We start from the raw sequence: 144,179 nt of genomic DNA, 5'->3' as shown, positions 1-144,179 counted from the left end.
ATATTAGGAGTAACCAATCGTCCTTCATTAATGGCCGATTGAATTTGTCTACGTAATACATTGCAATCATTAGTAGCATGTGAAAAAGTATTATGCAATTTGCAATATGCTCGCCGCTTCAACTCTTCAGACGGCGGTAGAGTATGTGACATCTTGACATATCCAATCCTATATAACTCATCAAATATCCTCTCGCACTTGGATACATCAAAAGTAAATCGTTCATCTTGCCGATTTTTCTGAATCGGCTTAAGAGCAGAACAAGTAAATGGTTTAGCTTGAGATGGCCAAGCAACTCAGCAGCATACACATCATTAGACTCATCGTCCGAACAATTTGAATTGCATTCTAAAGCATGAACACTAGAATGATGATGCCTATGAGATTCTTATGACTCTTTGCTTCGGCTTTCTACAGCCAAAGCTCTTTGATGCACCAGAGTAACAGTAAAGAAATCATAGCTCTCTAATCTTTCTTTAATATGAGAGCGCAAGTCATTAAAAGCCAAATCAGCTAAATCCTTTTCTGCAATATTCACACTAAAGCATCGGTTTTTTGTATCGCGGAATCGTCTTATATAATCATTGACAGATTCATCACGCGATTGTCTAACCGATGTCAAGTGAGACAATTTAAGCTCATCATGCCCACAAAAAAAGTGCTCATGGAACTTCTGCTCTAATTGTTCCCATGAGCCAATAGAATTAGGTGCCAAAGATGAAAACCATGAGAAAGCGGTTCCAGTTAGATATAAAGAAAATAAACGCACTTTCAACTCGTTTATTGAACCAGCTTCTCCTAATTGGGCAAGACTGACTAATATGCTCAAAAGTACTCCTAGTATCTTCCCCACTAAATTTAACAAACTCAGGCAACCTAAAATCAGCAGGGTATGCAACCGAATCAAACAAAGTAGGATACGGCTTTTAGTATGTGCGCGTTTTACTTCTAACATCCACTCCAAAACTTTCTCTAAGCAGATTAGACAAATCATTCTTATAATCAATAAGCATTTTATCGAAATTACTCGAAGAATTTGGCTGTGTGGATGTAGATCCCTCATGCTGGTTTGGAACAAACTGACCGGTCGGACCGGTTGGGGGGTACCGGTCTGACCGGACTGGTATACCGGCCTGACCGGTCTCTACCGGTTTTGCCAACGCTGTACATATCGGTCGAACATCTCGTCGGAGATAAGACCGATGTGTGGCACTGAATTCCTGGACATTTCTGGTGGTGTGTACTGAACAATCTCGTTCGTTCGGCTAATGTTGGCCGAACCAGGAATACTCTTAATAGGATCAGTGTATGTGGGTGTAACAGTTTGACCACTGAAATAATTCATCGGCATCCCATATTGAGGTTGACTTGTAGGAGATGCTGCCGATGGTTGAGGAACATAAAATTCAGAAGTAGAAACAGATGGAGGTTCATCGGTTGATTCTGACTTCTTACCAGCCGATTCCCTTTCCTTAGAGCTAAGCCAATTAACCCAATAAACATCACGCTCAGCTAGTAATTTCTGAATTTGTTCCATAGTAACACTAGAAGGTGGAGAAGTTGCAGCAGGTATTACCTCAGTAGATGCATCCGAGGAGGTAGAAACAAAGTCGATCTCCTTGATCTTGGTGACTTTGCCGTGTCGATTGACCTTGATGCTCGCAAGCGCCACTTGTAGATCTTCTTCATCGCGCTTCTTCTTGCGCTCCTCCATTAGCAGACGAACGTCCTCTGGAAGATGCTCATATGTCGAAGGGATGATGTTCTCCTTATCGATTTCTGTGTTGGAGCCCATCTTCTTTGGAGTAGATTAGATCGGTTTTATTAACCAAGATCTTTCTTCCACAGCGGAGTCGCCAAAAAGTATGTTGACGCAAATCTCGGTCAACACACGAACGCACTAGATCGTGCGACGCGAGAAAGAGCTCGATGCAGCTCTTCCTGCATGGAGCGGTCAGACCGGTCTAAGGGACCGGTTAGACCGGTCGCCGGTGAGAATCGGCGACGGCCGACGAACGCGAACCCGGGAGGGACCCCGTCAGGGTAGGCACACGTAGGATTGTTCTAGGATCGGCAGGCCACCTAGAACGCCTTCAAACGTCGCGGAGACGAAGGAAGAACAATAGAGGGGGTTGGAAAAACTAGGGTTTGGAGAAGAGGATAAAAAGTAGAGTTTGTATTGATTTTTGTTCGATTGTATGTTCTAATCGACCGTGACCTTTTATATTTAAAGGGTTGGGTAGACTTATCCCGCAAGAATCCTGTCTACAGATCTAAATCTATGAAAAACTCTAGTTGTACTCGGACTCTACCTGGACCGGTTAGACCGGTCGGTCCCTACCGGACAGGCCACAGTGCCTCGACCGGTCAGACTGCTCGGTCAGACCGGTCAGACCGGTTTGTGCCAATTTTGACTGTCAACACCGTCCTCATCATTTTGCCTTTGCTTGCCCAATAATCACCGTCTTTTGAGGTCGGACCATGTCATGTGTGTGATCTCTTTCTTTTTTCCCCCTGTTTCCTCGTACTGACGGACTTGACTGGTGAAATATTTCTGCAAACGGGCTGTATTCTGCCACTGCAGATTACTACTTGTGTGGTAAAAAGAAAAGAGCAATGCATTATTTTTTCTATCCATGATGATATAAATGTTGACATTGCTCCGTTTGGGTTGTATTTGTCTTTACGATTTCTTTTCGATACAACTGTATGGTGTAGGTCAATCTAGAAGCCCATGTACAGACTACTATTATATTACCCACCCTCTAGAGTTTGGAGGAATACAAAAAAATTAATCCCAAAACATGATATCCTCTCCTCTGTCCGACTCCCACATTCCTCTGGTCCTTCTTCCATCATGGTTGGCGATAGGTCTTGTCTTCCTGTCACCGCCGTGGGTTCTGCTCTTGGTTCTTTCCGTCTTTCCAATGTTCTTATTGCTCCTCAGATGATTCATAATCTCCATTTCATTCGCCAGTTTACTACTGACAATTCGTGTTCCATTGAATTTGACTCCTCTAGTGTTACTGTGAAGGATTCGATTTCCCGACGTCCGCTCCTCCGATGTGATAGCTTGGGGTCCCTTTACACCCTTCGTCTTCCTGCTTCCGCTGCTCCGCACTCGCCTTCTTCTTTGTCTGCTGTCTTTGTCATGACACCGTCTTCCACCATCTGGCACCGCCGGCTTGGTCACCCTGGCCGCGACGTTTTAGCTTAGCTTAGCTGTAGTACCGATATTCCTTGTACTAGGGCTCCTGCTGAGCATCTCTGTCATGCGTGCCAGTTTGGTCGTCATGTTAGACTTCCTTTTTCTTCTTCTTCTTCTTCGCATGCGATGCATGCCTTTGACCTTGTTCACTGTGACCTGTGGACTTCTCCTATCCCCAGCATTTCAGGTTATAAATACTATCTGGTGGTGGTTGATGATTTTTCTCATTACTCTTGGACTTTTTCTTTGCGCGCCAAGTCTGAGATCTTTCCCACCCTCCTCCACTTCTTTGTCTGGGTGTCCACTCAATTCGGCCTCACCATTAAGGCCGTCCAGTGTGATAATGGGCGTGAGTTCGACAACTCCACCTCCCGTTCTTTCTTCCTCTCTCGGGGTGTTCAGCTGCGCATGTCTTGTTCGTATACCTCTCCTCAGAACGGCAAGGCTGAGCGGATGATTCGCACGATGAACAACGTCATGCGCACCCTTCTGATCCAGACCTCTCTGCCTCCCCGCTTCTGGGCTGAGAGTCTCCACACCGCCACCTACTTGCTCAACCGCCTTCCGTCCGCATCTTCTCCTGCTCCCACTCCTCACCACGCTCTTTTTGGTACCCCTCCCAGCTACGACCACCTTCGTGTCTTCGGGTGTGCATGTTATCCTAACATCTCCGCCCCTGCTCCTCACAAGTTGGCACCCCGCTCGACTCGTTGTGTTTTTCTTAGTTACTCCTCTGACCACAAGGGGTACCGATGCTTCGACCTCTCCTCTCGCTGGGTCTTTATCTCCCGACACGTTGTGTTTGACGAGTCGGATTTCTCCTACTCCACCTCCTCTACACCTTCACCTAACCCCGAGTTGGAGTCCCTGTTTTCGTCTGACCCGGTGGTTCAGCCACCTCTATCTGTCTGTCCTTTCCCTACAGGTCTTCCTGGTACACCGGCACTGTCTTCAGTGATACCTGCTACGCCTCGCGTGGCCCCGATACCTTCTGTCGTGCCACGCGCGGCTCCAGTGCCTGCTGTCGCGCCACGCGCGGTCCCGGTGCCTCCTCCTGCGCCTGCGCGCTACGCTCAGCCGGTGCAGGTGTACCGGCGTCGTTCGGTGCCGGCACCAGCGCCGACTCCGGCTCCGGAGGCTCCAGCGTCGCCTCTACCACCTCCACCAGAGCCGTCGCCGCCGCCACCTCCACCGCCTCGCTCTCGTGATGAGCCGGTGGTGTACCACCCGCCCGTCCTCCATTGGGACCCTAGTCATATTCATCCCATGGTGACTCGGTGGATGGCTTCTCAGCCCGCGACTCTCTCCGTCACCGAGGGAGAGCCGCGGATCTCTCCGGTACCCTCCTCTGTCCGCGACACCCTGTAGGATCCGCACTGGCGTCGCGCGATGGAAGAGGAGTATGCCGCTCTTCTTGCCAACCAGACGTGGGACCTCGTGCCGCATCCGTCTGGTTGCAATGTGATCACTGGTAAGTGGATCTGGACGCATAAGCATCAGGATGATGGCACACTGGATCACTACAAGGCTCGCTGAGTTCTCCGGGGTTTCACCCAGCGGCCTGGTGTGAACTATGATGAGATCTTCAGTCCAGTGGTGAAGCCTGCTACAGTGCGCACGGTCCTCTTGCTCGCTCTCTCTTGTTCTTGACATGTGTACTAGCTGGATGTGAAAAATGCGTTTCTTCATGGCACTCTATCAGAGACAGTCTACTGTTCTCAGCCAGCGGCATTTGTGGATTCCAGTCGTCCGGACATGGTCTGCCTACTCAACAAGTCTCTCTATGGTCTGAAGCAGTCTCCTCGGGCTTGGTATTTTTGGTTCACCACGTTCTTGCTGACATTGGGGTTCACCGAGGCCAAGTCTGACACTTCTCTGTTCATCTACCACCGTGGGGATGAGACTGCCTACCTGCTGCTCTATGTCGATGATATTGTGCTCACAGTCTCCAGTCAACAGTTGCTTCAGCGCATCATCTCCTCTCTGCAGCAGGAGTTTGCTATGAAAGACCTTGGTCAGCTCCATCACTTCTTGGGTGTTACCGTTGAGTCTCGCCCGTCTGGCCTTTTTTTTCACCAACGGCAGTATGCACTTGATATTCTGGAGCGGGCTGGGATGACTGATTGCAAGCCATGCTCCACTCCGGTCGACACTCAGGCGAAGCTGTCTGCTGCTCTGGGTGATCCCGTGGCTGATCCTACTGGCTACCGGAGTCTTACTGGGGCCTTGCAGTACCTCACTTTTATCAGATCGGATCTCACATATGCTGTTCAACAGATCTGTCTTCATATGTATGATCCCCAGGAGTCACATCTTGCTGCGTTGAAGCGTCTCCTCCGCTATGTCCATGGCACTGTTGACCTCGGCCTGGTTCTTCACCGCTCCTCCTCTGCTTAGCTGGTTGTCTATACCGACGCTGACTGGGCTGGCTGTCCGGACACTCGCCGCTCCACTTCCGGCTATGCCGTCTTCCTGGACGACATTCTTGTCTCCTGGTCGTCCAAACGGTAGCCGGTTGTCTCCCGCTCTAGTGCCGATGCGGAGTACCGTGCTGTCGCTAACGGCGTGGCGGAGGCGTCCGGCTTCGACAGCTCTTGGCGGAGCTCCACAGCCCGCTCGCCAAAAGCACGCTCGTCTACTGCAACAACATCAGCCCCGTGTACCTCTCCACCAACCCCGTTCAGCATCAGCAGACGAAGCATGTGGAGATCGACTTGCACTTCATTCGCGACCGGGTCGCTATCGGCGATGTTCGGGTCCTCCATGTCCCGACCACCTCCCAGTTTGCCGACATCTTCACCAAGGGTCTCCCCTCCTCGGCTTTCTTGGAGTTTCGCTCCAGCCTCAACGTAGCGGGTGGCTAGTTGTGGTTGCGGGGGGTGTTGTCCCTGTGTGTGCTTTCTTTGTTCTCCAGTCTTGAACTCCGCTGTGCCTAGGGGTGGTAATGGGCCATGACTTAGTAGTCTCTTTACAGCCCAACAAGGTTCTTAAATTTTTTAGTTCCAAAATGTATAAGATTAGAGCCCAGTCCTTTTAGGGCCCGGCTCTTAGATTTTCTAGTTCAAAATGTTGGTCCCTTTACCACCCCTAGCTGTGCCGGTAGTTCAGACTGCGAGGGGTGTTGGTGTGTATGGTGTAGACCCATCTAGATGCCTATGTACATGCTACTACTATATTACCCACCCTCTAGGGTTTGGAGGAATACAAAGAAATTGATCCCCAAAACAACTTACTCCCAAACTATTATTCATTTTGTTTTTTTAGATACATAGATTTTATTTTACACCTACACATGATATATACCTAGATGCATAATACATTGATTTTGTTTTGCACTTAGACATGATATATATCTAGATGCATAAAAAAATTATACATTTTAAATATAAAACAATTACTAATTTGAGACGGATAATAATGCTATGATTAATTTCATTGTTTTCACGTTAATTCACTGGTACATTGTTCCTAAATATACGGTACATTTGTCTTTGTTCCTGCCTAAAAGCACCAGCGATATATTTTTTAAATGTCCGCGTCTGTCGTCTACTCAGTCAGCCCCAATGACCCTTGAGTTGAGAGGAGATCCCGATCTCGTCACTGCTTCCACACTGCAAGAGTCATTATTCTATACCACAATATTTGACTCAGCAAACACCTAGCCACCATGATACATTTATTTCTATTCATGAGAAATCTCCTGCTAATCAAAGTCACGCGTGGACATGTCCCAATCAGCTACACTCGGGCTGCGCGCGCGGCGTTGGGCTGTGACGGGCCGCTCGCTGGGAAGAGCGTGTTGGCAGGCCGGATGGCCGGTGCGGGCTGGGCTGCGGGGTGGTGTGGGTTTAGCAGGCTGCGAGTTGGGCTGCCACGCTGGGTATGTTTCAGATTTGGGTTAGGTTAGGGCTAGGGCTGCGCTGGGTTAGGACTTGGATTCCGATGGGATCTGCATGAGTAGTTAGTATTTGAAATTAAATTTGAAGGAAATACTTCAAATTTAATTTCTGCATAGTTTCAAGAAAATAAATAAATCTAAATAAAATTAAATAAACAAGGTGATTCAATAAAATCCATGCAACGCCGAATATTCCACACTAGCAATTTAATATACTTAATTCAATTTATAATTTTAATTACTAAGAATTTAGAATGGTAGAATTCATACTTAAATAGATCTAACTACTCCCTCCGTCCCACAATATAGGCATCTGGAGCATTCAAAATTTTTGTCAAAATGTAAGCATTTGTTCAGTTTTGTGGGCCCCACGTATTAGATTTCCCTCCCCCATCATCATGCGCTGTGGGAAAAATATCCCCAATCTCTCGGGACCGTCTGGCCTCTCCTTCCCGAGCCGCACGCCACACGCCACCGCCCGCAACTGCTCCTCCTCCACGCCCGACGTCGCCGCTGCCGGGAAGCAGAGGAATACGAGGAGGCGGGCTCGACCCGGGCCGCGCGCGAGGTCGATCCGGGCCGCGCGAGCTCCTCCCGCCGTTCGCCGCTCCATCTCCGCCGCGGCCGGCGCGCGCGAGGTCGATCTCCATTGTCGCCGGATCCATCTTGAGGCCGCCGCACGCTGCCGCTGCACCTGCTCGAGACAAGCCGCCCTGGTTTCTTTGCCCCGCACGCAAGATCGAGGCCATGCCGGCGCCAAAGGTGGAGAGGGAGCGCTTGCCTACCACTGGATCTCCTCCGCGAGCTCGAGCTCGGGCCCGGCTCGAGCGGTGGGGAGGAGCATGCCTGGCGCCGGGAGGCGGAGTAGGAGCTGTCGGCCGGTTGGATTGGGGAGATGGAGGGGAGAGAGGAGACAAGTGCCGGCCGGGAGAGAGGCGCAGAGAGAGGGGCAGGTGTAGGGAGCGAGGAATGTTTATTGGGTTTGAATGCTAGGAATGCTTATATAATGGGACGGAGGGAGTACAACATTACCATAAAAATTTTGAAATCTACTTTTTTTCGACTTGTAATCCTTCTAGAAAAATCCAGGATATTACAAAAAGGTACTATGCTAAATTTTGAACTTGTCCATAGATTTTAAAATCCAGGTTATATTGTAGGCTTTGGGTTGGAATATCGAATCACCGTGATGTTCCGTTTACTACTTCTACAGATATCGTTGGGATGCGAAAGAGTGTGTAGCCTAGAAGGAAGTTACAAGAGTCTCGGTAGCATGTGAGAATCTTGGTTCGTCTCTCCATAGTAGCGAACATTTCAGGATTTAAAGGTGTTGTGCTCTCGTAGGGGTAATATTTATGTATGCGTGCTTATAGAGGGTGAGTGTGGATGTTTTGAATGTCTGAGTTGTACTGTGTAATTGTAAAAAAAAATCATCCAAATATAAGCTGACATGGCAAGTTTGCAACTCAGATTTCCTAAAAAAACCGAAGATCGCGACTCAAACTCGGGTTTGCAACTCCAGTAAATACTGGAGATAAATAAAAGAAACGAAAAACAACACAAGATCGCGACCATCCGTGGGGAGAAGATAAAAATAAAAACCGAAGCAATCAAGATGAATTTGTTCGTATCAGGAAGGAAGCCGGGCCAATCGGCCAGGAGCTGGACGCGGAAGTCGGAACCGACTCGGGCTGCGGGCTCTCTATAAGGACAGCCGCACGCGCCCCGTTCCGTGGTCGCTACTCCTCCGACCCGCCGCGGCCTCGCCGCCGTCCGATCCCCAGGCAATGGCGGACGAAACCCTCGCGGCCTTCATGCACGCCACCCGCTGCGGCTACGACGAAGCCTTCCGGCGCCTCGCCAGCTCCGGCGGCCACCTCGGCCGGGCCGTCAGCCGCTTCTTCAACGTCGACGCGGGGCCGTCGCGGAGCCGCCGCTCCCCGCCGCCGCCGCGGGTGGTGGAGGTCTCCGAGACGGACGACGACAACGACGACGCGCCAGCTCCGGTCCCGGTGGCCCGCACCGAGCGCCGCGCGCGCGGGAGGTCGCCGTCCGGTTCCTCTCGGACGGCGGCGGTGTCGTCTAAGTCTAAGAGGCGGGACGGCGAGGCGAGAGGTGGCGGCGGCAGCAAGAGCAGCCGCCGGCCCCGGCGCCGTCGAGACAGGGAGGCTGGCGGCGGGGAAAACAGCCGCCGCGAGAAGAAACGCCGCCGCGTCCGTGAGGACGATGACTCCTCTCGTGGCGGCGGCCGCAAAAGCAGCCGCCGCCGCCGGCGCTCCCGTGCAGATAGGTTCGCTGATAGCTCTGATAGCGAGGCGGCGGCTCCTGTCACTATCAGAAGTGGGATCTTTGGGATTGAGGCGGCGGCGGCGGCTCCTGTTGTTAGCTTCCACCTTCTCCTCGCTATCAATTCCTTATCTGAATTCCAATTCGAATTATAAGTACTCTCTGACAACCGAGATCTGCTTATACGCTCCTCGGGTTTGCTTCCTCAAATTTGAAAATTAGATGAGGGAAAAGGGAAGGAGAATTCATCATCTTCTTCTGAAAGGACTCCCACTACAACCTACAGCCAATGTTTAAAAGAAAACCAAATCCGCGGGGCTTCCTACATGACCCGGACTCCTGGAATTTTTTTTTAAAAAAACGTAAGATTTCAACAGCAATTGGAATTAAGCAAACCACTTTGACTAACACTAACGCCTGTGGAAACCTTGTAATCCATGATATATAGTAAAAACTTACCGTGCCATATTCAGTGGGGACAATCTTTATTAGTAAAATAGGAAAAGTCCGGTCACAAAAAGTCCAATTTTCAATCTTCAATCACGAAAATGAGTAACATAAACCATCAAACTGTAAAAATCAGGCAAATTTTGAACCGTTCTTGAAAAAAATGAATGGATTGAACTGTTTATGAGACTTCGGCGACGAAATTGCTGTATTATATTTGCTTTAAGCATCCTAAAAGCATCGAGGATTAGCCAAGCTCAACACAGACAGTTGACATGTGGAGCCTCAAACTCTCAAACGAGGCCTTCTCGTCACCAATTTCCTGCCTCGCGGCGCCGACGAAGCGCAGCAGCCGGAACGGCTTCCCCGCGGCTTCTCCCAGCTCCGACCGGCAATGTGCGAAGAGCTCCGCCACCGCGCATTGGCTCCCAAACTCCTTGGCGACGACCCGGCCGTCGGGCAGCCGGACCCTCAGCTTGCAGACTTTGGCTAATCCTCGATGCTTTTAGGATGCTTAAAGCAAATATAATACAGCAATTTCGTCGCCGAAGTCTCATAAACAGTTCAATCCATTCTTTTTTTTCAAGAACGGTTCAAAATTTGCCTGATTTTTACAGTTTGATGGTTTATGTTACTCATTTTCGTGATTGAAGATTGAAAATTGGACTTTTTGTGACCGGACTTTTCCTATTTTACTAATAAAGATTGTCCCCACTGAATATGGCACGGTAAGTTTTTACTATATATCATGGATTACAAGGTTTCCACAAGCGTTAGTGTTAGTCAAAGTGGTTTGCTTAATTCCAATTGCTGTTGAAATCTTACGTTTTTTTTTAAATTTCCAGGAGTCCGGGTCATGTAGGAAGCCCCGCGGATTTGGTTTTCTTTTAAACATTGGCTGTAGGTTGTAGAGGGAGTCCTTTCAGAAGAAGATGATGAATTCTCCTTCCCTTTTCCCTCATCTAATTTTCAAATTTGAGGAAGCAAACCCGAGGAGCGTATAAGCAGATCTCGCTTATAATTCGAATTGGAATTCAGATAAGGAATTGATTGATGACTGTCTACTTAATTACTGCCGTGGAATTAAAGAGAGAAGCAATTTAACTAAGGAAGTCCGATATTTTCTTCTACCGCCACAACCTAAGATTATTATAGAGAGGAATTCCCATATTTATGATCGGACATCACATAAACAGCATATTTGGCACAACTTCCGGAACAAAGTGAAGCCCTGGAGACCTCATGAAAGTTTGAATAACCATATATTTACTCGTTCTGCAACTTTTTGAATTCTAAAACAAAAAATTCCAAACAATTGTCCCCTGAACTATTATAAATAACTGAAATAGCAATGTTATTCTACGCTTTAGGGGGTGCAGCGGTTATTCTACACATAACAAATAATTTATCTATTAAAGTGAGATTATTATTGAAAATTTGTTCAGTAATTAGTTAGGTGTAACTACATCTTGAGTGTACACCTAGAACGCAGAATAGCACATAAGATAATTAAAACTATTCTTAAAATTTAACCAACTACATTCGTGTCATGTGTGTTGTTTTTGTGGGCTCCAAATTCTAAACCTTCTAAACTCTCCTAATGTGCTATTTCCGGTCAAAACTCTTTTAAACCTAGCCCACAGCCATTTTCCTCATTTTCCATAATTACCACTTAATGGGCCAAGCCCATTTAACCTCAGCTGGCCCAGTATTTCTTTTGCCCTTTTCTCCTTTTTCCCTAGCCTGGTCCAGTTCGTACTGATCCAAATGCGACCCATTTTTTGGTTGGTGAGCTTACATGTCCCTTAGTGTTGATCTAGGTTCCACCAAAAAATGTTGATCTAGGTGTTTTGTTTGTGTCTGGAAAATAATTTGAGCACTTGAAAAATAGTCATATCGAGTCAATGGGTCACCGGGGCCATTACCATGATTGATATCATATACTCCCACCGTTTTAAATTATAACTTTTCCTATGCATCTTGATAAATGTTATATCTAGATACATAGAAAAATTATGCATCTAGATTTGTTAAAACAATCTATATTTCAGAATGGAGAGAGTACTAATTTGCTGATTCTATCATCTCATTGCCACCTTGTATATCTAAACAGTCAATGGATTGGAATCGGTTTCAGGCCCGGTCCTATTCGACTGCAGCAAGAATCGTAAAACTTGATTCCAACGCTTTCCACTCGTAGACAACTTGGGCTGCACCAAATTCATGGGAAAAAAAACTTGATTCCAGCGCTTTCCACTAGTAGACAACTTGGGCTTTCCACCGCTGCATCCCCGAAGGCGCATAGCGATGGTGGCTAGGGTTTCCTAGAATGCCTGGCCCCTTCGTCGCCTAATTTTGCTTCCGCTCAGCCCTTCGTTGTCATGACCCAAATTTCATAAACATATTTAACACCTAAACAAAATCATCAAGAACATCACAAAAACTTGTTTGCATAAGTTTGTTTATTAATTATGCCTTGTTTGAATGTATGTTTGTGAAGGAAGTTCAACTTTTGTTAAAAAATGTGTAACAAAAAAATTTATACAAATACTAGACTTAAAATGAAGATTTTCAATATTTTTGCATAATTCTGTGATAGCTAACCCGAAGCATAAAATTTTTGGAATGTTTGAAAACTGTAGAATTTTTATTTTCTGGGATCAATATAGAAAAGATTTTTGAGTGATTGTTATTGCCTTGAGTTTGGTGATCAATATAGAAAGCCTCACCTCTTTGAGCCGTATAATCCTTATCTATATTTAATCATGTAAATCTTGCGAGTACCTTTTGTACTCATGTTGTTTTTTAAACTAAGTTGTAGATGAGTTGGAAATTGTTTTCGATCACTTCTACCCCGCCGATCCCAGTGTGGGGGAGGAGTAGGTCGCTGTGGCGCCCTTGAGCTAGATACCATTGCTTCATCGCACTTTTATCGATTTATCTGCTGCGTGGATCATCTTTTGTAAGAGCATGATGAAAATAGTGAACTAAATTTCATATCTCATTTAATGTTATTGGTGAGCCTAAGGCTTGAACCCAATAAATTTCAGAATTGGACCTCCCATACTATGAACATGTAATTTTAATGTTGAACTCTTGTAATGACTAAAATTGGTCTTTATGGTTCATTGGTGATGTGTCTATTTGTAAACAGTATGCGTGCTTGATCTTGGGTATGTTGTGTTGCACATACCGAGACTACCAGATTCAATATATTATTAAGTGAATGACGTGTCAGTTGTCGGATTTTTTAGATGTGGGTTAGCACGTAGTATGTTCTTAAGCAAACACGTGCTAGCTCTTATTTTAAAAATGATAACAAGCTGATTGCTTAAAATGGTGTCAAATTAGGCGGTTCTTACATTCGCTACATTTGGATATTAGATCAAGTCTTCTCCAAGTCAGAGCGCATCTGGATCTCTAGGCGTGTGCAAGGAGACAAAGGGGCGAGCAGATCAGCACCATGCCTGCTCATGCGCGAGCGGATCAACCCTCCTCGCATCGGCGACCTCCCTCTCCGTCAGGCATTAGCAAGTAGGGCTGTGAGCGTCTCTACAACAGCAACATCGGTTCCCCGATGTTCCCATCGATGACCTCCTCAGCCATCAGGTCAGGAAACACTGCTGCAGTGCTGCTTGAATCTTTTTTCTGCGTTAAAAGTTCTTCACTATCCATATCCACACCACAACAAAATAGCCATGTAGATACGCTTGCCTTGTAGCGCTTTAAATATCATGTCTAATTTTGCTCCGTGCCAATGGTAATGACGATTTTTAACACGGTTTTAAAACCGTATTAAACTAACCACGTTGGTACTGGCTTCGATTCCTTCTCCTCCAGATATGTGGGCCTGCCGATGCTTTGGGTCCACCACTCTTTCCGCTTAGACCTGAGAGTCAGTTAGGGTTCTATCTGTCTCCTCTATGCAGTAGATCGGCATCTAGAGAAGTTCGCCACACTCTTCCTCGAGCGCCGGCGACCTATGATCTCCACCCACAGTTCCGCCATCACAGGCTCCCCCTATGGTTTCTGCGCATGCAGTTCCAATTCCATGTGCGCCGCCCGCATCAACCCCTCAAGGCCACCAGGACGGACCACATACAGATCCGGCTCCGCAGCCTCGAATCCTCGATAGCCTAGCTGCGTGCGTGACTGCGTATGGTCTCGAAGCCCGGCACGGCAGCTTCCTCCGAGGTGCGCGAATAATGGCCCATGGTGCATCCGTTTTACTCCAGGTGTTTGCTTCTACTCTACACGTTCACTGTAAGTTTGTGATTTGATTTGACAGACCCCACACTCGAGTCCTCCTTTTATGTTCACAGTTATCTGTTATAAATAGGGATGCATGCGACAATACAGATGTCGATTGGTTTCTAATTTGTTAGATTATACTAGTGGGATATTACAGTAATCTAGCTAAGATTTGTGTGACGCCATACTTTTCTATCTGTTCTTCTGAAGCAGCGGAGATTTTTTCATGAGGAAATTAAAATGTGTTTATCAATCACGGAATACGAGATGAATGATTGATTGATGGCTGCTGCATTTTTTCTCTAAGGAGGCAGGCACACTTCAGTTTAATGTATGTCGTCTGTAACTCTATATTGCATAATGGACTCAAGGTTTATACATATGAACAAAATTACTTTAATTGTACTTTGTGTGTACTTTTCCAGCTGATTGTCCATAATAAATTAATATTGCTTTATTAATTGCCTGTTTTGTAGCCTGTTTATTAGATCCTTTACTGAAGATTTGTGTGTTCAGAGAAATTCCCCAGAGGCTTGTTTATTTCTTCCATTTAATTAATGCATGGTGAACGTATTGTTTGTTTTACATTTAGAAGCAATGCAAGACTAATTTGGTCTAGTTTATTCAAGAATCTTCTCTCTCCAGGTGATCTTAACTAATATTTTTCCTGAATCATGGAAATCTGAATAACTTGACCTGAATGCCACGGCTGTGCATGGCTGCAAGACAAACTGAAGTGTATTATTCACAGCAGCTTGGTATGCATCTTTGTTTTCTGCTATAGTACAAACACTGATCAGGCAAGTGCTCATTTAATCTAGTCTCTGAATTAGTTAGCTAGTTTTTGTAAACCATACTAAACTTGTCAATGAACGATAGATATATAGTTAGAAATGGTTTTGACAAGCTATATACATGGACGCGTGTATTGACTATAATATAGTTTCTTTTTCATGCAGGATAGATATCTGCAGGTTCATAGAACAAAAGATTCTGGTTATTGGTTGACGGCGGTTTCATTTGAAGATGTCAGGCTAATGGAACTTGTTATCCGCTAAGATTCTAAAATGTGAGGAGAAAAGAGAATCTGACATATTAATGTATAAGATTCAATGTACTATAGGAAAATTTTGATCATCCATTATATTTCCATTTTATTTGTAGAGAGATGTTGTCATCAACGTGATCATGTGTACCAGAATATGTCTGACCATACATGCAATGCAATTTGATTGGGATTTTCACTTTTGACGGTTGTTTCAGTGGAATTTAAATTGGATGCCACTTCTGTGCTAATACATTTGTTACAATGTTAGTGATAAAAAACTAATAGCTGCTTATATTTTTAAATATGCAATAAAGGGACGCAATACAAAATACCGATACTAGTACACACGAATGCAAATGTGCCTATGAAAGCGTGTATACAAGCTTAGGTATGAATTCTAGCGTGGCTATAAAGCGTCTTCTGTCTTCTAGACATGCTTCACAATTCGTATCTACATATCATGACACGGTCCATGCGGAAACGCTCCAGACGCGCTATATGAAAGCGTATCTATATTTGTATAGTGATGAAATGAAGCGTGCCTAGCCTGTAAATAAAGCGTACCTTGAGGGGGTTTTTCTTGTAGTGCCAATAATGTTCGAGAGATAGTAATAGAGGTGTAGTGGCAGTAGCAGCAATAGCACTAGCATGTACTTGCTCTCCGATATATGGTAACATAGCAGTTGACTAGTGCATGACGCGCGCTTGCGCGCGCGGACCTGCAGAACGGCCATCTGTTTTGTGGAACAAAGTAGGCATCAATCCGAGCATCACAAGCTTGGTTAATAATTGTATCAGCGCGCGTCCTTGCAGAAGGTGTATCAGCTTTTGTATGATACAATTCGAGAGTTGCTTGTTCTGCATATCGATGTTGCCACAGAGATGCCCCTTTTCGTCCCAAGAGACCCCGTGCAAAGAAATCATAGGTAAAATGAATGGCCCAAAAAAAATATGTCTGCAAGTGGCTCAACAACATTTGTGCGCATACCAATGATGATTGCAATAATATAATGTAAGTTGTCTTGGAAGTTCTGTAATTGCTTCTTATCCTCTGTTCATGCATTGCCTTCCTTAGTACACCTTACCTTAGAACCTGAATTATATGCAGAGAAGCAGGCCTTGAGTAGCAAATTCTAACGAAAAGGGACAACCAAATATAGTACAACAGTATAGGTTGGCATGGTGAAAGGAGAAGTTTCTGACACAACTTTGGATACAAAATGGTCAACACTATCTGCAAAGACTAATAGGAAACCATATATACTGCAGAAGTTCATAAGAAATATTTAAACTTGTGTGAGTGTATAATTGTAGATAAAACATGAATAAATCATTTGTAGATGCCAAACTGATGATATTATGTACCGTGTGGCGTTCCGACGCTGATAAATTTCGGCATTGTACTTCTCTAAACAAAACAATCGATATTACAGTTCAGACAAACTGAATGGGTTATCAGAATCAAACATGGTCCACAAAGATGTGACAATAACGTCACTTGACTGGAGGAAGAGCAGGAAATGGTGCTGATAATATATTTTTCAATGCTTGTACGTACAGCATTTGTTAACTGACATGGGAACAGATGATTAAAAACCTAAGGTACATACTTATTCAGAGTACATAGAGATGAAATGTTGGAGCTTCAATTTTTGCAAAACTCAAATGTGGCAACGTCGTTCTTCATCTAAAAAGGTGAAGCAAGGACATCTGCATAAATCTTTAAAATTTGAACGGCTATCCTTCCGATATATGGTAGATCAAGATTGTTTGTATTTATGAGCCGCAATTACCTATAGGCATATAGGTCTAATATTATCTGGGACAGACCATATCGTTCTTATTTGAGAGATTATTTATGGTCAAATTTTGTTTTAGTTTACCAAAGCCAGACCTTTATCGTGGAACATTGTTCAGATTCAGCCACTCTATTTTTTGTTTGTATTCCCTCATAGTTTGATGAAACCAATGTTTGATAACTTGAATGTTGCAGCTAGCATTGTCATGTTAGACTTCTTTCGATTGAGCTATCATGTATCCATGAAACATATAATGACAGTTAACAATGATGGGCAATGGAAATATGGTAAAGGTAAAACAATAATTACGTGGAAAGGAAATGATGCTGGTGTCCTTTATTGCTTTCACATCTAGGAGAAAGTCCTCTATGGCAGGCCACATTTGTGATTGACAAAACAAGAGAAAGCATAAGTTTTCATTGCTTTCACACCTAGGAGACAAACAGCTGCAAGGAAACACTTTAGTCAGTTGGCAGTGTGGGCACACGAGGGATAATTTTTTCCCCCACAGTTTCACACTCTTTCATAGTAAACATGAACATATGGAATTAAGCAGTGAAGTACGGTTCCAGTGGGTAGACGAAGGACATTTTTTTGGTACGGTTTCAGGCTGGAACAGACAGGGTTCATTGCAAGCTATCGGTTTTGAGTTTTGACTGCATTTGGAATTATTTTGTGGGTGGTCAAGGTGTGCATAGGAAAGGAAGTAAGTTCAAAGAATGAGTATGATGTGGTCTGCTCTATTGATCAACCGAATGTAAATAGAATGTTCAACAGATCGGATATCTCCTTGGCTCGCCCTCACGCAGGAGGCTCTGAGCACCACAAGGCTATCCTTCTACTTGCCCACACACACGCCAACAACCAGGCTAAATAGCCTGTATCCTAACAAACTGAAACAAGAAGATAACTATGCCTAAGTTGTTGTGGACGCCAGCTGCTTGACCCTGCACTGGTATTTCTTGCCAAAGATTGTGTCCACAACACTTCCCCCTCCCCCCGACCAAAAAGCTCGTCCTCGAGCTTGAAATCAGGGTGACGATCCTTGAACTCCTAGAGAGGCTCCCAAGTAGCATCCGCTGAACTGCGACCCTCCCACTGGACCAGGAGATCCCACGAGTTCCTGCTCGGCATGGCACGCAGGACCTTAGCTGGAACAGGCACCGCGCGCCCATTGGCAATAGGAGGCAGGGAACCCATGGCCGTCGGAGGCTCGCCGTGATGCTTCTTGAGGTAGACAACATGGAAGACATCGTGAATGCGAGCCTTGGCCGGCAGCCTCAACCGATAAGCAACCGAGCCGATCTTCTCAACCACCTGAAATGGCCCGTAGAAGCGAGGAGAGAGCTTCGATTTGGCACCGTCAGTGATGCCCAATGCGGCGCGCTGATGGAGACGGAGCCAAACCCAGTCGTTCACTTGGAACGCTAGGTCCCTATGGAGCTTGTCGTGGGACGTCTTCATGTAATCCCGGGCCTGAAGAAGACGCTCCTTGATGTCTGCCAGGAACACGTCGCGGTGCTGAAGCTACTTGTCCACCGCGACGACGCGCGCCAGCCCAGGTTCATACTACACCAAGGATGGCGGAGGCCGTCCATAGACGACCTCGAACGACGTCGCTCTGAGCGCCGTCTGGTATGATGTATTGAAGCAATACTCCGCCCAAGGCAACCAGCGGAGCCAGCTGCACGGACGGTCACCAGCCAGGCACCGCAGGTACATGCCAAGCACCCGGTTGGCCACCTCCGACTGGCCATCGGTCTGCGGCCGAAACGCTGAGCTGAGACAGAGCTTCACGCCGGCGAGGGAGAAGAGCTCTGTCCACAGAGTGCTGGTGAAGACCGGATCCCTGTCATTCACAATGGAATAAGGGAAACCGTGGAGTCGCACAATATTGTCGAAGAAGGCTTGAGCGACCGACAGAGCCGTGTACGGATGACCCAATGGCACGATGTGAGCCATCTTGGAGAAGCAGTCCACCACCGTGAGCACGACCGACTTGCCACCGATCTTGGGGAAGCCCTCGATAAAGTCCATGGCGATGTCACTCCACACGGATGACGGTACGTCGAGGGGCTGGAGAAGACCGGCCGGGTGGAGGTGCTCCGTCTTGTTCCGCTGGCACACGAAACAGCCGCGAATGTAGTCACAGATCAGCTTGGCCGCCTGTGGACAGTGGAACGAAGATCGCAGCCGGGCGAGCGTCTTCTGGATGCCCTCGTGGCCGGTTCCGTGGGCGTGGTCGAGCAGCTGGGGCCAGAGCGATGACGACGCTAAAATGTAGATGCGCCCTTGGTGCAGCACAAACCTGTCGGCCTCGGCCCATCCTGCATCAGCGGTGCCGTCACGGATCTCCTGGCGCTTCGCGACGAGCTCGGGGAGCGATGCCGCCTCCCGCCGGAACGCATCGAACAGGGGAAATTCTGGCCGGGAGAGTGACTGAGCAAGGACCCGCGCGCCCGGTTCATGTTCGTCACACCGCGAGAGGGCATCGGCGGCCGCGTTCTGCTTCCCAGGCTTGTACTCCACCTAAAAGCTATATCCAAATAGTTTGCTTACCCAGGTGTGTTGGGGAATGGTGGAGAGCCGCTGGTCCAGGAGATGTTTGAGGCTGCAGTGATCCATGCAGACAAGGAACTCCATCGTCCACAGATATGGCCGCCAGTGTCGCACGGCTTGCACGAGACCAATAAGCTCGCGTTCGTAGGCTGCGAGCTTGGCATGCTGTGGAGCGACTGTCCGACTGGCCCTGACCCTGGTGCAGCACTGCGCCAAAGCCTGATCCGGACGCGTCGCAGTCGACGATGAACATTTCGGCGAAGTCGGGCAGTTGAAGCACTGGGGCCGAAGTCAGTGCATGCTTGAGGTCGTGGAAAGCCGCCGTGGCCACGTCGCCCCACCGGAACGCGTCCCACTCGAGGAGGGCCGTGAGTGGAGCGGCGATGACGCCGTAGTTGTGGATGAAGCGCCGATAGTACCCCGTAAGGCCCAAGAAGCCACGGAGTGCCTTGAGGGAGCGCGGCAGGGGCCAGTCCTTCACCGCCTTGATCTTGTCGACGTCCATGGACACGACGCCACTCTCGATGACGTGGCAGAAGGTAGTGAATCCGGCGTTCCCCAAAGGAACACTTGGAGCGCTTCAGCACCAGCCCATGGTGGCGCAGAGTGCTGAGTACCGCGCGCACGTGCTGCAGATGTTCTGTCTCGGTGCGGCTGAAAATAAGAATGTCATCGAAAAAGACCAGTACGCACCGACGCAGGAACGGCCGAAGGACCTCGTTCATGAGAGCTTGGAACGTGGAAGGAGCGTTTGTGAGGCCTAACGGCATCACCTAAAACTCGTAATGGCCGTGGTGTGTGCGGAACGCCGTCTTGGCCACATCGTCCGGATGCATACGGACTTGATGATATCCGCTGCGGAGGTCGAGCTTGGTGAAGAAGACAGCATCCTTCAGTTTGTCCAGGAGCTCTTCCACAATCGGGATGGGAAACTTGTCCCTGGCGGTGTTGCTATTGAGAGCCCTGTAGTCGACATAGAAGCACCAAGAGCCGTCGCGCTTGCGGACCAGCAAGACCGGCGACGAGAACGCCGATGTGCTTGCTCTTATGATGCCTTGTTCCAACATCGCCTGGCACTGGGCCTCAATTTCGTCCTTCAAGAGTTGGGCGTACCGGTATGGACGCACTGCGACCGGCGGTGCGTTTGGCAGTAGATGAATCCGATGGTTCAGGGACCTTGGCAGTGGCAGTCCCACCGGAATCGTGAAAAGATCATCGAACTCGGCGAGCAGGGCCTGTAGAGGGTTGATGCCCTGAATCGCCGTCAGCCGCGGTGATGGTACGGTGGTGATCCCGGTCCACTGCACCTTGTGATCGTGGTGCCAGAAGATCATGGACAGCTTGTCGAGGTCCCAGACCACCGGTCCCAGGGTGCGCAGCCATTCGCACCCAAGGATCAGATCATAGCCCACCAATGGGATGGTGTAGAGGTCGACGGAGAAGGGCTCGCCAGCGATGCCCATGTGCGCCGCTTGATAGCGCCGCTTGACAGACCTCGGATGTGGGAACTCTGTCGCCGTTGGCGACCGCCACCGAGAGACCCGACCGTGGGACCGGTTTGAGGCCGATGCGGTGCGCCGACGCGTCGGAGATGAAGGAGTGGGTAGAGCCGGAGTCGATCAGCGCGATCATGAAGGCACCACCGATCGTCACATGGAACTGGAGTGTGGAGGACGTGTGGATGCCGGTGACCGCATTCACCGAGATGGTGATGTCGTCCTCTGCCGTGCCGTCGTCAGATGCATCGTCGTCACCGAGTTCCAGGTAGTAGATGCCTTTGCCGGAGCAAACTTTGGCATGTTCCTTGGAAAATTTCTCTGGGCAGTTGAAGCACAGCCCCTCGAGACGTCTCTGGGTCATCTCTTCTAGTGACAGGCACTTGAAGCGGCCATCTGTCGGTGTTGGCGCCTTGGGTGTTGCAGCCGCCGAGCTGGGCGCTGTGGCGCTTGGGGCTGACGTTGACCGAGACGAAGAGGCCATGGAACGCTGAGACGCACGAGACGGTGCGCGCACTCCCGTGGCGGGCAGCTCCATGGTCACGTGTTGGTGACGTTCGAATGCGCGGGCGAGCGCCATGGCGTCCTCCAACGTTGCCGGCTTCTGTAGTTCGACGTCAGTGCTGAGGGGCTGTTGCAGACCCACCGTAAAGATGGCGATCTGCTGCGACTCCATGACGTCCTCACACTGCGCCAGGAGTACGAGGAACTGCTCCTGATAGTCGTCGACGGTGGACGTGCGGCGGAGTTGGGTGAGTTCACCCAGGGGGTTGCTGCGGAGCGGCGGCCCGAAACGCCGGTTGATGCCATCTACGAATTGCGTCCAAGATGGAACACCCTGATTCTTCTCCAAGCGGTAGTACCACTGGCCGGCGGCGCCGTCGAGATAGAAGGACGCCGTCGGAACCTTGAGATGTTCCGGTGTACCGTAGGCGCGGAAGAACTGCTCTCCCTTGTGCAGCCAAGTGATGGGATCGTCGCTGCCGTCATACTTGGGGAATCGCAGCTTGTGGCCGGACACCGGCGGTGGGCCAGACGATGAGGCATCGTGGGTGTCGAAACGGACTTGCTTGTCCAGGAGCTGGGTCTGGACGTTCTTCATGGAGGCGGAGATGAGGCTAGCTTCTTGGCGAACGGAAGAGATTTCACCGTCCATGCGCTTGCCAAGGCCGCCGACCATCTTCACAAGCTTGTCGAACATAGCTTCCATGGAGGCTTGGGTGGCTGGCGTGTTGTCGCCGTCCTCGGACATTGCGGTGGAGTGGTGGGGTTAGCGGCGTGCCGGGGAAGGGGGACGTGCGATAGCGGATTGGATTAGGATAAGGAAAGACCTGGACTGATACCAAATGATGTGGTCTGCTCTATTGATCAACCGAATGTAAATAGAATGTTCAGCAGATCGGATATCTCCTTGGCTCGCCCTCACGTAGGAGGCTCTGAGCACCACAAGGCTATCCTTCTATTTGCCCACACACACGCCAACAACCAGGCTAAATAGCCTGTATCCTAACAAACCACTCCTATCTTTAAGCCTAACAAACTGAAACAAGAAGATAACTATGCTTAAGTTGTTGTGGACGCCGGCTGCTTGACCCTGCGCTGGTATTTCTTGCCGAAGATTATGTTCGTATGAGTACATGAATATTGTTTTCCATCAATCTCTTTCAGTTCGGAATAACACTGTTCAATTAAGGTCACAATATTATTTATAGAAGTTATCAAATCCAAACGACGAAAGAAGCTATAAATTGCAATATATAATTCCTGATCGTACCATGGCTTATCGGCTACTGATCTAGAACAAATTACATTGCCTACGAATTGCAAATTTGTAGTGATGCTATTATCATGTAATAATGCAAGTGCAAGCGACAAGCTAATTACCTTACCTGTGTGGAATGTGGATTCTGGATCCATCAATTTGTCGAAGCCTGCAAATTTTCAAATTGCAATGGGCAATCGCAGGCTAGCTGTAAGCAAGCACGACGCACGTCATGCTCTCATCCCTGCCTAGCTGCTCGACGGACATGAACAGAAGGAGAATTTTTCAGACCAGAAGTCCACACCGACGGTTAATGATGATTGTGAAGTGCCATGTGGCCACATATCAGAAGCTCCAATGGTTCTTAATCTTAAAAAAAGAAGAAGAAGCAGCTCCAATGGAGGTGGATGCATCGTCCTCTTCTCGTTGGCACTTTTGCTTGCAGCTGTGGAATTCAGGGACTCTTGCATCGAACCCTGCATAAGAATCAACATGCCATTCAGCAAGCGATTCATTGGCAATTCAGCTTCCGAAATGCTGGCCTTAACTTTTGCAGTCAGATCAAAAAGTACAGCATCCATGCCTAACTATTATCACCAAACTCTTGCCACATGACGACAGTATAATCAGCAAATAACACTGTCTGCAGACAACTTTCTGCAGACAGTCTTTCACTAAAGGCATACTAATCAGCAAGACCCAAATGGTGAATCCAAATCACAATCATGTACAGCTCTTGCAGACAAGATGCCCTTCCTGAAATACTGTATCATCTTGCCATCACACTGTCAAATCTTGGCAGTTTCTCCAGTCAGTTCTTCCATGTATTGTACTTCTGCCAAACCCATAGAAATTCTTCTTTTTCTTCTTGTTTTGGCGCAAGAAATTTCCATATATCAACGCCACCACACCACGGGAGTTGCGTTTGACATATTCATGCTGCAGTACGCACCTGCACAAGCAATATAAACAGTTTAATAGGAATCGAGGGTAGAGGAGATCGGTATTGGTGGCAGATCCCAAATTTTCAAGCGTGGACGAATCAGTAGTGGCTGCGGCCGCCGCTCGCCGCCGCCGCAACGTACTGACCGAGGGAGCAGAGAGGCAGAGCGATTGGGATTCGGGGAGATGCCGAGAGACAGTCCGAGACGGAGAGACGTCGAGACTCGCGGCGGACGACGAAACGCCGAGAACCGGTCCACCCTTTGGAGAAAATTGTAAAAATGGGACTCGAAACAATGCGCTTCACAAATTTACCATTCCAAACATCGTCATCATAAAAATGGGACTCCAAACGTTAACCACTTGATTATACTGCCATTTAGGATATTTTTTCTCTTTTCTTTTTTTTCTTTTCAGGTATTTGGTAGGGTGCAATGACCTTCTTGCCCTCTATATTTGCATGGGATCGGCGGCGGCAGACACGGAGGGCGGCGGCAAACACCGAGCGGCGGTGGCCGCCAGGCCTGCCTACACTCCTGCGGCAGCTGCAGCAGCCTGTCGGGCCGCCTCTGCGACCTGGCGTGGCGCGTGGGCAGCGGCTTGCCTGTCTGCCAGGGGCGGCCGCGGCCAGCTTGGTAGCCTGCCAAGGGCGGCGGCGGGCAGCCAGCCAGCCAGCACCCACGACACCACGCACGTACTGATGCATCGATCTACGAGATCGCTAGCAAAACCCAAAACGGAGTGTAGATGATTGATTGGTTGATTAGGTAGCCGTCGCCATGGAATCAAGCAAACAATCGTCCCCAAAAGCACCGAACCCTCCATTTCATTTCCCATACTAGGCCACAGCCCACAGCCAAGGGATCCCTGTACCCACGGCATGGATGCATCGCGCTGGCGTGCCAGAGCCATTAGCACCTTGAGGCCGCGGCGCGTCGGGGCGGACGGCGCCGCCACAACCTCCACGAACGTCGGGTACCGGATCACATCCCCGAGCAGGCCCTGCGGCATCATTGGGTACTTGTCCTTAAGGATGGATTCGGATGTCTGGAAATTCGAATTATCCGTATTCGTATCCGCTAAAAACGCAAATATGGATATCTGAATTCGTATTCGAATTGAATGTGGATGGCAAATGGAAAGCATCCGAATTCGATTACTAAATCCGGATCCGGATCCGGATATCCGAATTTCTGTCGGATCCGGATCTGAAACCGGATGTATCCGCTATCCGCGAACAATTTCAGCCGCGCGCTCGCGCACCCGCCGCTCGCGGACTTCGCGCCTTTTCCTCCCGCTCACACCATCGCTTCGCGCCATGATTCCTCTGCCTGCGCGCGCAAAAATCCTTTACCCGCGAACCTTATAACCTTATCCATCCATGTACAGCTCCCATTTTCTCCTCATCCAAAGGCAAAAATTCCCACCGTGCACCCTAACCCTACCTGCTCGGGCCCGGCGGCGGCGGCGCGACGGCCCGGCGGCGGCGGCGCGACGGCCCGGCGGCAGCGCCCCCGACGGCTGCTCGTCCTCTGGTCCTCCCACGGCTCCTGCTCCTCCTCCTCATCCTCCCACGGCAGCTGTTCATCTCCCACGGTGGTCTAGTCTGCTACTCCATTGCCTCGCCAGTGAAGGTCTGCGCTCTTACTTCCCCTCCAAATTTGTGCACCTACGACAGCCCCTCCTCTGATTTCAAGGTGACATTTTTTTTTATGTTTCTATGTTTGGATCATGAACTTGGTGCCCTGTATGATGAACGACAGAGCATATATGGCCATTCATGTGAAAATGTGGGATGTAAAATTATTTTTCTATATTTTTACCTCTCCTGATATGATGCTTGTTATGCTTCTGTGTTCTTGAGCAGCTGTGTCATGCTTCATGCTTTTATGTTGTTGAACTGCTGTTTGCCTAGTTGATCTTTGTGGTTTGCCAAAATATAGATAGAGTAGCTTGTTAAACTGTTGCAAAATTAACTAATGTATGCTTTAAATTTGAAAAAAAAAGATAGATATAATATCAGATCCAATCTAACAAGCCTCTCTAATACTTAACCTCGTGTTTTAGAGAATTGGAATCAAAGGGACAGGTGAAGCATATCAGTAACCATGGTTTCAAGAAACACAAGGTCGTCAAGAAATAACCAGGTATTTCATTTTTAGGCAACCTTTCCCAAAAAAATTAATCTATCAACTGAAATATGTAAATGGATTGAATCTATCAACTTTTACAAGAATTTCTTCGTTGCAGAGGTCAGCGACATCTGTAAATGGAGGAGAACTAAATGGCATTGCTAATGCGAATGCAAGTGAGAGGGACACAGAGGTTAATATAGAAGCAAGTGGTGCAGCTAATGTTGTGACTGAATCTGAGGCTGCAGCAGGAGGAACTCCACCCACCAGAGTCAAGCGTGCAAAGAAGAAAACTTCACCTATTTGGAAGCATATCACTGAAGTTTTTGTTGAAGAAAAGGTGGATGACATGGTTATCAAGAAGCCGAGGGCAGTATGCAAGTATTGTGATGATGTTCTTAGTTCCCAAAGCAATCAAGGTACCACACGCCTATGGAATCACTATCATTCATTTCATGATGAAAAAAATGAGAAACCTAGCATAAAGAAACTAAGTTCAGATTCTTTGAAGTATGACGAGGAGACTAGTGTTAGAAAATACTATCTTGCAATTATCATGCATGAATATCCAATCAACTTTTGTGAGCATGAGTATACAAATGATTTTATTAGATCTTTGCGCCCAAATTTCCCAATAATGGGCCGCAAGGGCAGTAGGACCAATAACATGGATATCTTTCACAGTGAGAAGAAGAGTTTATTTGACTTTTTCTCCACTCTTGACTGCCGCTTTAGCTGCACCATGGATTTGTGGACATCCAATCAGAATAAGGGGTACCTATGTGTGACTTGTCATTTCATTGATGATGAATGGAGGATACATAAAAGGATTATAAACTTCATGCATCTTAAAGGAAGGCATACAGGAGCTAATTTGAGTGCTGCATTTATGCAAAACATGGCCTCTTGGAACCTTGATCATAAATTATTTGCATTGACCTTGGATAATGCATCTTCAAATGATGTTTGTGTGGACACGATCGTTTCTATCCTTAAGAATCAAGGTTCTATACATTGTGGTGGCAAGTTCTTTCATGTGCGTTGCGCTGCCCATATTATTAACCTCATTGCTAGGGATGGTGTGAACACAATTTCAGCTGTTATTGCACACATTCGTGCATTAGTAGTTGCTATTAAGAGCTCACCTTTGCAAGAGGAGTTGTTTTTTAAGCAAGCTGCTGATTTGGGAATATTAGAAAGAGGTCTTTCTTTAGATGTGTCCACTAGATGGAATTCAACCTACCTAATGCTAGCCGATGCTCTTCACTTTAAAAGAGTTTTCCAAAGGCTTATTCTACTCCATCCTGAGAAATATGGTCAGCATGCTCCTACAAGAGAAGAATGGGACAATGCTGCTTCCTTATGCAACTGTTTGGAAATCTTTTATGAGGCCACTAAACTTTTGTCAGGATCTTATTATCCAACAGCAAACTTGTTCTTTTCTGAATTTTGTGAGATTAACCTCAAGATCACTGAGTGGCTCAAAAGCAGCAACAATTTCATTGTTTCCATGGCAAAGTCCATGAAGGAGAAATTTGACAAGTATTGGGAGATGAGCAATACTGCTCTAGCTGTTGCATGCTTCTTAGATCCAAGGTACAAGATGAAGGTGGTTGAATTTTATTATACTGAGATGTCAGATGAATATGGATATGATGATATGTATGAATTCAAAAGAATTTTGAAAAATCTTTATGAATCTTATGCCTCTATGTCCAGTTCTTCTACAACTAGCAATGTGCAACAAACTCAAGTTAGAACTGCTAGAAATGCTAGAACATCTCAGTGCTATGCAGACTTGAATGAGGAGCCAAAGAGAAAAAGATTAAGTTCATTTCTAAGGGAAAACACTGAAGTTGGCCAAGAACAATCTGAGTTGGATCAATATAGCAATGAACCATTGCTGAACTGGAAAGAAGATAACCACTTTGACATTCTGAGCTGGTGGAAAGCCCATGGTGCAAACTGTCCTATCCTTGCTCAAATTGCAAGGGATGTTTTGGCTGTTCCCGCATCAACAGTGGCATCTGAATCTGCATTTAGTGCTGGAGGAAGAGTTGTTCACAAATATCGTAGTCGTTTGGACCCTCATGTTGTCGAGGCACTTATTTGCACAAAGGATTGGATAAGGGCTACAAGGAAAGGTATTTTTCACCTCTATACTTCTCAGTACTGTTTGCTTGTATGTCCAGTTGGTAGATTAGTTGTTGTTGATTTTTCCCATGTAATTGTTGTCTATTCTTTCAGATCCAAGTGATGTATCTTCAATCATTGATGATTTATCTGGTTTTAGTATTCATGATGATGTCGACCAAGATGGAGGTACATAAACTATTTAACTTGACTACATGATGTTAGTTTCAGATGCTCAGATTTATTTGTTTATACATATCATCATTCATGATGTAGATACTTCTAATGCTGCTGACCAAAATGTCGACGGTGACAACATTGTGGAACTAGAAGATGTTTAGGATTGCTCTCTCTTTAGGTATTCACTATTCCCTTTGGATTTTTTATTAGATAATTGTGTCAAATCTGTACATGTGTTATTAACAAATTAACAATTTTTTTAGGCGATCAGAGGTGCTTGACCTTTTTGTGCTAGTTGTGCTACTGAGCACTACTACTGTTGTCTGCTGCCAGCTCCTACTGATGACTGCTACCAGAAAACACTTTAGTTTTAGTTCACTTGAGTTGAATGTCATGTACTTTGTTATCTAATTTAACATTAATGGTCGTACCATTGTTATTGAGGATGGATTTCACTTTGATTTGGTATGGTACTGTATGAAGAACCCATATTTTAGTTTACTTTGATCTATGTAGTACTTTGATTTTAATTCGAGTTGGCTATCTATGAAGTTGACACTAATATCTTATTCGTCTAGATTAAATTTTAGGAAAATAATTTCGAGTTGATTCTGAGTAAACATCCGAATGCGAATTCGAATTCGAACCATCCGTTTTGTATTCGTATTCGAGAAGATTCGGATTCGTATTCGTATTCGAATTAAAATGTGGTAAAAGGTGATATCCGAATTCGAATTCATCCGTATCCGATCCGAATCCATCCATACTTGTCCTATGACTCATCGATGTCCTGCCTCTCCTGCTTTATCGGCACGGCCGCTTTGCAGCTGGCGCCAGCGGCCAGCAGGTTGCCCGCTGGCGACAGCGCGTGGTCACGTGAGCCGTGCAGCGCGTCCTGCAGCAGTCCCGCGTCCGCGGGCTTGCCCGCATGAGGTCGCCCCAGTCGTCCGCGTCCTCGTCGTCCAGTGCTGCGGGAGGCGGGGCGACAGGGGACGGCGTCGGCGGCAGGCCTGCCTCGGCGATGGCGGCGGCGACCCTGGCTGCCCTATAAATGCTCTGGCTGATTGTAATCCATGCACAAGGGCAAAAGGGATATATCACTCTCTAAATACATGAAAAAAGAAAGACAAATGATGAAAAATACCTCAAATGGCAGTATAATCAAGTGGTTAATGTTTGGAGTCCCATTTTTACGATGGCGATTTTTAAAATGGCAAATTTGCGAAAGGCATTATTTCGAGTCCTATTTTTGAAATTTTCTCACCCTTTGGATCCGCCCCTGCCCTAAATAGGAGAGCTCGAAGCGCTCCTGGCCATGGATGCCGGCGGCGCTGGCCGCCCGGCTGACCGGGGTTCTAGGGTGTGGGGGACCGTAGGTAGGGGGGAAAAGAGAGAAGGAGAGAAGGGGAACTTACCTGATGGATCCCCGGCGGCGGAGGACTACGGGGTCGGGCCGAATCAGAGTCGGCAGCAGCGGTGGTGGTCTGTTCCGTGGTTAGGTCACCGGATCCGGAGGGAAGGAGCCGCCGCTCCACAACGCATCGCATCCCGGACGGCGCCGCCGGTGCTGAGAGCCACACCCTTGCCTGATTCGGAGTTGCCGCATGCGCCGGATCCAGAGTGGAGGAGCTCCTGCTTTACGAGGCAGCCCGACTAGCGCTTCCAGTGCTGCGAGGCACGCCCTCGCCGGATCTGGAGGGGCCGCGTGCGTGCACCTTGCTGGACCGGCCACGGGTAGGGGAGCTGCAAAGCCACGAGAGAGAGGAGGAGGAGAAGAGTGGGTTGCCGTCGCCCCCGGGTCCTCCGCCCACAGTGCTGCTGGAGGTGCGGCAGAGGCCCGCCTGGCGCGGCGTCGAGAGATCTCATAAGCCGGGAATGGCATCTCGGTGGAGCTCTCGGGTGTCGCGGCAGCGTGCACGCGCGGGGAGGTCTACCTCTCGGGGAACGCACTCGTGGGGCGCCTCCCCGCTGCCGAATGCAGGTTGCCGAGCCTCGCCATGCTGGGATTCGCCGGCAACCGCCTTGCCGGGGAGCTCCCCATTGGCGGGCTCGGCGTGCTGTAGCTCGTTGACCTGAACGGCAATGACCTCAACTGCTTGCTCCCGTCGGACTTTGGGGGGAGCCGGCTCCGGCTGGTGAACGTGTTGTCGAACAAGCTCGTCGAAGCGGTGCCGACCGAGCTGGCCGCCGGCGTAGACCAACGAGATGCCGAGCACAACCCAGGAAAGCCGAGAAGAATGGGATGCCGGCGACCAAGCTTTGAGCCCTAAAGAGGCAGAGAACACTGGCTCGCAGCAATAATGGCATCACCCAGACCAGTAGTTCACGGGAGGCATAGCAGTTGGAAAGGAAAGACCGAGAGACCGGTGTGAACAAAAGGCAGCAATAGAGAATAGACGGCGACTGCGCTGAAAAGCAGTATGGACAAGACGAGCTGTGCTGGCGCCAATGAGGACAGTGAAAAGCAGTATGAACTGCGGGTCGGACGCGGCGGAATTGGGGACGCACGTGCCGCCACACACAGAAATGCGGTACGCGTTCAGCTCCGTCCGATGGTGGATCGGATGGCCACCAGAAATTGAGACGACGTGGACCACCTGGCCGCGCGGCTAGCTCAGGCGCTTTCATATAGAGAAATGTGCAAATTGTTTAGATGTGCTAGTTGGGCTTTTTTATCTCGTTCAGCTTGTTTGGCTAGCTGGTCGGTCAACCAGTCAGTGGTGCTTTTCTTTCGTATCAAATCAGCACTAACCACTATCCAGCCAGCAATATTTTTCTTTTACAACAAATCAGTACCAGCTACAGTACTAACCACCAGTGTTAGCAAATGCCCTTATTCTATCACTCATGTTTAGCACTGAAACTAGAAAAATAGTGATTTTTTAGTCTGAAAGAATAATGACACATGTTAGACAGAAAAAAGCATCCCCCTTGGGGTTTCAGGAAACCGTCCATCACAAGATCAACGGTTAGGTCTGGATGGACAGTACATGTGCTACAGTATCAAATAGTGCCCATGAAATAGTGCTTTCGCTATAGTAACTGCTACCGTGTTTTTGTTTTTGTCTTTTAGCGCAAATTACATTGTGATTTGCCAGAATCCGGCTCCCCGACTTGGATGAGTTAGAGATAGGGAGTTAAGATCAGTAAATATTCTTTGCATTTTTTTTGCCTTTTATGGACTAATGCATAAATAGCTGCAATGACTAGTGGTGAATTCTAAACTTACTCAAGTTACATTTGTCTGAAAATCGACCTTGCCGCGCTTGTAATTTAGCTAGCACTGGTTGTCCTGTGCTTTGACGATGAGTAATATGATTTGCTCATTCTGTTTTGATTGTCTCAGGTCGTTGGTGACTTTTGACTAATAATTGTAATGGTTTATATTATTTTTCAGAGATGATCAAATTGGTTACTGGCTAATGCCGCCAAATGTATGATGTTTTCTTGTGTGCGGATTTTGTGTATTTGCATATCTATGCAAGTCTGAAATGTATGGTAAAAACTCCTTTTTTTGCATATATGTGTTGTTCCCAATACTAGTATCCTTGTAAACTTTTCTTTTCCGTAGGACATGGATATTGGTAAGAAGTGGGAGAGAGGTTGCTTCGAATAGTGAAATAGACATGCATTGCTTGACACCTTTGTGGATGTCACGACCCCTGCCCGACAGTTCGGATGAAGGCCCGGACGGTCCGCCGCTCCTCTGCTTCGGCGGGCGATGCACGCGTCGCGTGAGTCCACGCATCGGCCATCCTCGTTCCCCGTGCTGCGTGTCGGGCGTCGCCGCCGGCGAACCTCGTTCCACGCATCCTTATCCGCGCCGAGTCCGCTCGCTCACCCTCTCCGTCTCCACTTCGACCGGCCCCAAACCCTAGCTCCCGTCCCCCTCCACCATTAACGCCGGCCCGACCTCCTTGCCGCCGCCGATTCGCCGCCCTTGGTGGGCCTCCCTCCTATTCCTCGCGCAGGGAGCATCTCCTCCCTCTCCTCGACCCGTTCCCCTCCTCATCCAGCCCTCTCTCTCGTCGTGCAGGGCCCTCGCCGAGCGTCACCGCCTGCCGCCGCCTTCCTCCGCCGGGACGCCACCTCGTCGCCGTTCATCGCCGTCTGCCGCCGGGGTGAGCTTCGCCTTGCCGTGGAACACCCCGTGCGCGCCTCCTCCGGCCCGCTCCGGCCCAGCTCTGACGCCGGAACATGGCCGTGCCGCCGCTGCGCCATGGTCGCCGCGTTGAAGTCGAGTCGCGGACGGTCCGGCTCTTTGGAGCGGACAGTCCGCCAGTGACTGGCTGAAACCGGAATAGCTGGTTTTAGAAAGCGGAACTTCCGGTTTTGGCCTGACGAGTGCCTAAAACCGGAATCTCCGGTTTGAAATTCCGGAACCTCCAGTTTTATCAGGGTTGCATATCCAAAATGTAATTTCATGTATATCTTTTCGCACATATCAATTTATGCATTTTATTTAATGAACAATCTTGGCATCGAGCTAATCCTTGCATTGCATTCGTGCATCATAGTAACTGAATCGTCGGAGAACGAACCCGTGGAGCCCGTTGAGTCCGTTGAGCCTGAACCAGGAGTCCAGTTCGTGGTCGAGTCCGAAGCTATCCAAGGCAAGCAGCTAAGCATATGTCCTTGCACCTATTTAATCTGATTTAGTTTAGTTATCTCACTCAGGTATTACTGGGTTATATAGTATGTATGTATTGCATTTTGGTACCTACTCTCTTGCATTGCCCTTCCTTGAATTGTTATCCATGTCCTTGTCACTTGTTAGTCAATGAACTACTTAATTTGACTAGATGCTTAGTCCTGCTTAGAGTACTTATATTATTGCCAGAAAGGAATGGTTTGGAGTATCACACTTGCCTGATTATCCTTGATTGCACTTGAACAACTGGGACAAGTGGAGTGTAGTATCGAGATTTGAGCGAAATGGTAGGGCCTAGAGAATGAAGTCACATGGGCATAGTCCGCTTGGATTGATTAAGTACCGAGTGGATGACGTCGGTTTTGAGCACCTTTTCATGCTACCACATATCCAATATAATGATACGGATGAGCCAATTACCTTCTTTGACTTGATCATTGATGTGCAGTCCTAGATACATGGCTAAGGGCTATGCAGAGATGCTTAGTGTGTCCCCGGGTGGAACTATGTGTAGGAAAGTTTAGAAATGTCCCCGATGGAACTAAGTCTCTACGCGTAAGCTAGGTGTGAAGTTCAATGATCGAGCCTTGTTGGGAACGGTCGACGCGAGTACCCCCTTATCCAACCTAGCTAGTTGGGTGAGCCGTATGGTCCTTGCGTCGTGTGGGTAAAGTAGTACACCCTTGTAAGGTTATAATCAATTCGAATTGCCGCGCTCTCGGTTATGAGCACGCTCTTTATCCCATGAACTCCTCGTAGAAGTGCGGACATGTTGGAATGGATTTTAGTATCTTGGGAAGAACTATGTTATTCTTAGTATGTTCCACTAAAATTTAATGGGGGTTCGGTCAACATTAATTAACTTTGCTAAGTGTTAGTCTAGGGAGCTTATGCTTATGCAATAATTACTTAACCTTAAAGCTATTACTTGAGCCTTTGCATGATCCTTGCTTATTTAATCCCATAAGTCTTGCGAGTACCTTTGTACTCAGGGTGCTTCTAACCCTAGTTGCAGGTGAACCGGAAGTGGTGTTCGGCCACTTCTACCCTGCCGATCCAGGTACGGGGGTGGAGTAGGTCGTTGAGGCTGAGATGATGTCATTGAGCAAGACACCATCATCAAAAGTACGTTTTTATCGTAATCGGACTCCTTGAGAGCATGTAAATATAATATTCTTTAAGTTTCTGTGTAATATGGCTTTCGTGAGCCCAAGGCTTGTTTTGGAAGTTAGTTGAACCCTCCCATATCGAATTTGTAATTTTAAGTTTCAAACTCTGGTAATATAAAACTTCTCTTTGTGGTTCTTTGGTGATGTATTCGATTGTAAACGGTATGTGCATATGCTGAATCCTGGGCATATATTGGAGCACATACCGGGACTACCTGATTTGATATTATTTTGAATGAATGACGTGTCGGTTATTCGTGTCTCTAGATGTGGGATAATATGTGGCACCCTCTCTGGCAATCACGTGTTAACTCTCATCTGGATGAGAATGACCGGCGGTTCGTTTAAAATAGTATCAAATTGGGCGGTTCTCACAGTGGAGTACGAGTATTATAACAAGGGTGATAAATCTTTAAATGAGTTTAAGTCTAATCCTAGAGAAGTGTGATATGGATAACAGATTAACAGTAGATAACATCTATGTGTGTTGTATCTGCAAGGAAGCAACAAGTGTTCTGTTATTTTGCTATGTGTATCTTCCGAAAAGCAGTTAGAGGTCTAGACTCGGTCATTTTTGCTGTCTATTCAGAAGATGGACTTGGTGCTGTAATTTGTTTAGAAAGATGTGCGTGGGCGTGCGCGAGAGAGGGAGGGGGGACGGGGGGTGGGGGGGGGGGGGGGGGAGCAGTGTTCAGTGTTAGACAGAGGAAGAGGGAGAGAGCACATCGTTGAGCTGGACCATAGGCGGAAACTCCATATTAATAATTATCCAAACAACATTTGGAATTCAATTCTAAGAAAAACTTTCTACGTACATTCACAATTGAATCAAATTCTAGGGAATTTATTTCCTAGAGAATCTAATTGATGAAATATACGGTTCGTGGAATGAGCTTCAGTTCCAAGGATCCAAACATGCCGTAAGAGTATTTTAGATAGAAAGAAGTATAGGGTGGTTAGCATGCATGATGAATGTATTGGCAGTTGGCACCAACTTTTTATTGAAAAAGCTATTTTAGATATTGTTATTACAGCTATTTCCAGTGGAAGCTAAAATTAATAGTTTGACTTAGGACTATTTTAAACACCTGATATTATTTTTTATTCTTAGTCAATTCGACGCGCTACTTATTAACAAGAATTAGCATGATCCACGCGGGCAGTGACATATCATTTGACAGCATTTCGAGGTTAAAAATAAGCTTCTTCTCAAAGAGAAGCAATGTGCATCCAACCTCTCAATTTTCTAATACGTACTCCGTATTATTGTTCTATACAAGCAAGCCAATGGCGTCATATTTGTACTCAAAAGCTATAAAGCTCCGGCTTCTCCAAGTCCAAGACTCGATCGCTTCATCCAGATCCTCGAAGGAGCACCATCCATGGCCGAAACCAAGCAAGGACCACCTCTTCACGTCGTGGTGTTCCCATGGCTCGCCTTCGGCCACATCGTGCCGTTCCTCGAGCTCGCCGAGCAGCTGGCGAGGCGCGGCCACTTTGTAACCTTCGTCTCCACCCCGAGGAACATCGCCAGGCTCCGGCCGGTTCCCGGCCGGGAGCTCTCCCCGCGCATCCGCCTCGTCGGCCTGCCCCTTCCGGCCGTGGACGGGCTCCCGGACGGCGCCGAGTCCACGAACGACGTCCCGCCGGAGAAGGTGGAGCTCCTCAAGGTGGCCTTCGACGGCCTCGCCGGCCCCGTCGCGTCCTTCCTCGCGGAGGCCTGCGCCGGCAGCGCCGGCGGGGAGGGCCACGGCAGGAGGCCTGATTGGATCATCCTCGACTTCGCTCACAGCTGGCTCCCGCCCGTCGCCGAGCAGCACGACGTGCCGTGCGCGCTGTTCCTCATCTTCCCGGCGCCGTTCGTCGCGTTCCTGGGCCCCAAGGCGGCGAACGACGCGCACCCGAGGACGGCGGCGGAGGATTTCACCGTCCCGCCGCCGTGGATCCCGTCCGCGTCTCCCTCCCTCGCCTTCCACCTCCACGAGGCCAGACCGATCGCCGGCCGGTTCCGGCAGCCCAACGCTTCCGGCACCTCCGACATGGACCGCTTCTGGGAGACCGAGCGGCGCTGCCGGCTGGTCGTCTGCCGCAGCAGCCGCGAGGTCGACGGCCCGGCCATCTGCGACCTCCTCCCCGACCTCTACGGCAAGCCCGTCCTGCCCTTGGGCCTCCTCGCGCCGTACGACGCCGCCGCGGTCGCCGCCCACCATGGCGCCGGCGCCGGCGACGATGACGACGGGGTCGTCATGCGCTGGCTCGACGCCCAGCCCGCGAGGTCCGTGCTCTACGTCGCGTTCGGGAGCGAGGCGCCGCTGACCCCTGAGCTCGTCCGCGAGGTCGCGCTCGGGCTGGAGCTCGCGGGCGTGCGGTTCCTCTGGGCGTTCCGGGGAGCTGCCGGCGGCGGCGGCGCCGGGCTGCTCCCGGCCGGGTTCGAGCGCCGCGTCGCCGGGCGCGGGGTGGTGCGCGTCGGGTGGGTGCCGCAGGTGCGGGTGCTGGCGCACGCCGCGGCGGGCGCGTTCTTGACGCACGCCGGGTGGAGCTCACTCGTGGAAGGCCTCCTCCTGGGCCACCCTTTCGTGATGCTGCCGCTGTTCGGCGACCAGGGCCTCACGGCGCGGCTGATGGCGGAGAGAGGGGTCGGCCTGGAGGTGCCGAGGCGCGACGACGGCGACGGCGACGGGTCGGTCGTCGCCAGGGAGGACGTCGCGGCGGCGGTGCGGCGGGTGCTAGTTGAGAAGGAAGGGGAGGCGTTCGCGCGCGTTGCCAAGGAGCTCCAGCGGCTTCTCTTGGACAGGGAGAGGCAAGAGGGGTACGTTGATGAGCTCGCCGGCAAGTTGCTCCAGTGGCGCCACAGAGAAAAGGCTTTCCAAGAATCCAAGTTACTGTAGACGCTATTATATATCAAAATAAAAAGATTAGTGAATATGACAAGGAGCTTCACTCGTGTATATGGCCGTTCTCGTTTATTTGGGTCTCGTTGATGACCCAATTTTTTTTTTCTGTTCGTGAACTGTAAACAATTTCATTCTTTATAAGCCATATTGCCCAGTACAAAGATTAAATTATGATTATGGTTTTCGAGTTTAGACCAACCACTAAACAAATCAATGATACTTCGCAGTGGCAAAATCCTAAATAGAATAATAAAGAGAGTATTATTAGGGTCATAGCCCATTACGCCCATTACCACCTCTAGCGATATGTGAAGCGAAGATGGATGAGAAGACCCTCGAGCTGAGCCTGAGCAAGGGCTTGACAATGAAGCATATTGTGTTTAGGATTTCTCCACTGCGGTGAGTGCCGACCTTCACAAGCTCTGGTAATCTGTTTGAAATTGGGAATCACCGAAATAGAAGGAAATGAGAGAAAATATAAAAGTTGGGCTCTCATCAGCGAAAAAAGGATTGGTTTAGAGTGTTTCCAAGAGCTCTTGTATACTTGATGAGTTAGCTAAAAGAACAGAAGTTTTATTAAAACTCAGATTCAAAAAACTATGTATTTTGCTCGGTTAGCTATCTTGCTTTCTATTTCCTCCCTCTCGCTGGGCAAAAAAAGACCACATGTCCCGCTCGCCATCTTCTGTGGCCCGCCCCTGCGCACCTCGTGGTCCGCTCCCCGTGCATGTCCCGTGTCGCCCCATCGTTGAGCGCGGCCCCACCGCCCCGAGCCGCCGTTAAGCGCCGCCCCCATTGTCCCGGGCCGCCGCAGAACGCCGCCCCACCGTTCTGGCCCCTGCCAAGTGCTCGGGTGTCGACCAGGCCACGCGGATGCGGGAGGCTTGGAGCAGGCGATGATGAGGTGAGGGATAGTATGAGGTGGCGCACAACCTGGGCGTCCTAACCGCGCCGGCTCGCCCATTAGGAGCGAGAGGAGAGGAGGTAGAAAAGAGTAGATAAGAAAATGAGTATGACATATGAGGTTCACTGGCACAATACATATGGAGAGTGCAGTTTTAAAAAGTCGGTTGATTTACCCACGCTATAGAAAATCTACTATTTTTTTTACAAACCTTATTAAATTTTAAATTTAGCTAAGATTATATAAAAGCTCTTAGAGATGTCCTCAACAGACTGTCCAAACTACAGATAGCTATAGCTAGGCGTTCAAACGGGCCGAAATAGAGAAAATTACCATAAAACAATTGAACAGGCAGGTGGGCTATAATCCAATACCGTACCTGGGCTGCAAACGTGTGGACCACACTGTTGACGCGAAACGATCACACACCAAGTCCAGGAGTCTCGTACGCCAAGCCCAGACTGCACTTGATTCAAACCAAGGCGTGCCAGTCAATTTGACCTGTAAATTGACAAGGAAACAATAAACTGTCAAATTCAAGAGTGTATCGGCTGGATTTCCGAATCACTCTTATGCGGTGTATCGGCAAGGCTATGCCGATACAGAAAACGATAATAGATCGGGTATGAGAAGCGTGTAATAAAAGCGGTCTACAAGGAATCAGCAATGAGCTGCCGATACCGATATGCAGCTAGACGGCTGGATCTAAAGCCGACACGTGCCAGGTAACAGTATACAAACCCACGAATGTATGGATCTGGACAAAGCTAAGCTTACAACTGATCTAATCAGCTTTACAAGATTTATCATGAGAAATAAAGAGGTTACAGCCAATTAAACAGATCGCTAAGCCGGATAGATTGTGAATAGATCTAAACGAGAAAACAGCTATATGCCCGAGATCAAAACTTAGATAAATTCGGTAAATTTTGAATAGATCTGAACGAAGCCACAATGATGCGCCCGAAAGGTAAAGCTCAGATTTACTCGGTAAAACGAACACTTACCAACAAACCAAGTCGCTCGAATGTGAGTCGTTCTTGATCAGTTTGAAAGAACTCGTGGAAAAGAAAAAAGGGTGGCGAAGTCGCTGACAAGAAATTAAATTGCAAGTAGTAAAGTTGTGTTTGTTGGATGTGTATCAATCTTTATAATAGCCGGGGGGCTTATATTTATACCCCACGCTAACACAATTCTAGCCGATTACGGCAAAGCATAATTCTATCTTAAGAAACCTATTTTAATAAACAAAAATATCACCTTTCAAATCGAGACCGTCTGGTATCAAAGCTTGCCCATAAACGCCGAGATGCTTGATCGGTACCACACCGTGACCGATCCCTTTCTCCGTGCACCATCACCGTTTTTAACCTGGTACTCCTTCCCTTCATCATCCTTTTGACGCGTAAAAAAAAAACGGCGTCAACTGATGCCCCCAATTTCGGAGTGAAATATCCTTTTGCTCCGAAATTGTTTCTCAGCCATAATTATTTCCTTCAAACGGTTGCCTCAAAAGCGCTCCATGCCGTTCCGCTGCAAAACGGCTTCATCAATCCAAAATTCCTATTCCTGTGGTGGGGTCACCTTATAAATACATCAGCGTACTCTTCCCCTTTCTCCTCTACACTTCCTACACCCAGGCCATCCTTTCCTCTGCTCAAGAACTCATCTGCTCCGCCGCCTCCGGATTTCAACGCACCCTCTTCGATTACCAGAGGCTTCTCCCAGGTTCTGCAAATGGCTTCCATCTCCGAGATTTCTAAGGTACAATAACTTCCATCCTCTTTTGCGCCGCCATTTCAATCTATGATTTGCGACTGTTCTTGATTTCCTCCTTTCCGCCATTATTTCTAGGCTTTTAGGAACTCAATCCTCATCCCTCTGTCCGATCAACCCAGTATGATCTGTCTAGGCTCCATGAGTAACCCAGATCCGACTAGCATAATCAACCTAGAAACTGGCAGAATTCCCCTCAAGGCTTCAAATATGACTTCAGACTGGTCCCTCGCATTCAGATCTTGGCCAAGCATCACTCCAGGGTGGAGAAACTGGTTCCGCAAAGTAGCAGGCAGTCACCGAGCCACTTGGGAGCAATACGATATTAGCCAATGTCTCAATCTGTCCTTGTCTGAAATGGTCAGGAATGAGCCGATGCTCATATCGGCTTCCTTCTTCTAGTCTGATGCCATCAACGCCTTTTTGTTCGGCCATGGCCCAATGACCCCAACCTTACTAGATGTTATGATGCTGACCGGTCTAAATATCACTGCTTCTGACCGGTCTTTTAATTTCCTGGACAATGCCTCTTTCAAAATAGAGACCAGGACCATCGGTGGTTGGAAAGGGTATATCGCCAAGAACATGAAAGCTGGTTCTGTATCGCTCAAGGAACATACTGCTTTCCTCAATATGTGGCTAGAGAAATTCATCTTTTGTGGCAAAACAGTAGGTCCAACAAACAACACCCTGAAGATGGCTGAAACTTTGGCTAGTGGAAATCCAGAACCACTCGGCAAGCATCTCCTAGGATCAGTTTACCATTTGCTTCATCAAGTATCGGCCAAACTTAGGGCCGACCAACCAATTTCTAATCTGGGGGGCCCTTGGTGGTTCATTCAGTTATGGCTGAATATGTATATGCATAAGACCATGGGCATCAGACTGTCAGAAATGTCTTTTCCATCAGAAGACTTTGGCGAAGAAGAAAATCCAATCACTCGCCGTTGCACTTCCATTGGCGAAGCTGCTATCATGATTGCCAATGACCCCAATGTCTTTCGCAAAACTGATTTCTTTAAATGTTTCTACAATGGCTTCACCGAGAACTCCACCATCTGGTTTGCATATCATGATGACAACAAGGAATACGAGAACCCCTTCAAGTTCAATCTCAATTCCTGGAGAGATGATGAAGGAGCCACAGACATCATGAGAGAAGCCATATCTCAAAGAATCCTGCCTGCCAATTTTACCTCCGAGAAGAGTACGATTGGCTATGAATTCTGCTACCCATCAGTAGTAGCCAGGCGATTGGGATTTGTCCAAGTGCCACCTCTCCCTTATTTTGCCGATAAAGTACAGGCAAGAAACCCAATTGGCAACGCTCTTGCATATAATCGGCTAAAAAGTTTAGAACCTGTCATCGACATGACACAGCTAGCCGATTGGCAAGTAGCACCACTTACCACCATACCTTTCGCACAGTGGTGGTCAGAATGGCAAGAACACCTCTTCTGCGGGTCACTGAAGATTTACTGCATTGCCTTGGATGAAGACTATCAAGGTGCTGATGATGAGGTACATACAAAAACCTCTTTGGTTGCATTTTTCATCTCATATTGCTTCTCTGTATTCTAACAAACACCTTTAACATGCTGATGGTACTTCACCACCAACAATTAGCAGAAGTGGGCAGCCAATCAAATATTCTCCACCAACAAATTATCCTCTTATCGGCTATGACACACCAATCCTTGCTGATGTCGCTGCTGGCAGAAAATGCAAAATAACCAGCACTAAGAGGACAGCCCAGAAGACTCAAAGCTCTTCTGGCTATGCTTTGACCATTGTATCGGCAACAAATACCGATACCCCAACAGACGTCGCTTCTCCTCCATCGGAAGGTAATATACTTCTTTTATCATCTTTTCTGAAAACAATGCACAATTTAATGATCATATCATTCGGCATTCTAAAACACAGCTTCCGAAGACACAGATGAAGAGGATATCCAAGAGCTTGCTTCCCAAACATCTCCAATGGTTCAGGTATTTCACTTGTCTATTTTACTTCCTCCTAGTATTTATCTGATACTTGTATTTTCAAACCAGATCCAATGCCTGCCTTCCAAAAGAGCTAGAACAGCCGCTTCGCCAGTTCAGGTATCATAATTACTTCCCCTCTTTGACCCAATCTTGCATCTAACATCAATTTTATTATTTAGCAAACACCAATCATCATGCAAGAACCACAAGATGCTATCCCTGATTCTGGCATCCCAGCATTGTTACTCGCATCCTCTTCTGCACTAGTTACCAATGAAGTCCCTCCGATACAAGTAAGACACCCCTTCATCTTTTCAGAAATCCAGAAGAGCAACATTCAATCAATATTTTCTTCTTCTTTACTAGGCACAGAACACTCCAGACAATAGTCTGTTCTCCTTTCAACTTGGGACAATCAGTGCAGAAGATGAGGCCACATCATCAGCAGAATCGGCTCTACTATCAGAAGAAACCAAGGCCAAACTCCAGGAAATTCTGCAGTTGTTGAACCAAGATATTGGTCAACAAGTTCGAGATGCTGAGCCGATTCGCATTATCTTGAAGTCTCTGAAGGGTATTCTTCCTGAACCTCTCAAAGAAGCGTTGCATCCTACTGCTTACATTGAGAGCCACTAGATTTCAGTCCTCAAAGCCCAGAAACATCTTTCTGATCGGCTTCACCAAGAGCAAACGATCAAACAGAGAGATGATCTGAAGAATCTTGTGGAAACAACTCGCGGGAAGATTGTTTCCTTAACTCAGTCTAAGGCAGATATGGAACAATCCAAAAGAGACTTAGAAATCAAGCGAGAGCATCTCATCAAAGAACTGGAGCAAATAAACCAAGAAATTGCCGATGTAGACAACATACTATCCCAGCTTCCATCGGCTCTTCAGCAACTTGAAGCGGAGAAACAGGAACAGGCTTGTCAGACCTATCAACTTCACAAAAGCATCAGGATAATACCAGGTTCTGCCGAAGCTGATAGCAAGGAGATTCAGGATGCTGATGATATTCGCTTGCGTGCGATCTCTGTGATCTAGAATGCTCTTGGATCTTTGTAAACAGCTACTTATCTTCGTCGTGATAGAAAACATGATATGTTGCGAACAATGTTTAATTCATAACTTCTACCTTTAACCAATACATCCTTTTCCTTTTGGATTTTAATGCCCTAAGGTCGATACAAAATTATATCGGCCATCAGTAGCCAATGTCATCAAAACACTATTGGCTTTCTCTTACATTTTTTGCTCTAGAGGCGATATCTATTATATCAGCTATATCAAGCGTAGCCGATGTTTGAAACATTAGCTTTTACAACACAACTCAAAACTCATCTGCAGATCCAACTATTCGATCTGATGACATCTCGTAATCGGTAACCTTCAAAAAATCTGTCTCCCATGCTTGACCAGAGAAACACTTTACCCTTTCATAGCTTTCTTCACAGGCCTCCGCCGATGCAATACTGAATGATGAATCGACAACAACGACTTCAACATCTCCGATCTATTGTATAAGGCATTGATGCATAGTAGATGATATGCAACAATTGGCATGAATCCAATCTCTTCCCAACAGCAAACTGTATGACCTCTTCCCATTTATAATAAAGAACATAGTATGAAGAGTCTTACTGCCGATGGTCAAATCAACACACAATACTCCAACTGGCGGAGATACGACTCCCTCAAAATCTTTGAGCATCATATCTGTCTTGGTTAGATCTTCACTACTCTTCCCAAGCTTGCGTAGCATGGCATACGACATTATATTCATTGCTGCTCCCCCATCTATGTCACTCCCGGTTTTAAGGACAAAACTGAATGCATAACTATATGTATGCCAGGATCATGTTTCATACATATAGAGACATTATAAGTGAATAATCAGTACAGTATCACGAAAAAGAGAACTAAAACAAATAAAAGACTATCAGAGTTATACAGCTTATTCTGGAAACGAAGGCTCCAAACTTCACAGGCAATCGACTGGGGGTTGCGTACGCCTAGAACTCAGCAACATCTTCAAAAGACTTCACCACAACTTTCTCCTTCTGAACAGCAGTAAGCAAGGGTGAGTACACTTATGGTTGGTACTCAGCAAGGCCACAAGAAATAACAAGAATGTAATTTATATCCATATTTAAGTTTATTAATCATGTGAGGGTCCAAACCGCTCTTGACCGTGAGCACTGCTAACCGGTTAGTTTTAACTCTGCAGAGGTTGTACACTTTCACCACAATTCGCGTAAAAGTTCCGAAGAACTTTGAACCCAACCACGCAAAGTGCTAGCTAGGCATAGTATCACACTTCTGAGGTGTGATTGCATAGGGACGCTACGAGGCCTTTACAAAGATTCTCTAACCCATGACAATCCGCTAAGGTTTCAAGCCAAAGCGGTCATAACACTGTCCTAATGAGGTGATACCTTGCCAAAGGACCATTAAACAATACCAATTGCCCCAAGAGGACCGAGCTATACCCCGTCGATGCATCCCCTCTTGCCCTTTCGGTAAGATTGTCACAAGCTAGAGTCTCTAATTAATTAGCCAAGACCAGAGCCATATAGTATTGTGGTTGTACGATTTTCTTGGGTGGTTCTCCATGTTCCAATTAAATCAAGTACTCTTGTATATAAGCATAGATAGAAAGATGGTTAGGGTCACTTGCCTTTCTCCAACGAAAAGCTACTCTTACTGCTCTTCAGCTCTTGCTCGCATGGAAAACTTGACCTTCAAACTTCGAACATCGATACTTCTACTCGGAGCAATCAACGAGCAACCATACAAAGCAAACAACAAGTACAACTAAGAACAATACACCAATACAAAGAAAAAGCTCAAAAAGAACATACTAAAAGACAAGGCTCGCTGTTACAGTTACGAAAGCGCAAGAAACGCTAAAAACGGAACTAGGGTTGAAAAGATACAACAACCGAAAGATTTATATTATAACAGAAAAAAAACTATAAGTTGGATTTATTTTAATTAAGAAAAACACATGTAAAGGATATTTGAAAGAAATATCCAAATTATAAATAATTCATGTGAATTTATATCAGAAAGATGAAGTTGCACTTAATCAAATTTTATTTATAAAGTTTATGTATAACTTATACCAATTAATTATTTAACTAGCAAATAAAAGATAAGTGAGAGCATCTAAGTGTAAAATTTTATGATACATGGTCTTGAACTAAACAAGTTATATAAAAGATGCATTTAAGTTGATATTTAATCGAATTAACATTAATTAGTGAAAACCAGTATAGAGCTCTAATTTACTTTTAATTAGAAAGGCTAGTTTCAAATAGTTATTAATCAAATTAATTCTATATTTACTTTAAAACAAGATCTACGATATAAAAGCACTACTAAACGATAGCTTACATTAAAACAAAACTAACGTAACAAGAATGAACGAAAACGGATCTAAAACGGTGAGATCGAGGGGAAACCGTTTTACCGCTTACCCAAGGTAGAGATGAATCGTGGCGGTGGGAAATGAAGCCGGAATTGAAATAAAAAAATGCGGCAGGTGCAGAGCACGACAGGAGCAGCAACAGGGGCGGCAGGCAGCATGCAGCACAGGGGCGCGCACGCAGGGAAGGGCTGCACAGGGGACGTGCATGCAGGAGGAGCAGAGCAGGCATGCACGGCAGGCAACAGCGGCAGGGAGCAGATTGGCAGGGCGGCACAGGGCGCAGGGCGCGATGGGCAGCGGCGGCCTGGGAGGACGCACATGCAGGAGGGAAAAGAGAGAGGGCTAGGGCCGGCGGCAGCCTGCAGGTGCTTAGCGCAAGGAATTAGGGGGGGGGCTCGGGTGTTAATATAGGGGTGGAGAGGGGATTCTTGGCTTGCGTGCCAAGAGAAGAGTCCGGGCCGGACTGCTGGTTTGGGCTGAAAAGATTTTTCCTATTTTTCTTTTTGCAAAAAGATTTCAACAAATTCGATTTGAATTTAAACTCCACGAATTCAAATTCAAATCAAACCACAAGCAATAAAACATTGCAAAGCGGCATAAGTGCAAACAAACAACCTCATTTAGACTTAGAAAAACAACTAATTTTTATTCTTACTAAATTCTCTGTGAAGAAAATTAAATATTGCAAAAATTTTAAAATTATGAGAAAATTATTGTTTTATTTTTAATTTTAATCACATCCTGAAATCCAAAAATTTCAGGGTGTGACAGAACTACCCCCCTTAAAAGGAATCTCATCCCGAGATTCACAAGGTTAGCAAGAGACAAAGGTTTAGGTGGGTACCATCCGACACACATTAACTTTCTTCTCAGTCATTCCTTCTTACAATGTACACTTCTTAATTCCTAGTAACTCACACATAACACTTCTTGGATACTCAGTCTAATTCCTCCTTTAATTTCCATTCTTTCCACAGCTTCGTTAGCACATCTTTCGAAGAACATCCTTCGTACCTTGATAAAGTGATTTGAATAGAGCTTGGTTGTTTCTTTCTGGCTTGGAGTCTTGTATCACCTCTCAAGTCTTCATGTACTTCTGTCATTAATTATCATTTTTTTTCACACCAACTGGCAAGGTGTCCATCTTCTCCACACTTGAGGCAATACAACCCAAGATCATGGGACCTGGTCTTCTTATGCTTTGTTGGACAACTATGGGCATAGTGCCCTTCTTTACTACATACAGAACACATTCTCTTAGCATACCCATCCTGGTTTCATCGCTTTGTGGAACATCTGTTGGCATAGTGGCCCTTTTCACCACATTTAAAGCACATTATTCTTTTAACACGTCCATCCCGACTTTTTTTTTCTGCTCTACCTCCACCCTTGGTAGAATGGCTTGTGCGACAGGATTCTTCTTGATAGACTTGTCATATGAAGGTTGAACCACTTCAGGCTGTAGTTGGTTGGAATTGGGCTGAACACTTCCATCTGCCAATGGTTGTGGTAACTCTACCTTCTCTTGGCTTGCTTTACTAATTTGTTCCTTGGACTGCTTGCATCTTTTTGGCTGAAATTCTTTGAAAGAGATACTCCAATCCTCGAGGTTTATAGTCTGAGTATAGTCTTCATCTTGGACAACTCTTTCTAGAACTGAATCTTGGGTAGATAGCTTCCTATTGATATCTGAATGGTAACGTTGTCTTGCTTTTGCTATCATTAAGCTATCTTCTTGGAGACACAGACGACCATAATGCTCGCAGCACTGACATGTTTCTGGGCTCTTACTATCTTTATATTGTCTCTCCATCTCTAGCTCTGGTGTTTCATGACTTCTCTTATTGCTTTGGCGGTTCCATACTTCGGCGACTTGCCTCTTCATTGGTCCGGTAGGGATCTCTGCTTTGGTTAACACCATGCGATGAGGTGATACCGTATTGGACTGCATCCTTCTTTGTAAGACTTGAGCTTGCATAGTTATTAACTTCTCTTCATCCATCGGTGGCAGAGTTGTTGAGATCTGATGGTTGTCACTAGTGATATGGTTGTGGTTCTCCGGGAATAAGGCTTGCTCTGTAACATGTTCTTGGGTATCGACCATAGTTGGAACCATTCCTTGCAGGCCTTGAGTTTGTGCTAGGATGTTGAGGTCTCCTTGTATTGGTCCTATCTTCTCGATTTTTGTTGGGACTCACCATCTTCAGCTTCTTGCATTTGTTGATCATTGTAGATGCTTGGAGGTTTCTACTATTGCTGTCAGCGTTGCCATAAACTTCCTTCTTGACATCCAGGGGATTAGGTAGAAAGGCAGAGGATAACAAGGAGGAAGAGGTATAAAAGAAGAACCCATCTAGGCAACTGATGTCATTGTAGGTAGAAGACCCACAATACACCAACAATCATTACAAAGAAGCGAAACAGACAAGATCATAAAGACAAGCATCATCATGCAAACACCGAATTCCACCAGTCAACACGGTCAAAGAACGATGCTAAACGTTGTTAATAGGGTTAGAAAAGGTACTCCTAGGCATGGTTATATCTTCCAGCTTCATCATTGATGACACGTGTCTCCTTCCACTTATCCAGTGTTGAATTCACCTTTGGGATTGCAGTGATAGTGAGAGTGTCATAAACTTGCTTCGGTTTGATTCTCTGGTGGTGCTCTGAATCCTTCATCCAACTTGAGCAAGAATGTGAGCAGGTGGTATTATTTCCAATTCAACTCGACTCCTCATGATGAACTAGCAGCTCCATTCTTCAGATGACTTGGATCTCAGATGACTTGGATCTCAGATGACTTGGACATGCATTAGGATACGTGGCACGGTTCATCTAAGTATTTTTGAATCAGAAGAGGTACTTTGGAATCAGAAATTAAGGGATTAATACAGAGTGGTATTTATTTGGAAAGAAAGGAGAGGCACTAAGCACATTGTGAATAAAGTAAGGGAAAGATAAATCCAAAAAGGTAAGTTAAAAAGAATTTCAAGGAGCCCCTTTCACCAGCATATCAAAAATAGGTGAGCTGGATGAAATTGGAAAATCATACATCAAGAGGGAGGTATGATCAAAATCAAGAAGTGATACAGGAAAATAAATAGACAAGGATTGAAGATCTAACATTTGCAAAATAATGAAGTGCAAATGAGAAGAGAGTCAGGTGAGGAAGGTGAGTTATCAATGTTGACTAAGGGAAGATAATAGTTAAGGAGAGAGAATATTCAATGGAGGGGGTCAAAAAATAAGCAGGAATAGCTTTTATATCAAAAGAAACCTTAGGAAACGACCATTGCTAACTAGGCTTACGTCCTACAGCCTATACAGCTCTGATACCACTTCTGTCACACCCGGTTTTAAGGACAAAACCGAATGCATAACTATATGTATGCCAGGATCATGTTTCATACATATAGAGACATTATAAGTGAATAATCAGTACAGTATCACAAAAAAGAGAACTAAAACAAATAAAAGACTATCAGAGTTATACAGCTTATTCTGGAAACGAAGGCTCCAAACTTCACAGGCAATCGGCTGGGGGTTGCGTACGCCTAGAACTCAGCAACATCTTCAAAAGACTTCACCACAACTTTCTCCTTCTGAACAGCAGTAAGCAAGGGTGAGTACACTTATGGTTGGTACTCAGCAAGGCCACAAGAAATAACCAGAATGTAATTTATATCCATCTTTAAGTTTATTAATCATGTGAGGGTCCAAGCCGCTCTTGACCGTGAGCACGGCTAACCGGTTGGTTTTAACTCTGCAGAGGTTGTACACTTTCACTACAATTCGCGTAAAAGTTCCGAAGAACTTTGAACCCAACCACGCAAAGTGCTAGCTAGGCACAGTATCACACTTCCGAGGTGTGATTGCATAGGGACACTACGAGGCCTTTACAAAGATTCCCTAACCCATGACAATCCGCTAAGGTTTCAAGCCAAAGCGGTCATAACACTGTCCTAATGAGGTGGTACCTTGCCAAAGGACCATTAAACAATACCAATTGCCCCAAGAGGACCGAGCTATACCCCGTCGATGCATCCCCTCTTGCCCTTTCGGTAAGATTGTCACAAGCTAGAGTCTCTAATTAATTAGCCAAGACCAGAGCCATATAGTATTGTGATTGTACGGTTTTCTTGGGTGATTCTCCATATTCCAATTAAATTAAGTACTCTTGTATATAAGCATAGATAGAAAGATGGTTAGGGTCACTTGCCTTTCTCCAACGAAAAGCTACTCTTACTGCTCTTCAGCTCTTGCTCGCATGGAAAACTTGACCTTCAAACTTCGAACATCGATACTTCTACTCGGAGCAATCAACGAGCAACCATACAAAACAAACAACAAGTACAACTAAGAACAATACACCAATACAAAGAAAAAGCTCAAAAAGAACATACTAAAAGACAAGGCTCGCTGTTACAGTTACGAAAGCGCAAGAAACGCTAAAAACGGAACTAGGGTTGAAAAGATACAACAACCGAAAGATTTATATTATAACAGAAAAAAAAACTATAAGTTGGATTTATTTTAATTAAGAAAAACATATGTAAAGGATATTTGAAAGAAATATCCAAATTATAAATAATTCATGTGAATTTATATCAGAAAGATGAAGTTGCAATTAATCAAATTTTATTTATAAAGTTTATGTATAACTTATACCAATTAATTATTTAACAAGCAAATAAAAGATAAGTGAGAGTATCTAAATGTAAAATTTTATGATACATGGTCTTGAACTAAACAAGTTATATAAAAGATGCATTTAAGTTGATATTTAATCGAATTAACATTAATTAGTGAAAACCGGTATAGAGCTCTAATTTACTTTTAATTAGAAAGGCTAGTTTCAAATAGTTATTAATCAAATTAATTCTATATTCACTTTAAAACAAGATCTACGATATAAAAGCACTACTAAACGATAGCTTACATTAAAACAAAACTAACGCAACAAGAATGAACGAAAATGGATCTAAAACGGTGAGATCGAGGGGAAACCGTTTTACCGCTTACCCAAGGTAGAGATGAATCGTGGCGGTGGGAAACGAAGCCGGAATTGAAATAAAAAAAATGCGGTAGGTGCAGGGCACGACAGGAGCAGCAACAGGGGCGGCAGGCAGCATGCAGCATAGGGGCGCGCATGCAGGGAAGGGCTGCACAGGGGACGCGCATGCAGGAGGAGCAGAGCAGGCATGCACGGCAGGCAACAACGGCAGGGAGCAGATTGGCAGGGCGGCACAGGGCGCAGGGCGCGATGGGCAGCGGCGGCCTGGGAGGGCGCACATGCAGGAGGGAAAAGAGAGAGGGCTAGGGCTTGCGGCAGCCTGCAGGTGCTCAGCGCAAGGAATCAGGGGGGGCTCGGGTGTTTATATAGGGGTGGAGAGGGTATTCTTGGCTTGTGTGCCAAGAGAAGAGTCCGGGCCGGACGGCTGGTTTGGGCTGAAAAGATTTTTCCTATTTTTCTTTTTGCAAAAAGATTTCAACAAATTCGATTTGAATTTAAACTCCACGAATTCAAATTCAAATCAAACCACAAGCAATAAAACAATGCAAAGCGGCATGAGTGCAAACAAACAACCTCATTTAGACTTAGAAAAACAACTAATTTTTATTCTTACTAAATTCTCTGTGAAGAAAATTAAATATTACAAAAATTTTAAAATTATGAGAAAATTATTGTTTTATTTTTAATTTTAATCACATCCTAAAATCCAAAAATTTCAGGGTGTGACAATCTACCAGCATCTTCGCAACAGACTTACCATCAACAAATCCTTTCAAGAACAAAGCTTTGAGATCCTTATGTTTTTCATCCTCTAGTTTCTCAAAGGTCGCCGGTATAGGTTCCAAATTTAGCTAAGCCATAGCTTCTTCCAAATCTTGCTTCTCATCATCATCTGGAGCCATGAACTCGCTAGGTAGCATGAAAACCATGTTAATAGGTGCAGCCGATGATCCTGATTGCTGTACATCATCGGCCTTTGGCTTGACACGCCAAATCTGTGATCTGACCCTTCTCCTAGGAGCCTCCTTTCTCTCCTCTTCCAGCGCTTCTGTCTGACGCAGCCTCTGAACTCGCCTCTTCTGCGATCTGGTCAAACCCGCTGGACGCCACCGAGGCCGATCAATGTTGTCATGAACAGGCTCTCTTTTTGGATCCCTGCGATGTGGGTACTCATCTAAAACTTGATCAATAGCAGCCCTTTCAACCCGCTCATCAGCAGAAATCCGTCCTCCTGCAGGATCACGTAGCTTGGTCCTGCCCCCCCAGCCGATCATGCACTGAAACCCTGCCCCCAGCCGATCATGTTTAGAGATGCGTCTATTATCATCTCTCTCTCTGATGATGGGCCCTCGTGGCCTTTGGTCGAAACGTGGCTTCTTGTGCGATCGGTCTTCACGGTAGAAACCGTTGCACTCTGGACAATTATCTACTGTCGGCAGAGTCAGGCCTTCCTCCCAACAGTATACAAAGAAAGGACATCTCTAGTGCCCCTCATGCCATCGTGCAGACTCCTCTCTGTACTGTCTACTCTCTTGATCATGTTGAAACTTGTTCAGTAACATCTGAGACGTGACCTTCTTCTTAGGTGCTGCTGATTCTTCTTTCTGTTGCGGCTCCTTACCCTTAGTTTCATCGGCCGTTATCTATGCTTTGGGATCAACAACCCCAGATTCTTTGGCCGATTGCGACGTGAGCATCTTCGTCTGCAGTGCGTTTTCCTTCTTTCCAACATCTACCATGTTTGCTGGAAACGGATGCCCATCAATCTTCATCGGCTTTTTGGGTGTCTCAAACTTGAGCCTACCCTGTTCTATAGCCGATTGTATCTGCTGACGAAACACTTTGCACTCATTTGTGTCTTGAGATGTTGCATTATGCCACTTGCAGTACTTGATATTCTTCAACTCTTGATCTGTCGGGATCTTATGATATGGCTTCAGCTTAATCTGCCCCTCTGACAGTAACAAGTCGAAGATCTTGTCAGTTTTGGTAATATCAAACCCATATTTTTCGAGTTCTTTGTTACCAAAAGAAAATTAGATCGGCTTTTTGTTGTTCTAAACCCATTCGGCCGATCCCACCATCTGAACATCATCTGAATTAGAACTGTCTGAGCAGTCAACAAAATTGACTTTCTTCTGGAAGTTGCTTCTCTTCTGCTCATACGGTCTGGCCTCCCCTGTCATCCTGTCAACCATCTAACTGATGCTATAGAACTCCTGGGAAGCATACTTTTTCTTGATGTGTGGCAGGAGTCCTTGGAAGGCAACCTCTGTAAGCTATTGATCAGATAGAACCAGACTAAAGCACCGGTTCTTAACATCCCTGAACATCTGAATGAAGGCAGCGACCGATTCATCATTCATTTGCCTCAAGTTGGTTAAATCGGTCAGCTTCATCTCTTCTATACCAGAGTATAAGAATTGATAGAACTGTTTCTCCAAATCGGCCCAGAATATAGGAGTTGGCTGGCAACATCGTGAACCACGTAAAGGCCGATCCAGAGAGAGACATAGAGAACAATCGCACCTTCAATGCGTCGTTCTGAGCTGCTTTTCCACACTGCATAATGAATCTGTTGATGTGCTCCACTGTGGAGACCTCCCCCTACCCAGAAAACTTGGTGAAATCTAGAAGCTTGTACTTGTGGGGCAATGACAGTTGATCATAAGCAGCTGGATATGGAGTTTTGTACATCAGATTCTGCTGTTTTGGCTTTAAACTGAACTGATCTCTCATTACCTCAGCAATCTTGGACGCCCAGTCAATCTGCTGACCGTCAGCTGATGCTGCCTGTGGCGCAGGTGGAGTTATCGGCAAGGTTACCAATGCTGGCTGGACATTTAGTGTGGACATCGGCTGAGCAGCCGATGCAGTCCGTGTAACATGCTGAGATGATTGATTAGACGGTGATTGGTAGAGAACCATCTCATTACCATGACTGCTTTGCACTGTCCTCTGACTAGGTTGTTGTGCCACAGGAGGTACGTTGGGCACGTTCATGTGACGCACAAATCCAGTCGCAAGATCATGAAAAACCCAGGTGACTCCATTGGCATGGGGAACCCTATTTGCCAGGACTTATGTGGGAGATTTGGGTTGCAGAACCATCGCTAGATTCTGTTGTTGAGGCGTCGGCCATGGGACCGACATGTTACTTGGGCTTGATGGCGAAGGAACTGACGCAGGTATAACCGACAGCTGTGAAACCAGTGCGGCATCTTGAGGCTGGGTCGGCTGAGGAGCCGACGCATTGACTTGCTGATCCATTGGCTGAGAAGCCGATGTACTTGTCTGCTCTGTTGGAGACGGAATCATCTATTTTGGAGGCATACCGAATCCGGTGGTAGGATCCCAACCAGTTGGGTATTCTGACATGAAGCTTCCCTGTGCACATGTAGCCATTGGCGTGGAACTGGTGTACACAGGAGGAAACTGAGCTGACGCTACAGTACTAATCGGCTGTGCATCTATGACATTCCCAGTAGGAGAAAAGACCATCTGACTGGCCTGTTGATAGGCCGGTCCCATGAAACCAGGTGTTCCCCTATCTTGTAGCATCTTGAGCACAGTATTGTGAACATAGTTAGCCATGACTGGAGCATGATTCACGAAAGTTTGTCCGATTGCTTGATTAATAAGATATATCATCCTGTCATCCTTTTGTGACTCATCATAGGGTGGAAGAGTAGGAAAATCATATTTTTTGATTACCTCTCCACTCCTATTGGTGCTGTAGGATAAAAGGCACCGCTGCTCGTAAGCGTCAGTGGCCGCCTTGAGTTCTGCCTTTTGCTCTTCCTTCAGCTTATCCTTGTCGACCGGGATCTGGTTTCGCGGAGAAACCTTTCCCTTCTCTTCAGCTGACATCTTGATGTTTCTTGTCCCACCAGGCGTGCCAAAAGATGTGTTGACGCGAAACGATCACACACTAAGCCCAGGAGCCCCGTACGCCAAGTTCGGACTGCACTTGATTCAAAGCAAGGCGTGCCCATCAATTTGACCTGTAAATTGATAAGGAAACAATAAATCGTCAAATTCAAGAGTGTATCGGCTGAATTTCCGAATCACTCTTATGCGGTGTATTGGCAAGGCTCTGCCGATACAGAAAACGATAATAGATCGGGTATGAGAAGCGTGTAATAAAAGCGATCTACAAGGAATCGGCAATGAGCTGCCGATACCGATATGCAGCTAGACGGCTGGATCTAAAGCCGACACGTGCCAGGTAACAGTGTACAAACCCACGAATATATGGATCTGGACAAAGCTAAGCTTACAACCAATCTAATCAGCTTTACAAGGTTTATCACGATAAACAAGGAGTTTACAGCTGATTAAACAGATCGCTAAGCCGGATAGATTGTGAATAGATCTAAACGAGAAAACAGTGATACGCCCGGGATCAAAGCTTAGATAAATTCGGTAAATTTTGAATAGATCTGAACGAAGCCACAGCGATGCGCCCGGAAGGTAAAGCTCAGATTTACTCGATAAAACAAACACTTACCAGCAAACCAAGTCGCTCGAATGTGAGGCGTCCTTGATCAGCTTGAAAGAACTCGCGGAAAAGAAAAAAGGGTGGCGAAGTCGCCGACAAGAAAGTAAATTGCAAGTAGTAAAGTTGTGTTTGTTGGATGTGTATCAATCTTTACAATAGCCGGGGGCTCATATTTATACCCCACGCTAACACAATCCTAGCCGATTACGGCAAAGCACAATTCTATCTTAAGAAACCTATTTTAATAAATAAAAATACCACCTTCCAAACCGAGACCGTCTCGTATCAAAGCTTGCCCATAAACGCCAAGACGCCTGATCGGTACCACACCGTGCACCATCACCGTTTAACCCGGTACTCCTTCCCTTCATCATCCTTTTGACGTGTACCAAAAAACGGCGTCAACACACAGCCCAAACGTGTTTAAAGTGCATCACTCAGTGAGATGAGCCCGTTACACGATGACAGTGCCTATGGCCAAAATGTTAGCTTTCAACTATTTTGGTTAAGCTTAGGTGGAATCTGTCTTTCAGAGCGAGTTCTCGATCGGCACTGGTGCTTGTATTTTTGTGGATTTGTTTCAAATTCTAATTGGCACTATTCTTTCAGCGGTAGGTGACGTGCCTGTCGATAGTGAGGCGTCGCTGGTGACTTCATCAATTTCATAGAGATAGTGTTGTGTGTGTATTTATAGAGGTGAGTGAGTATACGTTTGTAAGGGTCCGTGTTCGTATTTGTACTCTGTTTCAAGGAAAAAAACTGTTTTGGTTACTTTTTTTAAATAAACTATTTGGGTTAGCTCCATCAATGTGGAAAAAGTGTGGAGTTTGCGGTGCAAGAATCAAGATTGGACCCGGCTCCTCGCCTAGTGTGGGGTTTGCGTGCGAGTCCGGTTCCGTGCTTGTTGGCTTGTGTAGCCGCCCTCCAATCCTGGAAGGCCAAGTCGTGTCACCTGCTGATATATAAGCAGGCGGCGTAGTAGCCCAATTCGAGCCGAACACTGAAGCCAGAAGGCGCCATGGACACACAGCAGCTAGCATGGCCACTCCTCCCTCTGCTGATGGCGCCACTCCTCTTCCTGGTGCTGCTGTCCTGGAGGAGGAAGACCAAGACTGCAGCAGCGGGTGGTGGTCGACGGAGAGCTCCCCTGGGGCCCCGGAGGCAGCTGCCGGTGCTGGGCAACCTCCTCCAGATCGGCGGCCGGCCGCACCGCTACTTCCAGGCGGTCGCGCGGAGGCACGGTCCCGTGGTGGAGGTGCGGCTCGGCCGCGTGCGCGCCGTCGTCGTCTCGTCGCCGGAGGCCGCCAAGGAGGTCCTCCGGACCAACGACCTGCACTGCTGCAGCCGCCCCGACTCACCGGGCAAGTAGTTCATTCGATCCCCCCGACAACTCCTTGTGTTCTTGACTATTTAAAAGCTCACAAGATGTGACACTGACAGTGATGCTCACAAAATAGTGGGACCCACAAAATATGGTCGCACATAGGACATATAATTTGGGAGTCCTGATACTTTATGTTTTCCATAGGACAAAACTTTTCTTTCGCAGAGCATTTTTGTGTAAGGGAAGGTTTCGTCGGAGTGTGTGTTATGCCTGGCTTAGAGATAATTTTCACACTTAACACAAGAGCTATAAGATCAATAAACATATCGACAAATTTAAAATATTCTGCCTTACAATAAATTCGAGCTAATCTCCTACTGTTTCTCCAATTTTCAATCCATAAAAACTGAAACTCTCGACTTAGAGTTAGAATTCTTTATTGAGCCGTCGGTTTCAAATGTGGAAGCATAAGACATCTATAACTATTTAATTTAGTTATGACTGATAAAAATTCGAACTTAAGATACGTAGCTTTAGTATCATATATTGAGTTGCATATATATCGACTTAAACGTTTTAATAGGAAGATGCAAACAATTTACCAAGATTTTAAATAGTCTGGCTATAGCTGGTAGGAAGGATATCCGTTATAGCATTTAGTCCGCTAAAGCCGGTTATAGCCCGCTATATATAATGGCAGCTCTGCCGCTAAATGTCTTAGCCCGAAATTTAAAACCCTGCAATTTACTTGTACTGCAACACTCGACTTCTTGAATAAAATACAAACTTAATAAATAACATGTAACTATAACGATGGCAATAGGGACGGTTCAGGTCGGGTGGAGTGTCTGGGCATCCAAAACCAAAACCCGAACTTAACACCCGGACACGCCCCGAACACCGATTGGGGTGAAAATCCATCCCCAAAACCGAAACCCGTGGATACCAGAAACCTGTTTTATATGGTAACATAATTATACGAGCAATAATTATATATAAAGATATACATAATATATATATCATTCACATGTATAAACTAGAGGTAATAAATAGTAAATAATTTTCTAAATCAACTTAGAATAAATTTATAGTCTAAGTGAACAAAGTTATTATTAAATAACAGTTATCCATTGGGTATACGTAGGTGAAAAACTAAACCCGAAACCGATTTTGAATAATTTCAGGGTCCGAATCCGAAAACCATGTATAAAAAATCATCCTCAAACACAAAACCACTAAACCCGAACCCCGCGGCCGAAACCAAACCATTGCCATCCTTACATGTAAGGATGTAATATGGCTAGTTGCAAATCATATAATTAACTCGTGGATCTTCAAATAAATTACCTACTACTGCACTTATTAACATTCTATGAGCATTTATTTTGCCCATGGGGCATAAATATGAAAAGGCTAGATAAACCAAGCGTGTCAATTCATTTTCAGGCCCCCGGATGCTGAGCTACGACTTCCTGGACGTGGCCTTCAGCCCCTACGGCAACTACTGGCGGGAGATGCGGAAGCTCTTCATCCTCGAGCTGGTCAGCATGCGCCGCGTCCAGTCCTTCGCCTACGCCCGCGCCGCCGAGGTCGACCGCCTCGTCGCCTCCCTCGCCGCCGCTGCCGGCTCCCCTCCGGCGGGCGGCCCCGTCGACCTCAGCGAGAAGCTCTACGCGCTCTCCGACGGCATCGTCGGCACGGTGGCGTTCGGCAAGATGTACGGGTCGGCGCAGTTCGAGCGGAGCAGCTTCCAGCGGGTCATGGACGACACGGTGCGCGTGCTGGGGAGCTTCACGTTCGAGGACTTCTTCCCGGCGTCGCGCCTCGCGCGGTGCGCCGACGTCCTCGCCGGCGCCGCCGGGCGGAGGGGGCGTGTCTTCCGCCAGATCGACCGCTTCTTCGACTCGGTGATCGACAAGCACCTCGACCCTGAGCGGCTGCAGGCCGGGGTGCAGGAGGACATGGTGGACGCGCTGGTGAAGATGTGGAGGGAGGAGCAGGACGGCGAGGCTCCAGGTTTGACGCGTGCCCACATCAAGGGTATCCTCATGGTATCGTATGGTCGAATCGAATCAAAAATTTAAAATCCACTTTTCTTTTGCACAGTCACACACGATGGCAGCTTCGATGTTAGCTAACCATACCATATGCTACATGTGTATGCAAACCTCGAGCAGGATACATTTGCTGGGGGCATCGACACCTGCGCTGTCACGATGATCTGGGTCATGTCCGAGCTTATGAGGAACCCTAGCGTCATGCGGAAGGCGCAGGCCGAGGTCCGCGGCATGGTGGCGGGCAAACCAAGAGTGGAGGATGAAGACGTCAAAGGCCTCATGTACCTCAAGATGATGCTGAAAGAAAACTTCAGGCTGCACCCACCGGGGACGCTGCTGATCCCAAGGGAGACCATGCGGAGCTGCGTGATCGGCGGCTACGACGTGCTTCCGGGCACAAGGATTTTCGTGAATGTTTGGGCCATGGGGAGGGATCCGAGCATCTGGGATGACCCGGAGGAGTTCAGGCCGGAGCGGTTCGAGGGAAGCCGTGTCGATTTCAGAGGCTCTGATTTTGAGCTTCTCCCGTTTGGTTCGGGACGAAGGGCATGCCCTGCTGTGGCCATGGGCGTCGCCAATGTGGAGCTTGCACTGGCCAACCTATTGTACTGCTTTGATTGGGAGCTCCCTGAGGGGATGAAGGGGGAGGACATCGATATGGAAGAAACAGGGCAGCTCGCTTTTAGGAAGACGGTGCCTCTTTGTCTTGTGCCTATTAGGCGTGTATGAGTAGGTTGTAAGATTGGATGATGAAAGACTAAGTTCTCTTAATACTTTGTTCTACTAAACTATATATTAGCCTTCATGGTTTACGCTTTTGTTTATCATAAACTCATAATATACATGTGAACAATAAATGCATATTCACTATGAGAATTAATAAAGAATTTGATATTGTTAAAGCAATCCTTGTCATAGCTGGTAATGCCACCACCACACTGTGCTGCCATGATGATGATCCATAAAATGATTTATTTTTCTTATGATAAATTTTCAGATGAACAAATAACAACCAAGTGAGAAGTGAAGGCTCCGATCCGATCCCTGTACTATTAGTGTGTGTCAGTGTAGGAGCTCTCAGGAGAGCTGTATGTAGGTGGGGCTGAATTAATATCTTCATAATCTTATTTCTGACACCAAAATTTGGCAGCTGATGTTTTTTTACCACGGTTGAACGGTTAAGAGAACTTTTGAAACCGTGCCTTTTGACATTCAGTGGATTATATTCTGCATAGCATAACTGATCGATACGCTACGGCAACGAGATGGGTCAAGTATAGGGTCACAGAGAGTATCATTTTGGAGATCCTGAGCATCGAAGGGGTAGTATTTGGAAATAAAAGACATGTCATGAATATATACATCTACCAGCTAGGTAAATATTAAGTGTTTTTATTTCCCATTCTCATCTATATCATTTCTTTATTCATTACATAGATGATAGGTCTCCAATCTTTCGACCCATTTTAGCTTGCACCTAGCACGGGCGGCTGACAGGCGGGGGCTTTGTGGCAGCGACGGCTCCACGACTCAACACCAGGGTGGCAGGGCAGGGGTTAAATTTAGAGGGACTTGCTTCTTCTTTCTCCTCCATCTTCACCTCTTCTTCCTCCTTTTCTTCTTTTTCCTCCCTTCTTCCTCAATGGAGATTTTGGGCAGTAGGGGAGCTCTAGACCCCTGCAACCCCCCCCCCCCCCCCCCCCCCCGAAAATGTGCCCCCGAGTGTGATATCACCACACCGAACCACAGGTGGAGGATGTTAACTGACCACGATGCACTGACCTGGCAAGTCACATGCTGATGAGTGTTTATGCACTAGTTAGCTGGAACCCTAAATATTATCATTATCTTCAGTAGATTATTGTTTGGGAGGTAGGATCGAAATAATAAAATTTTCTTACTAGACTATATAGATTTAATTATCAAACCGAGAATCAGGATAGATATATACTCATATGTATCAAATGATAAGAGAGGGTGACTAAGCCTACTCGTTATCTGTTAAATGATATTAATCTTTGTTCAGCTATGATTTTCCCTAAACCATTTTGACTCTCACTTTAATTCATAACGTTGTCACCATTTCTTAAAATAAATAAATAGACATGTTACCACATTATACTATCTCGGTCTCCTAATTAGTGTGAAAGAAGTTCTCTTATCCAACCAACCAACTTGTATAGTGTTTCCACTCCAACCAACTGTGTGACTTTATTTAATTTTCCTAAACTAGCCACAAGGACCAAAACATCACATGACTCCATCTCTCTTGGGGGATACAAAGGTATATTCGAGGAAATTACAAGAGAGGACACACATACGGCACTAAACTTGCATCCATGATCTCTCAACCACCTGCCAAGCTAGTGAGGTAGGGAATAGGAGCACTAGCAGAAACTAAAGTACTAGGATCTGAATTTGTTGTAACAACTGCGGATTGATTTGATGTGGCTGACGACACATCAGCAGACGATATATTATTGCCGAACCATTTTGAAGTGCTACCCCTGAAATATCCTATCAGCATGCACCGCCACATTTCCCAAGGCCTCATATTCCTGCCATGCCAATTCGATCTGGTGGGCACACACAACAGAACGATGCAACCCTAGTGTTTGGAATCGTACTGATGATACATGGCCCTTGCCCCGGCCGTCTAGCTCCTTGATCCCCTCGGTTGCTGGGTTCTTTGAGTTTGAGAACCATTTCCATCTCACCTCTATGCTTAAATAGAAAGATCATCGTGTGTTCCCAGGTCCTATATATGCAAGTGTTGCAAGTGAAATGGCAGCCAAGCAGGACGAAGAGCGTGCAGTTATTTAGTGCAATGCTGTCTGGAGTATCACATGGGCCTTACTGTACTGAAGAGGGAACTCACTGAAGTATCTCCCGGAAAGAGAAAGAGAATGATGAGGATGTCAGAACCACAGTAGAACATAGCACTGAGGTCATTTGCATTCAGAACCATGACTTGCCTGGCTGCCTGTGTCTATTGAGTTCAGAACATTTCCATTAGCTGTGTTGCAAAACCTGAAAATACAGAGGTCAGAGATCCAAAATTCCACGCAACATGCTTACCAGAAATTAAATCTCACCTCTGATCTATGACCACAGAACATGCTGACATAGTCACTGGGAACAAGGATGTCATGCTGCAATATGTTTTCTTGTCCCTACTACCGGAGGACAATATGCAGGAGCTCCATGCTAATACCCCAGTCCGTGCTTGCTGACCGCCCATGATCCTAATCCTTTTGCAGCGTGAGCTGTACCAGATCTGGTGAGAGAGTAGAGTTACTACTTGTATGTGAATAAGCCTGACATATGACGGAAGAAGCGATTCTGCTGAGATGTCTGCATTGAGTAGCATGATAATCGAGAAAGGAAAGCAATGCAAACCTGGACAGGGGTCACGGCAGTGGAGGGGCAGGGGGCACGGCAGTGGAGACGCACGGCGGTGGAGATGGGAGCCGCCGAGCCCCGAGAGCCTGGCACCCTGCGCGGTCGCCGCAGCCAACACGGCGGGGAGGAGACCAGGGCCGGCTCGGACGCCAGCGTGGGGGCGCCTTGCTCCTGCAACAGCTGCCGCGGAGCCGCCGACGTCGAGGGAGGAGGCGCTTGGACGGTGACCGGAGGCGCCCAGTCTGCTCCTTGCTGCGAGCGACCGTCGGGTATAGATCCGGGGGGGGGGGGGGGGGGGGGGGGTGGGATGGCGTGCGACGGTGGCGGCGGGCGGGGCTGCAGGGAGGCTGGGGGAGGCAGAGCGGTGGATGGTGTTAGGGTTTCTGAGTGCTTTTATATCATGGGAATACGATGAGATCCGTCCGATCGGCGATAGACGGTCAAAAACAGTTCGGCCATTTGGGCCGAAAAAGATATGGTTTCATTTTTTCCCTACTTAATGTTTTCTTTTTTCTTTTCATTTTATTGTATGATTTCGAAGTAACACATAAAAATAATTATTTTATATGCACCAATATATGTTTTATATGTAAAACTATATATACGTGTGTCTGGTACAAGTTTCAAAATTTTTGATACTTATTTACTATTTTTTATATGCTAAATCAATTTCTACATTGTTATGAAATTAATTCCAAATTGAATAACGTGTGCATCTACCAAGATATAAAAAATTGAATAAAAATGATATTTAGGCTCACGCGGTCCATTCTATTCCATTTCCTAGAAATAGATGAAAAATTCAACTATTTTCTAAGAACAATTCAAACTTTTTTCTCCAAATTACCGCATGATAATTATAATAATATCTAAATTTGATCAAAACATTGTATAAATTGACATGAAAACATATTTTTGGTACATAGGCTTTGCATAAAAAACTTAAGCGGTTTTAACGATGCGAGATCATACAGTGTTCACAAAAAGATACATCTCTCACATAGTTTCATATAACTCAAGTCAAACATTGAGATTTGAATACCTCATAATATTTTTTGAACTCTTATGATCCTCAAATTTGGACACAATCTTACATTTACGATTATATTAGAAAAAATGAAGTTACATTACTAATTATTATAAAAAACATATTTATCTATTCTCTACTTAGGTGGAAGAAAATAAGCCATATGTAAAAATCTAAAATAACAGCAATAAATATATAAATAAATAACATTAAATGAAATGACATGATTTTAGAAAAAATAGAAAAAAGAATCGTCGAATTTGGAGTTCATATGAGGGAGAAATACCACAGACAAGTTTTAATCAAGGATTAAAAGAGGAAAGACAAACTATACATGTTACTTTCCCCGTGAGTTTTTCTGTTGCCGACAAAGAAAAGGTGAATTTCCCTGTGTGTACATTAATTTCCCCGTGAGTTTTTTCCTCAACCGACAAAAAATATGTATTTCCTTGTGTGTTCGGTTATTTCCCTGTGAGTTTATTCACAACCGACAAGAAAAGTTGAATTTCCCTGTGGGTTGCTCGAAAAACACTCAGGGAAATTGGAAACACACAGGGAAAAGACAGTTTCCAATAGTGTTTGGTGAAAATTGGCGTGAAACAGATTTGAAAATTTGAAAGGTTTAGTAGAGCGGGAACAGATTTGAAAATTTGAATGTTGGGATGCGGGAAACGTATTTTCAGAGGCAGGTGATACCACAAACCGCCCCTGAAAATATATTTTCAGGGACGGGTCAAGGCATCAACCGCCCCTGGAAACATATTTTCCAGGGCGGGTCATGCCACTACTCGCCCCTGAAAATATGTTTCTAGGGGCAGTTGATGTCTTACCCGCCCCTGGAAAAGACATTTTTAGCTACGAGAGACAGGGGCTGGTATCGTGTCCGCCCCTACAAATGTTATTTTACCCGCCCCTAAAAATGATATATGCAGTAGTGACTTCTTCTTCCTCCTTTTCTTCTTTTTCCTCCCTTCTTCCTCATCTTCCTCAATGGACATTTTGGGCTGTAGGGGGGCTCCAGACCCCTGCCCCACCTCCCCTTAAAATGTGCCCCCGAGGGTGATGTCACCACACCGAACCATAGGCGGAGGATGTTAAATGACCACGATGCGCTGGCAAGTCACATGCTGATGAGTGTTTATGCACTAGTTAGCTGGAACCTTAAATATGTTCATTATCTTCAATAGATTATTGTTTGGGAGGCAAGATCGAAATAATAAAATCTTCTTACTGGACTATCTAGATATAATTATCAAACCGAGAATCAAGATAGATATATACCCATATGTATCAAACGATAAGAGAGAGGGTGACTAAGCCTACTCGTTATCTGTTAAGTGATATTAATTGTTGTTCAGCTATGATTTTCCCTAAACCTTTTTAACTCACTTTAATTCATAACATTGCCACCATTTCTTAAAAACAAATAAATCGACATGTTACCACATCATACTAACTCTATCCTAATTAGTGTGAAAGAAGTTCTCTTATCCAACCAACCAACTTGTATAGTGTTTCCACTCCAACCAACTGTGACTTTATTTAATTTTCCTAAACTAGCCACAAGGACCAAAACATCACATGACTCCATCTCTCTTGGGGGATACAAAGGTATATTCGAGGAAATTACAAGAGAGGACACACATACGGCACTAAACTTGCATCCATGATCTCTCAACCACCTGCCAAGCTAGTGAGGTAGGGAATAGGAGCACTAGCAGAAACTAAAGTACTAGGATCTGAATTTGTTGTAACAACTGCGGATTGATTTGATGTGGCTGACGACACATCAGCAGACGATATATTATTGCCGAACCATTTTGAAGTGCTACCCCTGAAATATCCTATCAGCATGCACCGCCACATTTCCCAAGGCCTCATATTCCTGCCATGCCAATTCGATCTGGTGGGCACACACAACAGAACGATGCAACCCTAGTGTTTGGAATCGTACTGATGATACATGGCCCTTGCCCCGGCCGTCTAGCTCCTTGATCCCCTCGGTTGTTGGGTTCTTTGAGTTTGAGAACCATTTCCATCTCACCTCTATGCTTAAATAGGAAGATCATCGTGTGTTCCCAGGTCCTATATATGCAAGTGTTACAAGTGAAATGGCAGCCAAGCAGGACGAAGAGCGTGCAGTTATTTAGTGCAATGCTGTCTGGAGTATCACATGGGCCTTGCTGTACTGAAGAGGGAACTCACTGAAGTAACTCCCGGAAAGAGTATTTTTTTCTCCTTTAGTCAAGAGAGCAATTGCAAAAGTTATTCGGCTGCTGAAGTTAGTGGTTTCTCTTCTATTGCAAAAGTTTAGTCAAGAGGGAACTCACTGAAGTATCTCCCGGAAAGAGTATTTTTTTATCTAACTCGATCTGAAAAAGACATGTGTAACACTTAAATACTTGCTCTTTCAAAATATCTTCAGCATCTCATTAAGTACAAGGAGACGATGAAAACGTTATATGACACATTGATTAAGAGCATTATGTCACTTTATTTTCTGTTTCTTAAATGGAGAAATGGAGACATCACATGTGCGCTAGTCAAAATTGAAATATGAACTATAGTTACTGCTTTATTAAATAAATACATCCCTGAAGATATACTAGAATAGGCAATGAGAGAATGCAGGAATCCATCAAGAAGTTCTTACAAATTGTGTCACTCTCATTTCAACCCTATGAACCATGTATAATTCTTGGAGAAAAACACCTTCAGGATGGTTAACTTATTTTGCAAAATGACACAATTATCTCTACAGTCTATTTAAAGAAATGGTAAGCAAATCGACACTGCCGTTAATGCATGAACAAAACCGCCAGTGGTAATGCAAGTCTTCGATGACTGTGCCCCTGGGCCATAAGTTAGTTAGCTGAGAACCAGGAGCAGAGCTAGAGACAAACAGAGGGGTGTGCGGTACTTTATAGCAAACGAACGATATTCAAACAAACATGATGAAAATTGATATGGAATGAGTGATTTTGAATATTCTTTGGTTTTGTGTCTTTAATCCAACAATGTTATCGACCCAATGGCTAACTGGTGATGCTGGAAGAAGTCCTAAGAAGAGAATGAAGAGAGGATTACCATGGCCTCACATAATACCCCTGCTGAAACTTTTTGTACTTGAGGCGCTGAAGAATGCCCTCCTCACCTCAGGGGGCCAAGCACTTGATTAACGAGAAACGTTCTTGAATTCAATTGTTTCTTTTTTATTTTTTCAATAAAAGAATCGTAATTTGAACTAAATCTGTGTGGCCAACTGAGTTGGGTTCCTCTCGCTATTCGTTTCCCTCTTTGTAAATTTTTTATGAATAAGAAATGAAAAAATAAGAAGTAAAGGCTCTGTACAATCAGATTTGACTGAAAACAGAACTTTTGAAATCTTGCATTTTGACATTCAGCGGAGTACTCATACACAGCTCAGCTGGTGAACAACTGAACTCAGAGGACGGCAATGAGATGGAATTTACAGGAAAATTTGACTTTATATGGTGTAGACACACTTATATTGGTGAAGTTACTAAATGGCCAAGCTAAAAATTCTTTAGTTTGATGCTATAGCTTTGTTCATTATATTGCTTGATTATAAGATCGACAGTTATAGTTAAAAGTAACTGCTTAAGCTTGGTTAGAATTTTTGCGCGTTTGCAAAAAGCTTGGGAAAGTCTGCATGTAATATTTCTTGTTTAACGAGGAACGTATTAAGTTACTTAAATTTCTGATCAACCACAAGGTCCAATGTTCCAACATGCATTTCATTTTTTCTCGAATACGCAGGAGAACTGCGCATCATTGTATTAAAAGGAGAAGAAGAGTCTTACATAGACTCACACACAGACACACTCAAAACGCACACAGAAACACACACATCCACACATGCACAAGGAAAACAAAAGAACACAGGACCACCTCCTGTTCAGAGCACCAGAGACACACCAACATGCATTTCACATATCTCATATGACAATGAGATTGGAGAATTGTTGTAGTTTGAGCAGGATTGCAAGAGAAGACTCACGAATGATGTCACTCTACATACGTCGACCAATGTCTGTGAGCTCTCAGATGAACAGATGGCCTTTGCGCTCTCAGGTGTCTTGTAGCAATATAATTGCGTGGTCACCGGTCGGATATATCTATATGCCTAAGGAAATATATTCATCTCTCACCAATCATCTGGCTATCGTGCTACTGCAATTTCCTAAGCTTCCTATTCCCATGTATCAATCCTAGTGCACAAGTAGCATGCTGCACGGCATGATTGAAGCATCTTACACATGCATGGACGCCCGTCTAGGTTAAGTTGGGTTCATTGTGAATTTTATTTAATCCGTCTCTCCTCTATACTTAAATAGGAAGAACTGCACGTGTGGTCTGCATTGTTAATTACTCGGGGTACTGAGGTAATAAAGTTATAGAGGTTTCCCTTCTACTGGTAAAGTGCCATCTTTAACATAAGTTGGCATTAAGTTGTATGTGTTTCATCAATAAAAAAACTAAGGGTGTGTTTAGTTCCACCCCGTAAACGCAAAAAAGCCGTAAACGCATTAAAGTGAAAAGGAATCTTGCTAATTTGAAGTACTAAATGAAGTCTATTTATAAAATTTTTTGCATGGATGGGCTGTAAATCGCGAGACGAATCTAATGAGCCTACTTAATACATAATTTGCAACAGTGATGCTACAGTAACCATCCGCTAATTATGGATTAATTAGCATCATTAGATTCGTCTCGCGATTTACAACCCATCTATGCAAAAAGTTTTGTAAATAGACTTAATTTAGTGCTTCAAATTGGGAAGATTCGAAACGCAAAATTTTTTTGCGTTTACACCCTACCGAACTAAACACGGCCTAAGTTGCATGATGTGATTATGAGGAAGACACGTTCAATGCTCAAAACTCATTTTTTTTTAAAAAAAAAGAAATTTAGTATCTCTTGTTTACATTCTTGGAAGGTTAACTTAGAGCACATGCATGCCTCTTGTTGGCAAAGAAGTTACAAACCATGACATAAGCATGTACTTTACTTTCCCAAGCGGATGGAGAAGAAATAATTGACTTTGCTTTTGATTGTTTATTTGCTTTGGTTTGTGTGCTCTCTCCCTTATTTTTTTTGAACATGCATGATGGCAGGAGCTCTGCCTTTCAATTAAGAGAGAAAGAAAAGAGTTTAAGGTACAATGCGCGGTAACCCGGCCCTACCGCGAATAGAAATTAAAAGAGGATCAACCCTGAAAAAACACGTGAAACAGCCCCTGTGCCCCTTCCCAAGAAATTAACACTAAAGAGGCCTGTGTTACTAAACAGTCTGTTGTATTGCAGAAGATCCCCTTTCATCCTTTCCACCACTTGTTGCACTGATTGGAGTTTATTTTCAAAAATATGCCAATTCCACTCTTTCCACAAATTCCACATAATCTATATCACCAGACTGTTGAAATTGCGACGCTGGTTCTTGTGCAAAGTCTTTGCCGTTGCCTCCCACCAATCGCTGATGCAATCGAAATGCTCTCTCCCTTATTGAACATGATCAGCAATTGTGCTGAAAATTATTCAATGTTTAGCTATGAGTTTTCCTAAAACATTTTAACTACTCGCACTTGAATTGGTAATGCTACCATCTTTTCCTAATTAATTATGAATCAGTAGCCATAAAACTGCATTATATAGTCGCTTTCCTGGTTCATTCCCAACCGTGTGATTTTTTTGTTCAAGAAATCATGAGTTTTGCTCACAAATTTGTCTTTAGGCACAAGAAGACAAGGGACAAAGGTTTATACACTCACACATCTCACAAGAGAGGAGGCACAATCTGGGAGCACCTGCAATCAAGCCAAGCTGTCATATGAGAGCCTGGAGGCCCTGCAGAACTTGTTGTTGGAATGTCATGCTATACCCCGCAACAGAGGACGATAGTCATGTACTGCCCACATTTCCCGACGCCTCGTATTCCTGCCATAGCAATCCGAGCTGAGTGGACGCGTCTGAAAAAATGATCCTAGAATGCGAGCACGGCATGGAAGCATATATATTCATATATGATTGCCCTTGCCTATATAGTGCTCTGTAGTACAACCACCTACCTATTTGTAATTTTTCAGATAAATAAACAATCAACAGTTACCAAATGAGAAGTGGCATCTCTGCAATCTGTGTCAGTGTTACCATCATGTGGTGCTGAATTTATATCACCATAAACTGTTTGTGTCAAATTTGGCAGCTATTTCTTTTAGCACGATTCTGCTGTCAATAGAACTTTTGAAGTGTGCATTCAACATTAATTATTAATTCAGCGGAGTCTGCACACCTAATTAAACTGATGGCTTACTGAAACTCGGAGGACGGCAATGAGATGGTGTTGTTAGTTTTTTTTTGAGGGAACGGGAGGGGGAGATCCCCTACTGAATATTAAAATTTTAAAATGTTATAAATATTACATAGGATTAACTATACTACTAGAAACTGGAATTACCTTGGCGGCCAAAAACCGCCAAGGAAAATACCAAAACCACTAAGAATAGCCCTTGGCGGCTGGCCCTCAAGCAAAATCCTTCAAGAATAGAGCGCCAAGGAAACTAAATTACCTTGGCAGCTGGCCGCCAAGAATCATTTCCTTGGCGGTATAGCCGCCAAGCAAATTAGAACATCGGCAAAATCTCCACAACGCCAAGAAAATGTAGCTACCGCCAAGGAAATGGTCAGTCTTCTTTGTGGTCCAGCAAAATCATTAAGGAAATCGTTAGTTTTCTTGGCAGTTCAGCAAAATCACCAAGGAATTGCACAATTTTCTTGGCGGATATCCTTCCCCGCCAAGGATTATACATTTCCTTGGCTGTTAACTGGAGTAACCAAAGAAACTATATTTTTCTTGGCAGTTCAATTTTAGCCGCAAAGGAAATTTCTAGCCGCCAAGATAATTCCAATTTGGGGTAGTTATATTGCTAAAGTTTTAGTGCCATATTGACATGAGAGGAGCATTTCTTAACTTTGCTTGATGGATAACCATTGCAAAGTTATGAAAACTCTACAGAACTCTGAATTGAAGGTGCTCTTAAATAAAAAATGAGAGCATTCCTTGAAACCCAAATACTCCATCACATCAAGATGACTATCGCCATGAAGAATGGTACTTGTAGATTTGCTATGAAGCTTTCCAAAATTTGCATTGGGCTCAAGTTCAGATCACTTCCTAAGTTCAGCGAAGACAAGCATTGGGAGGTGTAAGGAACATGGCCCTATTAGGCCATTCTTTATGATTTTGGTGATTGTGTGACAACATAATCAATGTGACTAACAAGTTTGTGAGATCATATTTATAGGATTTTTAGGTTCCATGGATGATGTCCAAACCATCTCCAAGATGTCCAATTCACCGTTGAGATGTGTCCAATCCACCGCTGAGACGCCAAACCATAGTGAAAAAGCAGAGATAGAATATTTATGAGGTGTCCAAATGACCGTCACGACGAGTTGGACAAAAGGATGCAGAAAATAGTAGCACCGGTTGAACCGGTGACTAAGCACCGGTCTAACTGGTAGGCTTTGGATACACCAGTGCAATGGGCCATGCAATGCCCAGCCAAGTGAAGAAATCTATGCAGCACCGGTTGAACTGACGGTGTGCAAAAGTGGCATCGGTGCAAGCACCATACTATCCTTCAGAGACGATGTCAAACGGCCGAGAAGCAGGTATTCAGCACCGGTTGAACCGATGGGACATCGGAGCAAGACACCGGTGCAATACCATGTCAGCTGAGAATAAAAAGTTCAAGACCGGTTGAACCGGTGCACCACTGGTGCAAAGCACCGGTCTAACCGGTGGCAGTGTCAGAAGGCCAACGGCTAGTTCAGAGTCGTGAGTGACCGGTTACACCGGTGCTCTATCACCGGTCTAACTGATGCCCTGCGCAGGAAAGGCCCAACGGCTACAAACGGCTCTATGGACTTGGTGGGCTAAATATATGGGTTCCCCCGGGCATTTCAAGGTTGCTGGAGTTTAGAGACATCATACCCACATTCAAGAACATCTCCAAGCCATCCAAGAACTTAGTGATCATATCTTTAGTCCTTAGCACATCTTTGAGAGTGTTAGTGCTAAGTTAGCTCTTTAGAGAGTGAGAGAGCAAGGCTCTGTGCCCTTGTGCTGTGGTTCTTTAGTGAACCAACAAGATATCTTGGTGCGCCGGCACCTTGGAGCTTTGAGGCTCGCCGGCAACGTCAACGACCCTCCGACTTGGTGTGGAGCGGCGTGGACGACCTTGTGCGGGGGACATAGAGACCCCCATCCTTTGTGGAGAAGCTCCTTAGTGGAAATCGGGATCAAGGTGACCGTGGTTTTATCCACGGAAGAGACTTGATTGTCAGGAAGCGATACTCTTAGTGAGTGCTTCAACAACATGAATGTAGGTGTGCCTTTGTGGCTAACCGAACCACGGGATAAACACACGCGTTGAGAGTTTGCTTCCTCCTATCCCGCTCTTTACGTTTCCGCACTTTATACTAGCTTCTTTGTGTGGCTTTACTTTCATAGAGTAGTTTCTTGATAGGATTGGCTATAGGTTGCTAAACTCTTTTGGGATGGGAGTTTCACACTAGAAGAACCGTAGTTGCACATTTAGATAGCACGTTTTAGTTTAAGTTTTGTGCAAACTAGTTGGAGCCATAGGTTAAGGTTTTAAGTGCCTAATTCACCCCCTCCCCCTCTTAGGCTAGAGCATCCGATCACTTTCAGGAGGCAAAGCTGCAGTGGAGGAAGAGGTCCTCCAACGTTTATTCTTCAATATCTTCACCACAAACTGCACAATTATAATCACCGAGGAACATGTTTTGTCTTCTGAGCAATCCCTTTGTGCTGAGTCTGTCCTTTAGTAAAAGCTAGAAAAGGGTTTTATGTTTTAATTGAAAGCACGATTTCCATAGCCATTTGTAGCTAGGATGTGTTTGGAAATGTCCTTTCAGGTTCTTGTATGGCTTCGAACATGAGTAATTTGGACCCCAAATATATGACAGAGTCATTTTCGGCAGACTTATAGGTAGGCTTAACAGCAGTTCTGGAGATCAGTATACTGAGTAAATCATGCTTCATCTAAGAGAGGAATGTGAAAGATGCTGTATAGGTGGGTTAGTGATATGGCCTTCTGAATAGAGATGCATTTATTCCATGTAAATGAATGCAGTTCAGGGTAATACAATTTTGGAAGCAATCCATTCCACATATCATCCTAGAGGTAAGTTGCTAAATGGCCGAGCTATTAGATTTTAACTAGCTTAATTTGGTAGTAATAAAAATTAACTATAGTTGTAAAAATGCATGTTGCGTCTTCAAGAATATATCTTGTTGCAAGTATTGTACCCTCCATATATACTAATATTGATGCTTCCACTATGGTAACATCGATGTTTATGTTATTTGTTTTATTGCAAACTTGCAATACGAACAAATCTAAGTTACACAGGCTTGCGACACTAACTACAAGAGCTGGCTAGTGGGGGGTGGAGAGGTTCGTAGTCTAGCCCATGGTGTCTTCCAGGTGGAGGAGAGCTATGGAACAAGCCTGCCCGAACATTGTCAGCTCGGTGAAAGTTGGCGACTAGGCCTGGGAAGTCCTGCTCTGCGATGAATAGCATGAACTCCTCCTCGTCCATGGAAATCACGTCTAGGTAAGCCCGGCCCGGATGTGTGATGGGGTACTGCCCCATGCACACCGAAGAATGCTCCATTGAGTTCATCGAAGAAATGCTCCATCGAGGTAACCCAGGTCAATAACAAGAACTCGAAAAACTATGAGACAAAAAGATCACAAAGAAGGAACAGCTGAAGTCCAGATGCCTCGCATGCTTATACCCTCCATGTCTATCTGGCCGTATAGTATTCCTATAGTTGTTTGAGAGGCTAGCATTTTCCTTCTGTTGTGAGCTAGCTAGTCATCATCGTGCGTGAGATTATATAGGCATATGAACGGTAGGTATGTATAGTAAGTACTAACCTAGAAAGTATTCTTTATTTTGAATGAGTTTCTCTAGCATGGCTACCATTGTCCACCAGGTTTGTTGTGCCGTGTTTGCATTTCCAATCAATTACACACTCTTTTTGCCATATACAATTAGTGCGTGTCAGTGTCGAAGCTGTAGGTGTGGCTGACTTAGTATCTTCATAATGTAATAATCGATGCGCTACGGAACTCAGAGGACGGCAATGAGATGGCATTGATAGCAAAATTTGACTTGATAGGTAAAGTGGTAGTGTCAGGGGTATATATCATTTTGGAGATCATGAGCATCCTAGCGGTAGTCTTGGAAATAAAAGACATGGTATAAATATATGCATCGTCTATACTAGGTCAAAATTTAAGTGACCATGATGCGGTGCCAAGTCACATGCTAATGAGTGTTTATGTAGTAGTTATCTGAAACCCTAAAAATGATCATTCTGTTTAGTAGATTATTGTTTGGGAGGCAGAATCAGAATAATAAAATCTTCTTTCGATCTGGACCATCTGGACTACATCATACTAGCTCTCCTAATTAGTGTGAGAAATTCTTATCCAACCAACCAACCTGTATAGTGTTTGTAGTGAGAAAGAATTCGTTTCCAGCCAACTGTGACTTTATCTTTTGTTTCTGAACTAGCTACAAGGGTCAAAAGTTCACATGATTCCATCTCTTGGGGGATACTAAGGTATAATCAATGAAATTACAATAGAGGACACACATACGGCACTACATTTTCATCCATGATCCCTCAACCACCTGCCAAAGTGAGTGAGGTAGGGTAGAAGCACACAAGCAGAAACTAAGTAAGCATCTATCCTTGTCTTATGGGTCAGGATAAACCTAGCTATCTCGTGTTTGGTTAAGCATAACGGATCCATCCTAATTTTTAGTTTGGTTGGAGGGATCGAGAGGGAAGGAATGGATGTCTTTCTGATAACGTTAGAAATAGCCATCAGTAGGACTCACATGTCACTCTCTTTAAGCTTTTTTTCCCCATGCCTTATCTTCTTCCTTGGCTTCTTTGCCCCGGTTACCCATCATTGCTGCTCCCCGCAAGCGGCGCGCTACCGCACTGGGCGAAGCACCATCCCCTGTGTCACATACTACTACAAAAAATATTAACAAAGACCTTTTGAAAACCCCTCTGAGACGGGCAAAGAAAATAACCGCCTCCGTTAATGCCCAGCATTAACAGAGACGGTCATTTCTTATTAACTGAGACAGTTAAACAAACTGACCTCTCAAAATCGATTAACAGAGGTGGTCGACATTAAAGTGACCGCCTCTGTTAATATGCCTATTTTCAGAGGTGGTTATTTGTAAGAGGGCCGCCTTAGTTAAAAGGCCAAGCCCATGTCAAGCCCGACTCGGCCCGATAGATGCTCCAAATATAAATACTGCAATTAGGGTTTTTCCTCACTCATCTCACTCCATGGCCTCGTTTGGTTCTCCCTCACTCCTAGTGCGCACGTTTCCCGAAAAGAGAATTTCGCATGCATGGTATACTAAACGAAGTCTATTTGCAAAACCTTTTCAGGGATGGGTGTAACTTTTCGCGACGAATCTAATAATGGTAATTATTCGATAGTTGACTACAGTGGTGCTACAGTGACCATCCTCTAATCGCGCGGTCAAAGGCCTCATTAGATTCTTCAGAGTTCCTAGCGCGAGGGTTCTAAAGTTGGTTTTGTAAACTGGCTTTGTTTGACACCGTAATTAGCGGTCAAAATACTACTATTCCATAGCATAGCACAAACCAAATAAGGCCCATCTCTCCCAACCGCGCCTCTCTCTCTCTCTCCCGACCCTACCCCTCTCCTACCCTCCCCCCTCTCTCTCTCTCTCCCATGTCCATCCCTGGCCGCTCGCGCCGCCCCTGGTGGTCGCGTGTGGGAGGAGATCCGCTCGGCGCTGCCCCTGGCCGCGCGTGGGAGGGGGATCCGCTCGGCACCGCTTGCACTGGCGCTGGGAGCCTGTATCCGGCTGGACTGGCGGGCGTGCAGCCAAGGCGGACCGCGGCCGCAGTTGGGGCGGCATCTGAGCTCCTCCACCGCCGTAGGGAGCCCGGATCCGGTGGCCCCGGTGGGTGCACAGCCAAGGCGGAGCGTGGACGCGGCTGCGGGCGAGCGGCGGCGCAGATGCGGCGGCCGAGCTCCTCCACCGCCGCAGGGAGCCCGGATCTAGTATCCCCGACGTGTGTGCGGGCAAGGTGGAGCGCGGCCGAGGCCGCGGGCGGGCGGCGACGCGGAGCACGGACGCAACGGCACAATGGGTGGCTGTGGCGCAATGGGCTCGCCGTGTTGTGATGGGCTCAGTGGACTTTTGCATTTTTTTTGTTTTTTCTAATCTATTAATAGAGGCGGGCAAGAAACCGCCTCTGTTAATGCTTTATTTACAGTGACCATATGTTAGAGACGGTTAGGTGTGCCCACCTCTATTAATCATTTTCAACCGCCTCTGAAAAGAATATTGTAATAGTGGCGTCGCACCGGCCACCATCCCACGCTGCTTCGCACTGGGATCGTCGTCATTGCCCACTCCAACCTGTATCTGTGCCGAATATTTCCTTTTGCACGATGAATCCAACCCACCTAAATTTTCATTCAAACAGAGTCACCTAAATTTTAATTCAAACACGAGCCGTCTAGATTGAACTGTCCCAACCCCTTTCAACCTTCAATCCAAATAGTAGATCCTAAAGTAGTAGTAGAATCTATTATCACAACTGTGAATTGATTCGACGCGGCAGATATATTAATTTCATAATATCCATCTCCATCATGCTAGCCCGAAAGAGCCTGCACCGCCACATTTCCCGAGGCCTCGTATTCCTGCCATGCCAATTTGATCTTGTGAGGGCACATGAAAGAACAATCCTTGCCCCTTCTAGCTCCTCGCTCCCCTCGGTGATTGGCATAAATATAGGAAGATCAGCTTGTGGTCCCATGCATGAATGCGTTACAAGTGGAACGACAGCCATATGCAGCCATGCAGGACTTCAAGGCCTTAGACGAGCCACCTGCTAACAGTTCAGTGTAGCTAGTGCGAACCATCATATGATATATATGACCAGTAAGTAAGATTGCTCAGCCGGCCGGAAGTGGACCCAGTAAACTAAAAGCTCATGGATTGGATGGATATATAGATAGTACTGCGGTCTACTATCTGCTCCTTGTTTCTTCAAATCTGATAACAATGTTTCTGACAGTCTCTATGCAAATTATTAAAGAACAGAAATCTCGATGCCATATTTCTCACCCACCACAATGTTTCCATTCTTTCCTTGTGGTTTCAACATTCTTTGTGCCTGCAAAGCACCTCCAACTAGTCATACAGGAATCATATCTTAGTTTGAACGAGCATTTCATACCAAGCAAACCAAAATAATGCCACTTCGGTCGAGGAAATATACCTAAAGCAGGATAACTTTGGATTTGCACCAATAGGTTTCAATCACAAGAATATATATTTTGGCACCACTCCATATCATCGGTGACAAACCATGCATGTTGTCCGAATATCAGTAACCAGAGTGTTGTATGGTGACTCAAATCATACTTGGATAAGTTGGATTAGCACTCAATAGGGCGTACTATTAGGATTTTTTGTTCTACTAGGACTTGAGCATTGAATGCAGGCAGGAGGGGTGGGCATCTTGGCGAGAGATTTCGATATTTGACACTCAATTCGAGTGCCTCACTGTTTTTGACATCCAAATCGATCGATTTTCAAAATTTGACACTAAACCCATGAATTTCTTCAATCCAGGGGATTCTCCCTGTTTTCCATCTTTTCATTTTCTTTTTTTATTTCTTATTGCTTATTTCACTTTTTACTGGACCCATTTGCCCCCAACCTTATCTCATCTTCCAATCGTTCGTAGCCTCTGTTCTGTAGTCTCACACCCCTCACCTTCGTCGCCCTGTTCGCCGCGCAAGAGAGCAAGCCGCCCCCCTGCTGTTCTTGGCGAGGACCAGCGAGGACCAGCGAGGACTTAGTGCTGGCAATGGCGGCTGGAACCGAGGCGCACGCGGCTGGGTTCTTGATGCCCGTTGTCCGTGTTCCACAAGCTAGCTTAGCTTGGTCCACCCTCCGCTGCCTCCATAGCTTCATGGGCTCAGCAGGGATGCAAGCCTAGGTAATTATGCATAATTAAGCATGCAGGTTTTGCTAATGGCAATCGGTCTAATCTCTGTGCGCTTTTTGGTCATCCATCCGGCTTTGTTTGTATGCGCTCGTGTCTCCTCCGCGACATTGCCGGTGCCGCATGTTGTGGGACCGAAGCCGGCGACCAGAGGGGGTGAATGGGAGCCGATTAAAATTTCTTCGAAATTCAAATCGTCGGCCTATATCCCAAAATCTCCCAAACCCTCAAGCGTTCTGACCAAGTTTTGGTATAGCTATTGAAAAGCTAAACCAACAAAAAGGCCTCGAACGAGCGAACGAACCTACGCAGCAAATCGGAAGCAAAACCGAAAAACTGCAGAACTGGTCTGCCTGGACCGGTCTGACCGGTGCGCTATACCAGTCTGACCGGTGCGCTGGACCGGTCTGACCGGTCGTGCCTACCGGTCTGACCGGTAGCACCTAGAAAACCCCCGAGAAATTGGATTCAAACGTTGAATCTCGAGCAAACGATCACGAAAATCGGTGAAACTTGGGGGATTGCTTCGCCCCTACCCCGTGAACAAATCCCCAAAAGATCTCGTCCTAAAGATCAACGATTCGTGAGAATTATGGGGGAGATCAAAAGGGATTGGGGTTTTCTCAAACACTCAAGAACTCGAATTCGAACACGCCAGTGATTCCAGAGGGTTTAGGTCAGAGTTGGGAGCACGGGAATCACATCAAAGAACTTGTAGCCTCCTCTCAATCAAGTGTGCCAAAAACGAAATCGAAAATTCATTGCACAAGGCACAAAACCAGGGGATTGAATCAAACCAAAAGCCCAGAGGGCACGAAGAGGATAGGGCCTCATTTCCCAATCAAATCCCTTACAAAGTTTCAACAATCCATGGACAAAAACAACTCAAACGAGAGGAACAGAGGGAGGGAGACGCAGGGGCGGCGGCCTGGAGAAACAGAGAGTCCACGAACAGAATACAAAAGCCGCAATTAACCTAACACAAGTGAAGGGGTATTTATACCCGCGGGACCGGTCAGACCGGTACGCTGGACCGGTCAGACCGGTTGGTTAGACCGGTCAGACCGGTGCCAGGGACCGGTCAGACCGGTTGGCCTGCAGCACCCCCTGTACAACGATCTCATCCGACGGCGGAGGTTCTTTCTTCGAAACGAAGTCTTCTCCGCGATGCCGCCGTCTTGATGAAGATCCAGTCCGCGGTTTTGGAGGGTCCGCGAAACCCGGGTAGGTGGCCGGTTTTGAGAAAACCGCCAAAACCTCACGCGCGGGAAGATTCCCGCCTCCACGCCGTGGCCCTAGACGCCGTTCCCGCCTCGGCCTTCTGACGGCCCTAGAAGCCGCCCGACGCCCGTCACCTCCTCGCCCGCAGCGAGGCCCTAGACGCCGTCGACGCCCGTCGCCTCCGTCAGTCCCGAGACCGACGCCCGTGCCTCCACGACTTGGCGTCTTCAACCGCCGTCCGCCTCCTTGGTTTTGTGGCGCAAACCAAGAAACCCGCCTTCCGTCACCGCTTGCGCCCTCGATCCAGGAGTGGACGCCACAGCTGCTGCCCGGTCCGAGCTCCGGTCCCGGCTGCCCTTCACCGCCGTCCACCGCACGGTCCATCGGCCACAGCACCTCCACGGCAGCTCCCCGTCGACACTCGACGCCCGTGTACCTGCAATCCAAAGACCAAGCGCACGATCAGACCGCACGGTTGACAATTCACTCATCACAAGCAGGATAGAGTACTCAACATTCCTCAATCTCCCCCTTGATGAGTGCATTGTCAACACACCACAAACGAACCAAGAGAAGTGAAACCAGAAAAGAACAAAGAAGCACAAGCAAGTGACAAAAAGCTCAGAAAGGCAGGAACAGTCACTCACTCAAGCAAAATCGATCCCCTGAGACAAGGGCAAAGGCTCGACGCAATCGATCAAAAGCCAAAACATGACTCCTCAAAGACAGAGGTAACGCTCGACGCAGTCATGCAAGAAGCAGAGGGAAAACGAGAAAACCAGGAGCCAAAACCAAAGCAGAAACTCCCCAAGCAAAGTTTTTCCCTCTCACAAGTGCAACTCTCCCAAAATGATGCACTCTCAAAGCCCTGTGCACAACAAGTTTTTTCAAAAATCAAACAAGTCTCCCCCTTGTTCGATCACTTCTCTCAAAATTCTCCCCCTTGTTGGCACATGCACACATCAAGCCTAAAAAGACCTAAAGCTCCCCCTGAAGCAAAAACTCCCCCTGACCCGATGCTATGCCATGAATGCAATGCAGGAGGTGTAAGTGAAAGCATTCAGGGATACAAAGATATGCGCAACATCTAGTCTCAAGCACGTGTGCATCCATAAACAGGACCTGCATCTAGCTCAAAAGGGTATATCAAATCAGTCTAGAGCTAGACAAGTTCAGTTTAGGAGAAATAAAAGCACCACCCATGATCTAGCACTAACAAGTAGGGAATGAAAAGAAGTGCTACTCATACTCATACAGGTGAGCCAAAACAGCCAAAACAAGTTGCCAACATTCCTTTTTCAATCAACTTCATCTCAATCAATTCTTAATGCCAGGGGTTGAAAGCTTGTCATGCTTCACTTAGCAACGAGGCCAAGCCTATGCCAAAAGACAATCAGAAGCTTAAAGCACTTGTTTCAGTCATGCACAGCCTTGCCCGGGTTCTCACAAGTGCAAAGTGAGCCGTCCCGAAAGCTCGATCAGTGCGACAAGCAATCCCACCTGGATCTTTTCAATCCATTTCAAGAATAGTTCAAGCAATTTTATCAGATTTAGATCATTTCAAGTATGAATTGCTGAACGAAAAGCCACACTAGCATGAATAAGATAGCAAAGCACATCAACACGCCCTAACATGCTAGTAGCCAAGACAGGGTGACCATGTTTTCAGATTTTCAAATCAAAATAGCTTAACTCAGATGATGTCATATACACAATGGAGCAAGCTATACATGATCAAGTTTATCAACTCACACTAGTAGGCACTAGAAAATCATAGCAATGTATACAAGAATGCTAGTGCAAGTGAGAAAATGCACAATGCAAACATGTACAATGCATATGCACAATGCAACTACCAAACATAGAAAACAAAAAGAAGAGCAGAACAAGACCTACAAAGCTAACCAAAGAAAAGTCAGCGATCAAAAGGGGTAACAAACCCCAAGCTCCCCTCGCAGGCGAGCAAATGTGTCCTGCTCTAGCGGTTTGGTGAGGATATCTGCAGTTTGCCTCTCAGAAGGGACGTGGATCAAGTCTATGTGTCCTCTCTCATGGTTGTCTCGCAGGAAATGGAATCGGATGTCTATGTGCTTAGTTCTGGAGTGTAGGACAGGGTTCTTTGCAATGCTAATGGCTGACATGTTGTCTACTAAGATGGGAACCCTACCGAAACTCAAGCCATAATCCTGCAAGGTTTGTTTCATCCAAAGTATCTGGGAGCAGCAGCTAGCAGCGGCAACATACTCAGCTTCTGTGGAAGAAAGCGCTACGCTAGCCTGCTTGCGAGAGGACCAAGACACCAAAGATGTACCGAGAAATTGACAAGTGCCGGATGTCGACTTGCGATCCAACCGACACCCACCGAAATCGGCATCAGAAAAGCCCACCAAAACCAGAGAAGAATCCGCAGAATACCAAAGACCAAACTCAGGGGTGAATTTCAGATACCTGAAGATGCGTTTCACCACCTGCCTGTGGGAGGTGCGCGGAGAAGCCTGGTAGTGCGCACAAAGGCAGACGCCGAACTGAATGTCCGGTCGCGTCGCCGTCAGGTACAGGAGCGAGCCGATCATGCTCCTGTACTCCTTCTGGTCCACCGCCTCGCCATCCAAGTCCTCATCAAGCGCCGTAGATGTACTGATCGGAGTCGACTGAGGAGACAAGTCGCTCATATCGAACTTCCGCAGCAAGTCTCTAGTGTACTTGGCTTGATGGACAAAAGTGCCCTGAGGAGTTTGCTTGATCTGCAGCCCGAGGAAGAACTGCAACTCACCCATCATGCTCATCTCGAACTCCCTGGACATCTGCTCAGAAAACTTGGACACAAGAGCGTGAGAAGAGCCACCAAAGATAATATCATCCACGTATATCTGAACTAAAAGAAAATCAGTGCCGGATCGCATGAGGAATATCATCCACGTATATCTGAACTAAAAGAAAATCAGTGCCGGATCGCATGAGGAACAAAGTTTTATCAACACATCCCATTTTAAAGCCCTGAGCCAGCAAAAAGGTTTTCAATCTATCATACCAAGCTCTAGGTGCCTGTTTCAAACCGTAAAGAGCTTTCTGAAGTTCATAAACACGGTTTGGAAACTTGGGATTTTCGAAACCAGGGGGTTGCTTCACATAAACCTCTTCTTCGATAAAACCATTCAAGAAGGTAGATTTAACATCCATTTGGAAAACCTTAAAACCCTTGGAAGCAGCAAATGCAAGAAAGATTCGAATAGCCTCCAAACGAGCAACAGGAGCAAAGGTTTCCTCAAAATCAATACCCTCTTTTTGGCAAAACCCCTGGGCAACAAGACGAGCCTTGTTTCGAACAACCAAACCATCCTCACCCTGCTTGTTTTTGAAAACCCACTTCGTTCCGATGGGATTACAAGCAGGTGGAGGCTCGACCAAAACCCAAACTTGGTTTCTTTCAAAATTTTCAAGTTCCTCATGCATGGCATTGACCCAATTAGAATCAGAAAGAGCGTGTCCAATATCTTTGGGCTCAAAAGAGGCAACAAATGCTGAATGAGCAAAGCCAGCGATACTCGTTTACCTTGGACCTGGTGACTCGCTCGTTGAGATCACCTAGCATCTGTTGAGGTGGATGGTGACGCTGAATGTGTCGCGGTGCTTCCCGTGTCGAAGTCGCCTCCTCCTCAACCAAAGCTGGTGTCTCCTCAGGTGCAGCTGGTGTAGCCTAAGTCACCTCCTCGAACAGCCCTCGGGAAGTAGACGTAGTCGGGTCGGGGCCGTCGTCATCATCCGAGCTCGTAGCAGAGATAACTGGGTCCACAGCACGCGTGGTAGCCTCAGCCTCGCCATCTGCAGCTTCTTCCTCCTCATCTTCAAAGATGGAGGTGCCGAACTCATCATCTCCTGCAACTTCAAAAACAGATGAATTGCACGGTGCTGTCTCGTCGAAAGTGACTTCACAAGTCTCTCTGACGATGTTAGTATCAATAATCAGCACACGGTATGCTCTAGAGTGAGAAGCATAACCGAGAAAAATACCGTCAGACGAGCGAGACTCAAACTTATCAAGATTTCCATCTTTCAGCACAAAACACCGGCAACCGAAAACTCTGAGATGGTCAACACAGGGCTGGCGTCCAAACCGCAACTCATAAGAAGTCCTGTGCATGAAAGCACGCAAGAAAATGCGGTTGGACACGTAACAAGTGGTGTTAACCGCCTCAGCCCAGTATTTGCGATGAGTCCTATGCTCATCGAGCATCGTCCTCGCCATCTCAACCAGCGTCCGATTCTTCCGCTCTACAACTCCATTCTGCTGTGGAGTGTAGGGAGAAGAATACTGGTGTTCAAGCCCTTGATCACTGCAAAAGGCATCAAAACGAGCGTTTTTGAATTCTGTGCCATTGTCACTGCGGATCGCTCGCATGGCCTGGGGTAGCTGGTTTTTCAACCTCAAGATCAAGTCTCGAACAAATTCGAAAGCCTCATCCTTGGTTCTCATGAAAAAGACCCAAGAATAGTGAGAAAAGTCGTCCACAATCACAAGCACGTACCACTTCCCACCAACAGACATCACCCTGGAAGGACCAACAGTGTCCATGTGTAGCAACTCTCCAGGGTGAGAGGTCATCACCTGATTAACAGGCGGATGTGAAGAGGCAAGCATCTTACCGTGACGACAAGGATGGCAAACAAGGTTCTTCTCATACTTCAATTTGGGCAATCCTCGGATCAGGCCAAGTGAGCTCAGTCTCGACAATAAATCGAAACTCAAATGTCCTAGTCTCCTATGCCACTTCCACAAATCAGAAGAAGGACCAGCCATCAAGCAATGAGAAGGGCCAAAAGGAGTTCCAGAGAAGTCAACCAAGAAAACTCGATCGCGAGGTGTAATCCAGCAAACCAAATCTCCCCTGGAATCCAAAACACGCGAACAGCCCTCCTTGAAGCGAACCTCAAACCCCTCATCAAGAAGTTGCGAAACAGAGAGCAAATTAAAACCAAGATTCGAAACCAAAGCAACTTCTCTCAGGGTAAAGCGATCAGAAACCCGAACAGCGCCAAGTCCACGTACCTTTCCTCTTCCATTATCCCCGAACACAATGTACTCCTTTGAGCGCATCGGGGTGAGGCTGGAGAACCATTTGTCATTTCCGGTCATGTGGCGCGAACAACCGGAGTCCATGATCCACCTGTTCTCCAAGCCTCCGACCTGCACATCAGTAGTGAGACAAAGGGTGAGCAAATGTCTCAACACTGGGGTTAGCAAAGTGAGAAGCAAACCAGTGTCGAGCCATTTGCTCTATAGAAGGGTTAGCAAAACCAGACAAAGCGTATCCCTCATCCCGTCTACCGCGTGACTGACAAACACCACCGCGAGGAAAGCGTGGAGCCTCAAAACCTCCTCCAAAGCCTCGGTCTCGTGGTCCATAGCCATACTGAAAACGACCAGGAGCACGGCCGGCAAAGCGACCATCCGCTGGAGCACAGTAACCACCACCGTCTCCCTGACCTCCTCCTACACGGCGCGCCCTAGCATTTCGCCTATCCCTACGCCGAGAAGGACCATGCACCCGAGTAGAGTACATGTCCGCGTTCCATCTCTCCTGCTCTCTCCTCACAGCCCGCTTCCTCCTGAAGCAAAACTCCTCCAGGTGACCTTCCCTGTCACAGAACTCGCAGTGGTACCTCACCTCACGCTTGGGAGGTGGAGGCCTAGCCTGCGGACGGGGAGGAGCAGCCCTCTTCTTCTGGGCAACCTGGGCTGTGGCAGCAGGGAGCGTGTCGAGGGAGTTCCTTAGCTCATTGGGCTTTGGAACCCAAACCTGCTTCTGCGGAGGTGCTTTCGGTGGTTCTTTAAGCACACCATCCGCGGGGTCAACAAGCGAAGGCTGCATGCTTGTACTCGCAGTGTTTCCAGCAGCCTTGCCAATCTTACCATACAACCTGTCAAAGTCTGACTTCGTGTATGTGTAACCGACCCCAAACCCATCACCACGCTTGAACTGCTTAATCATCATGCCCAACTGCGACTCACTGCTAGAAACCCAACTCAGAATTACCCTAAGGTATGTGTTCTCATTCTCCAAGTTGGCTTTCTCTACCGCAAGACTATCTAAATCAGAGATCAAACCAGGGCAAACAGAGCAGTCAATAGGTGGGCTAGACTCTACGATCTTAGTCTTTCCAAAAGACTTGATCAAAGCGTTCTTCTCCTCTAGCTCCAACCTAAGCGTGGGACAAAGCTTACAAGCGCCAAGCAAAACAGGCCTAGATCTAAACTCCTCTAGTTCACAAACGACAGTAGCAAACTTGGACTGCAAAGAAGCTAGATCAGACTTGAAAATAGGACACTCATCGCATTCAAGCACATCACTAACAATGGGAGTGTCCTTGACAAGTTCAAGCTCATGCTTGGCCTTGGCTAGCTCATGAGACACGTCAGAAAGCGAAGTTTTAGCAACATCTAGGTTCGCGACGTTCTCATCATGCTTGGCACGGAGAGCAACAAGATCGTTCATGTGAGATATGCAGCCAGCGCACTCATCCTCACTAGATTTCTCCCTAGCACAAGCCAGCTCAGCCCTAAGCTTTCTACGCTCTCTAGCTGCTTCCTTAAGCAGGCTCTTCTGGTTGTCGAGAGCGGCGTACAACTCCCTAACCTCTGTATCAAGCAGGTCGATCGTGGAGTTTACCTCTAAATCGCTCTCGGATCCAGGAGAAGAGCCGGAGTGCGTCGGTGTAGCGTGTCCACCTGAAGACGCACGAGCACCATCAGCTTCGCCCGCCATGGTGCAGAAGCTCTTGCGCCGACCGGCCGCCAAGCAAAGGCCGATGAAGTCGGTGGCTTCCTTGTCCCGCTTCTTCTTCTTCTTGTCATTATCGTCGGAGGTCGGTGAAGAAGAGCGGTTGGTGTTGGAGCTCTTGTCGAGGTCGCTGAGCTGCGCCAGGAAGGCCTTCTCCCGCTTCTTGGCCTTGTACTGGAAGCGCTTCTTGAGTGACTCCTTGTCGAAGCGTCCTCCCCGGTCACGACTGCGGTGCTTGTGGCGCCGACGCTCCTTGTTGGAGCCTCCCTCGTCGCGGTCGCGGTGGCGGTAGTAGTCGAAGGAGTTGTTCTGGCCACCGCCGGACTTCTTGGGGCAATCAGCGATGAGTGTTCAGACGCCGCAGTTGTAGCACCCGTGTTCTTCTTCCTCTGCTGTTTGTGTAGACGCGCTGGAAATTGTCTGATGAGCGAGGCACATAGTCGTCGTGCGTGCCTAGCGTTTCCAGCTGCTCATCTAAACAGAAGGCAAAGAGGCAAGAAAAAAGGCCAGGGCGAGTTAGCGTTAGAGCTCGATCCACTTCTAGGGGCCAGTCACTAAGAGCAACGCTCTTAGGAAGGAAGGGGCAACCATTGAGCTTGGGCCTCGTGGTTCTGGTTATCCACCTGCCGTGGGTCCTTAGAGCTCTGCTCAAAAAGCTCGTTCACCGACATGAGTCTCATAGCAAGCAGACTCAATGATGGTGTTCACCTTGATGACTCCCACACAGAGCGATCAAGTCGTGTATAAAGCAACTTGTGGGCCTTCTCGTGCTCTGTGTACTCAAGGGCACCAGCAGATCTGTTTGCATTGACCGTGTTCACAATCTGCACTGAAACGACTGAACATCAGGTCAATACTCCTCACCCGCTCCTGTGTGAAGTTCCCGTACTCACGTCCGGTGAGTCTCGAACAGTCTGGCCTTCACCTGAGGTGTACCCTCGTGGTAGTTCTCAAGGCACGTCCAAATTTTGTGGGCTTCCTGAAAACCCTAGACGCGTGAGAACTCCGCACGAGAAACGCCCAGCGAACAAAGCATTGACGGCCTTGGCGTTAGCCTCGTGCTGGGTCACCTGAAGAGGCGTGGTCCGAACAGCCAGCACCGTCGTAAAGCTAGTTCTTGGTTAATCTCCCAGATCTCGGCTCCCATGCTCTGCAAGAAGGCTCTCATGCGAACCTTCCAGTAGGCATAGTCCTCGCCGGAAAACACCGGGATCTTACCAAGACTCGCCATGGTCGCCGAGTGGTTTTCGAACCGGTTAAGGTACTGAAAACCTCAACCAAGCTCTGATACCAATTGTGGGACCGAAGCCGGAGACCAGAGGGGGGGGGGTTTATGGGAGCCGATCAAAATTTCTTCGAAATTCAAATCGTCGGCCTATATCCCAAAATCTCTCAAACCCTCAAGCGTTCTGACCAAGTTTTGGTATAGTTATTGAAAAGCTAAACCAACAAAAAGGCCTCGAACGAGCGAACGAACCTACGAAGCAAATCGGAAGCAAAACCGAAAAACTGCAGAACTGGTCTGCCTGGACCGGTCTGACCGGTGCGCTATACCGGTCTGACCGGTAGCACCCAGAAAACCCCCGAGAAATTGGATTCAAACGTTGAATCTCGAGCAAACGATCACGAAAATCGGTGAAACTTGGGGGATTGCTTCGCCCCTACCCCGTGAACAAATCCCCAAAAGATCTCATCCTAAAGATCAACGATTCGTGAGAATTATGGGGGAGATCAAAAGGGATTGGGGTTTTCTCAAACACTCAAGAACTCGAATTCGAACACGCCAGTGATTCCAGAGGGTTTAGGTCAGAGTTGGGAGCACGGGAATCACAGCAAAGAACTTGTAGCCTCCTCTCAATCAAGTGTGCCAAAAACGAAATCGAAAATTCATTGCACAAGGCACAAAACCAGGGGATTGAATCAAACCAAAAGCCCAGAGGGCACGAGGAGGATAGGGCCTCCTTTCCCAATCAAATCCCTTACAAGGTTTCAACAATCCATGGACAAAAACAACTCAAACGAGAGGAACAGAGGGAGGGAGACGCAGGGGCGGCGGCCTGGAGAAACAGAGAGTCCACGAACAGAATACAAAAGCCTCAATTAACCTAACACAAGTGAAGGGGTATTTATACCCGCGGGACCGGTCAGACCGGTACGCTGGACCGGTCAGACCGGTTGGTTAGACCGGTCAGACCGGTGCCAGGGACCGGTCAGACCGGTTGGCCTGCAGCACCCCCTGTACAACGATCTCATCTGACGGCCGAGGTTCTTTCTTCGAAACGAAGTCTTCTCCGCGATGCCGCCGTCTTGATGAAGATCCAGTCCGCGGTTTTGGAGGGTCCGCAAAACCCGGGTAGGTGGCCGGTTTTGAGAAAACCGCCAAAACCTCACGCGCGGGAAGATTCCCGCCTCCACGCCGTGGCCCTAGACGCCGTTCCCGCCTCGGCCTTCTGATGGCCCTAGACGCCGCCCGACGCCCGTCACCTCCTCGCCCGCAGCGAGGCTCTAGACGCCGTCGACGCCTGTCGCCTCCGTCAGTCCCGAGACTGACGCCCGTGCCTCCACGACTTGGCGTCTTCAACCGCCGTCCGCCTCCTTGGTTTTGTGGCGTAAACCAAGAAACCCGCCTTCCGTCGCCGCTTGGGCCCTCGATCTAGGAGTGGACGCCACAGCTGCCGCCCGGTCCGAGCTCCGGTCCCGGCTGCCCTTCACCGCCGTCCACCGCACAGTCCATCGGCCACAGCACCTCCACGGCAACTCCCCGTCGACACTCGACGCCCGTGTACCTGCAATCCAAAGACTAAGCGCACGATCACACCGCACGGTTGACAATTCACTCATCACAAGCTGGATAGAGTACTCAACATTCCTCAGAATCAACCACTCGATGATGATAGCGGCGGCAGTGGAGGCGCTGTGCACTTCTGGGCGGGTGGGCGGGTGGCGCTGGCGAACGAGAGGGAGAGGGGCGCTCAAGATCGAACAGTGGAGGCCGAGAGGGAGGAGAAGAAGCGCTCGAATAGTCCAAACAGCGATGCGGTGGGTACAGGATAAGGTAGGGGCAAATATGTCCAGTAAAAAGTGAAATAAGCTAAAATGAATAAGAAAAGAAAATGAAAAGACAGAAAATGGAGAGAATCCCCTAGATTGAAAAAGTTCATGGATTCAGTGTCAAATTTTGAAGATCGATCGAATTGGATGTCAAAAATAGTGAGGCGCTTGAATAGAGTGTCAAATATCGAAATCTCTCCATCTTGGCAGGACAGACCGAATTTTAAACTGGCATGGCTCGAAGACAGATAGTGGGAAACGATGATTGGGGCGTATATTTCTTGTATATGCGAGTGAAATAGATTCCATGATAGATGCCGATGCTCCCACCCCCGCCTTCCCTTGCCTCCCCGGCTCTGGCACCACCTCCGGTGTAGTGGTGAATCTAGCCCGTACATGTAAAGGGGGCTCATGTCCATCTCTTCTTCTTCCTCCCCTCTTCCGCTTCATTCTTTCATCCCAAAAATTGGGGGGGGGGCTTAGGGAGGGTATCCATGGATCTTGGGGAGGTAGGGGGCTTGATCCCCCCTTGCCTACCACTAGAAGCGCCTATGCTCCGGTGCCTCCAGCCCCACCGCCGCTAATCACCTCCGACCGAGCTCCCCCGCTCGATCACTAGTCCACTGAATGTCAAGTCGCCACTCGGGCCGGCGATGTCCCCGCCGCGGGCTTTTCCTGCCCGCCTCTCCCCTCTTCTAAGTCCACCGGTGGCCAGCGCCGCCCCAGCAACCAGTTCCCCAAATTCTGGCCGCCGAAGCTCCGGGAGGATGATGAACAGGGGCGGGGACACTCCATGATGGGATCTATTCCACTCGCATATGCAAGGAATAGATTTCCCGAATGCTGACCGTAGATCATCCTATCATGATCTAATTAGGACTATGAAACATCAAATAAAACACATTTTTGAAAGGTTAGTGTGGACACAGAATCGCGCCAACACACTCGAATGCGCTAGAATGCGCAGGAGATCGTCAAAACGATCTGAACCAGCGATGCCCTGGCGGACCGGTCTGACCAGTTCCGCAGACCGGTCTGACCGGTGTGGAGCAGAGAACCGCGAAGACCTAGAAACACGAGCTCGGGAGGGACCCCGTCGGAGCTTGCGCGGCTAGGGTTGCTCTGAGGTCGGCAGGCCACTCAGAACATCTTCAAACGTCGTCGAGATGAAAGAAGAAAGCAATCTAGGGTTGGAAAAGACTAGGATTTGAGAGATAAAAAGTAATGCGATATTTTGATTGATTCGATTGGGAATACCTCAATCGACCTTAGCCTTTATATTTATAGGCCGGTGAAGTCGTACCCCTCTCCAAGTCGGTTTATACAAGAATTTTCAAATAAAACGAAACCTACTCGGATTACAACTGGACAGACCGGTCGGTCTGAACTGGCAGAATTGGCTTTCAACAGTTAGTTAATATACCACATGATGTTTGTTAAACTATGGTCTTGGTATTCTCTTTATAAAAGAGAGGCCACTTGAACATAACTATCTACCTCCACAATCTGGGAGCGCTAGCTATACTTACGTGAGGTTGAGGTTGGTGTCTGGCATGAGACCCTCCTCAGCTTCCGGATCTGCTATTCTTGCAGAAGTCGTATGTAATGTAACAGTTGTGGTCGTCAGGTGGATATTAATTTTCTATGCCGGTAGAAGTATCTTCTTCTTCCAGGAATCTTCAGTACCATGCTTCCCCAAATATTCCTGCTATGTCATTCTGAGTGGAAACAGCGCATATGAAAGAATTTCAGCGCAAAAGAAGCATGCACCAATGGACGGCATGGAAGCATGGGCGCCCCTGCCTTTTTTGCTCCCCCAAGTTCAGGTTAAGTTCTTAGATATCCTTTTCCATCAATCCGTCTCTCCCTTACACTTAAATAGCAAGATCGACCAGCGTGAGACTGTGAGGGCAGTCCCAATGGAAAAAACTACTGTAGTTTCTTTAGCATAGGACACACCGTGTTAGTAAACTAGTCTCCCCAGTGCAGAAATTTCTCCCCGTGTCCTGATAAAACTCTGACCAATAATTCACTGTTCTCGCATCTCCACTCCGAGGATCCTCTACGCAGAGTCGCAGAGCATAGGCTGGGTGGGCACATGGCCGCACAGGATGATCGACTCCGCATGGACGCAGCAGATCTGAAGGAGGGACGATAGAAACTGCTCGTTTCTCCCCAACGGACTTGCACTCGTTTCTTACTGCATCGATTCACGCAAAGATATCGTTCCTTCGATAGGAAACGATTTCTTGTTTCTACAGTCTCTCACTACATTAACTTCTTTGCTACATCAGCAAATTGCCAAGTTGTCGCTATAATTAAGAGGGATAGAAACTACCATCAATGTACCATTGGGACTGCCCTGAGTCTCCATGTGTTCTCTGGTGCAATGCTGTAACAAGTAGCACATGTGCGTTAAGTTGAAGATAACTGTTTCTGTGGCAGAACCACTTAGTATTACACCAGCTAGAGTACGCTAAACTCTTAGTCTTAGCGCACCTTAACCGGTATAATCATTGGTTTGTCGGGTAACATCCCGATATAACCACTGAATATCCGATCGTAACACAAGTATACGTCCCGCACGAAGGCGAGTCGGAGATACAACATTCCATAATATTTTACATCACATAGATAAGAGGTGTGATTTACATTAGAGTTTTAAAGCTAGTACACTGACATTCTAGCTTTTACAACTTATTTAAAGGAAAAGAGATAAAAGTTATGCAGTGGAAAATGAAACATAACTATCACTACTAGAAAACAAGCCTTAGGTACTTTTGGGGTGGATGAAATCTTTGAATGAGCCTTAGGTACCGGTTGTTATTATCAACCGGTACCTAAGGCTCTCCATAGGTACCGGGTGGTAACTTTTATATTAGTACCGGGTGGTACCAACAACCGGTACCTTTAGACGAGACTTAGGTACTGATTGGTGTTACCAATCGGTACCTTAGGCTCATCCATGGGTTATTTCAAAAGGAAAGTATCTCCTTCTCAATTAGAAGAACTGTGTAGCTGAGATGGTAAAGGAGCAACGCGCAAGGCTAGAGGTCGCGAGTTCAAATCACAGCCAAAGAGAATATTTTTCGTGAGTTTTGGAGGCCTTAGGTACCGGTTAATTTACCCGGTACCAAAGGCTCGAGCCTTTGGTACCACTTTCGGGGTACCGGTTCAAAAAAACCGGTACCAAAGGGCACCTGCAACCGGTGCCTTAAGGTATTTTTCTAGTTGTGTATACACTAACGTCATAGGGTAGATGTCATGGTAAGCCCGAGCATGACATCCTTCTTCCGAGTCATTGCTGGTCGAAGATGATTCCCATTCCATAGACCAACCAGAAGGTAAAACACTAGGCCAAGTCAGACTAGTGTTTGGATCTTCCAAAGTCATCCCTGAAAACAGAGTCACCAACAAGACTGAGTATAATAATACTCAGCAAAACTGATCCGATTAAGGGTATAAAGTAACCCCTTATCTAGACATGCTAGGCTTAGAAAGGTTCTGGATTTTCTTTTGCTGAAAAGCCACAAAGAGTATGTCCTTAATTCAAATTTTAACTTTCAAATTCTAGTTGTATTAACCATTCTAGGTTTGCACCTATCTAAACAAACATGGTAGAATTAATTTCATCCAACCATATTTGATATCTTCATTGTTCCACTTCTTACTCTATGTAGCAAAGGGATCAAGCAGTCTCAAACTTCGTGAGAAACGGACGATTCAGAATTGAATTTCCAACCTTACAAGGATAAACCTAGCACACACGCTTGGAGTATTGTCGAGTCACTCCCAAGCAACCTTTTGCTTCTCATTCCGGTTCATGGATCAGGACCACTCTTCCCGACTATAGAGAACCACCACATCTTTGTAGTCGCGGTGTTGCAACATAAATTAACTTCCTATCTCTAAGAGAGAGTGGGAGGTATGTCTACTTTTCGGGCCGATCAGTTACTAGGCTTACCGCGTACCATATTTACGGTATGTGGCTAGTACTTTCAAACGCTTAAACACCGCTACTACACACTGCGGCCTTAGTAATTTATCAACACAGACGGATTTTCAATATGAAGCTTGTAACCAAATCCGTCCAAGATCCTTATAGTGATTGCGAGAATGTAAACAATCAACTCCTATAAATCTCGCGAGTGATAGGAAATCACTCGACTTGTACCCCAGCATGGATCCGTCATCACCAGCCGCACAGGATCCGCCATCACCAGCCGCACAAAGCGAGCCAATTCCGGCATCATCACCAGCCGCACAATAGAATCAGAGTCAGCGACAGAAGGCATACACGGTACCTTCGGTCCAGCCATCTCATAAGCAGCAAAGAAAGAAGAAAGCGAAGGCTCCAGAAGAGGAAGAGGCAGAAGAATCGTTTCAAACCTTCTTGCTGAAGCGCAAGCTACTGAGGGAGGCTGCGAACAAGAAGCCAGAAATAGATCCGGTTTCAAAGGCACACTTCATTAAAGATCCAACCAAGGAGAAAGAAAGGGTGTCAGATTATGATCGGCAGATCCGAAAGTGCTACAACAACCCCAAGAATCGGCGGATTAATGCAAAGACCGTTCCCCAGCTCGGAGAGCAGTCCAAACAATCGATCCCTCCGTTGATAGTGCCGCGTGAAGAATGTCCCGATGAATCAAGAGATCCGTTTACCATGGCTGGGATGATATTGCAAACTGATCTAACAAGGGCTCAATTGCTTGGGGAGGCCCTACAGAATGCACGTGGCAAGAAAAAGTTTGTACTTGGTGAACCTTTGATATGGCTAGAGTTGCTACCATTCCTACCAACGAGAATGGCCGAGTTACACAAATGGTATGCCGTGCAATCTAAAGCTAATGAATTAGAGATGTTCCCAGCTCGGATTAAAGATGAGCATTTCTGGCGGGGGGGGGGGGCAGATGATGTATATATCGAGTTTGTAGCACTTTACGATTTATACCATCAAGATGCCCTTCACAAGTCCCTCGTGAGTGTATGGTGCATGTAAGTATTGTCTCTCGTTTCATTATTTTAGCCTTGTGTGTTGACTGATCCCCGTTTTTCTTGTGTCCCGTAGGTCAAATTCAGATTTGCCGAAAGAAGAACTTCCATAACGTCGGGTTCTTCGACCCCGATATTATACATGAGAAATCGGTAGCGCAAAAGCCTGAAGAAATAGTCAATGTTATATACAGGGGGTTGCGTAAGAATAGCATGTGTCCCTTCATTCTCTTGCCACAACCATCAGTGAGTCATTCTTTGTTAGCCTCTTTTTTTCAATCCCTTCGTATTAATAATACTATTTAATAACTATTATAATCAACATTAATTGGTTATGTGTATGTATATGTACAGCTTTCATTGGATATTGCTTTGTATTCGGATTGAGGAGCACAAGGTCTTGGTGTACGACTCGTTAAGGCAAGATAAATCAAAGTACCAAATATCATCGAGGTGGTAAATACTGCATGGAGTCGCTACCTCCGCAAACACATAGGCTTGCCCATAGGTGAAATCGAGCCTCTTCGTTGGGTGACTGATTTTCCGGTATGAATATACTCTCGTTACTAATGTCATTCGCAATAAACATCAGAAAAATTCTATATCGTAAGCCACATTTGTCCATAGTGTTGGAGATAGGAACAAGGAAACAACTTATGTGGATACTACGTATGCGAGTGGATCAACTCTTTTGCAAGTGAAAAAGGGCAAATGACAGTGGAGGCATTCAATATACGTGAGCACAATCACATCTACTCATTATTTTAATTCATTATTTTTTATTCTCATGTTTTTATCGAAAAATGTGACAGCGTTGGTGGATGAAAGAAGAACTCATTGAAATGGCTCGGATCAGGGCAATTCAAGAAGCTATATGCGGATTCCTGCTCGATGAAGTCATAAATCCTAAGGGCGAATTTCATGGCGATCTCCGTACAAGCGTCGCCAAAGAAGATCCGACGACGGGGAAGCTGATAAATTACTATAGTTGATGTGCTTAATAATTTGTAATATCTCAAGTACTTTTGAACTCCTAAGTGTTCCATACATGACGAATATATATATGTATATAATATTAGTGTAATATGCTGTCCTAATATTACTGTGCAATGCAAAGAGTACGACTATGTAGTCACATACGGTAGAAATACGCATAGCCATATGTATAAAAATGAAAAAGAAAAGAAACATAAAGAAGAAAAAACATTTAGTGCCGGTCAGTTATACCAGCCGGCACTAACCTTGCTGCCAGGAGGCAGGCGGGGTCGGGCACGTTAGTGCTGGCTGGTATTTCGGACCGGCACTAACATGCGCACGTTAGTGCCGGTCAGAGTAGCCGGCACTAACGACTGTCACGTTAGTGCCAGCCACAGGGACCGGCACTAAGCCGTCCTGTGACCGGCACTGATGTGCCTTTCTCCAGCAGTGAAAGAGCCTTGACGTATATCTTTTATATATGGGGAGCCAAATAGATCGCTAAGGTCTTGTACTTGGGAGATTATGAAGCAAATGAGGAGTGATTCAAATCTGCCACTGATATGTGTGGGTGATTTTAATGAAATTCTCAGAAGAGAAGAACAATTGGGACCAAATAATAGGGAGGAGTGTCTCATGGAGGGCTTCAGGAATGTATGTCAGCTTTGTGATATAGGTTACATGGGTCTAGATTGGACTTTTGAAAAGAAAGTGGCAGGTGGACATTTTGAAATGTCCGAGTTCGGCTAGATAGGGTGCTGGCGTCAGCTAGTTGGTGTGCTTGCTTTCCTTTTGCCGCTGTCAGACACCTCACAGCCGTGAAATCTGATCGAGTGATATTGTTCATGGGAAAGGAAAGCCTTTTAGATATGAACTTATGTGGGAGACTAATGAGGGATTGTGTTCCTTTATCCAACAAATCTGGAAGGATGGCAACCATTGCAATTCAGTTAAGGACCTGAGGGACAAGTTGTTCCATCTTGGGGAAGAGCTCAGGTCATGGGGAGAGAAGACATTTGGTGCTGTGAGGAGAGAATTGCGAGCACAAAAAAAAAGGCTGCAGCAACTGAGAGCTGATCCAACAAGAAATATGGTGTCAGAAGAGGAACAAAAGGTTGTTGAACGTATAATTTTGCTGAATTATCAAGAAGAGGTTATGTGGAAACAACGGTCACACATTACTTGGCTCCATGAGGGAGACAGCAACACCAATTTTTTTTCATCAAAGAGCAAACAGAAGAAGAGCTAGAAATAGAATTATCAAGCTGAATCGATCGGATGGCTCAGAATGCACAGATGTTGATGAGATGCATGGGATGGCAATGGATTACTACCGTAAATTATTTGAATCAGAGGGTACTTCCAACATGCATCTAGTACTTGACCATGTTCGTCGCAAGGTAACTGATGAAATGAATCATTTTTTATGTGCTCCGTTTGATGAAACTGAAGTAAAGAATGTTCTTTTCCAAATGTTTCCAACCAAGTTGCCTGGCCCTGATGGCTTTCCTGGACATTTTTTCTAGCGTAACTGGGATGTTTGTGGTGAGGATCTAACAAGAATGGTGCTAAGGGTTCTCAACGGAGATGAGCAACCAATAGAAATTAATGGTACGTTCATCGTTTTAATCCTGAAAGTGCAGAATCCATTATCCTTGAACCAATTTCGACCAATAAGCCTTTGCAATGTGGTATATAAAATTATATCCAAAGCATTGGCAAACCGGTTGAAAATGGTTCTTCTGGATATCATTTCCAAAGAGCAATCAGCTTTCGTTCCTGGTAGAATCATTACTGATAATGTCCTAGTGGCTTATGAATGTTTGCACTATATGCGCACAAATCGATCAAAGAACAATGCTTATTGTGCTTTAAAGCTGGATATGGAAAAGGCATATGATAGAGTAGAATGGAATTATTTAGAAGCAATAATGCTAAAATTGGGATTCAGTCGTCTATGGGTGGATAAAGTTATGCAGTGTGTCACATCGGTCTCCTTCTCGATCCTATTTAATCGAGAAAAGCTACAAGAATTTAATCCATCTCGAGGAATTAGACAAGGTGATCCAATTTCTCCTTATTTGTTCTTGCTCTGTGCAGAAGGGCTGTCCAGCATGCTTAAAGAACAAGGTGCAGATGTCGGCGTTCAAGGAATTCAAATCTCCAGTGCAGCTCCAAAGGTCAATCACCTCTTGTTTGCTGATGACAGTATCCTATTTTTTAAAGCTGCAACAACAAATGCACGAGCAGTACAGGAATCCCTGTCCAAATATTGTGAAGCCTCTGGTCAAAGGGTGAGCCTGGCGAAGTCATCAATATTTTTCAGCAAAGGATGTAGGCAGACTACTCGGGATGAAATTAAATCTGTAACACATGTTGAGAATGAGTCTTTGAATGAAAAGTATTTGGGGCTGCCTACAAAAGTTGGCAGAACAAGAAATGGAGCTTTCAAGTATCTTAAGGATAGAGTTTGGAACAAAGTTCAAGGGTGGATAGAACAAACTCTATCTGCTGGAGGGAAGGAGGTTTTAATTAAATCTGTGGCTCAAGCAATTCCTACCTATACCATGGGATGCTTCAGACTACCTAGAGGGTTGTGTGAGCATATAAATTCTTTGTTAAGGAAATTCTGGTGGGGTAGCAAGAGAGGTGAAAGGAAAACAAGTTGGGTTGCTTGGGGGAAGATAGTCCAGCCAAAATACATGGGTGGACTTGGATTTAGAGATATAGAGATGTTCATTCTAGCTTTGCTGGCAAGGCAGGCATGGCGTCTTCTCATCAGGCCACAATCAATTTGTTCACAAATACTGAAGGCAGTTTACTTCCCTTCTAGCGAACTACTGAATGCATCTATTGGGAATAATCCATCAAAGACTTGGAGGGCAATCTGTGATGGGATAGATGTGTTGAAACAAGGGCTCATCAAACGAATTGGAGATGGTGAAAGCACACAAATTTGGGGCTGCAACTGGATCCCAAGAACAGGCATGTACAAACCTTTGAGCTCAAAACAACCTAACCCGCCAACACGAGTATGTGAACTGATTGACCATACTTCTATGACATGGAATACTGACATAGTGAGGCACTATTTTTCTCCTATGGATAGTAAAGCAATCCTTCAGATACCACTAAGCTTGAGGAAATAGGAAGACTGTTGGGCTTGGCATCATGAGAGAAATGGTCTTTTTTCTATACGCTCTGCTTACAGGATGTTAATCCAAGCAAAAAAGAGCAGAGAGGATTATTTCAAAAGTCGAGCTAGTTGTTCTGATATTGAAACAAGGAAGAAAGAGTGGAAATATTTATGTGGCATGCAGTTGCCTTCAAAAATTAAAGTGTTCTGCTGGCGTCTGCTCTGAACTCAATACCTACTGGTAAGGTGCTCAAAAGTAGAAATCTAGCAACTACAGCTGAATGCAAAATGTCATGCCATATACAGGTGAGGATTCATGGGAGCATGCATTGCTACACTGCACAATGTCAAGATGTGTTTGGGCTTTGGTGGATGAGGAGATAACAGAGCTGCTAGCCACTCTACGTATTTCAGACCCAAAACATTGGGTTCTATTCATGTGCTGCAATATTCTTCAAGTTGAGGCTATAAAAATCCTTGTTACTTGTTGGGCTATATGGCATGCCAGGAGGAAGGCTATTCACGAGGGCGTTTTCCAAAGCCCTCTCTCCATAATGGCAAAAGTCAATCAGTTAATACAAGAACTGGAGACTATCAATGGGATTAAACCAGAAGGAATGAAGAAGTTTCAAACAAAGCAAAAATCTCAGAGGTGGTTAGCACCTGAGCAAGGTCTATGCAAGATAAATACGGATGCTGCTGTTGATCAGGTCGGATCCAAAGGTGTAATTGCTGCTGTTTGCCGAGGGAACCAAGGAGAATTCATTGCAGCAAGTGCTATGGTGATACCCAACATAACTGAACCTGAAACACTGGAAGCAATGGCATGCTTGGAAGCACTTGCTCTTGCTCAGGACTGTGCCATCCGAAGAATTAAAGTGGCATCAGACTGTTTAGGTGTTGTCAAAAATACTAAGGAGATGACTCGATGTGCTTATATGATGATCCTTCAGGATATTCATAGGAGGTCAAAGACTTTTGATTGTGTGAGATTCGCACATGAAGGTAGGGATTTCAATAGAGAGGCCCATTATGTTGCTAAGCATGCTTGTCAATTTGGAGCAGGCCGACATGTGTGGCTTGGCTCCCCTCCTGTATTCATGGATGTAAACGTTTTACATTAAAGAAATAAAATCCCTATCTTCCTCTCAAAAAAAAAAGGAGCTGTCCATGCCTGAGCTGGATTGTCTTAAATGAAATATTGATTGCTACTGCATAGCTTTGCTTGTAACCTCTGTTAAAAAGCTTAATCAATCTCTTGCTGCTTGATTTTTTTATGTCACTGCAGCTTTGTAAACACAGTGTGGGAGTCATGTATGACTAGAACTTTTAAGGAGCATAGTATAATAATACATAAATATTTTGCTGCTGGACCAGCTGGTGCAAAACAAAACTCTTACCCGGGCCTAACAACTTTAATGTTTGCCTCGGGATAATTAATCTTCACCATACATATGTATACCTCTTCAGGAATGCCCAACTATGCAGGATTGTATATATATTAAAACATAAGAAGATACCCCTCTGATGCCACAGTTCCTGTCTTCCTGAGACCTTTTATTCCAAGCATCCATATATAGTTTTTGCAACGTGGATGCATGAAGTCTGGGTACCCTCCCCTTTCTTACTTCGATAAATAGGTTCTCCTAGAATTACAGACACCTTAAGAACAGAGCGCAACCAACTAGCCATGTTTCAGGCCTGCTGTTGATGTGTGAGTTAGCTGCAGCACTGTTTTTAAATGAGCCCAATTAAATAGGCCCTAACCTGAAGCTTGCATCAAAGTGCAAGTGCATTATGCTTGTTTGTCTGGTACATATATGTACGCCCATGGTGTGGCCTAGGCACTCAAACTGGCCCAATTAATAGCGATTTAATGGGCTAGACTGACAGAATTACAAAAGCTGTGTTTAGATCATTTGGCCAAAAATTGTGGAAAGAGAATTGGTAATTTGGAGTATTAAATAAAATTTATTTACAAAAAATTTTGCACGGATGGGTTGTAAATCGCGAGACGAATCTAATGAGACTAATTAATCCATAATTAGCGGATGGTAACTGTAGCATCACTGTTTCAAAATATAAATTAAGTAGGCTCATTAGATTCATCTCGCGATTTACAACCCATCCGTGCAAAAAAATTTATAAATATATTTTATTTAATACTTCATGCATGTGTCCAAACATTTAATGTGATGTAATTTGGTGTAAAAATTTGGAATCTAAACACAGCCAAAGATAAGCACTTGTTTTAGGTCTCCATAAAATATAATTACAAGCCGCACAAATTTAATTATGTAATGGATCCATAAAAATATAAATACACTGTAGCCGGCTAGAATCCGCACTACATGCATGGATCAAGTACAAGCTGTCAAATACATTCTGAAGATGGGTATCCACACAACTGATAGCTAGGAATGAATTTGCATGATCCTACAATACTATCTCCATGTGCGCAAGTGCAATGACAGTCGACAGCCACGCAGGATGTTTTGTTCTAGTGACTGCTACACTAGTATTTCGTGTTGGCCCAAATGACAATCTGTTTCTCTCCATCATTTAGCCCAAGGGGCATTGGGTTACATATATAGGGGTTTTAACCTCGGTTCTACCTAAACGGCCACAGAAGGCCAGAAAAACCATCGTGTGATCCTATCAACGATCTACCTACCTCTATCTAGTAATATAGATAGATACATCGATGCACAAATGTGAGACTTATCTAGCATTCTCCTCCTAAGTCTCACATAGTGGTCCGAGTCATGCGAGGTCATCATGGGAGTTGGTGGAGAACCCGCCGGGGCTGGTGAAGAACTCGACGGGGTCGATAGCGACTCGGATGCTAGAGTTGAAATGCTCGGTGTAGAAGAGCCGCCGCCGACTCCTCCGGATGCTTCAAGGTGGATGTGGTTGACGACGAAGCATCTGGTCGTCGAAGTGGAAGAAAGCTGTCGAGGTCGTCATGGGAGGAGAGAAATCCGATCCTTTCTCTTCCCCTTTTGCCGCCACCATGCGAAGCTCGATGTTCTCATCCAACAGGAACAGAGCCAGCTCGACCTCCTCGAGCTCGTACGACGTGTCATGAACCTAGCCATAGCGCATCGCCTGTGAACAGTCCTTGGACACGGCTTGGACGAGAGGGAAGTGGTGTTGGCCAAGGTGCCACTCCAGGCAGTGAGGCCATGGGTCTGCTCCAGAGTAGACACCGAGTGCATCGAGTGAGAACTCGGTCTTGGCATATTCCAAGCCACACAAGCCCGAGCTCAGCATGCCTCCATTGCATCAAAGTGCAAGTGCCGTTATGCTTGTTTGTTTGGGCACATATAATAGTTGATAATAAGTTTACACAAACATATTGACTACTAACATTAGCAAAGTTGATTGTATTAGCTTGATTTGGTTATTTTTGGATGATCTCATCAGTTAAGTATAACTATTGACAAAAAAAGAGTAAAAACAAACTTTAATAAGCTGTTTGGCTCCCGTCAGATTTTATAACTAGCAAATCGATTGGTCTATCTCTTGTTACTCATATGCAACGTGTGTTGTTTGCCTGCTCTTATTGGGCCTTGCTCAATTGTTATTGGCTCCTGCTTTTGGCTTAAATGTGTGCATGCAAGTCTGCAACTGCTCAACTGCTAATGGCTCTTTCTCACGGGAGCCCAGGCCAGTGCCCAGGCTAGCCGGGCCCTGGGTCCGCCAGTGTTTACGCCCATCGTGTGGGTTAGGCACTCTAACTAGCCTTGTAAATAGCGATTTAATGTGCAAGACTGGCAGAATTACAGAGATAAGCACTTGTAGGTCCACGGCATAGGGTCATCCTCCCACGTCGAGCAATCTTTCAGAGCAAGAAATTTAAGTATGTGGGATCCATAAAATATAAACACAATGTAGCTGGCTAGAGTCCGCACTACATGGATCAAGTACAAGCTGGCAAATACTCCCTCCATACCCATAAAATAAGTTGTTTAGGACAAGATTATGCTTACCAAGGATTCATTAATTAGGGAGTATTCTTTCATGTTTGCTCTTATTAAATAGGGCTGCGGATACTCGTCTAGACAAGAGTCATTTGTAGCTCGACTTGTTAGGCGGCCGTGTCTTGAGCCCTGTGGGCAGGGTTCGAATCCCTTTGCTGATGCATTTTTTTGGGAGCGTGCTGGGGAGATGAAGGAGGCGAACATGTAGTGGGCGGCGAGCGAGGTGCGCATGAACCGAGGATGATTTAATAGTGATTCATGCTGCAGAACGGGCACGCTAGGGGCAATCATGTCCAAACACAACTCGACGATGTTTTTTGCGAAAACAGGCCTAGAGCCCAGGACGACATGTATTTCAAGTATGGAGGGAGTACATTGTAAAGTAAGATTTTCCATTCCTGAGTCCGCACTATCATGCTACCCAGCTAGAGACGACCTCCCAACATTGCCACATTTCTTGAGGCTTCCTATTCCTGGCTTCCTGCCATGCCAATCTGAGCGTTTACATACTTATTATACAAATTAACAATTCTTAGTATGAAGCTACTAGGATACACAGCATGGAAACACATTGATGTATAGCCCTTTCCACTTACACCTCCTTGCTCCTTCGTCGGTTACTACTTACTAGCTGGTTAATTGGGTTCTTTGCAAACCTTTTCCACTTGTACTCTTAAATACGAAGATCAGCATGTGACTCCATGTGTGTGTGTGTGTGTGTTTAAAGAATGCAGGAACACTACAAATTGCATTTAAGAAGGATGTCTTCATGTGTTCCAACTGCCACGATAGCCACGCAGGATGTAGCGTGTGGTAGGTTATCTGGTGCAATATAATGTCTACAGTAGCACATGGACCTTATTGTACTGTTGAGGACTGTAATACCAAAGAAAAGAAAATAAGAAAGAAAAATGGCTTTTAGAGAGGGGGGGGGGGGCAAGGCCCATCCTGCCCACCCCTTCCCTTCCTCCCCACGCCTCCTCCTTTTCCCTCACTGACCACTTCTTCCCTTTCTCGTTCCCTTCCTCTCCCTTCTCCTCCCATGGCAGCCATGCCCCAAATCCTCTCCTTGCGGTGCCTAATCCTTTGGGGGAACTAGCAAAATGGAGCGAGGAGGATAAGAGGAGCGCGGAGAGGTGCATCTTCATGGTGGATTTGCCCTTTCCCTTGCTTTCCCGTTGACCTAGGGTTTGGGGAAGACCAAGGTAGTAGTGCATCGGATCACGTCTAAAGCGGTCATCCCTTCATTTGAGGCAAGTAAATGTAGTAGTGGTTTGCTACAAGATTTACAGAACTTCAACTAATACAATATTGTCTATTTGTCCATGTTCTAGTTAGTTGTAATATATTCTCTATGGATTCAAAAATCTATGTTTCTCTATCTATGGTCTGATGATGCTATTGGTGTTAGAATGGAATGATGCTTATTCTCTACTAAGAGAGTTGGTTATGGAGATATATATATATGGTTTATCTTTCTCTATGGCATATGCATTGCATCCAATTCATTGCATTGACATATGGAGTTATGTCGTGAACCTATGGTTCCGACCGTACTGGTACAACATCGTTTATTGGGCATAACGATGCGGCTTCATACCTTGTTGGGTATGAAGGCAGGAGATATGGCATTTGCATTGCATATACATTATGATTTTGGATTATGGCATATTTGTTTGGGAATGATATTGAGAAGTAATGGTTCCTCAAGGCTTGGTGGTGATTGGTATTTATCTTGCATATGAAGTAATTCTTTGATTTATTATATCTCATGGTTTATTATTGATTACCTTTAATTCAGGAATTGCATTAGCATTATGATTTGGAACATGAAGTGTATGCCATTATGGCTTGGGAAGTAATTGTGAGAAGTGATATTTCTCCAAGGTTTGGTGGTGCCTCCATGAAGTGTATGCCTATATGCAGTTTTGTTACCTTGATTTGGTATATCTTATTGGTCATCATTGGTGTAGCTATAATTGAAGCTTACGTTGATGCTTAATAAATTTGTAGTTTAAATAGCTTGTTAAAACAGTTTACTTGCTGAGATTTCTTATCTCACACCTTCTTTCTCTTTTCAGGTACTTGTGTTGCTTGCTTGAAGGGTGGGAAAATAGCATTATACACAACATGTTCATGCAATCAACTAGTTTCGTACTTGTGCTATCTTTTAGAGTTGCTTGTTGTATAATCATAACTTAATATTGTGAACCTTGTTGCGTTGGTCATGTCAGACTTATGCTGATGCTTATATGTTCTTAGGGATCTTTTTTTTTGCTAGTGTGGTTATATCTATCCCTATTTGTTGTTGCTTCTGCATTACTCTTGTTTTAGTGGAGATGCTGCCATTTTTTTTATTTGTAAGGCTTGGGGAAAGGTTTGGGTGGCATCTTGGTCGTTTTTGGTTTTGGGGTGTTACAAGGACACTCACCAAACCAAGTAGCTCCTGGGGAGCATTTTCTTGATTAATTAGAAGAGCAATTGTGGGTCCGGAACGAGAGACCAAAGAATAAGCCGACTCCAATTCACTACCCAAAACACCTCTCTTCTAATCGCCAAGACGAAACGAATCAACTGGTGACACGCTCATCCTAGAAACGATTAGGAATCCTTAATGCAAAGCGGAAGCAATGTGAAAAATGAAAAAATTGCATGGAAAGAAATGATAAAATTACTTTTTAAAGCAGTCTAACTAAGCATGCGAGAAATGACTAAAATTAGTAAGGAAAAAACTAGTTAAAACAAGCTAACTAAGTAGGCAAAGGATTAAAAACAATTAACAAGATTAAACACTACTTAACTGGATTATCTAAGAAGGTATACAATACAAAGATGTGAGTAGACAATAAATAAAACAAGGCTTGCCTGGGTTGACCTAGGCCACTTCTACGCAGCCTGACGCGCTCCTGGGCCACCTGGGCCGCGCGAGTCCTCGACATGTACATGGTCCAGTTATAATCCCAGAAAACCTATCCATCTTCCGCAAGATTTTTTCCAACTTACCTTCCAGTGTTTAAGATTCGTACAAACAATAACAGCCCTTGGATCTACCTCAAACCCTAACCTCTTCTCTCTCCCAACCTTCTCTCCCCATCGCCCACATCGACGCCGCCCCGTGCGGTGCCCCGCGCCCGCACCCCGCTCCGCTGCCGCCCACACCCGCCACGCCGCCACGCGCAGAAAGCGCCGCCGCCGCCGCCTCCCGTGCGCTGCGCCGCCGCCCGCGCCCGCTCCGCGCGCGCTGCTTCCTGCGCCGCCGCCGCCTCCCGCGCGCTGCGCCGCCGCAGCCGCCTCCCGTGCGCTGCGCCACCGCCGCCGCCGCTTGCCTCCGCGTGCTGCGCCACCGCCGTTCGCGCCACCGCCGCCTCGCCGCCGACGACGATGAAGAAGCTCCATGATGTTCGCCGTTCAACATTCCAAATTCAACATTTCAACATTTTGTGCTTCTAGCTTCAACATTTTATCTGTACAATTTCAACATTTTGATGGTAAAATGTTGAACTAGTTTAATAACATGTTGAATTAATTCTATCAAAATATTGAACATATTTATAGTAGATAATTTGTCCTAAATGGGCTTTAAAGATGAATGTCTTATCTATCTTCCAGAAGATACATAGGAGCCCCCTTATAACCCGGCTAACCAGTGTAACCAGCCTAGATAAAACCGTTATAACAATGCATGCATGTGTTGGTTTGGCTCCGGTCCCTACGGGCTAACCTATTCAACAAGTTGATAAATATCCAGTCTAATAGTCAATCCAATTAAAAACGGCGGTGTCACCTTGCTCAGGCAAGCAAGCCTGCTGGCCCCATGACGTCGTCCCTGTTTGTGCTGCTTCCTCTGACTCCAATCACGATGAGCACACTTAAGGGTGGGAATGTGGAAATAGTTATCCAATTTTTTTGCATCATTATCCGTATCCGCACCCAATATGGATATCCGTATCCGTATCTGATTGTAATGTGGTACTAAAGTGGATATATCCGAATTCGTTTTTTCTCATTTTTCTCTATCCGATTCCACATCCGTATTCGACAATATCCGCAACATCCGTATTCGAATAAGAAAGAGCACATAAGAAACTATTAAATATTATATATATAAAACTAATGATTAGTGATATATTAGTTTTAGTATTAATAATAATGTATTTATGGGAGCTATTTAAGAGTGATCATGAATAAATGACATGTGCTACTAGGTTTAATATTATTAATGACATATAAAGATTAAGTTTAATTAATTTCAATTTAATTAACTATATTTTGATATGGATAATCATATTGATTTAAGTTTACTTTGGTTTACCCACTTATTGATAAAATTATAAATATACTTTATTCCATTTGTTCTTTATAACTATTGATATTTCCATTAGAATATTTATTCATTTGCATTTTATATCTTTATATTATTAACTATTTAAATATTTATGGATAAATATGTTTTAATGAGATGTCTTTTTTTTTAACTACAATGGTTACATACTTTAATTCTTATTGTATAATAACTTAGCGATACCTTCGAAATATATTTATAATGAATAAAACATACATTCTCTATTTAGCACCCAGAGTGCTGAATAAGATATTTAAAACACTGACCATCCCCTGTGCCAACAAAACAGCCCCCACCCCCAACCCGAAACCGAAAAATGTAATCACGAAACCGGAAAAAGATCCAAATCCATACTGCAAGCGGAAAATTAGGAGGTTCAAACCGGAAATTGGTCCACGTGACCGGAAAATTTAGCTGAGTCATGGCCATCCATCCTGCAACCGGAAAATTAAAAAATGCTAATCGGAAAATTACGATTCAAACCGGCAATCAGGCTATGCGACAAGAAAATTTAGGCAATCGAAAAAGGTTATTTTCCGGTTAAAGCACAATTTTCCGGTTTGTGGATTACTTTTTTCCGGTTTTGGTTCCCTATTCATGGGTTTTTCTGGTTGAATGAAGAATTTTCCGGTTTCGAGATTACTTTTTTCTGATTTCGGTTCCCTGTTCATGGGTTTTTCTAGTTGAACAAAGAATTTTCCGGTTTCGGGATTACTTTTTCCAGTTTCGATTCCCTGTTCATGTTTTTTCCGGTTAAAAGAAGAAATTTTCGGTTTCAAGATTACCTTTTTCCTGTTTCGGTTCCCTGTTCATGGTTTTTTTCCGGTTGAACGAAGAATTTTCCGGTTTCGGGATTACTTTTTCCGGTTTCGGTTTGGTTCCTTGCTCTAGCATGGGGGGTGGTGGGGGGCTGGCGCCCTGAATTACTATCCAGCACCCAGCGTGCTAAATAGCGCTACGAGTATAACTATGTTCCAAATCAAGTAAATATCTGAATCCGTATCCGAATTCGAGACATCCGTTTTGTATCGTATCCGACAACATCCGAATCTGTATTTGTATCCGAGTTAAAATATGTTAAAAAATGATATCCAGATCCGATTCCATGCGTATCCGATCCGATTCCATTATTAAGCACACTGGCCCGCACACCATCCTCTCTCGCAGTTTGGTTTGGGTTTTAACTTAAAAACTTGTGAAACCGGACCATGAACAGAGCGAGTGCGAACTGCCCCTGAGCGTCACCTCGCGGGCAGCCTGCATCCTGTGGCTTCGGGCCGCACAACAACGCTCGCTGGCCTCCCACCTTCTGTGTGCCTCCTTGCTAGGCCGGCTGGGCGCTTGGGCCACCTCACACCAAGGTTCGCCCCCACCTGGGGCTGGCTGCATGGGCAGTGCCGTGGCGCCCCTCCTTGTGAATGCTGATCTGCCACCTGGGTCGAGCGCCAGGCACCCAGCGTGGGCCTGCTGTGTGGGCTGAGTGCCCTGGTGTGCGCGAGTCGCGCTTGCTCGAGCTCCTGTGCTGATCGAAGGAAAACTGAGAACACACAGGAAGAACAGAAAGAACAAGTGGAGAATAATGAGACTTTGGATCAAAATTCCTCTATCAAAACTCGATGAATCAAAGCGAAACTTTAGTCATAGATGCGCACTCACGAGGCCTAATAGATTTATAAAAAGTATTTGAAAATTTTCAAGTAAATCGCTCGAATTTCGGAGAGAACCGAAACCTACCATGAAGAACAACTCAAGGGAAAACACGAATTCAGGGCAAATCCGTGAGGGATTTGAGGGGTGAACGCACCAAAATTGCTCACAAGGATCCTAACAACAAAAGCTCCGAACAAATTTCACGATATTTAGAGGTAAATGTGAAGAACGAAAACTCATCCAAAATTCACCCAAGAATGGAGAAAAATAAAACTACTCCGGAAAGGGAAATCACATAGCAAGAACACAAATCTTGAGGTCCGGAGGACACGAGCAGGTTAGGGCCTTCATTCCCAAGAAAATCTCCATAAACTCTAATAAAAAAATTAGCAAAATTAAAAAGAGAACGAATCTAGGGTGAGAGAAAAATGAACTAGGGTTAGAGGGATACCCCTCCAACTAGCTATGCCTATCTATATAAGATCTCTGGCAAAAGGAAAAAAATACCCTATGCTAATAAATACGCTACCCGCCCACGTAAGGGCAAAAAGGTCTAACTTTTTATAGAAGCATCGGACGGGCATGCCGCCTTCACGACTTTACTTCACCTCAACGCAAGCTTCGCGATGGCGCCAAGTGCCCTCCACTTCGCCATCTGGCGGCACTGGATGCACCCCCGATTTTGAGGCCCAAACCGGAAAATCTGCCTGCCTATTGGTTTTGAGGCTCAAAACACCCAATTCGTCCATCTCCGTTTGGCCGCCATGCAACCTTCTTGATGTCGACGCGTGTCCAGTCTCCGCCAAGCCTCTGATACCTTTGTCTCGTATGACTCGATCGACGTCGTCTACATCCGTCTATGTACTCTTGCTCTTTAGTGCACCACGTGGATCGCCCATGACTCCACCCCGGACTCTCGGATCCCTCAGTCCAAGCCTACTCGTTCGTCCTTCACCGCCCTTGTTCCATCGGCATGAACCTTTCGTTTGATCTTCACTGCATCCGTCGACCACATGTCGCATCCTGCGCCTGCACATCACGATCCAACAGACATCAAATTCACGCAACGTTGTCAATCACGCATCATCCAGGGTTGACCACCATTAGTCATCAACAACTTCTAAAGTTATTCATCTACTGAAGTTAGTGGTTTCACTTCTATTTGGGAAAAGGGCTTGTTGAGTCAATTCCCTATATGCTATTGTTAAATTTGCTGATCCCTTGTGTGCCATTCAAAAAGTTTTCTTCCCTTATAGGTCACTAATTAAAATTTCTAATCCCTCATGTGCCATTCTATCACCTTCTGTTAGCTTTTCTCAATGTTTTCGTTATAGTTGCCATAAAAAACACTGCTCCAACGACCATTTTACCCCTCCTTTTCCTCATTAAACTTAGCGTTAGCTTGGGTTCAGGGGCATTGGCATCACCAGATCAATAAAGGAGTTAAGACAGATAATTTATTTTCTCAACAAATGGAGAACGTTACTGCGGCAGGTGTAGTTTTAAAAGAGCTGCGCATCATAAAGCACGACTGGATAATGAATTGGCTATCTACATTTCATTGAACTGCTCACTCTTTCTGCCCTTTATAATAAGACAGGCATGCCACTTCTCTCCTTGTTCAATTCACACATTTCCTTAGACCTGCTCAAGTTCATTTCCTCTACATCTCAAACGTATACACTGGAATATTCATCCTCAGATATACCTGATGATCAATATACTAGTAGCACTTAATTAGGCTTGGGAGCTATGAGGAATGTACCATTTAACTAGCAATTGAAGAAGCGCAATTACTATTTAGCTGGAAAGCATGGCATAATTGAGCTAGCTAGACAGGTGGTTATCAGAGTTGGCTCGTGAGTCGCGAACAACTGCAATTGAAGACGAACGACTGCAGTGAAACGAGAACTTGCTTACTATAGGTCATCAGCCAACTGAGCTAGAGAGCAGGTTTGTCTCAGCTTGCAGCTGTTCACCGATGAGCACGGAGAACCAGTTTGGGAGGGAGAGCTTCAAGCTTTTCATCTACCCTATCCATAAGTGTAAAGCTGTAAATGAGTCCACCGTTAATGCTATCACGCGGATAGCAAAGAAATAAATAAAATCTAGTATCATCCAATCCACTCCACAATCCTTTGCAATACAAGCTGCAGCAGGGCGTACTGAAACAAATACAACTAAGGTGGCGTTTGGTTCAAAATTTTAACATTTACCAAATGACAAGTGGCTGCTCTATATTCTGTGTCAGTCTCACTGCATGTGGGGCTGAATTTATATCATCATAAACTGATTGTGTCAAATTTGGCAGCTGATTATTTTAGCATGATTGCCTCTGAAACGAACCGGGTTGTCGAACGGACAACCCGACTCCCTGTATCATCGTGATAGTCCCTGGATCAGTAGCTATCACATATAGAACTCATTTCAATTACATACTCATTTCAATTACATATCACAGTCATACTTCGCAATAAAACATAGCAAAGGTTTAATTATTACATAATCTAGCGGATTGTGGTACGAAAACATCTGGTACAAGCCCATTGGGCTAAAAGGGAACAACCAGAAAACGGAAGCGGTAGTTAGACTTCTGGGGCATCCTTCATCTTGACGTCTTCTTTCATCCACAGGCAAACTTGAGTGAAGCATGAGTCGTCCTTAGTCCTTCCTTCAAAGTCATCGTCGATCTTCGAGTCGGATCCTGCATCTACCAAACTATCCCCAAGGACGGGATAGGTTCACGTCACCATCCATATGTAAGCTTTAAGTGGATGCATTATGGTATAAGAAATAGTCAACGGATAAGGCTAGGGTTTCCTATGCGTAGCATCAACAAAGTATAGCATCTGCCAAGTCACCTGACGCGGGCCATTCCGGCATCCCAGACTCCATTCCGGCATCCTGGACTCCCGGTCAACTCACACCTCCGAGACTCACCCAAGTCCCTGATAACCAAGTCGGTGCGAGAACTCCCTCTCCTCGCACCTCAGCTGCTATCTAAGCAGGAAAGTAGACTAGAGGGAGGTAGAAAAGTATCAAGTCACTCTAACTAATGGAAGTAACAGAAGAGTAGGAATGTACATGACCGAGTACGCGGCTATACGTATAGTTTTCACCCTGCAGGGATTGTACACTTGTACTCACTCGAATCGCTGCCAGCCGGAGGCCAACCGACTGACATCGAGACACCGGTCTACTGAGAACAAGAACTAGCAGCCATGGCACCATCCTGCTTTCCCGGGTTTGGGCGCGTTCTCTCGCAAGAGGTCGCCCCGGGACTGTGAAGCCATCTAGAATAGGATTCCCATGAATCCCGCGAATCGGGAACGTCAGGTCCACACCTGCTTCCCCTGCACCGATACTACATCCGCCTACAGGCTTGGCACCACGCTTACTAGCCTCGGACTGGATCCACCCGCATAGTGGATAAGTGGTGTGCACGCTCACAAAGTCCCACTAATCATAGTTACACCAACCAGTTCCTTATATGCCGGGGCGAGCATCTCTGTCCTCATGCGTATCCGCCACAGCGGTCCGCGATTGGCACCCATTACAGGTAAGGCCCACAAAACACCTCCAGAGTCTAATCGTGTCCAACGACACAAATATGCACCCGCAATAGGTGCTCGCAGGGTGTGCCCAACACACACCCCCAGCAAAGTCAACTTGCTTGCCCCCTGCTAAAAGCCCTAGTCACCAACTCCTGATATGGTGGATCTCCACTCACGCCAAGACTAACATATCATGAGGAAATCCCACACGTACACATGCAAGCATATCAACCATCCAAACATGGTTTATATTAGGAGTTCAAGGAATAAGGGCACACAATAGGCTATGCAGGTTCATCTCATAACAGTAATAAAGCGATAGCAGTTCTAGCAAGCAATGCCTAATAGGTAATCAAATCATAGATGGGCATGAACCTGAGACTTCTCGTAGTCGTCCTAGGCCTTCAGAGTCTTCTCGTTGTCCGGGACATCCTCCTGGGTCCTCTGGTCGTCTGGGGCGTCAATCAGCTCCTCCTCGCTAAGGGCCTATTCGCAATTACAAATTACTAAAGGGGCCAAAGTGCAAAAGTGCACAAAAGTATCCAAATAAAATCCAAATCACACCAAAACCTACTCTAACAGGTAGATCATGATTTTAGAAGAATTATGAAACTAGTTTCATAATTTTTGGAGCTCCGGTTAATTTATTATCAATTTTTGAAGCCTAAATCTATTTCTGAAATTAACAAATGATTTTTGGAAAAAGAAAACACACAGGGCCGACACGTGGCAGGATGGGAGAATGCCACATGTCCTGCTGATGTCACCATGACGTCAGCACAGGGTCGGTTCCTGCTGACGTCAGCGGGGGTCAAAGCTGACGTCAGCGTTGACTGGTCAACGTCCAGGTCAGCGGAGTCCACGTGTCAGTGGCCCCACCTGTCATCCTCACACTGAGGCTGACGCATGGGACCCGCATGTCAGCTAGGTAAAAAGGAAAAAGGGAGTGGTGGCTTGGTTTACTGGGCTGAAAGAGGAAAAGGCCGGCTCGGGTTGGCCCAAGAAGCTCAGCTTGGCTTCTCGGACCAGCTTGGTCCACGGCTCGTCGGGCTCCCTCTCCACTCTCCTTATAGGCTGGGCCCGCGGGGCGGTTCAGTACCTTCCACTGACAGGCGGGGCCCGCCCGTCAGTGAGGCGGCGGATCCAGTGTGGCAGGACCGGATCCGGTGCGGCTGCAGGGCTGTGTGGCCGTGTGAGTGTTCGAGGCCGGCGTGGTTGGCAACGTGCACACGCGCGTCCTCCTGGCATCCAGGGTTGCAACGTGGCCGCGCCGCGTGTAGACACCGGCATTCCGGGCCGCGGCGACGGCTCGGCGGCGTGGACAAGCGAAGGCGGTTAGGCTACAGTGGAGAGGCCAGACGCGCGGCTGTGCAAGGCAGCGAGCATGGCCACGGCGTGGCGTGGCAAAAGCACACCCAGGGCCGGCGAGGCTGGGCTAGGATGGCACGAGCGAGGCTCGGCGCATTGGGCTCCTGCAAGAACTCAAAGGAGGGCGGCCTAGGGGCTTGCTACAGGTTGGCTCGTCAGCGGCGCACGACAGCAAAAGGGAAGCAGGTTGGCTCGAGGACGCGGGGCTTGGTGCTGTGGTGAGGCGACGCAGGCGAGGTCGACGCGGTGCCGTGTCGTGCAGGTACGCTGTTGTCGTCGTTCGGCGCAGGCGTGAGGAAGTCCGGCGGCGGCGTGGCGTCATGGCACCGGCGGTTGTCCTCCTCCTTGGCTTCTCTTGGCGCGGCGGCGATGCTCCTGGCTCGGGCGGCGCGGTGTCGACTCCTCCTTCTTCTCCTCTCCTCCCTTCCTTCTTCCTCTTCTTCCTTGGCTCGGAGCGCCTCCTCTGTTTCTGATCGTGGTGGCGGCGGCGCTCGATTGGGTTGGGGGAAAACCCCAGGGGTGGTTCTAGGGTTTCGCAGCGGGGCTAGGTGGCTTTATAGGCGGCCGGCTAGGGCTCCCCTCGGCACAGACGCCGGAGATTGCCGGTCCGGCATGGGGACGCGCACGGGGCTACGTGGCGCGCATCCGACGGTCTACCGCATGGGGTCTAGGGTTCCTAGGGCGCGCGCGGGGGCAGTTTCGCTAACTTGTCGCGGAGCGGGACGGCGCGCGCGCGAGGGCAGGTGGAGGCGCGGGCGTGGCAGCTTTGGCGCGGCGGCAGTGAAAAAGTAGAGAGAGGGCGAGGAGACAGGGAGGAGAAAGGCGCACAGTGCGCGGCTGACGCGCGGGCCCAGACTGGCAGCGGCTCAAGGCGGAGGGAAGGCGGCGTGCGGCGTGTGCTACGCCGGACTGGGCTGGAGGCGCGGGCGAACGGGCCGGCGTGCTGGGCTGGGGCGTTCTTAGCGGGCCGGCTGGTGAGGGAGAGGTGGTGCTGGGCTGGGTTGGTTAGAAGGTTTAGGCCCAAGACTAGTTAGATGGCTGGTTAGCATTTGAACTTAATTTGATTGGTTCAAATCAAATTAAGTTCCACACAATTCAAACAAAAATAAATCAAACCAAAATTAAACATGGTAGATCGAAAAAACTCCAACTCCAAAAGATTCACACTAGCAATTATATCCTTAAATTTGTTTTGCTTTTAATTTACTAGGAATTCGAGATGGAAGGAGAGATCAACCTTACATCATTTTTACCTAATTACACATGCACACAAAAAGTTTTTGAAATTCACATTTTTTCACTATATAACATTCCGTAAAAATACGGGATGTTACAGCCTCTCTTACTGCTAATCCTTGCGTGACAAGTGCAACATTTCTCAATACCTCCCGGTCCTAAGCTTGAACTGCGCAATACTGCTAGAAATTGCTCTTGAGAATTTAGACTAATCTGTCTAGGCAGATGATTTGCCTCACAACTGCAGAGCTATCAGTTCTCCACAGTTAACACCTCCATTTGCCCTTCGACAAATAGGTTCTCATAGAATTGCGGACACCTTAGTTTCCTATCTGCGAACTTTCAACAGAAGTCAGCAAGAACAGAGCACAACCAACTAGACATGCATGTTTAAGGTCTGCTCGCCCTGTTCATGGTCCGGTTTCACAGGTTTTTGGTTACAACCCAACCCAACTCATGCGGTAGTCAGTTGGGCGGTTTAGAAACCAGTGGGTTCCACGGTTTTCATGGGTGAACAATTCACTAACAGAGCCGTACGCTGAGATAAGGATTGCTGCCGAGGCGCGTGTTCCCTTCTTTGCCTGTCTACTCACGACAAGGGATCAACGTGGGGCACATCATGCTCGCCGAGGCTAGAATCAGATGATGGGCTGATGAGGAAGCAGCACATAGGGCCGGGGCGTCTAGGTGCTAACTTGCTTGCCATGCGTAGGATGCCACCGCCAACGCAACTTCTTCATTGTTGTTTGATTGGATCAAGCTTGTTGAACCGGTTAGCCAATAGGGGACCTAAGCCAAACCAACCCGTGCATGTGCTTGATTGCCACACTAGCTAGTATTCCTAATGAGTACATTCATCTGATGCTACCCCACCAGAGGCCAATGATCTCAATTCTCACAGCACCACATTTCCTAGGGCTTCCCATTCCTGCCATGCCAATCCGAGTGGAAACATACAAAAGAACAATCTTATTGTGAAACTAGCATACACAGCATGGAAGCATATTGATATTTGGCCCTTTCCACCTACAGCTCCTTGCTTTCGTCAGTTATTAGGTTGGGTTCTTTGAAAAACCTTTTCCATCTCTCGTACTCTTAAATAGGAAGATCAGCGTGTGCCTCCTTGTGTTTTTTTATAGAATGCAGGAGCACTGTAAATTGAATTTAGGAAGGATGTTTTCATGTGTTCCAACTGCAACGCACTATACCACAACCCCATATTACCATCAGTTGTGGGTCGCTACAAGTATGAGGACGCCATTGAACTATTAGTCGGTATAACTCTACGTCGAACCATCGGTCGGTACTGCTCGTTGTAGCGTCTACATGTCCGTCGTATAGAAATTTACTTGTTCCATCCCACCACGTACGGGTCGGGACTTCCTAATAGTTCGGTCCGACTGTTCGTCAGTACATGTGGAGCGGCCCTCCCGCGCTCAGCCAGCTCAATCTCGCGCTCAAACACGGAGCACATGGCCCACCATGTCAGCCAGTAACAACGTAATCCTAGCCACTCCTGCTTATCCAATTTCCACCGCCCCTCCCTCCAACTTAGCCAAAACACGCAGCTGCCTGCTCCCCCGCGCGGCCGCTCGTCGAGCCCTCCAAAATCGGCGGCAGGCTGGCCAGACCAAGATGGAAGGGTGATAACGAAATGATGGATTAAACGATGTTACTAGTAGATCAATAAAGGAGTTAAGATAGATAATTTATTTTCTCAACAAATGGAGAAAGCTATTGAGGCAGGTATAGTTTAAAAGAGTTGCGCATCATAAAGCATGGCTGAATGCTGAATGCTACTTGGTCCCCATTTCAATGAACTGCCCATTCTTTTTGCCCTATATAAGATAGGCAAGCCACTTGTTTCCTTGTTCAATTCACACATTTCCTTTAGACATGCATGCTCAAGTTCATTTCCTATGCATCTCAAACTTATACCTCGGATTATTGCTCTTCAGTTTTACATGATGATCAATATACTAGTAGCACCTAATTAGGCTTGGGAGCTATGAGGAATGTACCATTAACTAGCCATTGAAGAAGCGCAGCTATACTATTAGAGCAAGGCCAATAAGGGTGGCTTTAAGTCCCTTCCATGTCATCTAGAGACATTACTTGGAGACATATATATACTACAATAATCTGTCTATTTAGACTGTCTTTTGTGGGGTATAGGAACTTTAAATTCTATATGCAAAAATAAATGAAAGCGCATGAGATGCGTGCGCAAGAGACAGGTTCGGCTCCAAAATCGACTCTTGTGCTTTGTTTCTTGTGCTTTGTTTCTTGTGCTGGAGGCGTCTCTTGCCGGAGAGCCATGACACTCTCAACTCATTTCTCTCTCATCCACGTAGGATGGGCTAATAAACCCTTATTATACATGCTCTTAACTGGAAGGCGTGGAATAACTGAGCTAGCTAGACGGGAGGTTACAGAGTTGGCTTGTGAGTCGTGAGCAGCTGCAGTGGCATGAGAGCTTGCTGCTTACTAGCTAGGGTTTTGGTCATCTGAGCTAGAGAGCACGTTTGTCTCAACTTGTCGCAGTTCACCGATGAGCCCGGTGCATGGAGCACAACCTTGGGAGGGAGAGCTTCAAGCTTTTCATCAACCCTATCCATAAGTAGGCTGTAAATGAGTCCACCGTTAATGCTATTCACTTGTAGCAAACAAATAAGTAAATCTAGCATCATACACTCCACTCCATAATCCTTTTCAATATATACAAGCTACATCAGGGCGTACTGAAACAAATATGAACCACTAAGATGGTGTTTAATTTGGTTCAGAAATTTTAACACTATTGTAAACATGGTTCAAAAGCATAAGTATCAAATATAGCGTAACACATATGTTGAAATTGGCTAGAACCAAATTTAAAAAATTTGGCACGAAGATAACTAAAAGCTAGCGGGAGAAAATTTTCTATGAACAGTCTATGGCATCGCCCAACCCTAAAAATACATTTGCAGGGCACAGCTCTAAAACTGCCCGACATGATTTTACCCCCGCTCACCATACAAACCTTTTTTAGTAGTGTTGTCTTCTTGATTGCTACCCCTGACTTCTTGAGACACCCTAATATATCGTACGAAAGTTGGTTGCAGTAACATTATGTTTGTAGGACTCGAGGGAGGGAAATAAATTAGCCTCCCTTGTTCAGTTACCGTCCTAGCACTACTAGAAAACGGGTCTTCGGTCCAGCACAAAAGTACCAGTTGCCATATCACCCGGTACTAATACATGCATCAATACCGGTTGCAACGGCCACTAGTACTTTTAGCTCGGACCAATGGATCAAGGTGGCTAGCGAGAACCTTTGGTACCGGGTGATGGCACAGTCCGGTACCAATGATCAAGAATTGGCACCGGGTCGTTTCATAGCCGGGACCAATCTGCATGCTGATTTTTGGCACCGGTGAAAACTATCAACCGGTACCAATGGCCGATCTCTCGCTGGGGATATTGATTTTTGGCACCGGTGAAAACTATCAACCGGTACCGATGGCCGATCTCTGCTCCAGATATTTTTAAGTCGCTGCTGCCGACTCCCCATATCCTCTACCTCTCATCTCTCTCGCTACCTTATCCTGCTCCCGCACGCCGCCGGCGTCCGCGTCGCTCGGCGAGCCCCGGCCCCCGCAGCGCCCCCCGCCCGCGCGCTGCCGTCGTCCGTGCCGCGCCGGCGAGCTGCAGCTCCGGCCCCCGCGGTTCCCTGCCCGCCGTGTTCTGCGCCTGCGAGTGTGACGACCTCCCGCCCCCGCGCCCGCCCCGGTGAGTCCCTGCGCCTCCGCCTCCTGTGCCGGCTGCCGATTTGAGTGGTACCCCCGCCTGCTACTCCGGCTAGTGCCTGCGCCGCCCTCCACATTGCTGACGACGCGTCGATTTTTTGTCCCGTGCTGACCCGGCCAGCTCCAGCGCCGAGCCACCCTGATGCCCTCCCCGATCCACATCTCCTAGATCGGCCCCCCTCCCCTCAACCTCGTGCTTCCTCTTCGGTTCTCTCTCGCCGTCTGTAGACGATTGATTTGACTTGTCTGGTTTGGTTGCAGGCGGTGGATTACGGAGTCCACAAGCTCTGGGAGATGAACAACGTCGGGGTAAGTTTCCCCTTCCCTCTCCGCCGCCCTCCCCTTCGGTGGTGTTGTTGAGCGTCTCTTGATTCGTGGGGGGTACTGGATCTTATGTTTGCGATCCAACAAGTAGAGAAGGAAATCCTCATTCCATGCCTTTCAAAAAAAAATCCTGAGTCATTGCTTGATATCATTTCTTGTGATGGTTGTCTTTTTGTTGTTCCTGGAGTGGTCCTCCCCATCATGTATGAGCTACCTGAGTCACCACCCGGGTTCTTCGAGGAGGAGGGCACGGTCTGGTGGCACGCGCACAGCGACTTCGACCGCGCCACCGTGCACGGCGCCATCGTCGTCCACCCCAAGCGCGGCTCCGCCTACTCTTACACCAAGCCGCACAAGGAGATGCCCATCATCCTCGGTACATGCATATGGATCATTTGGATTTTCAGTACTGCTATGAACTGCATGCATGCTACGACTGGTATGCATGACTTGAAAATTGAAATTCTTCAGAGCTTGGATTGAGATGTATATGTGCCTTGCCCCCGTAATCGGCGACAATTTGTATCATTTCTCTACTACTAGTATGCTGATTTGGTACTATGTGGGATTGTATTGAGTGTATTAATTTTGTAATTGATTCTTTGAATGATTTGTGAGATTTATAGAATTTGTATCAATTGATTTAATGTTTTGTGGTTGATTCTTCGAATGATTGTTGGCACTAGCTAGAACGGAAGAAGATCAGAGAGATTAGAACCAGAGAGGATACAGGAACGGGAGAGATTCAACGGGAGAGGTAGCTGTTGGTGGTACCGGTTGGTCTTTCCAACCGGTACCAATGGATGCTTAAGGCACCGGGTGAAAAATCCGGTGTCTTAGACCGAGGCCAATGGTTTCGGTTGGCGGGTACCGGTTGCAAAACCGGTACCTATGGGCGTTTTCGACTGGTTCTCATGGGTTGTTTTCTACTAGTGTAGCACGGGAGGACTGAAATCTGCATGAACTAAAGCATGTTGTCTTTATGAATATATTTTTGTTGCGAGTATTGTGCTGCGGGGCCCATCCATCCATTATGTTCCACTAGGGCCACATATGACATGTTATTTGTTTTCTAGGAATATAAATAAATCTAAGTTACACAGGCTTAATTACGATACTAACTACAAGAGTGGGCCAGTGGAGGGTGAAGCCCATGGTGGCTTCTAGGTGGAGGAAATGGAGGAGCAAACCCGAAGCACAGTCAGCTAGGAGAAATTTGGCCACGACTAAGGCTGTCTGCACTGGGATCCTCTAAAGGACCCTGCAGTACAACTTTACTAGAAAGTTTGCTGCAGCGGCGCACTGTAAAAGGTCCGCTACTGCAGCGGAAGGGAGCCCTCCCTCCAAATCCAGCGGACTTGGCGTTCCTCCTCTACAGAACCACGTGGCGCGGGGTCCACCACAGCATCGGCGAGAGGGAGCCGGGGAGAAGCCTCGCCGCTCGGTGCTCGCCGCTCGCTGCCTGTCGGACCTCTGCCGTGCCTCCACCGCATCCCCGCTGTGCGCTCCGCCACCGCCTGCCGCCCGCCGAGAGCACCGCTACGCGCTCCGCCACTCCTGCACACCGATGCCGCCGACCGCCGCCGCCTGTCCTGCGTCTGCCTGGCGAGCTCCGCCCAACCGCGCCGCCGCCCCGAGGCCCTGCACCGCCGACCACAAGCGCTCCACTGCATACCCGCCGCGCGCTCCGCCGACCTGCGTGCCGGTGTGCGGGGGCGGTGGCGTAGGGACCCGCCTCACCTCCGTCGAGTCCAAGCCCACCATGGCCGCCGCAGTCGAGACGCGAGAGACGCGGCAGATCCGGCGAGCCAAGCCCACCAACGGCACTGCTACTGCACGCCGCCACCACTTGGAGATTCGTTGAGCCGCGTACCACCGCCGCTTGGAGCTCCGGCTGGCCACGCGCCTGAGCTGGCTAGCTGCGCCGCTCGGGGTTGCCGCGCTGCTTGGGCCCCGTGTTGGCGCGCCGCCGTTGCGCGCTGCCGAAGCACTGCCTCCGCCGCGTGGAGGAGAAGGTAGGAGAAGCAGGGGAGGAGAGAGAAGGGGGGAGAGGGAGTGGATGGGTTGGGTGGGTCCCACTCGCTAGCGACTGCAGAAGGGGTGGGTTGATTAGATTTGGGTAGAAAATATATATGACTGGGATATAGAGGATGAGATATAGAGTATGACGAGTGCGGGAGAAATTGGTATAGAGGAGAGAATCTCAATAATGGAATATTTCATTTAGAGGACAAATTTAGAGTACGATGAGTGCGGATAGCCTAAGCCTGGGAAGTCTCGTGTTCTGGGATCACCAGCATGCATGAACTCTCCTCGTTGTCCTTGGCAATCATGTCCAACCAAGCCCTGAAGTGATGGGGCACCGCCCTGCGCACACTGAAGAACTGCTCCACCGAGACCGAGATCACCAGCCTGCCGTAGCCCTTAGGTGGCGTCTCCCTGTCATCCTGACTTCCAGGCTGGAGCAGTCGTACTCGACCCTGGAGCCCCCGCTGTTGTACATTTTTGGGGATACAGATGATGTATGGTGCCATGCAGAAGACAATATATAACAAGAGCTTGAAACAGTACTACTAGACAAAGATAAGAAAGAATTAACAGTTGAATTCCAGATGCCTCACATGCTTATTTCCTACCCTCCATGTCTATCTGGTCGTATTCCTATACTTGTTTGAGAGTCTATAAATTTTCTTTTGTTGTGAGCGTGCCATCTAGCTATATAGGCATGATTGGTAGGCACAATAAGTACTAAGCTCGGGAGTATTCATTAATTTGCATGAGTTTCTCTGGCATGGCCACTATTGGCCATCAGGTTCGTTGTGCTCATTTCCAATCAATTACTCACTCTTTCTGCCCTATATAAGACCGGCACGCATGCCAGTTCCTCTCGTGGTTCAATTCACACATTTTCCTTAGAGGCGTGCTCAAGTCCATTTTCTTTGCACTGGTTCTATATATATAAATAAATGAGTCATATCCATTTTTCAACCAGTGATATATACATGTACGTCATGATCAGTAGTACTAGTACGTACTTAGGCTTGGGAGCTATGAGGAAGGTACAATTTCACGAGCTTTTGAATAAAAGCTGTAACGAACATGGCACCATTTATGCCATTTCGAGTGATTTTGGTGATCGAATAACAACACAACACTTGGACTAATATGATTGTTAAGATGATCATTCTCAGGCTTTTAGTTTCAAGTGATGACAGAGAAAGAGAAAATAGGCGTAGCAAGGCCCGAAGGGCAGCCCCTACGGGGGTTTCTTCGGATCAGGAGCACCGGAAGAACCGATGCCAAAGCATCGGTGCATCCGACGCTTGTCGGAAGAACCGACGCCTTGATGTTTGGTGCAGGAGGAAATCAAAGCCAAGTCAGCCTATAGGCACCGGTTGAACCGACGGTCCAAGAAAGGGCATCGGTGCATTGGGCATCCTATGTTCCAGAGACGATGTCAGGTGCCCAGGAGAAGTTTCTTCAGCACCGGTTTAACCGACGGTGCATCGGAGTATGGCATCGGTGCAATGACGTCAGCGCCCAGGAGAAGATTCTTAAGCACCGGATGAACCGGTAATGCATCGGTACAAAGCATCGGTTCAACCGGTGATCACTGCGTCAGCTGTCAGAAGCTCAACGTCTACTTTGGGTTGTGAGTGACCGGATGAACCGACGCTACCCCTGTCAAAGGCATCGGTTCAACCGGTGATACGCAAATTTCTGCTGACCGTTGGAGCAACGGCTACAAGACTTGGTGGCCTATATATATGCCTCACCCCGGCCATTTGAAGATTGCTGGAGTTGCTGGACATCCCACACACACCCAAGAACATCTCCAAGCCATACAAAAGCATCAAGATCATATCTTTAGCCCTTAGCACACTTTGAGAGTGTTGTGTAAAGGATAGCTCTTAGTGAGTGAGTTTGCAAAGCTTCGAGGCTTTGTGTTGTGGTTCATTAGTGAACCAAAACAAGAGCTTGGTGCGCCGGCACCTTGGAGCGTGAAGCTCGCCGGCAACGTCATCGACCCTCCGACTTGGTGTGGAGCGGCGACGACATCTTTGTGCGGGGGACGTGGAGACCCACATCCTTTGTGGAGAAGCTCCTTAGTGGAACCCGGGGCCAAGGTGATCGTGATTGTGTTCACGGAAGAGACTTGGTGGCCAAGTAGCAATACTCTTAGTGAGTGCTACAACAACGTGGATGTAGGTGTGCCTTTGTGGCTAACCGAACCACGGGACAAACACCCGCGTCAAGAGTTTGCTATCTCCTATCCCGCTCTTTAAGCTTCCGCATTTCATACTAGCAATTTGTATGCCTTCACTTTCATAAGAGTAGTTTCTTGATAGGAAAGGCTATAGGTTGCTAAACTCTTTTGGGATAGGGGTTTCACACTAGAACAACCTAGTTGCACATCTAGATAGCATGTTTTAGTTTAAGTTTTGTGCAAACTAGTTGGAGCCATAGGTCTATGTTTTTATTAGTGCCTAATTCACCCCCTCCCCCTCTTAGGCTAGAGCACCCGATCACTTTCAAAAGCAACTGAAATTGGCTGGATGGCGTGTCGTAACTGAGGTAGCTAGATGGGATACGTCGGAGTTGGGGCATGAGCAACTGCGACGGAAACGTGAGGGTTTACTTACTCGGTCCTCATCTGAGGTATAGAGTCTAAGAACTCTTGTAACTCTTTCGGCTGCAGTCATTCGCTTGTGAATGATTAAGCCCGGAACCTTTTCTGTAATCTAGAAAAATATTTAGCAATGGCATCTATTCTCACTGATCATGGACTCAAATTCACTTGCTGAGCCAATTTGGTCCGGTCAGGACCGAGTGCTTTTATATGTTGGCAAACATAACAAACTCACTTGTTGGCTTTGTAAATTTAATTTATCTACAAATACAGAAGTTACTAGCTAGCTAGTACTACTTTTCGAGGAATAGTAAAAGTAGCAATGCACACATCCAGACCCCTGCACCCCCCGTGAGGAATGAGCAGTACTCACTGTGATGAGTGAATTGTCAACCGTGCGGTGTGATCGTGTGCTTGGTCTTTGGATTGCAAGTACACGGGAGTAGAGTGTCGACGGAGAGTTGCCGTGGAGGAGCTCAGGCCGGGCGGCAGCTGTGGCGTCCACTCCTGGATCGAGGACGCAAGCGGCGACGGAAGGCGGGTTTCTTGGTTTGTGCCACAAAACCAAGCAGGCGCACGGCGGTTGAAGACGCCAAGTCGTGGAGGCACGGGCGTCGGTCTTGGGACTGACGGAGGCGACGAGCGTCGACAACGTCTAGGGCCTCGCTGCGGGCGAGGAGGTGATGGGCGTCGGGCGGCGTCTAGGGCCGTCTGAAGGCCGAGGCGGGAACGGCGTCTAGGGCCACGGCGTGGAGGCGGAAATCTTCTCGCGCGTGAAGTTTTGACAGTTTTCTCAAAACCGTCCAGCTACCCGGGTTTCGCGGACCCTCCAAAACCGCGGACCGGAACTTCGTCGACGTGGCGGCATCGCAGCAAAGACTTCGAGTCGAAGAAAGAAACTCCGCCGTCGATTGAGTCTGTACAGCGGGCTGCTGCAGACCCGACCGGTCTGACCGGTCCCATGGACCGGTCTGACCGGTCTAGCCGCGGCAGCCGAGTATTTAAGTCGCCCCTTCTCCAGGTCGTGGGCTTCGAGTCTCTTGAGTCCTTTTCGGTTTTTCCTTCCCCTTCCCCCTGCTCCAGGTTAGGGCCAAGGTCTCCAATGCAAAGGAAGGTTCGATTATAGCTAATCTCTCCAATCTAGAGGGTGGATGATGGTGTGGTAGGCTCTAGCCTTTGTATAGGTGAATTCCTCTAAGATTAATGAATGAACTTCATTTGAGATTCACCTTTGTGTGCTGAGTTCTCGTCCTTTCCCTCCTCTCTTGCGTTTTGGGTTCGAATTCACCTCTTTTGGTGTGTTTTGTGTTTGGAGGAGACAACCCTTTGAATTCATGCTTTGTTGAACTCTTTGTGACGATTCCTATGCATCTAGCCTCGTGTCAAACCCCCTGGAATCGTGAGTTCTCAGGAATTGGAGTTTTTTGTGTTCTTGAGAAAACCCCAATCCACTTTGATCTTCCCCCGAATTCTCAGGATTCTTTAATCTTTTGGGAGAGATCTCTTGGGGATATGTTCACGGGACAGGTGTGAAGGTATCCTCCAAGTTTCGTTGGATTTAGACTTCGTTTGCTCGAGATTTGCCTTTTGAAGCTTTGGTTGCGGGCTGTCTGGGAGCGACCGGTCTGACCAGTCTAGAATTTCAATTTCCAGCCCAACCGGTCTGACCGGTCTGAGCTAGCGGTCAGACCGGTCTGACTCAGCAGAGCTGCTGTTTGGGGAGTTTTCTCGTATTGCTTCCGTTTCTCTCCCTAGGGCTTTTTTGCTTATAGATAGCTAGTCCTTAGCTACTCACTCATCCGAGGTTCGAGGGCTTGTGGTGATTTTCGGGATATAGGCCGATGGATTAATTTCGAGTGAAATTTTGATCGGCTCCCATTCACCCCCCTCTGGTCGTCATTTTCGGTCCCTCAATTGGTATCAGAGCAGGTTGAGGTTTTCATTTAATTTGAAAAACAACCAATATTTATTTTCTTTTACACTAAATTCTCTGTGAAGAAAAATAAATGTTGAGAAAATTTTAAAATTATGAGAAAATTGTTGTTTTACTTTTAATTTTAATCACATCTTGAAATTCAAAAATTTCAGGGTGTGATAGAACTACCCCCTTAAAAAGAATCTCGTCCCGAGATTCATAAGGCTAGCAAGAGACAAAGGTTTAGGTGGGTAGCATCCAACACATATAACTTTCCTTCTAGGTCGTTCATTCTTACAATGTCTCCTCAAACATAATCCTTGATTCCAGGTAACTCACAAATCACTTTATGGATACTCAGTCTAACTCCATTTGTAACTACCCATTCTTTTCTCGACTTCGGTGACCCATCTGTTGAAGAAATTCCTTTGTACCCTGATAGAGTGATTTGAATAGAGTTAGATTGCGCTCTCTCAGGCTTGGGTGTTTTGCATCATCTCTCAAGTCCTTATAAACATCCCTTAACCTCCAGGTAAAGTGACGAAATTAAGCCACCCATAAAATTCCGATCTTCCCAAATATCCTTAGGCATCCGCTGTTTTGTAGAAACATGCTTGTCTTGCTTTAGTATCTTGGCGACTCGAGGTGGCATGAGAATTGGAGACTGACGGCATTCTCATTTGGCAGAGGTATCCTGATCATCCGTCTTGGCAAGGGGATCAACTAATGACGTCTGACCGAGTGTATGGCTATTGGAGCTTCGGTTCTTGGGTTGATCATCATCCTCCTTTTCACCAACTCTTGGTGGTCGCAACTTAAATAAATCAAGGTGGAGGGGGAAAGACATGGGGGTAACAGAAAGGGAAAAGAGTGCATTCTTGTCTGCAGCTTCTTTCATTTATCGTTCATTGTAGACGCTTGAAGGCTTCTACTATTGATGTCAGTGTTGCCATGAGCTTCTTTCTTGACATCCTTTAAAGGATTAGGTATAAAGATAGAAGATAACAAAGAGGTGGGAGGTTCATAAGAACCCATCTAGGCAACCGATGTCATTGTAGGTAGAAGACCCACAATACACCAACAATCATTACAAAGTAGCGAATCAAACAAGGTCATAAAGACAAGCATCATCATGCAAACATCGAATTCCACCAGTCAACATAGTCAAAGACGATGCTAAATGTTGTTAATAGGATTAGAAGGGGTGCTCCTAAACATGGTTATCTCTTCCAGCTTTAGCATTGATGGCATGTGTCTCCTTCAGCTTGTCCAGCATTGACTCCACCTTCGTGGTTGTAGTGGTAATGAGAGTATAATAATCTTGCTCAGGCTGGATTCTTTGGTGGTGCTTTGAATTCTTTATCCAATCATGGGCAAGAAAGTGAGCAGGTGGTATAGTTTTCAATTGCTTCGACTTCTCCTCATGATGAACTAGCAGCTCTATTCTTCAGACGACTTGGACTGGCATTAGGATACGTGGTATGGATCTATCTAAATATTTTTGAGTCAGAGAGATACTTTAGAATCAAAAATCAAGAGATGAATTCAAAACGACATTTATTTGGAAAGAAAGGAGAGACACTGAGCACATTGTGAATAAAGCAAAGGGGAGATAGGTCCAAAAAGGTAAGTTAAAAAGAATTTCAACGAGCCATTTCACCAGCATATCAAAAATAGGTGAGCTGGATGAAATTGGAAAATCATACATCAAGGGGGAGGTATGATCAAAATCAAGAAGTGATACAGGAAAATAAATAAATAGACAAGGATTGAAGATCTAACATTTGCAAAATAATGAATTGCAAATGAAAAGAGAGTCAGGTGAGGAAGGTGAGTTATCAAGGCTGATTTAGAAATGAAATTGGTCAAGGAGTGAGAATGTTCACCAAAGAGGTCAAGGGTAAAGTAGGAATTGTTTTTGTGATAAAATAGACCTTAGGAAGCGACCATTGCTATCTGGGTTTACGTCCTACAGTCGATACAGCTCTGATACCACTTCTGTCACACCCGGTTTTAAGGACAAAACCGAATGCATAGCTATATGTATGCCAGAATCAAGTTTCATACATATAGAGACATTATAAGTGAACAATCAGTAACAGTATCACGTAAAAGAGAATTACAACAAATAGAAGATTATCAGAGTTATACAGCTTATCCTGGAAATGAAGGCTCCAAACTTCACATGCAATCGACTGAGGGTTGCGTACGCCTAGAACTCAGCAACATCTTCAAAAGACTTCACCACAACTTTCTCCTTCTGAGCAGCAGTAAGCAATGGTGAGTACACTTATGGTTGGTACTCAGCAAGGCCACAAAAAATAACCAGAAAATGATTTAAATCCATCTTTAAGTTTATTAATCATGTGAGGGTCCAAGCCGCTCTTGACCGTGAGCACGGCTAACCGGTTAGTTTTAACTCTGCAGAGGTTGTACACTTTCACCACAATTCGCGTAAAAGTTCCGAAGAACTTTGAACCCAACCACGCATATGTGCTGATCAGGCACAATACCACACTTCCGAGGTGTAATTGCATAGGGACGCTACGAGGCCTTTACAAAGAATCCCTATATGTATGTGTTGGTCCCTACCATGCGGTCCCTCAAAAGACGCAGCTTCCTTCACCCACTCCACAACACAAACTCATAACCACCAAGCAAACAACCCCAACACAACATATAGTTCATCTAATTACTTAGCCAAGACCAGAGCCATATAGTATTGTGGTTGTACGGTTTTCTTGGGTGGTTCTCCATGTTCCAATTAAATCAAGTATTCTCATAAATAAGCATAGATAGAAGTATGGTTAGGGTCACTTGCCTTTCTCCAACGAAAAGCTAATCTTACTGCTCTTTAGCTTTTGCTCACTTGGAATTCTTGATCTTCAAACTTCGAACAATGATCCTTCTACTCAGAACAATCATCGGGCAAACATACAAAACAATAAAAAAGATACATCTAAGAACAATACACCAAAACAAAGAAAGGCTTTAAAAGAACGCACTAAAGGATAGAGCTCGCTGCTATGGTTACGAGAGCTCAAGAAACACGAAAAACGGAACTAAAACGACGATTCTATGGGATAAACGATGCTTCAGGGGTCTAGTAGCGATTAACTATAGAGTTAAGAGCTAGCGGAAAAGATTTGCAAGACACAGAAAACTGTGCTCACAGAGGATAACAAGTTTATAAAGCTATCGCACAAGCTGCAAGGATCACGTGAGCGCGAGAATCGATGAAAACAGAGCTAAAACGAAGAAGTTATGGCTAAAACAAGGTTCTAAGGACTTGTTTGCGAATGATTTAAACTTCCAGGGGCTAGCTCTAAAGAAACTAGGGGCTAAAACAAAATTAAACCTTACTCGCGAGGGTTAGAAAGCAAAACTACACTTCCTGGACGGCGGGTTCTATTTCCTAAAAGGTTAGGGTCTAAAACAGAAATAAAAGGACTTAAACCTAATTACTTTTGAACTGTGCTGGACTGCGGGTTTATTTCTACAAAACATAAGGGCTCTTTCGCAAAAGTGGCTCGGTTGACCGGTATAGGTTAGGTTTGACTCAGGTCATATTAGATCTGGTCCGCCGGATCTAAATCGGAAGGCTAGAGTGGATTGGGGCGGGCTGGTGGCGGCGCAGAGCGCCGGCGGCGGCGCACGACAGAGAGTCTCCGAACTTCGCCGAAAACGGTCGTCCGGGTCCCGAAATCGAGCGCGACTAGGCCGGGGAGCAAACGCGCGGGACGGGAAACTGATCTAGGGCAGCGGCGCGGGCTCTCATGGCCGGAGTGGAGCTCGCGGCGGCTCATGGCGGGGCGGCGGCGACGGTGAGCAGGACCGGGCAGAAACAAGCGCGAGGGAGGGGGAAACGGGCCGTCGAGTTCCTTTACCTCGACGCGAAGCTCCGAGATGTTTCGAAGACGGCGGGGGCGCGACAAAACGGCCACACGGCGGTGGCTCCGAGCTCTAATCGGCGCGGTGGCGGAGGATAGGGTTTTGCTCACGGTAGGAGGCGGCTCTGTGGCGAGCGGCGGCGGAGCAGAGCCGGCGGGCGTGGGCGCGCGCGCACGAGCGAGAAGGGGAGGGAAAAAAAGGGTCGGAGAGCTCCCTTGCTACCTTGCGAAACTCTGGGGCGGTGAACTTGTCGAAGAGAAGGCACGGGGTCGACGGCGAAATGGCGACAACTCGCGAGAAGGAAGACACCACGACGAAGAGGACGACGAGCTGAGCACTAGCGTGGTGTCGGATTTCACCGGAGATGCACGGATGCAGCGGATGGTGGGATTTTAGGGAAAAGATTATTTTAGGGATTCCCAAACAAGGAGCCTCCCTATGGGTAGTCTATATTTTTGTGTGGAGTTGCCATAAGAGGTTGATTTAATATATAGGGAGAAAAGTCTCACCATCCCACATCAACTAGCAATAAGATACTAAATCTCCCTCCCATGCTAATGGGCTTTACGTGCCTTTAGCCCATTAGGCAACACACGAATGGGCCCTTGAGGTCCATTAGAGATTTATGTACTTTTGATAGACTTAGCCCATTAAAAATTCGGAATTAATTATTTTCGAAATTAAAATAATTCTAGAAAAATCTAGAATTCATATTTAAAGTCCGAAAAATATTCCAGATGGCCCGAAAATTCTAATAAAAATCCTAGAAATATATTGGGACCTAACGAACTCAAACAAAATATTTGGAGCTCATGAGAAGATTTGGAAGAGCCTCTAAAAATTAGAGTTTGATCTAGGGAAAATGGGAAAAGAATCCAGAAAATTCCGGAAAATTCCCGGGAAGAACTTTTGATGATAGAACATGTTTTGAAAGGTTTTCACACTCAACAACACTATGCATGTGACATGAATACATCACCAGAAGAACAACATCATTTAATTTGAAAAACAACCAATATTTATTTTCTTTTACACTAAATTCTCTGTGAAGAAAAATAAATGTTGAGAAATTTTTAAAATTGTGAGAAAATTGTTGTTTTATTTTTAATTTTAATCACATCCTGAAATTCAAAAAATTTAGGGTGTGACATGGGCGACGACGACTTGTGCCTCCTCATCAGTAAGTTCCAGCGCGTCTACCACAACAGGCAGAGGAAGAAGAACCCAGGGTGCTACAACTGCGGCGATTTGAACCACTTCATCGCCGATTGCCCCAAGAAGTCCGGAGGTGGCCAGAACAACCACTTCGACTACTACCGCCACCGCGACCGCGACGAGGGAGGCTCCAATAAGGAGCGTCAGCGCCACAAGCACCGCAGTCGTCACCGGGGAGGACGCTTCGATAAGGAGTCGCTCAAGAAGCACTTCCAGTACAAGGCAAAGAAGCGGGAGAAGGCATTTCTGGCGCAGCTCAGCGACCTCGACAAGAGCTCCGACACCGACCGCTCTTCTTCACCGACCTTCGACGACGACGTCAAGAAGAAGAAGAAGCGGGACAAGGAAGCCGCCGGCTTCATCAGCCTGTGCTTGGCGGCCGGTCGGCGCAAGGGTTTCTGCACCATGGCCGGCGAAGCCGATGGTGCTCGTGCGTCTTCGGGTGGACATGCTACACCGACGCACGTCGACTCTTCTCCTGGATCCGAGAGCGATTTAGAGGTAAACTCCACAATCGACCTGCTTGATACGGATGTTAGGGAGTTGTACGCCGCTCTCGACAACCAGAAGAGGCTGCTTAAGGAAGTAGCTAGAGAGCATAGAAAGCTTAGGGCTGAGCTGGCTTGTGCTAGGGAGAAATCTAGTGAGGATGAGTGCGCTGGCTGCATATCTCACATGAACGATCTTGTTGCTCTCCGTGCCAAGTATGATGAGAACGTTGCGAACTTAGATGTTGCTAAGACTTCGCTTGCTGACGTGTATCATGAGCTCGCTAAGGCCAAGAATGAACTTGAACTGGTTAAGGGCACTCCCATTATTAGTGATGTGCTTGAATGTGATGAGTGTCCTATCTTTAAGGCTGATCTAGCTTCTTTACAGTCAAAGTTTGCTACTGTTGTGTGTGAACTAGAGGAGCTTAGGTCTAGGCCTGTTCTGCTTGGTGCTTGTAAGCTTTGTCCCACGCTTAGGTCGGAGCTAGATGAGAAGAACGCCTTGATTAAGTCTTTGGAAACACTAAGGTCGTGGAGTCTAGCCCACCTATTGACTGCTCTATTTGCCCTGGTTTGATCTCTGATTTGGATAATGTTGCGGTAGAGAAAGCCAACTTGGAGAATAAGAATACCTATCTTAGGGCGATTCTTAGTTGGGTTTCTGCTAGTGAGCCGCAGTTGGGCATGATGATCAAGCAGTTCAAGCGTGGTGATGGGTTTGAGATCGGTTACACATACACGAAGTCAAACTTTGACAAGTTGTATGATAAGATCGGCAAGGCTGCTGGAGTTCCAAGTGCTCTGAACACTGCTAGCACAAGCACACAGCCTTCGCTTGTTGACCCCATGGATGGTGTGCTGAAAGAACCACAAAAAGCACCTCCACAGAAGCAGGTTTGGGTTCCAAAGACCAATGAGCTGAGGAATCCCCTCGACACGCTCCCTGCTGCCACAGCTCAGGTTGACCAAAAGAAGAGGGTTGCTCCTCCCCGTCCGCAGGCTAGGCCTCCACCTCCCAAGAGAGAGGTGAGGTATCACTGCGAGTTCTGTGATAGAGAAGGTCACCTGGAGGAGTTTTGCTTCAGAAGGAAGCGAGCTGTGAGGCGTGAGCAGGAGAGACGGAACTTGGACATGTACTCTGCTCAGGTGCATGGTCCTCCTCGGCGTGGTGGTAGGCAAGATGCTAGTGCGCGCCGTGTAGGTGGAGGTCAGTGAGACGGTGGTGCTTACCGTGCTCCAGCGGGTGGTCGCTTTGCCGGTCGTGCTTCTAGTCGTTTTTAGTACGGCTATGGACCACGGGACCGAGGCTTTGGAGGAGGTTACGATACACCACGCTTTTCTCGCGGTGGTGTTCATCAGTCACGCGGTAGACGGGACGAGGGATACGCTTTGCCTGGTTTTGCTAACCCTTCTGTAGAGCAAATGACTCGACCCTGGTTTGCTTCTCACTTTGCTAACCCCAGTGTGGAGACATTTGCTCACCCTTTGTCTCACTACTGATGTGCAGGTTGGAGGCTTGGAGAACAGGTGGATCATGGACTCCGGTTGTTCGCGCCATATGACCGGGAATGACAAATGGTTCTCCAGCCTCACCCCGATGCACTCAAAGGAGTACATTGTGTTCGGGGATAATGGAAGAGGAAAGGTACGTGGACTTGGTACTATTCGAGTTTCCGATCGCTTTACCCTGAGAGAGGTTGCTTTGGTTTCGAACCTTGGGTTCAATTTGCTTTCTATTTCGCAACTTCTTGATGAGGGGTTTGAGGTTCGCTTCAAGGAGGGCTGTTCGCGTGTTTTGGATTCCAGAGGAGATTTGGTTTGCCGGATTACACCTCGCGATCGGGTTTTCTTGGTTGACTTTTCTGGAACTCCTCTTGGCCCTTCTCGTTGTTTGTTGGCTGGTCCTTTTTCTGATCTGTGGAAGTGGCATAGGAGACTTGGACATTTGAGCTTTAATCTATTGTCGAGACTGAGCTCATTTGGCCTGATCCGAGGATTGCCCAAATTGAAGTTTGAAAAGGACCTTGTTTGCCATCCGTGTCGCCACGGGAAGATGATTGCTACTTTACACCCGCCTGTTAATCAGGTGATGACCGCTCACCCTGGAGAGTTGCTACACATGGACACAGTTGGTCCTTCTAGGCTGATGTCTGTTGGTGGGAAGTGGTACGTTCTTGTGATCGTGGACGACTTCTCTCGCTATTCTTGGGTCTTTTTCATGAGAACCAAGGATGAGGCTTTCAAGTTTGTTCGAGACTTGATCTTGAGGTTGAAAAATGAGCTACCCTTGGCCATGCGTGCGATTCACAGTGATAATGGCACAGAATTCAAAAACGCTCATTTTGACGCCTTTTGCAGTGACCAAGGGCTTGAACACCAGTATTCATCTCCCTACACTCCATAGCAGAATGGAGTTGTAGAGCGGAAGAATCGGACGCTGGTTGAGATGGCGAGGACGATGCTCGATGAGCATAGGACTCCTCACAAATACTGGGCTGAGGCGGTTAACACCGCTTGTTACGTGTCCAACCGTATTTTCTTGCATGCTTTCATGCACAAGACCTCTTATGAGTTGCGATTTGGACGCCAGCCCCGTGTTGACCATCTCAGAGTTTTCGGTTGCCGGTGCTTTGTGCTGAAAGATGGAAATCTTGATAAGTTTGAGTCTCACTCGTCTGACGGTATTTTTCTCGGCTATGCATCTCATTCCAGGGCATACCGTGTGTTGCTTATTAATTCTAACATCGTCAGAGAGACTTGTGTAGTCACTTTCGACGAGACTGCACCATGCAATGCTTCTGTATTTGAAGTTGCAGGAGATGATGAGCTCGGCACCTCCATCTTTGAAGATGAGGAGGAAGAAGTTACGGATGGTGAGGCTAAGGCTACCACGCATGTTGTGGACCCAGTTGCCTCCGCCACGAGCTCGGACGATGATGATGGCCCCGATCCGACTACATCTACTTCACGGGGGCCGATCGAGCAGGTGACTCAGGCTTCAACAGCTGCACCTGAGGAGACACCAAATTTGGTTGAGGAGGAGGCGACTTCGACAAGGGAAGTACTGCGACACATTCAGCGTCGTCATCCACCTCAACATATGCTAGGTGACCTCAATGAGCGAGTCACACGGTCCAAGGTAATAAGTATCGCTGGCTTTGCTCATTCAGCGTTTGTTGCCTCTTTTGAGCCCAAGGATATTGGACACACTCTTTCTTATTCTAATTGGGTCAATGCCGTGCATGAGGAACTTGAAAATTTTGAAAGAAACCAAGTTTGGGTTTTAGTCGAGCCTCCACCTGCTTGTAATCCCATCGGAACGAAGTGGGTTTTCAAAAACAAGCAGGGTGAGGATGGGTTGGTTGTTCGAAACAAGGCTCGTCTTGTTGCCCAGGGGTTTTGCCAAAAGAGGGTATTGATTTTGAGGAGACTTTTGCCCCTGTTGCTCATTTGGAAACTATTCGAATCTTTATTGCATTTGCTGCTTCCAAGGGTTTTAAAGTTTTCCAAATGGATGTGAAATCTACCTTCTTAAATGGTTTTATCGAAGAAGAGGTTTATGTGAAACAACCCCCTGGTTTCGAAAATCCCAAGTTTTCCAAATCGTGTTTATAAACTTCAGAAAGCTCTTTACGGTTTGAAACAAGCGCCTAGAGCTTGGTATGATAGACTGAAAACTTTTTTGATGGTTCAGGGTTTTAAAATGGGATGTGTGGATAAAACTTTGTTCCTCATGCGGTTTGGCACTAATTTTCTATTAGTTCAGATATACGTGGATGATATTATCTTTGGTGGCTCTTCTCACGCTCTTGTCTCCAAGTTTTCTGAGCAGATGTCCAGGGAGTTCGAGATGAGCATGATGGGTGAGCTACAGTTCTTCCTCGGGCTGCAGATCAAGCAAACTCCTCATGGCACGTTCATCCATCAAGCCAAGTATACTAGGGACTTGCTGCAGAAGTTCGACATGAGTGACTTGTCACCTCAGCCGACTCCGATCAGCACTTCGACGGTGCTTGATGAGGACTTGGACGGTGAGGCGGTGGACCAGAAGGAGTACATGAGCATTATCGGCTCTCTCCTGTACCTGACGGCGACGCGGCCGGACATTCAGTTCGGCGTCGGCCTTTGTGCGCGGTACCAGGCTTCTCCGCGCACCTCCCACAGGCAGGTGGTGAAACGCATCTTCAGGTATCTGAAATTCACCCCTAAATTTGTTCTTTGGTACTCTGCGGATTCTTCTCTGGTTTTGGTGGGCTTTTCTGATGTCGATTTCGGTGGGTGTCGGTTGGATCACAAGTCGACATCCGGCACTTGTCAATTTCTCGGTACATCTTTGGTATCTTGGTCCTCTCGCAAGCAGGCTAGCGTAGCGCTTTCTTCCACAGAAGCTGAGTATGTTGCCGCTGCTAGCTGCTGCTCCCAGATCCTTTGGATGAAACAAACCTTGTAGGATTATGGACTGAGTTTCGGTAGGGTTCCCATCTTTGTAGACAACATGTCAGCCATTAGCATTGCAAAGAACCCTGTCCTACACTCCAGAACCAAACACATAGATATCAATTTCCACTTTCTGCGAGACAATCATGAGAGAGGCCACATAGACTTGATTCATGTCCCTTCAGAGAGATAAACCGCAGATATCCTAACCAAATTGCTTGAGCAGGACACCTTTGCTCGCTTGCGAGGGGAGCTTGGGGTTTGTTACCCCTTTTGATCGCTGACTTTTCTTTAGTTAGCTCTTTGTAGGTCTTTGTTTTTGCTTCTCTTCGTTTTCTAGGTTTGGTAGTTGCATTGTGCATATACATTGTACATGTTTGCATTTTGCATTGCTACACTGCACTGGCATTCTTGTATACACTGTTATGATCTTCTAGTGCTTGCTAGTGTAGTTTCTTAGACTCGATCATGTATAGCTTGCGCCACAGTATATGCCATATCATCTGAGTTAAGCTATTTTGATTTGAAAATCTGAAAACATGGTCACCCTATCTTGGCTACTAGCATGATATGATGTGTTTGATGTGCTTTGCTATCTTATTCATGCTAGTGTGGCTTGTAATCTTTGACTTGAGCTAAAATTGTTAAATTTGTTTAAAATATGTCTGAAATGGAATGAAAAGATCCAGGTGGGATTGCTTGTCGCACTGATCGAGCTTTCGGGACGGCTCACATAGCACTAGTGAGAACCCGGGCACGGCTGTGCATGACTGAAGCAAGTGCCTTAAGCTTCTGACTGCCTTTGGCATAAGCTTGGCCTCATTGCTAAGTAAAGCATGACAAGCTTTCAACCCCTGGCAAAATCACTTGCTTGATAAGTTTGAGATGCAAAATTGAATCATGATAAAATATATTGGCTGCTTTTGGATCACCTTGTATGAGTTTGACTAGCACTGCTTTCTTTCTCCTACTTGCTGTTGCTAGATCATGGGTGATGCTTTTATTTTTTGCTGAACTGAACTTGCTAGCTCTAGAATTGATTAATATATCCTGTTGAGCTAGATTCAGTTCCTGTTTATGAAGCACACATGCCTGTCACTAGTTGATCATATCTGTGTATGCCTGAGTGTTTCACGTACACCCTCTGCACGACATTCATTGCATAGCATGATTTCAGGGGGAGTTTTAGGCATCTTTTAGGCTTGATGTGTGCATGTGCAAGGGGGAGAATTTTTGGGAGAAGTGATCGAACAAGGGGGAGACTTGTTTGATTTTTGAACTTGTTGTGCACAGGGCTTTGAGAGTGCATCGTTTTGGGAGAGTTGCACTTGTGAGAGGGAAAACCTTTGCTTGGGGAGTGTCTGCTTTGTTTCTGGCTCCTGGTTTTCCTCGTTTTCCCTCCACTTCCAGCATTACTGCGTCGAGCGTTACCTCTGTCTTTGAGGAGTCATGTTTTGGCTTTTGATCGATTGCGTCGAGCCGTTGGCCTTGTCTTAGGGAATCGATCTGTGCTTGAGTAAGTGACTATTCTTGATTTTCTGAGCTTTTTGTCACTTGCTTGAGTTTTTCACTTTCTTGTTTCTATTTTATCACTTCTCTGTTTTCAGGTGGTGTGTTGACAATGCACTCATCAAGGGGGAGATTGAGGAATGAGCAGTACTCACTCCTGGCTGTGATGAGTGAATTGTCAACCGTGCGGTGTGATTGTGCGCTTGGTCTTTGGATTGCAGGTACACGGGCGTCGAGTGTCGACAGAGAGTTGCCGTGGAGGAGCTCGGGCTGGGCGGCAGCTGTGGCGTCCACTCCTGGATCGAGGACGCAAGCGGCGACGGAAGGCGGGTTTCTTGGTTTGCGCCATAAAACCAAGCAGGCGCACGGCGGTTGAAGACGCCAAGTCGTGGAGGCACGGGTGCCAGTCTCGGGACTGACGGAGGCGACGGGCATCGACGGCGTCTAGGGCCTCGCTGCGAGCGAGGAGGTGACGAGCGTCGGGCGGCGTCTAGGGCCGTCAGAAGGCCGAGGCGGGAACGGCATCTAGGGCCACGGCGTGGAGGCGAGAATCTTCCCGCGCGTGTAGTTTTGGCGGTTTTCTCAAAACCGTCCACCTACCCGGGTTTCACGGACCCTCCAAAACCGCGGACCGGAACTTCGTCGACGTGGCGGCATCGCAGCAAAGACTTCGAGTCAAAGAAAGAAACTCCGTCGTCGATTGAGTCTGTACAGCGGGCTGCTACAGACCCGACCGGTCTGACCGGTCCCATGGACCGGTCTGGCCGCAGCAGCCGAGTATTTAAGTCGCCCCTTCTCCAGGTCGTGGGCTTCGAGTCTCTTGAGTCCTTTTCGGTTTTTCCGTCCCCTTCCCCCTGCTCCAGGTTAGGGCCAAGGTCTCCAACACAAAGGAAGGTTAGATTATAGCTAATTTCTCCAATCTAGAGGGTGGATGATGGTGTGGTAGGCTCTAGCCTTTGTATAGGTGAATTCCTCTGAGATTAATGAATGAACTTCGTTTGAGATTCACCTTTGTGTGCTGAGTTTTCGTCCTCTCCCTCCTTTCTTGCGTTTTTTGTTCGAATTCTCCTCTTTTGGTGTGTTTTGTGTTTGGAGGAGACAACCCTTTGAATTCGTGCTTTGTTGAACTCTTTGTGACGATTCCTATGCATCTAGCCTAGTGCCAAACCCCCTGGAATCGTGAGTTCTCACGAATTGGAGTTTTTTGTGTTCTTGAGAAAACCCCAATCCACTTTGATCTTCCCCTTAATTCTCAATATTCTTTAATCTTTTGGGAGAGATCTCTTGGGGATATGTTCACGGGACAGGTGTGAAGGTATCCTCCAAGTTTCGTTGGATTTAGACTTCGTTTACTCGAGATTTGCCATTTGAAGCTTTGGTTGCGGGCTGTCTGGGAGCGACCGGTCTGACCGGTCTGGGTAACCGGTCTGACCGGTCTGGAATTTCAATTTCCAGCCCAACCGGTCTGACCGGTCTGAGCTAGTGGTCAGACCGGTCAGACTCAGCAGAGCTGCTGTTTGGGGAGTTTTCTCGTATTGCTTCCGTTTCTCTCCCTAGGGCTTTTTGCTTAAAGATAGCTAGTCCTTAGCTACTCACTCATCCGAGGTTCGAGGGCTTGTGATGATTTTCGGGATATAGGCCGACGAATCAATTTCGCGAGAAATTGCTTGTGATGATTTTCGGGATATAGGCCGACGAATCAATTTCGAGAGAAATTTTAATCGGCTCCCATTCACCCCCCTCTGGTCGCCAATTTCGGTCCCTCACCCCCCCCCCCCCCTCGAAAATGTGCCCCCGAGGGTGATGTCACCACCGAACCATAGCGGAGGATGTCAAATGACCACGATGTGCTAGCTTGGCAAGTCACATGCTGATGAGTGTTTATGCACTAGTTAGCTGGGACTCTAAATATAATCATTATCTTCAGTAGATTATTGTTTGGGAGGCAGGATCAAAATAATAGAATATTCTTACTGGACTATCTAGATTTAATTATCAAACCGAGAATCAAGATAGATATACGCCCATATGTATCAAATGATAAGAGAGAGGGTGACTAAGCCTACTCGTTATCTGTTAAATGATATTAATTTTTGTTCAGCTATGATTTTCCTAAACCATTTTAACTCTCACTTTAATTCATAACGTTGCCACTATTTCTTAAAAACAAAAAATACACATGTTACCACATCATACTACCTCTCTCCTAATTAGTGTGAAGGAAGTTCTCTTATCGAACCAACCAACTTGTATAGTGTTTCCACTCCAACCAACTGCGACTTTATTTATTTTTCCTAAACTAGCCACAAGGACCAAAACTTCACAAGCAGATTCCATCTCTCTAGGGGGATACAAAGGAATATTCGAGGAAATTACAAGAGAGGACACACATACGGCACTAAATTTGCATCCATGCATGATCTCTCAACCACCTGCCAATTGAGGTACATTTTCCGAGGCCTCATATTCCTGGCATGCCAATTCGATCTGGTGGGCACACACAAAAGAACAATATAACCCTAGTGTTTGGAATCATACTGATGATACTTGCCCCGGCCTTTTACTTGCGTCTTGCTCCCCTCTGTTGTTGGGTTCAGCTCACCTCTATGCTTAAATAGGAAGATCATCGTGTGTTCCCAGGTCCTATATATGCAAGTGTTGCAAGTGAAACGGCAGCCAAGGACGACGAGCGTGCAGTTATTTAGTGCAATGCTGTCTGGAGTATCACATGGGCCTTGTTGTACTGAAGATGGTACTCACTGAATATCTCCCGGAATGAGTTTTTTTTCTCCTTTAGTCAAGAGAGCAATTGCAAAAGTTATTCGGCTACTCAAGTTAGTAGTTTCCCTTCCATTGAGGAAATAGCTTTCAGTGGATGGTTTTTCCCGGTTAAGTTTGTCTATTGGATATGCTTTGTCAGGATGGAATTGATTTTGTCAGGATAGTATTCCGGCAGTACGAGAGAATGCAGGAATACATCAAGAAGTTCTTACAAATTGTGTCCAGCAGTGATCCTCACTCATTTCAACCGTATGAACCATGTATAAATCTTGGAGGGAAAACACCTTCAGGATGGCTAACTTATTTTTCAAATGGCACAATTAGCTCTACACTTTAATTAAAGAAATGGGAAGCTGATCAACACTGCCGTTAATGATTGAACAAAAACACCAGTGGTAATAATGCAAGTCTTCGAAGCTAGCCGAGAACAATATTAACATATGAAAAATCAAGCTCTTGGAATATTCTCCGGTATCGTGTCTTTAATCCAACAAGGTCATCGACCCAATGGCTAGCTGGTGATGCTGGAAGGAGTCCTGAGAAGAAAATGAAGAGAGGACCACCATGGCCTCACTGAATACCTGTTGAAACTTTCTGTATTTGAGGCGCTGAAGAATGCCCTCCTAACCTCACGTGGTCAAGCACTCGATTAAGGAGAAGCGTTCTTCTACTGAATTTATTTTTTTTCATTAAAAGAACAGTAACTTAAACGAAATCTGATGAATTTTCTGATGTATAAGAAAATTTCTGATGAATAAGAAATTATAAAGTAAGAAGAAAAGGCTCTGTACAATCAGGTTTGGCTGATAACAGAAATTTCGACCCGTGCACTTTGACATTCAGTGGAGTCTTACACAGCTCAGCTGATGATGAACTACTGAACTTGGAGGACGGTAATGAGATGGAATTTACAGGAAAATTTGACTTCATATGGTGTAGACTTATTTAAATTGGTGAAGTTACTAAACGGCCAAGCTAAAAATAATGCTTTAGTTTGGTGCTAGCTTTGTCCATTGCTTGATTATAAGATCAACGGTTTTTAGTTAAAAGTAACTGCTTAAGCATGAGGAGAACTTTTGCGCATTAGTAAAAAAGTTTGGAAAGTCTGCATGTAATATTTCTACTTAACGAGGAACGTATTAAGGACTTTACTTAAGCTTCTGATCAACCACAAAGTCCAACGTTCCAACAGTTCACATATCTCATGTGAGAATGAGAATATGAGAGAAATTGTTGTAGTTTGAGCGTGATTGGAAGAGAGGACACACCAATAATTTTACTCTCCATACATCGAAGCCATCTGTAAGCACTCAAATGAACTACTGCCCTTCAGGCTCTTCGGAATCTTGCAACAATATTGTGGTCACCTGGCGGATATATTTATACGCCAAAGGAAATATGTTCATCTCTCACCAATCATCTGTCTATCGTGCTACTGAAATTCCCTAAGCTTCCTATTCCCATGTCAATCCTAGTGCAAAAGTTGCATGCTGCACAGCAGACAGCAGCAAGATCGAAGCATCTTGACACATGCATGGACGCCCCTGCCTCTCCCAGCCCTTGTTGTTCCCCTCAGTCTGGGTTTTGGGTTCTTCGTGAATTTTATTTCATCCATCTCTCCTCTATACTTAAATAGCAAGAACCGCGTGTGGTGTGCATGTGTTATCTGGTGCAGTGCTGTAATTAGTACCACATGGGCGTTATTGCATCTGAAAGGATCGTGGCCCAAGAAGGGGGTTGAATTGAGACTTTTTCAAATTTCTATCTAGTCCTTAGCCTATACTAGTATTGCCCAATCTATAAATTTGAAACCTAGTCACTAGAGCATGCTAGCACAAGTTCCTTAGGTAGGTAAACACACTATCATGATCATTTTGTCAAAAAGATTTCACACTAGCAAGATCAAAACCTAAGCAAAAGATCACACTACCATGCAAGTTGTCCTAGTCAAACTACAAGCAATCAAAATCAAGAATAACAACAAAAGGATTTAATTGCTTCAAATAAAGGTAAGGAACACGAGACAACCGGATTTTTTTTCCGTGGTATCGAGGAGTTGACGCTCCCCCCTAATCCATGTTGGAGCACCCACACAAGGGTATAGCTCCCTTGCTTCACCAAGGAGCAATTGATCACTAAGAATGCTCTTTCTCCATCTCCGGAACGGTGAGCTTCACACCGTGTACAATCTTTCTTGTCTTGGGGCTCCCACAAACTCCAAGAGCTCACCAAGAACCTCCCGATCACCAAGACCGGCTAGGTGCCGTCAAACACCAAGAGTAACAAGCTCCTAAGCCTTCACTTGACCTACACTCAGTTGGCCCTAGCTCAAGCACACTTGCTACATTTGCAAAGGATGAATTCTTCAAGGTTGAATCACAAACAATGTACTAGATCTTCTCTCTTTTGCTCAAGGAACTTTCTCTTCTTCTCAAGGGTGGCCTCAAGTATTCAGGGTGTCAAAGGCAACTGAAATGAGCCAGGGGGTGCCCTTATATAGAGTGGAGAAGGTCACATAGCCGTTGGAAGTTTACTGCAGAAAAACCGTGACCACCGGAAGAACCGACGGGATAGAACGTATAAGCATCGGTTCAACCGGTCTCTCTGTGTCCAATTTGTAGCCGTTGGGGTTCTGACACAGTATCCAGGCTTGCGTCATTGCACCGGTGCATGCTCCGTAGGGGCATCGGTTCAACCGGTGTTGAAGAGGTTCACTGATCAACTCAAACAAGCGTTCTGGAACATAATACATCCAATGCACCGGTGCTTTGATTCTGAAGCGTCGGTTCAACCGGTGCTGAAGAGTATTTGAGGTCCACTAAAACATGTTCTCTGGAACAAAATGCTTCCATTGCACCGGTGCTTATCTTTTGACCATCAGTTCAATCGGTGCTATAGAGCTTTTGACTTGATTCCTGCCTTCATCCAGAGAAGATAGACCGACAGGGCATCGGTCCTTCCGTCAAGCATCGGATGCTCCGACGCTAGGGCATCGGTTCAACCGGTGCTGCTGTTTTTCTTTGTTTTCAGCTGAATTGACTTGGATTCGAATGTGACTTCGATTGTTTCTTCTTCCAAGCGTTGTGTTAACTCCAATTGACCAACTTGGGCTGTTTTTGACCGAGTGTGCAAGATTTCTAAGGCCAACTCAATTTTGGTCAAGCTACTAACTCATGAACCCCTCTTAATAGTACGGTCAAGAACTAAAAACTATAAACCCTAGCTAAAACAAGTGTCCTTCATCTCCTTGTGACACTTGAGACTAGAAAGGTCTTTAATCTTTGAAATTGAGTCCTTGGCACGCATGGTTGTTCCGAATTGAGGGGTCTCTTTTCACATTTCATATGAGACTAATCCATTCATTGATTTTTCCTTTAAAACACACGTTAGTCGCATACGGTTGTCATTAATCACCGAAACTTACCATTAGCATCTATCGGCCTAGATGCGCTTCAATCTCCCCTTTTTGGTGATTGATGACAACACAAAGTAGAGATACACAAGATATGAAATTGAAATCGATAAACAAGCATGCATTACGCGAAATAAAGCACATGTAGGGACATGTCAACACAGAGCATACACAATATCCAAATAATATGTCCATACAAAAAATCCATGAAGATCCAAACACGCCACAAACCACCAAGCTCACCAAGCTCCCCCTATCTCTACTCCCCCTTTGGCAACAAAGCACCAAAAAGGAAGGCGATCTAGTCCTGAGCTGGAGAAGGCGGGGTCTTCAGGCTGGGTCCGGTGGAAAACTGAGCGGCGGAGTCGTCGGCATCGTCGTCCGTCCAGTCGTCGTCGACCGAAGAGGACTTCTGCTTGACCGGAGTCGTCGGAGCAGCAGAAGTAGCTGGAGTAGCGGTAGTGACCGGCTCGGCGACGACAGTGGAGTCCGTCGGAGGGGCAGACGTGACGGGAGTCAGGTCTGGCTGAGTGGGGTGCATGACGGACGGACGGAGCACCTCAGGCTGTGAAGGTGACTCAAACGTGAGGGACTGAGCTGACGGGTGCTGGAGCTGGTGTAGGATCCGCCGCTGCCTAAGGAACTCTGCACGCTGCTCGGCAGTCCAAACACTAGGCTGTGGAGCAGGTGCCGGAGCAGACGTGGAAGTAGCAGCAGGGCTGGCAAACAAACCGGTAGGAAGAAAAGGTGACATCAGGAAGGATGCCAGGGGTGTCTACATGAAACCGCCAATAGGTGGAGCAGGTGCTGTGGGGTCGAACTGGAGCTGCTGGGGTGTGGGGAGCTGAGGCTCAGGCAGTCCAGTGTGACGGTATAGCTGACCGAAGCATCCCGAGAAGAATGTGAACATCTGCTGCTGAATCTGGGACTGCTGCTGTAGCTGTAGCCTCATGGCCTCCTGCTGCTACCGGATCCCCTCTAGCACTAGTGTCTGGGCCTCCTGCTGGCGAGCCTGCTCGGCTTGCATACCCAGCTGAGCTGCAGCAAATCTGTCCTGGTGGTCTGATAGCCGAGTAAGTATGGCTGCAAGAGAATCTGGCTGTGTGACCTAAGCAGTGGTAACTGGGGGAGCAGGGGCTCGTGCTGCACCGGAGGATCCTGCCTCATCATCATGAGCACCTCGAGGAACAGGAATAGTGGGGATATACTCCTCGTCATCCTCTGAGTCCTCTGAGTCTGTGACTAGATAGTGTGGGAGCTGGGCTTCTGCTGCTGCTAGTGAGGCATCCTCGGCTGCTGTCGGATCATCTGCAACTATGCCCTCAGCCAAGACACGCTCGTCCAGAATCTGCTGTGCTCGGCGCTGGCCTCTCGGACCACGGCGGCCGTCTCGAGGAGCAGAAGGTGAATAGAAGCTAAAGAACGCCCTCGACTGCGCTAGCTCATCCATGTGTGCATTCTGACTGAGCTGAGCAAGTATCCAGCAGATCCAATGAGCGAAGGGGTGGCGACGGTAAACTGTCATTCCATCCATGATCACATCCTCTAGCTCGCAGATGAAGAAGTCGACAAGGTCAAAGTCACAACCTGTCATGATGTACAGTAAGAGCCACTGCTGCAGAGCTGTAATCCCCTCGTTGTATCCAATCTGGTACAACAGACTCTTCCTCAAAGCTAGGTGGATAGAGTGTGCCACTGGAGTCAGCCTGTCCGGAGTCCTCGGTGTGCCAGGTAGGAAGGGCTGCTGAAAGAGAATACTGACCTCCTCGTCAGATGGAAAAAGAGTCTCGTGAGGGCGACGAGTGGGCACCATGTTGCCATAGGCCATGTAGTGCAAGTAGTGTGGCTCCTCGGCAATCTGGACTCCAAGCAGGGTAGCCAAGCGTGCTCGAGTCAGACGATAATGCCTCTCCTGGAACATAAAGTCAATAAATTGCCGGTCCTCCTCAATAAATAGAGTGGCGTAGAAGACTCGAACCCACTCTCGAATGTATCTGGGCCTCTCATTGAGTAGAGCAGGCAATCCATCATATCTCTCGAAGAAAGGAAGCACTGGAATCCCACCTACTGCTACATGCATAGCCACCCAGTGAAGCATCTTGTGCTCACTGATCTTGATATCCAACTGGCAGTAGGCGTGGTCAAAAGACTCCTGGAGCAGAGTGTGAAAACGACGATCAACTCTAATGTCTCTCTACTCGGCAAACCACTGCTCCGGGGTCACATATCTCAATCTCTTGACCCTAGGTCCTGGAATGCCCCTGAGATCCAATAACTCAACCTCGGGCAGCTCCTCACCAATGTCCTGACCTCCTGTCTCAGTGCCACTACCGGTGTGCTGCTGCTGTGCATGACCTGCTCCCTCTGAGTGCCACCACCTCGATTTCGTGGACGAGAGCGGGACTCAGGTGTGGTCTGTGCTGTCTCTAGCTGACGAGTATGTCCTGAACGACGTAACTGCTGCTGTGGCTCCCCCTGAGTCTGAGGATCCCTGATCCGAAGTGATCCCTGCCTGTCTACAGTATCTGCAACTGCCTCAGCTTGCTCTCGCTCGCGGTCCTCACGGGTGCGCTTCTTCTTCTTCTGCACAACCATCTTGCTCTTACCCTTCTTGTCACCAGCCATCTGTCATAGATAATTGATAGAAGATAATAGATTAAGATAAGGAATTATGTATATACAAGATATCCACTAAAGATAAGAAATGTCCTTAAGCAGAGCAGGATTTGATTGAGCCTAAAGCATGAAACCTAGTGGATAACCTCTGAAAGGACACACTAAAAGAGATCTCACCAAAACAAGTGTAAGTGAGAGAGATATGTGACATGTGAGGTGCAAGGGGCATACTAGTGCATATGTACGAAGGATGTCAGACTGAGAGTGTAACATATGCATATGATGGTCAGAAAAGTACCCTTGTAGATCAGAGACGAAGCCGAGTCAAATAATGACGAAAATTGTCCTTGAGACAATTCATCGAACACCTTGAGGGCGCCTGATCAAAAGGTGTAGGGGATGGAAGAGAGCCCTGGCTGCGGCGCGAGGAGGGCAAAGGAATAGAGGAGCGCACACGCGG

At 46.5% G+C, this 144,179-nt stretch overlaps 4 protein-coding genes and 1 long non-coding RNA gene across 5 annotated transcripts; 3 read left to right on the top strand and 2 right to left on the bottom strand.

Moving 5' to 3' along the window:
* Nucleotides 1-20,269: 20,269 nt before the first annotated feature.
* On the bottom strand, nt 20,270-22,244 carry LOC120662429. The gene is made up of 2 exons (XM_039941575.1): nt 20,991-22,244; nt 20,270-20,941 (listed from the first exon to the last, which is right to left on the bottom strand). Exons 1-2 carry the CDS (start codon nt 22,242-22,244, stop codon nt 20,270-20,272), a joined length of 1,926 nt encoding a protein of 641 aa, XP_039797509.1.
* A 12,947-nt stretch (nt 22,245-35,191) lies between these two features.
* LOC120659849 (putative UDP-rhamnose:rhamnosyltransferase 1) lies at nt 35,192-36,990 on the top strand. Its single transcript, XM_039938104.1, has one exon. It carries the CDS (start codon nt 35,344-35,346, stop codon nt 36,847-36,849), a length of 1,506 nt encoding a protein of 501 aa, XP_039794038.1. The 5' UTR covers nt 35,192-35,343; the 3' UTR covers nt 36,850-36,990.
* Nucleotides 36,991-55,483: 18,493 nt separating this feature from the next.
* Nucleotides 55,484-58,657, top strand: LOC120659847 (4-hydroxyphenylacetaldehyde oxime monooxygenase-like). The gene is made up of 3 exons (XM_039938103.1): nt 55,484-55,832; nt 57,242-57,846; nt 57,973-58,657. Exons 1-3 carry the CDS (start codon nt 55,490-55,492, stop codon nt 58,579-58,581), a joined length of 1,557 nt encoding a protein of 518 aa, XP_039794037.1. The 5' UTR covers nt 55,484-55,489; the 3' UTR covers nt 58,582-58,657.
* A 1,353-nt stretch (nt 58,658-60,010) lies between these two features.
* On the bottom strand, nt 60,011-109,447 carry LOC120662428 (proline-rich receptor-like protein kinase PERK9). Its single transcript, XM_039941574.1, has 5 exons — nt 109,414-109,447; nt 61,252-61,601; nt 60,948-61,129; nt 60,828-60,882; nt 60,011-60,729 (listed from the first exon to the last, which is right to left on the bottom strand). Exons 1-5 carry the CDS (start codon nt 109,445-109,447, stop codon nt 60,727-60,729), a joined length of 624 nt encoding a protein of 207 aa, XP_039797508.1. The 3' UTR covers nt 60,011-60,726.
* Nucleotides 109,448-116,626: 7,179 nt separating this feature from the next.
* On the top strand, nt 116,627-117,469 carry LOC120658740. The gene is made up of 2 exons (XR_005668826.1): nt 116,627-116,807; nt 117,010-117,469. It is a non-coding gene; the product is annotated as an uncharacterized LOC120658740 (long non-coding RNA).
* Nucleotides 117,470-144,179: the final 26,710 nt, after the last annotated feature.

This window comes from Panicum virgatum, chromosome 2N (assembly GCF_016808335.1).
Source record: "Panicum virgatum strain AP13 chromosome 2N, P.virgatum_v5, whole genome shotgun sequence".
Lineage (NCBI taxonomy): Eukaryota > Viridiplantae > Streptophyta > Magnoliopsida > Poales > Poaceae > Panicum > Panicum virgatum.
The sequence above is the reverse complement of the archived record's forward strand: the minus strand, read 5'-3'. Positions and strand labels throughout refer to the sequence as shown.

Bases quoted from the DNA above. Each gene is read 5' to 3' on its own strand.
- LOC120662429 (XM_039941575.1), bottom strand. From the start codon at position 22,244: ATGTCCGAGGACGGCGACAACACGCCAGCCACCCAAGCCTCCATGGAA. The intron at 20,942-20,990 runs GTCTGTCAAGCG...ATCGCTGGCGAG, and splicing joins ACAGAGTTCCCACATCCGAG to CCCTTCTCCGTCGACCTCTA.
- LOC120659849 (XM_039938104.1), top strand. From the start codon at position 35,344: ATGGCCGAAACCAAGCAAGGACCACCTCTTCACGTCGTGGTGTTCCCA.
- LOC120659847 (XM_039938103.1), top strand. From the start codon at position 55,490: ATGGACACACAGCAGCTAGCATGGCCACTCCTCCCTCTGCTGATGGCG. The intron at 55,833-57,241 runs GCAAGTAGTTCA...ATTCATTTTCAG, and splicing joins CAGCCGCCCCGACTCACCGG to GCCCCCGGATGCTGAGCTAC. The intron at 57,847-57,972 runs GTATCGTATGGT...AACCTCGAGCAG, and splicing joins ACATCAAGGGTATCCTCATG to GATACATTTGCTGGGGGCAT.
- LOC120662428 (XM_039941574.1), bottom strand. From the start codon at position 109,447: ATGGAGTCTGGGATGCCGGAATGGCCCGCGTCAG. The intron at 61,602-109,413 runs GTGACTTGGCAG...TGCCTCCCCCAG, and splicing joins GCCGGAATGGCCCGCGTCAG to CCTCCCTGCAGCCCCGCCCG. The intron at 61,130-61,251 runs GTTTGCATTGCT...CTCTCTCACCAG, and splicing joins CTGCCGTGACCCCTGTCCAG to ATCTGGTACAGCTCACGCTG.